At 40.2% G+C, this 121,896-nt stretch overlaps 3 protein-coding genes across 12 annotated transcripts in view; 2 read left to right on the plus strand and 1 right to left on the minus strand.

Annotated features, from left to right (window-relative positions):
- Positions 1 to 8,547, plus strand: part of BIRC3 (baculoviral IAP repeat containing 3) — a 20,380-nt gene extending 11,833 nt beyond the window's left edge. For 2 of the 3 annotated variants that reach the window (XM_033204570.1, XM_033204571.1), the window contains exons 5-9: positions 391 to 439; positions 2,126 to 2,368; positions 7,100 to 7,354; positions 7,900 to 7,941; positions 8,050 to 8,547. In XM_033204570.1, the coding sequence (XP_033060461.1) occupies positions 391 to 439; positions 2,126 to 2,368; positions 7,100 to 7,354; positions 7,900 to 7,941; positions 8,050 to 8,243 (783 nt within the window). In that variant the 3' untranslated portion in view covers positions 8,244 to 8,547. The remainder of the gene's footprint in view (positions 1 to 390; positions 440 to 2,125; positions 2,369 to 7,099; positions 7,355 to 7,899; positions 7,942 to 8,049) is intronic. The other variant, XM_033204572.1, reaches the window with a different exon arrangement.
- Positions 8,548 to 18,182: 9,635 nt separating this feature from the next.
- Positions 18,183 to 43,441, plus strand: BIRC2 (baculoviral IAP repeat containing 2). 8 transcript variants are annotated; one of them, XM_033204575.1, is made up of 11 exons: positions 18,183 to 19,150; positions 20,373 to 20,537; positions 21,662 to 22,533; positions 22,627 to 22,726; positions 34,098 to 34,176; positions 34,865 to 34,913; positions 39,107 to 39,349; positions 40,235 to 40,306; positions 42,245 to 42,499; positions 42,608 to 42,649; positions 42,751 to 43,441. In XM_033204575.1, the coding sequence occupies exons 3-11, from the start codon at positions 21,702 to 21,704 to the stop codon at positions 42,942 to 42,944; spliced, it is 1,866 nt and encodes a 621-aa protein (XP_033060466.1). In that variant the 5' UTR covers positions 18,183 to 19,150; positions 20,373 to 20,537; positions 21,662 to 21,701; the 3' UTR covers positions 42,945 to 43,441. The 8 variants fall into 8 exon arrangements, with proteins under 8 accessions (XP_033060466.1, XP_033060464.1, XP_033060470.1 ...); XM_033204576.1 differs by having other exon boundaries at positions 18,965 to 19,150; positions 20,373 to 20,438; XM_033204581.1 differs by having other exon boundaries at positions 18,966 to 19,150; positions 20,373 to 20,438; positions 21,785 to 22,533.
- Positions 43,442 to 58,984: 15,543 nt separating this feature from the next.
- TMEM123 (transmembrane protein 123) lies at positions 58,985 to 121,606 on the minus strand. The gene is made up of 5 exons (XM_033204582.1): positions 121,115 to 121,606; positions 117,408 to 117,464; positions 65,300 to 65,590; positions 64,922 to 65,075; positions 58,985 to 61,557 (listed from the first exon to the last, which is right to left on the minus strand). Exons 1-5 carry the CDS (start codon positions 121,212 to 121,214, stop codon positions 61,533 to 61,535), a joined length of 627 nt encoding a protein of 208 aa, XP_033060473.1. The 5' UTR covers positions 121,215 to 121,606; the 3' UTR covers positions 58,985 to 61,532.
- Positions 121,607 to 121,896: the final 290 nt, after the last annotated feature.

Below are 121,896 nucleotides of genomic sequence, written 5' to 3' on the forward strand. Positions count from 1 at the left end.
CTGAGGCAGGAGAATGGCGTGAACCCGGGAGGCGGAGCTTGCAGTGAGCTGAGATCTGGCCACTGCACTCCAGCTTGGGTGACAGAGCGAGACTCGTCTCAAAAAAAAAAAAAAAAAAAAAAAAAAAGAAAAGGTATAGTCCTTTTCCTGCCTTAATGAAAATGGGTTTTATTTGTTATTATATACACACACTGAAACTCTATTAGTTTATGGCCTAGGGAATAACTATCAAATATAAATGAAATATTGCTTTTGGTTAAAAAATTATTTTGCTAGCAAGCGAGTAGTTTGCAATAAATTGAAACAAATATGTCTGTTGGGTCATTTTCATTGCACTGGGTAAGATAAGATTTATGTTTTAATTTTTATATATATATTTTTTTTCTGCAGCTGCTATCTACATCAGACAGCCCAGAAGATGAAAATGCAGAGTCATCAAGTAAGTACAATGGATAATAATGAATGCATTTAAATAGAGTCATTTGGTACTGTTAAAATTGAAAGTTGATAACAGTAATGTACCTTTATATTGATTTATAATTTACAATGAATGCATTTTCAAATATACTATGTTGGTATTTCCCAAACTTCAGTGCATATCAGAGTTGCCTGGAGAACTTTAAAAAATATGACAGATTTCCAGTTTCTGCTTCAGACCTACTGAATTAAATCTGAGTATCTAAAGGATGGGGCTCAGGCATGTATAGTTTTAACAAACTACATACATCCAGCCTAACCCTTGTTCTTGGGCCAGTGTGAGAACAGATGTACTATGATATTAGATTGCTCACATATTCTTTCTGTGAAAGGGAAAGGTTAGAACATGTTAGTCCCCTTTTTAAATAGGGATCCTGAGGCTCAGAAAAGTTAAATGACTTGTACATCACCTTAAACCTAAAATGCAATAGAGCTAACATTTGTACAAGCTCCTCTACTCCATTATCTCATGTTCAATTCAATTCAATTCACCTTAAACCTAATATGCAATAGAGCTAACATTTGTACAAGCTCCTCTACTCCATTATCTCATGTTCAATTCAATTCAATATATATTTATTGTGTATCTCCTGTTCTGAGGAAAGAATAGAGAACAGGATAAACGTAACTCCTGGTCTCATGTATCTGTGGGATACAGAGAAATACATAGACAGGAGAAAGGGATATGGCAACAAAAGTAAAGTGTAATATGAGAGTGCATATAGGACAATTAACCCAGACTTGGAGGGTCAGAAAAGGCTTTCCAGAGGAAGTATTTGTCTTAGCAGAAAATCCAAGGGAAGAGTAGGAGTTAACTGAGTGACAAATGGAAGAAAAGAGTATTCCAGGCAGAGGGAACAGCATATGAAAGACCAAAGTGACAAAGGAGAATAGGCACCTTTGAATAACTGAACAAATTTCTATATGGCCAGAAATAGGAGTTGCTAATAGACAAATGAGTGAAGCAGGCCAGCTGTATAAGTGGTCAGCACTACAGGCAGAATTTGACACCAGACTCATCAGTTTGTGACTCCTGGGCTAGAGTGCAGCATGCGAATGATACAGTGGCAAGGGATGAGGCTGAAGAGCTAAACAGGGTTCAGACTGTATAAGACTTTGTAAGCCATTTATATTTTGGATTTTATCCTAAGAGCAATGGAATTGTTGATGGAATTTAAGAAGTGTGACGCAATCAGATTTGTGTTTTTAAAAAGTCACTCTGATTACACTCTTGAGAATGAACTCCAAGGAAGCAATATTGTATAATAAGAGCCTCTCTGAAAAAATATGTGAATTATTCTTGATTGAAAGCTCATTTGTTCATTCAACATAGGGAAAAAGAATCTCAATTCTAGTGGGAAGTAATCCCTGTCATTCTGTTTCCTTCTCCTGCTCACATATGTATATCCAGTTATGACAGGTAATACGTATTTTGCATCTAAGTAAAATGTTCCATGTTATTATTTTGATGACTGAACGTGTATATCACTTTAAATTTAACAATGTTCATACAAAATAATGCCTATACATTTTGTTGGTTTTACATTTTTAATATTGTAAAAACATAATTTTTGATTTCAATTAAAATTTTAATTTTTAAGAAATATACAGGCTATCCTAATATGTGTTAAATTCTTGTTCCATATAGTTATTCATTTTGAACCTGGAGAAGACCATTCAGAAGATGCAATCATGATGAATACTCCTGTGGTTAATGCTGCCATGGAAATGGGCTTTAGTAGAAGCCTGGTAAAACACACAGTTCAGAGAAAAATCCTAGCAACTGGAGAGAATTATAGACTCGTCAGTGATCTTGTGTTAGACTTACTCAATGCAGAAGATGAAATAAGGGAAGAGGAGAGAGAAAGAGCAACTGAGGAAAAAGAATCAAGTATGTAGATTTATTAATACAGTCTATTTTATAAGGATTTGATACCAGTCTATATGTTATGGAAAATATACTCATCTAGTATATCTGAAAATATACTCAATCCAGTCGGATTTTTTTCATGTTTAGTATTCTGAATTCAAATGCTGAAAAATTTATTCATATTCAGATATATTTGAGTGCCCATAAGTTGAAAATATATGATGTATTTTTTCCTGTTTTTCCTTAATTCATATTTTTTCTCTGGATAGCTGACGCTGTGTCCAATTATGCATTCATGGCACTTTTTTTTCTTAAGGTTTTGAAAATGGAATCCTTGTTGCAGCATGGCGCATTTTTAATCCCAGGCTAATTGCTCACTCCCCTTTGGAGTAAATCAGGGTGGGATCAGCGACAATTATTAATTTTTTTTGAGAGAGTCTTACTCTGTCACCCACGCTGGAATGCACTGGCATGATCTCAACTCACCGCAACTTCTGCCTTCTGGGTTCAAGCAATTCCCGTGCCTCCCTCCCTTAGCTGGGACTACAGGCACCTGCCATCATGCCAGGCTAATTTTTGTATTTTTAGTAGAGACGGGGTTTCTCCATGTTGGCCACACTGGTCTGGAACTCCTGACCTCAAGTGATCCACCCGCCTCGGCCTCCCGAAGTGCTGGGATTACAGGCATGAGCCACCGTGCCTGGCTGGACAATTATTAATTTTAACGTTAACATAAAAGCATATCTTAGCCTGTGACTATACATTAATGCACAAACTACTATTAAGTCCCCTACCTGCCCACACAAGAACTGAGTCTTTCAGAGCATCCTTCAATTATTTAGGCAAGTCCTAGGATACTGTTTCACAATTTCTTAGGACAAGTTGCTCATGCCCTTCCATACTAACCTTATCCACTACTATGTTCTCTATTGCCCTTCACAAAAACTCTTCTGGGCACATCCATTCTCATCTGGCTGTTTTGACTGCTGTTATCACTCTGTCCTAGACAAAAAGAAATGCTGATCTCTCCTTTCCCAAGCATGGACCAGACCTATAAGTCCCTTCAACACAGCTAAAAACAGATGCAACTTTTAACAAGCTCTTATTGGAGACTTAAGGATAACAGAAGGGAATTATATCACAAATGTCGATTTACAGCTGCAACTAGATATGGCCCCTCTTAGTGCCCCCAGGCTCATCCTCATAAATCTTTCTGCCTAGCTTCTGGTTCATCTCTGTGTAGCTTTGGCAAGTTTACACAAATCACTAGGAATGTCCAGTAATGTTTTCCTTTATCAAAACTCAGGCCCCCAAATATTCATAAAGTTCAGAAGGAGAACAAAGATTTCTCCTTATCCTTGTCCAATGCCATCCAGGATCTATTTCTTCATAGGATTATTGACAGTCAGATCATCCATTTCATTTAGGGATAAATCCAACCCTGCCCATGAAGATGGACTTGTTTTCTGACCCAACCCAGACAAACCTATCAGATCATGGTGACATAGCATCATACATTCACCCAAGTGTGAATTACTCAGTCTATAAACCACTAGTGTAGCAGCAATACAGTCACAGTTAACCTTTGCCCAGCCTCATCAAGTTCTCTTTTCTCTGTGAAGAAAAAATATTCTTCACAAAGAATCTCTCTGTGAAGATTAAGAAGTATGCCTTCTTAGTGGCAGCCATTTGTCACCAGCCAACAACTGCTCAAAGAAAAGAACTTATCTCCACAACCATTGAGAGACCCCATAAAATCTAAAACTATCCACTTATAAAATATTTATATTTCTTTCAAAGACAATCAGAAAAGTCTCCAGAAATGACTTCAAGTCAACAATATATAATAATTTACATTGTCAAAAAGAGCCCTTAGTGTTTCTGCCTCACTGTTATATATATATCTCTACTACCTAGTATGGTGCCTGCATATAGTCTGTGTTCTGAGTGAGTGAATGAAAACACATTTAGGTTAATGATTACTTTATAGTTTCCCAAGAACAGCAGGGATATAAATAAAGAGGCAATTCAAGATATTTTTTCCCAGAATAAAATAATAATATGGCTGGGTGTGGTGGCTCACGCCTGTAATCACAGCACTTTGGGAGGCTGAGGCAGGCAGATCGCTTAAGCCCAGGAGTTTGAGACCAGCCTGGGCAACATAGCAAAACCCTGTCTGTATAAAAAAACACAAAAATTAGCAGGGTGTGGTGGCATGTGTCTGTAGTCCCAGCTATCCAGGAGGCTGAGTTGGGAGGACCACTTGAGCCCAGGGAGGTTGAGGCTGCAACGAGCTATGATCATATGCCACTGTACTCCAGCCTGGGTGACAGAGTGAGTCTGTCTCAAAAAAGAAAGAAAGAGAGAAAGGAAGGAAAGGAAGGAAGGAAGGAAGGGAGGGAGGGAGGGAGGGAGGGAAGGAGGGAGGGAAATAATATGCTTCAAAGGTATACTCAAGTATTCCGAACTTACAAACCAGAATATAGTCGACAACTTTGAAATGAGACTTTTTCTCAGTTACTAGCAATTAAATTTTAGAAATCTTAAGAATTTCAGAGAATGTATTATATTACGTTAGGTATAATTACAAAAATAAATCTTAGATTGAAAAACCAGTATACTTCAACACCAAGTTTATATTATATTTTTATTTTCTGATATATCCCTATTTTACTAATATAGATAATTTAACAAAATATATTAAGTTCTACGTCTTCTACCCCCTCACTATTACTTTTCTATTCCTACTCTTTAAATTATAGAACTAAGGCTTGGTTGTTCATTTGTTCAACAGATATTTATGGAGCATTAACTTTGTACCAGACACTATTCTAGCTCCTGACCCTTTTCTCATTTATTCTCAGAGCTTCAATTATTTTCAAAATATGTCTTTAGCCTTGTCTTTTTGACAAAGCACCATTTTAATTCTTTATTTTCTGGTTGTTGTTTTCGATTTTTGATGTTTTCTTTTTTCCATTTTTTATTCTTTCTTAAATGGTTCTTTTTATGAGTCCTATCACTTGACAAAGTCAGTGTATCTAAAATCTAACCATCCTCTCTCCCAAAACAATTCTTCAGATAGCTCAGCCTCTGTCATTAGTTATTTTTTAGAAATAGCTTTATGGATTATGGTAAGCTATATGAAAATTAATAAACTTAGGCCGGGCGCAGTGGCTCAAGCCTGTAATCCCAGCACTTTGGGAGGCCGAGACGGGCGGATCACGAGGTCAGGAGATCGAGACCATCCTGGCTAACATGGTGAAACCCTGTCTCTACTAAAAAAAAAATGCAAAAAACTGGCCGGGCGACGTGGCGGGCGCCTGTGGTCCCAGCTACTCGGGAGGCTGAGGCAGGAGAATGGCGTAAACCCGGGAGGCGGAGCTTGCAGTGAGCTGAGACCCGGCCACTGCACTCCAGCCTGGGCGGCAGAGCGAGACTCCGTCTCAAAAAAAAAAAAAAAAAGAAAATTAATAAACTTAGATTCATAAGTTATATTCCAAAGAGATAATAAAATTGCAGTTTTACAATATAAAATGTTTTACTAATGGATACAAAATCTAGGTCTTGAAGGAGAATTAGATGTTATCTTGTAGGACAAAAAGGTAGTCATTGACAAATAGGGTTTAGTATTCAAAATGCTGTTACTGCCTTTCCCTGCTTACTATACAATAGTCAGGTAATGGCAATATGTCTAATTTCTGGAAATAATTAAAATTTCAACTTGGAATTTTAAAGAAATTTTATGGGCCAGACATAATGGCTCACACTTGTAATCCCAGCACCTTTGGAGGCTGAGGTGGGCAGATCACTTGAGGCCAGGAGTTCAAGACCAGGCTGGCCAACATGGTGAAACCTTGTCTCTACTAAAACTACAAAAAATTAGCTGGGTGTAGCGGCACATGCCTGTAATCCCAACTACTCAGGAGGCTGAGGCACAAGAATAGCATGAACCTGGGAGGTAGAGGTTGCAGTGAGCTGAGATCGCACCACTGCACTCCAGCCTGGGTGACAGAGTAAGACTCTTTTTAAAAATGAGTAAATAAATAATAAAAGAAATTTTATGGAAGAATAAGAAGAAATTGTTTTAATTCTCTTGATTTTATCTTTCCCCAATTTGCCTAGATTGAATTGAAATGTCAATTTTAATAGGTTCTAAATTTCATTTGGTTAAAGGCTTAGCAGTATTGCAAAATGATTGAAAGCACAGTACATGACACCAGACTACCTCAGTTTGATTTTTGCTAGTTGTGGTGTCCTTTGGCAACTTACTTGCCTCACTGTGGCTTCATTTTCTCATTTGTTAAATGAGGCTATTTGGACCTACCTCAAAGAGCTGTTGTGAAGATGAAATGAATCAATGCATATAAAGTTCTTAACACAGTGCTCACTAAATGTTAGTCCTTACTATAATTAACATTATTATTATTATTATTATTATTATTACAGTTTTTTGAGACAAGGTATTACTATGTTGCCCAGTCTGGTCTCTGACTCCAGGGCTCAAGTGATCCTCCTACCTCAGCCTCCTTAGTAGCTGGTGGTACAGGCATGTGCCACTGCACCCTGAATTATAATTATAATAACATTATTATTAAGCACAGGAGATGAGATACCCCTAAACCTAGCAATCGATATCAATGCCTTATTGATTACGAATTAAAGACAGTTTTTATTCTGTTACATATGTAGGACTGGAAGGAAGTTTGTGAGCAGTGTTTGAACATGTTTATGTTTGTCTTCTTTTTTATAAAGATGATTTATTATTAATCCGGAAGAATAGAATGGCACTTTTTCAACATTTGACTTGTGTAATTCCAATCCTGGATAGTCTACTAACTGCCAGAATTATTAATGAACAAGAACATGATGTTATTAAACAGAAGACACAGACATCTTTACAAGCAAGAGAACTGATTGATACTATTTTAGTAAAAGGAAATATTGCAGCCACTGTATTCAGAAACTCTCTGCAAGAAGCTGACGCTGTGTTATATGAGCATTTATTTGGTGAGTGGTAGAAAATTATTTTTTAAAATTTTCTAAGTCAATTGAAAATATGATCTTATTAATAACTTATAATTATTGAAAATAATTCGGGCTGAATGTGGTGATGCATGCCTGTAATCCTAACACCTTGGGAGGCTGAGGCAAGTGGATTGCTCGAGCCCAGGAGTTTGAGACCAGACTGGACAACATGGCGAGACCCCATCACTACAAAAATTTTTTTAAAAAATTAGTTGTGATGGCGTACACCTGGTAATCCTAGCTACTCAGGAGGATGAGGTGGGAGGATGGCTTGAACCTGAGAGGTAGAGGCTGCCATGAGCTGTGATTGTGCCACTGCATTCCAGCCTGGGTGACAGAGTGAGACTCTGTCTTGAAAAAAAACTCAATCACATTTATAGATATTAATTGCATAAAAAGATTAAAGACTTTTGTTGCCTTGACATGAGTATTTGGCCAAAGTCTAAAGAGTTCATTTTAAAAATATATTCTGTAGCTAAATATTAACCTTATTTGTCATAGTAATGCTTTTTCTTTTTCTCCCTTAGTGCAACAGGACATAAAGTATATTCCCACAGAAGATGTTTCAGGTAATAGTATTAATATTTTAAACCAATAGAAAACATTGTCTTTATTTTCTTGACTTTTTCATTGAAGAAGCAAATTGCCTTTTATTAAAAATTCTTTCCTCTTTCTAGATCTACCAGTGGAAGAACAGTTGCGGAGATTACAAGAAGAAAGAACGTGTAAAGTGTGTATGGACAAAGAAGTGTCCATAGTGTTTATTCCTTGTGGTCATCTAGTAGTATGCAAAGATTGTGCTCCTTCTTTAAGAAAGTGTCCTATTTGCAGGAGTACAATCAAGGGTACAGTTCGTACATTTCTTTCATGAAGAGGAACCAAAACTTTGTCTAAACTTTAGTATTAATTTATTAAATGTATTATAACTTTAACTTTTATCCTGATTTGGTTCCTTAAAATTTTTTATTTATTTACAACTCAAAAAAATATTGTTTTGTGTAACATATTTATATAACTATATGTATCTAAACCATATGAACATACATTTTAGAAACCAAGAGAATGATAGGCTGTTGTTCTTATGAACAAAAAAGAGATAGCACTACAAACACAATATTCAGTCAACATTTCAGCATTACTGAAATTGTAAGTGAAGTAAAATTTAAGATATTTGAGTTTGCCTTTCAGAATTTTAAATATTGGCCGGGCGCGGTGGCTCAAGCCTGTAATCCCAGCACTTTGGGAGGCCGAGACGGGTGGATCACAAGGTCAGGAGATTGAGACCATCCTGGCTAACACGGTGAAACCCCATCTCTACTAAAAAATACAAAAAATTAGCTGGGCACGGTGGTGGGCGCCTGTAGTCCCAGCTACTCGGGAGGCTGAGGCAGGAGAATGGCGTAAACTCGGGAGGCAGAGCTTGCAGTGAGCTGAGATCCAGCCACTGCACTCCAGCCTGGGCGACAGAGCCAGATTGTCTCAAAAAAAAAAAAAAAAAAGAATTTTAAATATTTTGGCATTGCATTAATACTGGGAACATGAAGCCAGGTGTGGTGGTGTGCGCCTGTAGTCCCAGGCTTAGGCAAGAGGATTACTTGAGCCCAGGAGTTTGAATCCATCCTGGGCAGCATACTGAGACCCTGCCTTTAAAAACAAACAGAACAGAAACAAAACACCAGGGAGACACATTTCTCTTTTTTGATCAGTGTCCTATATATTGAAGATGTGCATATATGTTGAATGACATTTTAGGGACATGGTGTTTTTTTAAAGAATTCTGTGAGAAAAAATTTAATAAAGCAACAAAAATTACTCTTATTCTTAATAGCTTTATTTCTATGACGTTGGATAGTTTAGTCACTCCCAGACTCTTTCCATACTTCCTTAAAGCCTCTTAGATATTGAACTACAGTTTATATTCTTTCCTATAAGATGCTTCTTCATTGACACAGAGCACGGGGTCAAGACACTATAAAGTCTATAGGATTTTATGGAATGCCTGAGACAAGAATCAAACAGTCCCTTTAGTAAGTTTGTTTATTCATTTGTCTGTTGATTCATTCAAGAAGTCTTATGCCAGCCCCGTCTATTGGAAGAAGGTCTGAGTTTTATTCTTACCTCTTTGGTATTAATTCTGAAACTTAGAAAGTACACTGGTTAGCAATGCTTGGGACCAACAGGTTGTTCTGGTAAATAAATCTGTTCTATATTGTCAGTGCAACAAAATGTCCCCCTCTGCATTATGTTTTTGGTACTCAACATGTCCAAGTCATAACTCTCTCCTTTATTTCTTATAGAGGTATTAGGTCTTTAAGACTAGAAGTAAGACTGTAATAGGGAAAATCAGGGGAAGACAGGCAAAGGCCAGTCATCTAAACCAGTTCTAGATGTCTGTGTAGGGGCAGATTGCTCCGTAAAGGCAGAAGGGAACGACCCCTTCATAAGAGTCACAGCTGACAATCCTATAACAAAAGACAGGTTAACAAGAGAAAAACTTAACAAATGTATTTAACCAAAGTTTTGCATGACCAGGGAGCCTTCAGAATGATAACCCAAAATTACAGAGGAAACTATGCATTATTATGCTTAGGTTTGATAAAGAATGGACAACCCTGAAGAACAGTGATTGGAAAAAAAGATATGATCTAATGGGAATAGACTCAGGTTGGGGACCCAGCAAGGCCTGTCTGTTCAGAGTCTTCTTGGTCTCTGTGCAGCATTCCTTCCTCCTGGATTTAGGGCAGGGCCTGTATGGAATGGGGATCTTATAACCTACTATCAAACAAGGTAGGTCAGAGAATTTATTTATGGCCAGCTCTTACATAGTTAGGTGAGGGAAGATTAGAGTACTATCTTTATGATGTAAGTCTGGCATTGTGGAAAGGTGGTTCCAGTTTCTATGACCTACCTTGGGGAAGAGGAATTTAAGTTTCTATGTCTTGCCTTCGGGGAGAATGAGGCTGAAACAGGAGGGCAGGATAACATCAGAGAAAAACTTTGCTTCTGAGGCCTTCACTTCGGGTTTTCTGAGCCCCAACATCTGCTAGAGTTATAAAAAGAAAAATTAGGGACCAAGCGAGGGGAAGAAATAATCCATCTCTTCATTCTGATGCTGGGAGACTATTTCCTTGAGATGCAATTGATTTTGCCTCTGCTAAGAGGCTCTGCTGGCTAGCCGCATGCTAGCCAGTGTCCTGCATGGGTGCTAGGCTGAATTATTTGTAATTGTGCTTAGGTGATTTGTAACTGAGGTATAGGATATTTAAATAGTAGGCACCCTTTTTGCAACATTTTTTTTTAATCTAGTTCTTGTATACTACAGATAATATTTGAACTTGTCATCTCACTGTAAAACTTTTGTTCATTTCTCATTTTGGTAATAAATAGCTATTATAACCAACTCAGTTATTCAAATATGTTATTTCCCTAAGTGTTATTTTGAATTTTTTTTTCAGAAAAAATAAATTACCATAGATAATAATGGTAGCTCCATTTGTTGAACAAATGTCAGATGTTTTCAGGTGCTTGACATGCATTAATCCATTTGATTGCCTCCAACCCCACCTACCAGCCAACCTGGTCTTCAGTCATAGGTTTTAAACCTCAATATATAAGGGTGATCATACAGGACTTTGTAGCAAGCTTAATTTCATACCTCAGCCATGCTCATTATAGCTTCCATCCAACCTTTCTCTTAATTTCCTTATGTCACTTGATACCATTAGCCATTAAGTTCCTTTGTGGTCACAGGCAATGTTATTTAACCATCTTCAGCTCGTACTGGTGAAGGTCACCTCCTTTTGTTGTCTTGCACATCATAGTAGACACTACGTGTGTTACTAAGAAAATTCAAGACCAGATGCAATGGTTCACACCTGTAATCCCAGCACTTTGGGAGGCCAAAGCAGGTGGATCATTTGAGTCCTGGAGCTTGAGACCAATCTGGTAACATAGTAAGACCATGTCTTAATAAGAAAGACAGAAAATTCCAGGCAAAAGAGATGTGATGTTTAAGAGATTCACTATTTTAAAAGTAACACAAGTACCCTTGAAACAAAAAGGATCAGTGGGTCAGTATTACTTAATCTCTTAAAAATTATGCCCACTCCTGGCCTGACGTGGTGGCTCACACCTGTAATCCCAGCACTTTGGGAGGCCAAGGTGGGCGGATCACCTGAGGTCGGGAGTTCAAGACCAGCCTGATCAACACGGAGAAACCCCATCTCTACTAAAAGTACAAAAAATTAGACAGGCATGGTGGCACATGCCTGTAATCCCAGGTACTTGGGAGGCTGAGGCAGGAGAATTGCTTGAACCCAGGAGGTGGAGGTTATGGTGAGCTGAGATCATGCCATTGCACTCCAGCTTGGGCAACAAGAGTGAAACTCCAGCTCAAAAAAAAAAAAAAAAAAAAAAAGCCACAACAAAACAAAACCATGCCCACTTCTAAATCTTGAGTCAAGATTTAGGCAAGGTCTCACTTGCAGCGTTTGTACTGTGCAAATAACAGGTATTTTTTTTCAAGTTGCACAATATTTCTGCTCCTCCTCAGGTCAACATGGCCCTTAATAGTCTTCAACTTTATTTTCTGCCACTCTACCCATTGCTCACTATCTCTCAGCCACCTTGGTTTTCGTCAGTTTCTAAATATGTCAAACTCTCTCTTTTTTTTTTTTGCTTCAGCGTCTTTGACTGGAATCTTTCATTCACTCTTTCCCTGGCAAATTCCTACTCATTCTTCAGGTGTCAGCCTCCATGTTACTTTCTCAGACTGTCTTTCTCTGACTTCTCCCATCTAAATTATATCCCTTTGATAGTCTCTTTAGTAGACCCTTTGTTCTTTTTCTTCATAACACTTAACACAATTTATATTTACAGTTTTTAATACCATAGTCTGTTGTCAAAATTTCCATGAGGACAATAATCATGTGTTTTGTTCACCACTATATGTGCAGCACTGAGCACAGGGCCTGACAGAACAGACCCTTATTGAGTACATGAATGAATGAATGAATGGCTTCCTGTGAGTTAACATGGAATGTGAGAGGAGATTTCTTCCTCTTTAAATACCACTGCTGATAAAGCACTAAGGCAGAATCATTGATAAAGTAGATCATGGGCCAAATTCTGCCTTTAGATATCAAAAGGAATCTTTAGAGAGGAAAGATCAACCTAGTTAAAAAGGATTCGTGTAGGAGACGGGAATTGGAACTGATTTCGGATGAGGAGGCATGGCATTTCAATTCTGGAAAGAGCATAAGGTACAGATATAGGCATTAGAATCTTAGTAACAACAATTAACTAACATTTATTTATTTTTGGTATGTTGTTATGTTTTTGTTTTTGAGACAGAGTCTAACTCTGCAACCTCCAGCTCCCAGGCTCAAGTAATTCTCATGCCTCAGCCTCCCAAGTAGCTGGGATTACAGGTGTGCGTCACCACACCCGGTTTTTGTATTTGTAGTAGAGACGGGGTTTTGCCATGTTGCCCAGGCTGGTCTTGAAATCCTGGCTTCAAGTGATGCACCCACCTCAGCCTCCCAAAGTGCTGGGATTACGGGCGTGAGCCACCGCGCCCAGCTTGACATTTATGGAACTCAAATGTACTAAGTGTCTATATTCATTATCTGATTTGAGACACTGTAATTTAGAAGAGGCAGTAGCACAGGAATTGAAAGTTCAGACTTTGGATTCCAATCACAGCAGAGTAAGCTTGGGCAATTATTTAACATTTCTGTGCCTCTGTGTGCTTAGTCCCTTGCATGATTGCCTTATGGAAATCCATAGGAAAGGCTTTTCCTGGACTTCCATCGGCTTTTGGGATCCTAGAATTCTTTTTTCCTTCCTTGACAGGAAATACGTATAGGAAGAACAAGGTCCTCTCTGCCTGGTGTTTGTCAATATGATTTCTTGTGACTATTTTCCCCTAAACATAAGGTTTTTTTTCTGAGTTCAGATTTTGGGGCTGATCAAAGAATAGATGTGACCACAAGGTGGCAGTAGCATGCAACAAGCTTTATTTGGGTGGTGCTTGAGAGACTACATGCAAGGACATCCCTCATAGCTGGAGACGGATACCTACACCTTACAAAGGCAGAGGTGTATGGCCACCACGCAGAAGGGGAAGAAGGCAAGGGAACTACTCCTGGGGTACGGGAGAAGCAGAAATGTGGTTTATCTGTCTAGGCGATGTCGTACAACTGCAAAATGAGGAGTCTCTGAGTCAGAGAACTTGGAAGGGCAGCAGAGGTTTGGGGTCTTTTATAGCCCTGTGTTTTGTCTTATCTTTGGTTAACAGATGCCAGGTACAGTTTTATCTTTGGCTAGCAGGCAGACTCTAAATGGCTAAAAGCATGGCCATCTGAGCTCTGTGTGTGTGTGTGTGTGTGTGTGTGTGACTATTTTCCCCTATTTATTATTATTATTATCATTATTATTATTATTTTTGAGATGGAGTCTTGCTCTGTATCCCAGGCTGGAGTGCAATGGCACAATCTCGTCTCATTGCAACCTCCATCTCCTGGGTTGAAGAGATTCTCCTGCCTCAGCCTCCCAAGTAGCTGGGACTACAGGAGTGCACCACCATGCCCGGCTAATTTTTGTAATTTTCAGTAGAGATGGGGTTTCACCATGTTGGCCAGGCTGCTCTCAAACTCCTGACCTCAGGCAATCTGCCTGCCTTGGCCTCCCAAAGTGCTGTGATTACAGGTGTAAGCCACCGCGCCTGGCCCATCTGAGCTATATTTAAGGGATTACATGGATAACATTTTGAGCTTAGAGAAGGTAAGCTTTTGAGCTAATGGTCCCAGCCTGATGTGAAGAAGCAAACAAGATGTGCCCAATATACTCGGGCCAATCTTTATTTTCCTTTTAATTCATTGATTTTTGAAACTAGAGTTGCTGAAATTCTAATTCACATTAAATTATTAAGATTTACTAATTAAGCCTTTAAATAATATTTCTGTAAATTTTTAAAACCTGACTTTTGATACAGACGCCAACATTTTAAAGCTGTCATGGATTTTAAGAGTTCCAATATTATCTATAAAAATCTTTTTGGCAGTTACCTTGGCTAAGTGCTCATATACAAAATAAACTGATTAAATCAAGTGGGCTATTGGATGCTTTCTAGTTCCAAAACCCTAATGAAGGGTTTTATGAAAATTAAAATCCAAAGTTTTACCACAGAAATATAAAGTGACTTTTTTTTTTTTTTTTTTTAAAGCAGATGAAAAGGTAATGCTTGGAATGCCTGTAAGTGGCTAAAAGTTGGAAAGGGAAGTTCTGATATGACCCAAATCTGTAAGTTTTTAATGTCTTATTTGAATTTTTTTAAAAATTCAAAAATTCAGGAAGATATGCATGTCATCTGTGTACATACTGACAAAGACTATCTCTTTGACCAAACTTTATTCAGCCTCTTCTGAGCCCTCTTCTTGACTAGGCCTTGACTTTGGGCCCTACCCCACCTGTAATTGTTGGCCTACCTCAGTCTTAACAAGAATCCTGTCAATTAGTGAGCATCCCGCCACTCTGGATATCTGATCAACCCTGATATCTGATCAAGTTCCTCCTTCTCCACTTCTGAAGTGTAAGCCCTTAGCCTGCCTTCAGCAAGAATCCTACTATCCTTGATGTCTCCTCTTAGTACTTTTCCATCCATTAACCCTCCTTACTCTAACTGTTGGTTATAAATACCCCAGCAGTCCTTGCTGTATTCCCAATTGAGCCCAATCTTGCTTCCCTATTACAATGTTTTGATTGCATAGTCCTGAATAAAGTCTTCCTTACCATTTTAACAAATGTCAGAATATTTTTTTCTTTAACAATAACACACAACCAATCCTAACATTCTTTTATAGTTGCCTAACTTAAAAAAATAAATAAAACATTACACATACAATTGATGCATAGGAAAAAATTTTTCAATCCCATTCATAATATAGCAATAAAAAATTGAAACTGAACTGGAATACTATTTATTATTCAACAGGTTGGCAACAATCCAAAAGTCTGACAACTTACTCCACTGATAAAGTTGTGGGAAATACAGGCACTCACATACATTGCTGGTTGGATTGCAAAATGCCAACATACCCATGGATGGGTATGTGGCCATATTAGGCAAATTTACATATGGATTTACCATTTGAACTAACTTCTGGGAATACATCCTAAAATAAGATGTGTTCCCATGACTATTCATTACAGCACTATTTGTAATAGCAAAAGGCTGGAAACCACCCAGCTGTCCATCCATAGGGAAGTAGCCAAATATATTATGGTACTAATTTTATCTATGACTGGGGAGCTTATTCAGGTTGGATCCTTAGTCTTTGACATGGCCTTAGCAGTTTTTGGCTGCTTTCTGAATTACGTTGTTGAATATATTATGGCACATCTACACAACGGAGTATATATAGAAATGAGGAATAGTTCTATATGTATTACATAATCTCTAGAATTTATTATGAAGTGAAAAAAGGTAGAGAAAAGTATGCTACTACTATTTATCTAAGGAAAGGGTAGGTATAAACATGCATAATTACATTTTTAAAATGAAAAAATGAATCATAAAAAGTGTTTAAGTCATTACTTATGGGGCAGGAAGGAAAAAGTAGAGGGGAGACCAAGGATTTTCAAAACAAAGGGAATTACAGATGTGCAATCAAAGAGGTTAAATAAAACCTTGACTTCCCGAATTTGAATCGGAAGTATCAATGAATTTGTGATATATTTGATTTAAAAAACAAAAACCAAACCAAAACAAACCCATACTAACCAGCTTTGTCCATTGAACAGGTATAGAAACAAACTCATTAACAATGAACACGACAAACATTTTTTGTTTGTTGTTCCTTGCAGCGCTAACTCAAAGGAAACATTCAGATTATGCTTTTTATTTTTTATTATTTTTTATTTTTATTTTTTTTTTTGAGACGGAGTCTCGCTCTGTGGCCCAGGCTGGAGTGCAGTGGCCGGATCTCAGCTCACTGCAAGCTCCGCCTCCCGGGTTCACGCCATTCTCCTGCCTCAGCCTCCCGAGTAGCTGGGACTACAGGCGCCCGCCACCTCGCCCGGCTAGTTTTTTTTTTTTGTATTTTTTAGTAGAGACGGGGTTTCACCATGTTAGCCAGGATGGTCTCGATCTCCTAACCTCGTGATCCGCCCGTCTCGGCCTCCCAAAGTGCTGGGATTACCATTTCCCACTAAAGGATCCAGGACACTTAGGAGTAATGGCTTATTATGGGTATGGAGTAAGAAATACACAAAATGAGCCTGGAAAGCAAAGACTACTAGGAAAGTATCAAAAAGACTCAGGAGCCAACCTGAGTAAACTCTCATTGGCCTAAAATAAAACAACTTGAGCACTAATAGTGATAATAGCTGCGATGGATTACAACTCACCAAACTTCTTTAAATCCCTGGATTCATAGTGATGGCTGTTTACTTTTGAGGGTTTTTAAAAAAAAATCCAGCAGAGATTTTTAAATAGTATATGGTAGTGATCTAATTTTATTTTCCATTAGAATAACCATTCATTCAGCATTCTTATTGTCAATAAGAATTCAGCATTACTTATTGACTAATTAATCCTTTTCTTATTAATACATAATGCCAGTATATCAAATTTCCCAATACATTGATATAGGTCTCTTTTTGGGGCTCTGTATCTCCTTCCTTTGTTTAATTGTCCATCCTAGCGCATTTAATAATACACGACTGTCTCAATTACTATGGCTTTATTGTAACTCATTATCTGGTAGGACAAGACCTTCCAATCTTAACTTTTCTTCTTCAAAATTGTTTTAAATATTGTATATGTTTTTTCTACATATATATGAAAAACGTTAGAATGGCAACTGCAGCAGACATACTAGCTTATTTTTTAAGATTAACAGCAACTTTATACTAGCAAAATGAAAAAAATTAACTGAATAAACAGGTAACTGAATTAACTAACTGTAACACTAGACTACAAAGTTATACAAATTAGCAGTTATGAAGTGCTATTTATTATACCTAAATATTACATATATTTTTTGTTAAAAATACCTAAGGCTTTTGAGTTTTTGAAATGCAAGCTTTCCCCTATACTTAAGTATATTCATTATCTTACTGTTTTGGTCAGGACAAGAACTGAAAAAGAGAAATCATCTTGAGTTCAGAATGAACAATTCTTGCTATATATATTTTCCCACATGTTAGGAATGTTCTGTAACTTTCCGAGAAATAGTGACTTGAACTAAATACTAAACTACTACTAAGCCCCAGGTGCATTTTTGGAAGTTTTTAGTCATTGGGAGCCATGGCATTTCTTTTCTCTGTATTACAAACTGTTACACTCATTTTCTTTGACTGTTAACATTGGAACAGTAGACCTCCTGTTCTGTGACTGACTGGCAGGCAGAAATGACACGGACAGGAAATGGGAAATGGTTCAGGGTCTTGGAATTCCCCCGGCTGCCTAATTAAGTGGTTCGCTATTTGGAAGTTTTTAAAATATTTGCCCCTTGGAGTTCCCCAGAGAGAAGCAAGCATTGGATTCAATGGGCAAAGAGCGTCAACTTCAAAAGTCATTCGTTGGCTGTCATAGCACAAACATTTACTGCATGCCACTTGTGTCTATGGCACTATTGGGGGAGCATGGCGGGGGGATACAAAAGGTCCATGACTAGTAAAAGCCAAGGGTTTTTGTTTACAAATTTTCTATCACCTAAGCATTAAAAAAAAAAAAAAAAAAAAATTGGGCTCCTCTGTGGTTCATGTACGATTATATGTGCATATACACCAATACACAGGCGGACGTATATATATCATTTTATTGAAACGTTCAGAAAATACTGGGAGTGAAGCCTGACTTGCAATACCGTTCCCGTTGCTGGCAATGAGCATCTGAAATAATGACACTTTTGTCTTTAGTGCATATGCAATTTTTGTCTCCAAAAAGAAAACCAAAAGTTTAAAAACAAGATAATCTAGTCGATTGTAAAACTCATCGAGTCTTCAAAATTATTCATCAGATGCTTCCTACTTTCCAACGCTTCGCTTTTTTCGATTTGCACAGACAGCTGTTGAACGCTGATGCCACACAAACGGTTACAATTGTTTACTTAAGCAAAAAATGCCACCAGACTGACTCCATCCTCAAAATGCAGTCATCTCGACGGGGGGAGGCATCACACTAGGGGAGCCTTGCCACAGGCCAGACCATAACCCTGAGGTGACACAGGGTAGACGCGCAAAACCACCGGCGCCAGGGCGTTTCCGCAGGGTTTCCCAAGAGTCAAACGCAGCGGCTCACGGTTTGCCACGTCCCCCAGGAGAATGGTAGGCACAGACAGAGAGAGGAAATGTGGAGGGGGAACAAACCACAAGGTGAAGAAAACGAACAAACACCGAGTTGATACGGATAGTCCCCGTTCCCCTGAGGGCCGACCCCGCGACTCCCGATGGGCGGCCAGTTGCGCCGGGCGTCCCCGGGCCTCCCAGCGTCTTTCCCGGAGGTTAGTCTCCCCAAGGCCGAAAGCGCTGGGTTCCGCTTTCCGGCCCCAGCCTCCCGGGCGCCCTCGCGCGGCTGCTAACGCGAGTCCCCGGCTGGGCGCGCTGACGTCATCGTGCGTCGGCGTGAGCCCGGATGGGGCTGCGGGCTTCGGGAGCGCCGGAGGTGATCCGAGCCGAGGCGGCCGTATCTTCTTGTCTGTACCGCTGCTTCCCGGCTCTGGGGAGGCCTCTGGGCTGCCGCGCAGCTTCCGTGTTTGCTGCGCCCGCACTGCGGTGAGTGCTGCTCCTTCCGGACTCGGGCGGCGCGGGGAGGGTGGGGACGCGCGGGCCCGCGGGGGCCCACTTCCCTGATGTGGCGGCCAGGCGGGGAAGGAAGGGGTCTGAGGCTCTTCGGCCAAGGGTCGAGGGTCGCCGGGGGCTCTCTGCTTTCTACTCTCGCCAAGGTTTTATTGGATGCGGAAGCCCAAACTTCAAGACTGGCAGTCAAAGCCATTTTTAAAATGTGACTTGTTTTCAAACCTCCTCTGGCCGCCGCCCACTCTTCTGGCCCTTGGACTTTGACCAATATGTTTTCTCGCAGTTTTTGCAAGGTTTTCAACTTAGCCCTCGGCGTTCTTTTAATGTAATACATTGAAACGGAGATATTTCGGTGGCGGCGATGTTTTATATTTCATAGTTGCCACTGCCCTCTGTCATTCCAGTAGTCTGTTGTGTATTGTGAGAAACAACTCTGGGAAATTATTAGGTAAATCCCATAGTTTCTATTCTTTTCCCTTCCATCCTATCCCCTGTCCAGCTGCAGTTTGCTTAAAGAGAATGCAGCAGTGCGGAGCTCGTAGATAAAAGTCTTTCGCTTAAAGATAGGATATAAGATCGAGTGTAATTAAAGCAACAGTGGGCGTCAGGACACTGTTTCACAGGCCACTGTGTTAGGTTTTGTTTTCGGTTGTTTTCTACCGTCGTTGCTTTGAAATTGTAAGGGATTGGCAGAGTTTAAGGGTTTATATTAATGAACTCGTGGTGCATTTTACTGCAGTTTTCCTGGTCGCGGAGAGACTTGATATTACAAACTAACGTTGCTGTCTGATTACTGCTCTACTGCTGCTGACAGGGTTTAGTGGAGTGTCTTGTCGCTCTCTCTGCCTTTTTAACCAATGTTCCTTTGCCTCCAGCAGAGTGCCAAAGATACCTTTAGGTCAGAAAACGGGAGGAGAGCAAGGACAAAATGTTTTCCTGTGTGAAAATTTCCATCTGTCTCTAAAGTTGTGCGTTTTAAAAACACGTATAGTTAGTGCTATGGGAGTCTGTTGCATTTATTTATTTTAATTAAGAGCTTTTTCAGTTAGAAAGTTGTAGTGACAAATTGCTGGAATTAAGATGTATTATCTAAAATGTAAATTATTCTTAGACTTTACTGAATGAATTGAAGAGTATGTAAGTTCTATTTGGCAAGCAAATACGGTTTTCTAAAATACCTTTTGTTTTTTCTTTTCAGATTTACAGCCCTGAAGAATCTCCCTCTCCCTATTTTCCCCCTGCAGTAATAAATCCCATTATGGAGGTCTCAAAGCTTTATAAAAGGATATAGTTTGAATTCTATGGAGTGTAATTTTGTGTATGAATTATATTTTTAAAACGTTGAAGAGTTTTCAGAAAGAAGGCTAGTAGAGTTGATTACTGATACGTTATGCTAAGCAGTACTTTTTTTGGTAATACAGTATTTTGTCAGGCGTTTCTGATAACACTAGAAAGGACAAGTTGTGTCTTGTGATAAATTGATTGATGTTTACAGCATGACTGATAATTATAGCTGAATAGTCCTTAAATGATGAACAGATTATTTAGTTTTTAAATGCAGTGTGAAAAGTGTGCTGTGGAAATTTTATGGCTAACTAATTAAGTTTATGGAGAAAATACCTTCAGTTGATCAAGAATAATAAAGTGGTATACAAAGTTAGGAAGAAAGTCAACATGATGCTGCAGGAAATGGAAACAAATACAAATGATATTTAACAAAGATAGAATAGTTTATAGTTTGTGAACTTTAAGCCAAATTCATTTGACATCAAACACTATAACGGGCACAGGTTCAACAAAGCTTGTGAGTGTTGACTTCCCCAAAAGTTGTCAGCTGAAGTAATGTAGCCTGCTTATGTAATTACTATGGTGATAAGCTGTGTGAACTTAGCCTTTAAGTAGTGTGACCATATGAAGATTTTAATTACTTTTGTTTATTGGAATAAAATGAGATTTTTTGGGGACATCATATTAAAGTGCTTATAGGGAAAGAAGCCTGCATGTAATTTTTTACCTTGTGGCATAATCAGTAATTGATCTGTTATCCAGGCTTCATAGCTTGTAACCAAATATAAATAAAAGGTGTAATTTAGGTATTCTGTAGTTGCTTAGAATTTTGAGAATATAAATCTCTGTGAAAAATCAAGGAGTTTCAACATTTTCAAAAGTGCGTCTACCTTTTCAGGGCTTTGGGTTGGTATTACTCAAGATTATGAACAAATAGCACTTAGATTACCTAAAAGAGTTACTACAACCCCAAAGACTTGTGTTCAAAGTAGTATCTTGGTAATTCAGAGAGAGACTCATCCTACCTGAATATAAACTGAGATAAATCCAGTAAAGAAAGTGTAGTGAATTCTACACAAGAGTCTATCATTGATTTCTTTTTGTGGTAAAAATCTTATTTTGTGTGAAGAAATTTCATGTAAATGTTTTAGCTATCAAACAGTACTATCACCTACTCATGCACAAAACTGCCTCCCAAAGACTTTTCCCAGGTCCCTCGTATCAAAACATTAAGAGTATAATGGAAGATAGCACGATCTTGTCAGATTGGACAAACAGCAACAAACAAAAAATGAAGTATGACTTTTCCTGTGAACTCTACAGAATGTCTACATATTCAACTTTCCCCGCCGGGGTTCCTGTCTCAGAAAGGAGTCTTGCTCGTGCTGGTTTTTATTATACTGGTGTGAATGACAAGGTCAAATGCTTCTGTTGTGGCCTGATGCTGGATAACTGGAAACTAGGAGACAGTCCTATTGAAAAGCATAAACAACTATATCCTAGCTGTAGCTTTATTCAGAATCTGGTTTCAGCTACTCTGGGATCCACCTCTAAGAATACTTCTCCAATGAGAAACAGTTTTGCACATTCATTATCTCCCACCTTGGAACATAGTAGCTTGTTCAGTGGTTCTTACTCCAGCCTTTCACCAAACCCTCTTAATTCTAGAGCAGTTGAAGACTTCTCTCCATCGAGGACTAACCCCTACAGTTATGCAATGAGTACTGAAGAAGCGCGATTTCTTACCTACCATATGTGGCCATTAACTTTTTTGTCACCGTCAGAATTGGCAAGAGCTGGTTTTTATTATATAGGACCTGGAGATAGGGTAGCCTGCTTTGCCTGTGGTGGGAAGCTCAGTAACTGGGAACCAAAGGATGATGCTATGTCAGAACACCGGAGACATTTTCCCAACTGTCCATTTTTGGAAAATTCTCTAGAAACGCTGAGGTTTAGCATTTCAAATCTGAGCATGCAGACACATGCAGCTCGAATGAGAACATTTATGTACTGGCCATCCAGTGTTCCAGTTCAGCCTGAGCAGCTTGCAAGTGCTGGTTTTTATTATGTGGGTAAGAAGCAGATAACTACATTTTATCATTTTATTTTGATTTACGTATTAGAACATAATGTGTTTTCAATATTTAGTCTTTTTTTTCTTGAAGGTCGCAATGATGATGTCAAATGCTTTTGTTGTGATGGCGGCTTGAGGTGTTGGGAATCTGGAGATGATCCATGGGTAGAACATGCCAAGTGGTTTCCAAGGTAATTGTTTTGAAAAAAGTATTTGTACAAAAAACTCTGTGCTTAAAAGAAGTAGGCCTGCTTACATGATTTAGTTTACCGTTAAATTATAACAAAGCCTCTTTTATGCCACTGGGGAATTACCCTTCTAAAAGATCACATTTTAACTTTAATTGTTTTGTTGAAAAATATTATGCAGTCTTCTGTGTACTTTTGAAAGTCAGTTACAAGTATAGCCATACATTTTATTTATTGCGCGTCTTCTTTTAAAGAGTACTTAAGGATTACAAAGACATATAAAATAGATTAAAAAGAAGTTAGAAAAAGGTAAGAACAGGAAAACAAGAAGGGATGTAGAATGGATGCAGGAATAAGGCAAATGTAAAAATGCATATATTAAGAGCATATCTTGGCTCGGTGCAGTGGCTCACACCTGTAATCCCAGCACTTTGGGAGGCCAAGACAGGTGGATCACCTGAGGTCAGGAGTTCGAGACCAGCCTGACCAACATGGTGAAACCCCGTATCTACTAAAAATACAAAAACTGGCTGGGCATGGTGGCACATGGCTGAAGTCCCAGCTTCTCAGGAGGCTGAGACAGGAGAATCGCTTGAGCCCAGGAAGTGGAGGCTGCAGTGAGCCAGGATCATGCCACTGCACTCCAGCCTGGGTAACAGAGACTCCATCTCAAAAAAAAAAAAAAAGAAAAATGCATATCTGACTGCCCATTTTAATTGTAATTGTAAGTTACTTTTTCTGTACAGTTTTCTTTTTTTATAATCTGTCATTTACCTCTTTTTAGCCACTTTGTCTCTAGCAGTATCTTTTTATTATAGCCTAGAAAGAATTTAGGGGCAGTGTTATTAGTAGAAATAAAATTAGAGATTAATTGTGTTTGTAATTGAGTAGCTATGTGAACTTAGACGTCATTTGTAAAATGAGGAGGGGTTGGCCTGGATCATTTTTTTTTAAATAGTGATAAAATAGCCTTAACATAACATTTACCGTCTTAACCATTTGTTTTTTTTTTTTTTTTGAGACGGAGTCTAGCTCTGTCGCCGGGGCTGGAGTGCAGTGGCCGGATCTCAGCTCACTGCAAGCTCCGCCTCCCGGGTTCACGCCATTCTCCTGCCTCAGCCTCCCGAGTAGCTGGGACTACAGGCGCCCGCCACCTCGCCCGGCTAGTTTTTTGTATTTTTTAGTAGAGACGGGGTTTCACAGTGTTAGCCAGGATGGTCTCGATCTCCTGACCTCGTGATCCACCCGTCTCGGCCTCCCAAAGTGCTGGGATTACAGGCTTGAGCCACCGCACCCGGCCCATCTTAACCATTTTTAAGTGTAGAGTTCTGTGTCATTAAGTACATTCATACTGTTCTGTGATCACACTGCTATCCATCTCCAGAATCTTTGCATCTTCCCAAACTGAAACTGTCTACCCATCAAGTACTAATTCCCCATTACCCCTTTCTCCAGCATCCTGGCAACCACCATTCTATGTCTTTTTTTGTTTGTTTTTTTGAGGTGGAGTCTTGCTCTGTCATCCAGGCCGGAGTGCAGTGAAATGATCTTGGCTCACTGTAACCTCCACCTCCCAAGTTCAAGCAATTCTCCTGCCTCAGGCTCCTGAGTAGCTGGGATTACAGGTGCCCGCCACCACACCTGGCTAATTTCTTTGTATTTTTAGTAGAGACAGGGTTTTTAGTAGAGACCCAGTTTCACCATGTTGGCCAGGCTGGTCTTGAACTCCTGACCTCAAGCAATCTGCTCACCTCTGCCTCGGAAAGTGCTGGGATTACAGGCGTGAGCCACTGCTCCCTGCTCCACCATTCTGTTTCTGTCTCTATGAATTTGACTACTTTAGGCACCACATATAAGTGGAATCATACATATAGATTATGTTTTTACCTGTGAGTGTCTTTCACAATAATGAAGAATCTCTTGAGGAAATTAAAAAAATATTTTTGTCATTTTGTGTGATATATGATGAAGAAAACTTGAAGTAACAAATACTTCATTATGGATCAGTAGATTGTTAAAAGTTGTATTTAAAAGTTATATCATTAATAGTCATAATATATCAAGATAAATTTTGACTTTTTTACACTTTGAAAAATGACTATTACATTTAAAATTAAAAATCATGTTTTATCAGACTTTTAAATGACTTAATTATGCTGGGCTCTATGGGATTGTATACATTTAATTTGAAATTTAATTCATGTTGTGGTATCAAAGACAAAAACAGCTTCCAAATTCCAGTGTTGGAACTGCTACATTTTGTACTTTATGAAACACAATTAAAATCTTTATTTTTGTAACTTGTGTTTTGTTTTAAATGATTAAATAAGGGAGAAGATGTAGGGGTGCGTTTTGTAAATGCTTCTCTAAAAACAACACATTCTTTTTTCCTTTTTAAAATTTTTTTGAGACAGAGTCTCATTTTATCACCTATCACTGCTGGAGTGCAGTGGCAAGATGGCAGTTCATTGCAACCTCTTCCTCCTAGGTTCAAGTCTCAGCCCCCCAAGTAGCTGGAGTCGTAGGCATGCACCACCATGCTCAGTAGTTTTTGTATTTTTAGTAGAGACGGGGTTTCACTATGTTTTGGCCAGCCTGGTCTCAAACTCCTGACCTCAAGTGATCCGCCCTCTTTGGCCTCCCAAAGTGCTGGGCTTACAGACCTGAGCCACTGAGCCTGGCCCACATTTCAGTTGGGAATAATCTTTAATCTCCATAAATCCATCACCTTATGTAGTATCTTTTTTTTTTTTTTTTGGTGAGAACTTTTAAAAGATGCTCTCTTCGCAAATTTCGGGTATAAGATCCAGTATTATTAGCTGTAGTCACCATGTGCCGTACATTAGATCCTCAGAAAGTTTGTGTCCTTTGACCAGCATCTTCCCATTTCACCCACCTCCTTATCCCTGGCCACCAGCATTCTACTCTCTGTTTCTGTGATTTTGGATACCATACAGTATAGTTGTCCCTTGGTATGCTTGGGGGATTGGTTCTAGGATGTATACCAAAATTCGCACATACTGAAGTCCTGAAGTTGACTCTGCAGAACCTGTGCATCCAAAAGTCAGCCCTCCAAATATGTGGGTTTCACATCTGCAGATATGATCTGCATTTGATTGAGAAAAATCTGCGTGTAAGTGGACACGTGCAGTTCAAACCTGTGTTGTTCAAGGGCCAGTTGTATTTGTCTTTCTCTGGCTTGTTCACTTGGCATAATGCCTTCCGGGTTCATTCATATTGCAGATGGCAGGATTTTATTTATTTGGTTTTTTTTTTTGACGGAGGCTCTCTTTGTTGCCCAGGCTGGAGTGCAGTGGCGCCATTTTGGCTCACTGCAGTCTCTACCTCCTGGCCTCAAGTGATCCTCCTGCCTCAGCCTCTTGAGTAGCTGGCATTATAGACACCTGCCATCATGCCCAGCTAATTATTATTGTAGAGATGGGGTTTCACCATGTTGGCCAGGCTGGTCTCAAACTCCTGACCTCAAGTGAGGATATGGATGGGATTACAGGCGTGAACCACCACGCCTGGCCAGGCTCATCCCCCATTCATCCCTCAGTAGACACTTAAGTTGTTTCCATATAGCTGCTTGAACATGGGAGTAGAGATACCTCTTTAAGATACTGATTTCATTTCCTTCAGATATGTACACAGGAGTGGGATTGCTAGATCATATGCTAGTTCTATTTTTAGTTTTTTGAGCAGCCTCTATACTGTTTTCCATTATGACTGTACTAAGTTGCCAGCAATGGTGAAGGGTTCCCTTTTCTTCACGTTTGCCGACATTTGTTATTTCTTGTCTGTTTGATAATAAAGCATCATTACAGGTGGGAGGTGATGTTTCATTTTGGTTTTAATTTGTATTTCCCTGATGATTAGTGATGTTGAACACCTTTTCATGTACCTGTTGGTCATTTGTATATCTTTGGGAAAATTTCTATTCAGGTCCTTTGCCCATTTTTTTAACCTGAATTATTTGTTGGTTTTTTTTTTTTTGCCTTTGAGTTGTATAAGTTCCTTATATATTTTAGATATTAACTCCTTATCAAACGTATAATTTGCAAATATTTTCTCCCATTCTGTAGGTTACCTTTTTATTTTGTTGATTGTTTCCTGTGCTGAGCAGAAGCTTTTTAGCTTGATGTAGTCCCAGTTTATTTTTGTTTTGGTTGCCTGTGCTTTTGGTGTCATATCCACAACATCATTGCCAAGACCAGTGCCAAGGAGCTTTTTAGCCTACATTTTCTTTAAGGAGTTTTATGGTTTCTGGATTTATGTTTAGTCTTTAATCCATTTCTGGTTAATTTTTGTAGGTGGTGTAAGATAGAGGTCTGGTTTTATTGTTTTACATATGGATATCCAGGTTTCCCAATACCGTTTGTTAAAGAGACTGTCATTTCAACATTGTGTGTTCTTTGCTCCCTTGTCAAAGATTAGTTGACTGTATATGTGGATTTATTTCTGGGCTCTCTGTTCTGTTGGTATATGTCTTTGTTTTTATGCTAGTATCATATTGTTTTGATTACTGTAGCTTTGTAATATAGCTTGCAATCAGGAAGTATGATGCCTCGTTTTTTGTTTTTTTTTTTTCCTCAAGATTGCTTACGCTATTCTGGGCCTTAAGTTCAATACAAATTTTATGATTGGTGTTTCTATTTCTGTGGGAAAAAAAGTCATTGGAATTTTGATAGAGATTATATTGAATCTGTAGATTGTTATCAGTAGTATGTACATTTTAACAATATTCTGTTAATTCAAGAACACAAGATTTTTAAAAAATTTATTTCTGTCATTTTCAGTTTCCTTTTTCAGTGTCATTTGTTTTCCAGTGTATTTCTCTTTTACCTCCTTGGTTAAATTTATTCTTAAGTGTTTGTTTTGGTGCTGCTGTACATGGGATTACTTTCTTGAGTTCTCTTTCACATGGTTCATTGTTAGTACTGACTTTTGTAAGTTGGTTTTGTATCCTGCAACTTCTGGATGGTTTATTAGTTTTAACTGTTTTTGGTGGCATCGTTAGGGTTTTCTATATATAAGATTATGTCATCTGCAGACAGAGACAGTTTGACTTCTTCCGGTCTGATTTGGATGCCTTTTTCTTTTTCTTGCTTAATTGCTCTGGCTAACCATTCCAGTATTATGTTGAATAGAAGTGGCGAGAGTAAGCACCCTTGTCTCGTTCCTAACGTTAGTGGAAAAGCTGAAAGCTTTTTTTTTTGAGACAGAGTCTTGCTCTGTCGCCCAGGCTAGAATGCAGTGGTGCAATCTCAGCTCACTGCAACCTCTGCCTCCCGGGTTCAAGTGACTCTTCTGCCCCAGCCTCCTGAGTAGCTGGGATTACAGGTGTGTGCCACTGCACCTGGCTAATTTTTGTACTTTTAGTAGAGACGGTGTTTCACCATGTTGGCCAGGCTGGTCTCGAACTCCTGACCTCATGATCCACCCGCCTCAGCCTCCCAAAGTGCTGGGATTAGAGGTGTGAGCCACCGTGCCCGGCCAGCTTTCAGATTTTTCATTACCGAGTATGATATTAACTGTGCACTTGCGGTCCTTATGTTGAAGTATATTCCTTCTATAGCTAAATTGGTGAGAAATTTTATCCTGAAAGGGTATTGAATTTTGTCAAATGCTTTTTCTGTGTCTGTTGAGATGATTATATGATTTTGTTTGTTTATTTGTTTTTTGAGATGGAGTGTTGCTGTGTTGCCCAGGCTGGAGTGCAGTGGTGCAATCTCAGCTACTACAACCTCTGCCTCCTGGGTTCAGGTGATTCTCCTGCCTCAGCCTCCTGAGTAGGTGGAACTACAGGTGCATGCCACCACACCCAGCTGATTTTTTTATTTTTTGTAGTGATGGAGCTGGTCTCAAACTCCTGACCTCAGGTGATCCACCCACCTTGGCCTCCCAAACTGCTGGGATTACAGGTGTGAGCCCCTGCACCTCGCTGATTATGTGATTTTTATCCTTCATTTTGTCAATGTGTGGTATCACATTTATTGATTTGCATATGTCATACCATCCTTGCATCCCAGGTATAAATCTCACTTTATCTTGATAAATGATTCTTCTAGTATGCTGCTGAATTCAGTTTGCTAGTATTTGTTGAGGATTTTCGCGTCTGTGCTCATCAGGGCTATTGGCTTGTAATTTTCTTTTCTTGTGTTGTCCTGGTATGGCTTTGATGTCAGAGTAATGCTTGACTTGGTAAAATCAGTTTGGAAGTATTCTCCTGCTACTCCCTCTTCCCTCCCTTTTCCTCCTCCTCCCTCCTCCTCCTCCTTCCTCCTCGTCCTCCCTTTTCTTTCTTCCTCCTCCTCCTTTCTTCTTCTTCCTTCCTTCTTTTCTCCTCCTCCTCCTCCTCTTCTTTCTTCTCCTCCTCCTCCTCCTCCTTTCTTTCTTCTTCTTGGTAGAATTGTGCTGTGAAGTCATCTGTTCCCTGGGCTTTTCTTTGTCAGAAGATTTATGATTACTGATTCAATCTTCTTACTAGTTATAAGTCTTTTCAGATCTTCTATTTCTTCCTCATTTTAGTCTTGGTAAGTTACAAGTTTCTAGGAATGTATCCATTTCTTCTAGGTTATCCAGTTTTTTGATGAATAATTGCTCATGGTAGTCTCTTATGATCATTTGCATTTCTGTGTTATCAATGGTAATATCTCTTGGTTTTGATTTTATTTATTTTAGTCTTCCTTTTTACTAGTGGAGCTAAAGCTTTGTTGATTTTACTTATCTTTTCAAAATCTAGCTCTTGGTTTTAGTCATCTTGTCTATTGTTTTTGTAGTCTCCATTTCTTTTCTGATTTTTATTTTCTTCTGCTAACTTTTTGTAGTTCCTTTAGATGTAAAGTTACATTGTTTATTTTTAAGATTTTTTAAAATGTAGGCAATTATTGCTATAAACTTGCCTTTTAGTACTTCATTTGTTCTATACATTTTGCTGTGTCATGTTTCAATTTTAATACTTCTTCAGATTTTTTAAATTTTCTTTTTGATTTCTTCTTTGACCCATTGATTATTCAGGAGTATTTTGTTCAATTTCCACATAGTTGTCAGCTTTCCAGCTTTCATTCTGTTGCTGATTTCTGGTTACATGCCATTGTGGTCTGAAAAGATACTTGATAGGATTTCAGTCTTCATCAGTTTGTTGAGTCTTGTTTTGTGACCTGCTACATGATCTACCCTGGATAATTTTTCATGTGTGCTTAAGAAGAATGTGTATTATCTGCTGTTTGATGGAATGTTCTATATAAAGGTTAAGTATCCCTAGTCCAAAATTCAAAATGTTCCAAAATTTAGAACTTTTTGAATACCAACATGATGCTCAAAGGAAATGCTCTTTGAAACATTTTTGGTTTTGCATTTTTCGATTAGGATGCTCAGCTGGTAAACATAAGGCAGATATTCCCAAATCCAAAGAAATCTAATATTCAAAACACTTTTAGTCCCAAGGATTTCAGATAAGGAATACTCAACCTGTATGTATGTTAGGTCCATTAGATCCAATGTATAGTCGCAGTCCAATATTTTCTTACTGATTTTCTGTCTGGATGACCCATCCATTATTGAAAGTAGGGTTTTTGAAGTCTTCTACTATAATTGTGTTCCTATCTATTAATGTCTTCAGATCTGTTAATATTTTCTCTATATATTTAGGTGGTCTGATGTTGGGTGCATGTATATATTTACAGTTATTATATCCTCTTGTGGAATTGGCCCCTTTCTCATTATATAATTACTTTCTCTGACTCTTTTTACAGTTTTTGGTGTAAAGTCTGTCCTATCTGATGGAACTATAGCTTCCTCTGCTCTCTTTTGGTTTCCATTTGTATGGAATGTCTTTTTTCCCCATACACATGCATGTGCTTAAAGGTGAATTGAGTGTCTTGTAGACAACCTGTAGTTGAATCTTGTTTTCTTTATCCATTCATCTGCTCTTTATCTTTTGATAGGAGAATTTAACCCATTTACATTCAAGGTAGTTATTGATGGGTAAAGACTACTGTGATTTTGTAATTGTTTTCTGGTTGTTTGGCAGATTCTTTGTTTCTTCCTCTCTTGCTGTCTTCCTTTGTGTTTGGGATACATATTCTGGGATACATATTCTTGTCTGGCAGTTTTTTTCTTTCAGTACTTTGAATATATCCAACTCTCTCCTGGCCTACAAGGTTTTTGCAGAGAAATCCACTTATGGTCTTATAGGGATTCCCTTGTAGAAAATGAGTTTCTTTTCTGTTACAGTTTTTAAATTCTCTTTCATCTTCTATTTTTGACAGTTTCATTATAATGTGTGTCAGTGAAATCTTTTTTGGGTTGAATCTTTGTGAGGTCCTATGAACTTCCTGTACCTGGACATCTTATCTTTCCCTAGGTTTATGAAGTTTTCAGCCATTGTTTTTTAAAAATCATCTTTCTGCCCTTTCTCTCTTTTCCTTCTTGAATTCTCGAGTTTGTTTTTTGTTTTCTTGGTGTTTTTTTAGCTGGTGTCTTGTTCTGTCACCTAGGCTGGAGTACAGTGGCATGATCTCAGCTCACTGCAGCTTCCACCTCCCAGGTTCAAGCAATTCTCCTGCCTCAGCCTCCCACGTAGCTGGGACTACAGGTGCGCACCACCATGCCTGGCTAATTTTTATATTTTTAGTAGAGACAGGGTTTTGCCATGTTGGTCAGGCTGGTCTTGAACCCCTGACCTCATGTGATCCACCTGCCTCGACCTCCCAAAGTGCTGGGATTACATTTGTTAGCCATTGTTCCTGGCCTTGAATTCTTAAAATGCAAATATTGTTTTACTTGATGGTGTCCTATAATTCAGATAGACTTTCTCCACTATTCTTTTTTTCTTTTTTTTTTCCTCTGACTAGATCATTTCAGATGACCTGCCTTTGAGTTCACAGATTCTTTCTTCTGCTTAATCAGGTCTGCTGTTGATGCTCTCTATTGCATTTTTTTTGTTGTTATGTTCTTTAACTCCTGAATTCGTTTCTTTTTATTATTCCTATCTCTTGAATTTCTCATTTGTTTGTATATTTTTTTTATTTCATTATCTGTGTTCTTTTGTAGCTGAGTTTGCTTGAAACAATTATTTTGAATTCTTTATCTGTTAGTTGATAGATCTCCCTTTCTTTGGGGGTGGTTATGGAAAATTACTGTGTTTCTTTGGTAATATCATGTTTCTTTTTTTTTTTCTTTCTGTTTCTTGTGGCCTTCTGTTTTCTGTGTATTTGATAGAAGAATTACTTTTAGACATTATAGATTAGTTTTTTTTTTTGAGCAAAGACATTTGCCTATGGGTGAGTGTGAGGGTGCCAGCCAGTAGGTGTGGTGGTTCTGGCTCTGTAGAAGGCCCAGCATTATAAACTGCATGTAGCTCTGTTAGCCCAGATCATTGTCAGTGAGGATTGCAGGGGTCCTCAACATCCAAGGCTGCAGGTATCCATACCAGCAGCAAGGTTTTTTTTGGTGGCAGAGGCTGCTGGGGACCTCTTGATCACTTTTTCTCCCATGGGAGACATCGTGGCCAAGGGGATTCTTCTTGGCACAGGTTCTGGCTTTGGGCTTTGTTGTGTTGGTGTTGGTGGCAGCACTGATGTCTCTGATGGCGTGGACACCTGTGGGGCAGCTACAGAGCCAAGGTTTGGAGTGCAAGTGCCTGCAGAAAGACAGCGGGTCTGGGGTTCAGGATGTTGACTAGCCTGCAGCAGTGGTGCTTCTAGTGCCTCAGATGTGGGTGCACATAGAGCAGCCTTTAAGTTGGGTGTGGAGTGCAGGTGTGCAGAGCAGCCAGAGAGCTGGGGTCTGGAAAGTGTATGATTAGAGCAGCCACAGAGCAAGGGTCTTACATGCAAGTACACGTGGAGCACCTGTGCCTCTGGGGTCTGGGGCATGTGTGGGGGTGAGGGGCTGCACTATCTCTGGGCAGTACAAGAGCTGCTTTTTTTCAGGGTGAGGAGTGCAGTAGTGTCTCCCTCTCCAGGGGGTTCACAGCAATGCTGGGTGCTGGTTACCTTAATGGTGAAAGCTCTCAGTGTCCTCTGCAGAGTAGGCTACTGCAGTTGGCATCAATGAACACTATAGGGTCCTTCACTGTGAAACCTGCAGGAAGTCTGTGGCTATCCTGCGGGTTATTGGGGTCTCCAGGGACCTGCTCTGGGGAGGAGCCTAGCAGTCTTTGCCACTGAGGACTGTGATGGCACTCACCACATGACTAATACAGATAGCCCTCACCCCTTGTTCTTAGCCGTCTCCAGATGTCTCTGCTAAGCAGATCTCCCAGCAGTCCTTTCTGTGTGGTTATTCTCTTTTTTTTTTTTCCCTCACGGTATGCTGCAGGCTGATTGGACTATTGAGTTCTTCCAGAGCTGTATTTGTTTGTGGATAGCTGTCTCTTTATTGTTTTTTGTGGGTGGAAGAAAGCTGGTGTCTCCTAGTCTGCCGTCTTGCTGATGTCACTCTTGCAAACTTTCTTTGAGTCTGTGGCTTTTCATTTTTTAACATCTTTTGAAGAGCAGATGTTTTCAGTTTTGATGATGTCAATTTATCAATTTTGTCTTTTGTGGAATATATTTTTGGTCTTCTGTCTAATAATTCTTTACCTAATGTAAAGACAAAAGGATTTTTCTCCTGTACTTTTTCCTAGAAGTTTTATTATTTTAGGTTTTATATTTAGGTATATGATCCATTTTTACTTCTATTTTTGCTATTTTTGCGTATAATATGGCCATAGGTCAGAGTTTTTTGTTTTTTAAATACGTATATCCTGTTGTATAGTATCATTTGTTGAAGAAACAAAAGGAATAGAATGGATATAGGTGCTATGTGAACTTCTTGGAACATCTTCAAGAAGCCCTATCAGTTTAAAAACAAATATTTGAGAAACACTGTCACATTATATATAGATAAAAATATTTGATTCCATATTTTTTGGAGGGAAGGTAGTGGATTGTGGCTCAAATATAATGGAAGAGTGAACATTGAAGAAAGATGAGCAGTTATATTGTGAAAGATCACACTGTAGGAATACTGAGTTAATAGTATCTGAAACTGTTAAGTAGTTCACTTTAAGCACAAAATAAATTGTATATAATAGTGTTTTTTGGGAGTCAACTTGTTCCCCTTTGTAGGTGCAGACGCTTTTCTTTTTGTTGTTGTTGTGTTAATGGATTGAATTAGAAAATACCATGATATATAACACACAGTAAGATGTACATTGTTTTATGATAATTTTGTTCCTGTTAGATATGTATGTGTTCTGGGTTGTGATGTAAAATGTTTTTACTATGGGGTACAATGAAAGATTTGAAAGCCATTTTTTCTAGAATGATCAGGTTATATTTGATATGAAACAATTTAAAAAAATAGTTTTCCTCAAATGTTTTAGGTGTGAGTTCTTGATACGAATGAAAGGTCAAGAGTTTGTTGATGAGATTCAAGGTAGATATCCTCATCTTCTTGAACAGGTAAATACATTTTTAAAATTAACAACTTTGAATTCTGCTTTATTATAAAAATACTATTAGGTTGGTGCAAAAGTAATCATGGTTTTTGCTATTGTAAATCATGGCCAAAACCGTGACCACTTTTATACCAACCTGTATTAGAGGTTATACTTATATCTCTTTTATTAATTGGAGGTACATATTTTCATTCATGTTAATGACGACTTTGATTTTTACTTTTGTAATCAACTTGATTGTTTAGGGCTTTTTAAAAAGATTGTTGTTTGTTTTTACTATTTTGAAAAATCATTTATGCTGCCACTATACAAATTTGTGATGGGATTGGAGAAGGAGCTTTAGTGTCTCTTTGCTATTTTCCAGAAAAACAAACAAAAAATAACTTGTTAGGCTCTGAGACCCTTTGAGAGTAACCCAATTAAAATCTTATTTTCCTAATGGAATGAGAAACCACTGATATATTTTTCTACTTTGCTGAAACTAGAGAAGTACTTGAATTCTAATTTGGGGTAACATGAAATTTAAGGAAATCTATGTGATTAGGGTGAAAGAAAGCAAAGTAAAGGTCATAAATCACTCAGTTCTCAAAAGAATGTGTACATTTACTTAACATAAACGTACTTTAGTGTTGTTCTTTTCAGATTGTTGGGGATATCTGATTTTACCTATTAACTTTCCTCTTGTTTCATAGCTGTTGTCAACTTCGGATACTACTGGAGATGAAAATGCTGACCCACCAAGTATGTATGAAATAATTTTAAGTATAGAGTGTAAATTTTTATAAGAATTTTAGGAATAGGCTGGGTGCAGTGGCTCATGCCTGTAGTCCCAACACTTTGAGAGGCCGAGGTTGGCAGATCACCTGAGGTCAGGAGTTCGAGACCAGCCTGGCCAACATAGTAAAACCCCATTTCTACTAAAAATACAAAAATTAGCCAGGCGTGATGTGCCTGTAGTCTCAGCTACTCAGGAGGCTGAGGCAGGAGAATTGCTTGAACCCAGGAGGCGGAGGTTGCAGTGAACTGAGATTGTGCCATTGCACTTCAGCCTGGGTGACAGAGCGAGACTCGGTCTCCAAAAAAAAAACAAATGTAGGAATGAAAGTATGTACTTTAAAAGAGTTTCTGAAGCCATAGGGAAAAACCCTGGGAAGTCAGCTAATAAATATTATTTATGTATATATATATATGCATACACACAAGTTTTTGTTCTAGTGCTATACTTACCACTTTTAGTGCTGACATTCCAACTGGAGAAATGAGACATAAGCAAAAGAAAAATAGCAAATAGCTTAAAGCAATGCCAAATAAGCGGTGCAAATAATAAGCCCCCAGAAAAGAAAAGGTTGCTGTGAGCTAGCATGATTTGGAAAAGCAGTTCACGTATGATTCACGAATTGGACTAGATGTTAGGTATTTAAGTCAGGTATATGGTATTTCAACGCAAGGGCAGGAAATAGTATAACTTTTGATTAGAGCTTAATGTTAGCCACATCTGTCAGTTTATGTAATATACATATATTATGGTGTCTAAAATGGCTAAGGTAATAATCCACTGTTTTATGTACCAAGGGCCGTTCTGTTTGTGGCACAGCATTTCAAGAAAGATACTGGTAGATTTGTTAACTGGACCAGAGAAAGGTGACCAAGATGTGTGAATCTTAGAAACCATGGCTCAGGAGGGTTGGTTGAAGCATTTGGTAGTATTTGACTGGAAAATAGGAAGGAGAGTACCTGGGTACATGACAACTATCTCTTGTGTAATGGACCTAGAAAAGATAGATAGCAGTGTGGGCTGTTCTTAAAATTTTTAACCACTGCTGTCAAGTAGGCTGCCCTGAAGTTCTACTGTAGTTCCTAATAAAATCACTTTGTTAATCTTTAAAATGACTTTCTTGTTTTCTCTCTTGATAATTTTCTAACACTCTCTTCCCACCTTACTGTCAGCTTATAACCTTGCTTCCCTAAGAAAATGGAATCCAAAAGAGAGCTGCTTTATTGCCTCACCAGCAAAACCACAAGGCTACATCATTTATCCTTGTACTTTTCTTTCTGTTCATTCGTAAGAGATGAATTGTCCTTGCCCTTTTCTAAGGCCAATACTTCCACTTGTCCTCTGTATTCCATCCCCTGCTGTCAACTTAAGAAGGTTACTTTGGCAGTGACATACCCTTTCTCTCGAGTCTTCAATTTTTCCATCTCTCCTGAATCATTCATATTAGCATATAAACATAATGTATTTTTGCTAATCCTAGGAAGACTTCCATGAACCAATGTCCCCATTCAGCTATTATCTTATTACTCTGCTTCCCTTTACAACAGAATACCTATGAAGATTTATCTATGCTTACTCTGTTTTACTTTGTCACCTTTCATTCTTTCTCTTACTTGTTCTGCTGGAACAGTTCTTGTCATGGTAACCAAGGACTACCATGTTAGCAAATCTACCACTTGACCTGTTAACCAGCATGTGATAATCATTGGGTGCTTTGTCTTTCTTTTTTCTTTTTTTGAAACAAGGTCTTACTTTGTCACCTAGGCTGTAGTATAGTGGTGCCATCACGGCTCATTGTAGCCTTAACTTCCCTGGCTGAGATGATTCTCTCACCTCAGCCTCCCGAGTACCTGGGACTACAGGCATGCACCACCACATTCAGCTAATTGTGTGTGTGTGTGTGTGTGTGTGTGTGTGTGTGTTTTGTAGATACAGGGTTTCACCATGTTGCCCAGGCTAGTCTCAAACTCTTAAACTTAAGCAATCTGCCTGCCTCGGCCTCCCATAGTGCTGGGATTACAGGCATGAGCCACTGCACTTGGCCTCATCTTTCTTAAGACACGTTTTTTGCTTGACTTATCAGATCCCATATCCTTGGTTTTCTGTTTCCCTGGTTGATCCTAAACAATTTCCTTTGTTGGCTGCTCCTTTTTGAAACTTTAAAATGATGGAGTACCCCTCAAAGCTCAGCTTAAATTTATTTCTCCGTTTCCTGAGCCCCAAGCTGGAATGTCCAGCTAACTGTTTAAATCTCTACTTGGCTGTAACAGACATCGTAGAGTTAATAGGACCAAACCAGAAATTTTCTCCCCCATTCTTCATTCATCAGATTTGTTCCTTCTTTGGTCTTCCCCATCTCAGTTAATGGTACTAATTTCCTAGCGTTAAAAGTTGGCTCAAGTTAGGTATCATCCCTGATTCCTCTCCTTCCTTTAGTTTGTATATTTAATCTATTCGAAGTCTTTTCATTTCTGTCTTCATAACATATGCCAAACTGACTACATCTCACCGTCTCCACCACTATTAACCTAATCCAAACTACCGTCATCTGTCTCTAACATCCTAACAAGTCTTTCTGATTCCAGTTTACCCCATTAAAGTACATCTCCACCGAGCTGCCAGAGTCATCTTCTGAAAGCACAAGTCAAGTTTTATCAGTTGCATGCTTAAAACACACCTGGAATATTCTACCAACATTAGAATAAAATATAAACTCTTAGGAAGGCTCTGCTCATCTGGGCATTGTCCTCTTTTACCTTCTACCACCTTCTTTCTGTTTCTTGATCATGTCAAGCTTTTCCCTTAATTTAAGGCTTTTACACTTGCGATTCTCTTTGCTTAGAAGACTTCTTTGAGGTATTTCCATAGCTCACTCCTTCCCCCCCACCGAGTATTAATAATTGCACATGTAGTAGATGTATACATTCTTCATAAGGGAAAGAAAAAGAACTAAATGCTGTAAGCAATGCCGAATTCCCCTCTGATGCTTACATACAGTTCTGTTTCCAACTTCTAACACCCAGAGCTGAGTAACGTGGGCTAGATTTATACCAGTTGAGTTCATTTGTATATTTTTAAATTTTTTCACAGTAGTCCAGCATATATTACATTTTATTTATCCATTCCCTATTGAGAACTACTTGTTATTTTCTGTTTTTTTTTTTTTTCCTGCTGTCAATATTGCTGTAATGATCCTCTAATGTGTCTCTTATCTTGAACATTAAGTATTTCCTTAAGGGATGCACTTAAAAGTGAAATAGAGCTCTTTCCTTGTTATTTAAGTCTTTGTTCTGGTGCCGTTTCTGCAAACAGGGATTCCACGCATGTTTGAACAAGAGAGCGCATTGTTGACATTGTATATTTATATGTTTATTATAACAGTTTCCCAGAAGATGGCAGTAGTATCTTGAAGAATTATGTCTTTTTGTATTTTTTCATAAAAGTATCATATGGGCTAGTATTGACTCTTAGCAGAAAATGCTTCCCTGACTACCCTATCTAAAATGTCTTCCTGCTTCCTGGTTTCTTTTAATGACCTTACACTACTTTTTTCTTCAGAGCATCTTCACTGCCTAAAATCGTATTGCTTTAATTACTTCTTAAGCCATACTTTTTCACTACGTCTTCTGGGTGAACTGATCTTCTGTTTTGCTGTATTTCCCATTTTTGTTTGTTATTCCCTCTACTTCAGCTATCCACTTGTCTAGACCCTGTCCATCCTTCAAGTCCAAATTCTAATGCCACTTTTCCATGAAGTCTTTGTGATTTTCCTCCACTTTGCTGGCTGGAGAAGATTATTTCTCACTTCTAAGTTTGTGTAGCATTTTGGTTTCCAGAAATGACTGTACATCAGAATCATTTGGGGAAATAGTTAAAAGATACAGATTCCTAATTCTTATCCTTAGATAATCTTTCATTAAGTAGGTCTAGGATGTAGCCAGAGAGGTGGGTTTTGTGAAAAGTATAGCATATTAATTGTATTCTCATTTGACCATTATGAAGTTCAGACTTTTATTGGAGTTATAGGTAACTGATGCATATAGCTCATCTCCTTTACCAGAATATGAGAGTAAAGGATGAATAAAGATTGTGCTGTGATACTTTTTTCCATAGGTTTATGTTTGTGGAATTTAATATTAGCATGTGTCTTTTCAAATAGTTATTCATTTTGGACCCGGAGAAAGTTCTTCAGAAGATGCCGTCATGATGAATACACCTGTGGTTAAATCTGCCTTGGAAATGGGCTTTAGTAGAGACCTGGTAAAACAAACAGTTCAAAGTAAAATCCTGACAACTGGAGAGAACTACAAAACAGTTAATGATATTGTATCAGCACTTCTTAATGCTGAAGATGAAAAAAGAGAAGAGGAGAAGGAAAGACAAGCTGAAGAAATGGCATCAGGTATTTGGGAATGTTAGTCACCTGCATTATTTCTCAATGGAACTCTTAGGACTGTCTCACATGTTACAGAACAACATGCTTGTTTCACATCCACTAAGTGCTGGTAGCAGTCCTCCAGTAATTTCGAAACCATCCCTCCTTTTCTACCCCTTCCAATTGCTTCTAGTTGAGAACCACTGACTGCAGCTTTTTTCTATATATTTATTTTTGGCTGAGATTCCCTGATTTATGCCAGTCAGAGAATTTTAGCATAATAAGCTCTTTCTTCAGCTGTATTCTATTTCTTTCTCATACATAACAAATTTAAATTGTTTTGAAAAAGCAAGATGTTAAAGTTGGATGCAGGTCTTTTTTCAACCTGTTTTTTTTTCAAGTTTCTGCAAATCATATTTTTAATATGACATTTTACTCCCTAATCCTTGCTAAATGGTCCTTATACAAAAAATAGAACTTACAATGAAATTCTGGGGCTTGATGAGAACCACCTGCCCAATCCAAGGATAACAGGAAAACTGATTTTTGTATTCGTCCAGACAGTGTTAAGTTTCGGCCCCTCAAAACAAGTATTTTGAGTAATCATTTATTCCTTCAATAAGTATTTATTGAGCATGAGCCCCAGTGCCAAATACTGTGCCTCATCATGGCGGTTGCTCTCAAGGAGTGTATACACTAGCTGGCGAGACTAGTGTGCGAAAGACAGGACTAAAGGGCCAGCAGAGAGGCGAAGGTTGCATATGTATTGGAGTATTGGGCTGGAAGATCCTTTCTTTTTAAGCTTGTAAGTAAAGATGGGAATAACTTACGAGTACCTTTTTGCACGACCATGTAGCAAAATGTTTAAAGTCTGGATTTCTACATTGAAACAGATTTGTGTTTAAATTCCAGCTCCAGGCCGGGCACGGTGGCTCACGCCTGTAATCCCAGCACTTTGGGAGGCCGAGACGGGCGGATCACAAGGTCGGGAAATCAAGACCATCCTGGCTAACATGGTGAAACCCTGTCTCTACTAAAAATACAAAAAATTAGCCAGACATGGTGGCAGGCACTTGTAGTCCCAGCTACTCGGGAGGCTGAGGCAGGAGAATGGCGTGAACCTGGGAGGCGGAGCTTGCAGGGAGCCGAGATTGCGCTACTGCACTCCAGCCTGGGTGACAAAGCAAGACTGTCTCAAAAAAAAAAAAATTCCAACTCCATCAGTTACTAGCTTGGCTATTTATTCAACCAGACATCTGCTTTCTGATCTGTAAACTGGGGATAATAATAGTATGAATCCCATAAGGTTGCTATAGGAATTAAATGAGATATTGCAAATAAAACACTTTAACACAGCTCCTAGCTCATCAATTTATTTCTTTATTTATATATATATATTTTTAACCATTAGGTAGATTGACTTGGGAAGTAGGAGGGACTTGGTGAAAGAAAGGGCCTAAGAAAGGTGAATTTAAGGATTGTTAAGTAGTAATGAAATCCAGCTAAGGTTATATGAAATCACTGTCACCTTAGATTTATGACTTTCTCATACTTTGTGTGGGTCGGAAAATAGTATTGAATTACAGATTTGGCAGTGTTAATAGGGGAAAGGCCAAGTAAGGAATATGGAAGACGAGTTAAGGGTGCTAATGTAGAGAACCTCAGTGAAACACCTGACTGCTACCTAGATTGGAATAGGAGATTTGAAACAAAGCCTGGAGACAGCCTTGTGCAGGTAGAATTGGGAATGACATGGAGATCTTGAAAAGGTGAAGAACAAATTGTTAGCAGTGAGAGGAATTATTTCAGTAGAAGAAAAAGTTGTGGTCACAGAATGGAATTTTATAGTTTTGAGAGTATTAGAGCAGTTCACTTCTAGAAAGATGTAAAAGGGGAAAGAAGATAGACTTCTGTTTTTATAATTTATTTCTCATTAAACTGGTACTTTGTAGAGATGTACTTTTAAGATTTTTTTGAAAGTCTGAAAGTAGACAAATTTTTTAATGATTCAGATACCAAAAGAAGGAACTACCATATTCCATAAATATAAATTAACTGTGGAGTTTTATGAGATGCAATATTGAAGGAAAAACATTGGCTTTTAATAAAAAGGTCAGGCTTCATTCTTATGTAATTTTTCTTAAAATTGCTCTAAACATAGATATTTATAAAATAATAATGGTAGTTAACTATGTACCACATATTGTGCCAGATGCTTTACATGTATTATTCAGTCCTCACAACTCTGAGGAAGGTACCATTATGTATATTTTACAGATGAGGAAACTGAGGTGTATGGGGAAAGATGAGGACACATAGCTAGTGAGTGAGCCTAGCCAACACTGGAGCGTAGGTCTGTTTTGACTTCACAACTCAAACCTTACAATACTACAATACCGCGTCTTAAATATGGGGTGTTGAAAAGAACACTGGTCTAGGATACCTGGTTCTGCAGCTTATTCTTTCTGTGATCTTGGACAGACCACTCTTTCTTTTCTGAGTCTTTTTTCTCCCTATGTGAAAATGAGAGCCAGTGATACTTCCCTTGTTTAATTGACAGGATCACTGTATCAAATGAGACAAATTATTATGAAAGTGCTTACAAAAGTAAAGTGATATAATGGAAATATAAGTCAGTATTATATAGGGTGGGGGGAAATTTTTACTGTCTTCTAAAAATCTCTTACTTGCAACAAAATAAAAGCGGAGTTCTAGGACATGTAAACATGTAGACTTAAAAATTACAGAACCAGAGACTTCCTCTGGAAGTTTACCAAACAACAAACTTTCAAATGCAAACAAGTTACTTTGTTCTTTTTTGAACTTTACTGCCTAAATTGTTTGTAGGGTTGGTTATTAGTGACTATATGAGTATAAAGGAGTTTAAATTCTAATGGATTTCTTTTTCTTTTTTTAATGAAGATGATTTGTCATTAATTCGGAAGAATAGAATGGCTCTCTTTCAACAGTTGACGTGTGTGCTTCCTATTTTGGATAATCTTTTAAAGGCCAATGTAATTAATAAACAGGAACATGATATTATTAAACAAAAAACACAGATACCTTTACAAGCGAGAGAACTGATTGATACCGTTTTGGTTAAAGGAAATGCTGCAGCCAACATCTTCAAAAACTGTGTAAAAGAAATTGACTCTACATTGTATAAGAACTTATTTGGTGAGTTTGTTGAGAAAATTACTTTAGAAATTCTTAGGACTGGCCAGACGCGGTGGCTCAGTTTTGTATTTAGTAGAGTGATGCTTTTTATATGTTTTCTTTCCTCAGTGGATAAGAATATGAAGTATATTCCAACAGAAGATGTTTCAGGTAAAACAAAGATTTAAAACCAACATGAATTATTACCCTTTTTTTTTTTTAATGGGGAGGGAAGTGAAAACAGTTCTACTAAAGTAATTTTTTGTTATTAGGTCTGTCACTGGAAGAACAATTGAGGAGGTTGCAAGAAGAACGAACTTGTAAAGTGTGTATGGACAAAGAAGTTTCTGTTGTATTTATTCCTTGTGGTCATCTGGTAGTATGCCAGGAATGTGCCCCTTCTCTAAGAAAATGCCCTATTTGCAGGGGTATAATCAAGGGTACTGTTCGTACATTTCTCTCTTAAAGAAAAATAGGCTATACTTTAACATGTATAAAAAAGCCTTTAAAATATTGTTGAACACTTGAAGCCATCTGAAGTAAAAAGGGAATTATTAGTTTTTCAATTAGTGACATTCATGTTCTAGTCTGCTTTGGTACTAATAATCTTGTTTCTGAAAAGATGGTATCATATATTTAATCTTAATCTGTTTATTTACAAGGGAACATTTATGTTTGGTGAACTATATTGGTATGTATGTGTGGACCTAAGAGGAACTAAGGGAGTAGTGTCCCTGCTTATTATGTATCATTTCAGGAGTTACTGCATTTGGTATTCTTTCAGAAAGTTTTGAATACTAAATTACAGTGTAGATTAAAAGAACTGGAAACCAGAAACTCTGGAGTTCATGAGAGTTAATGGTGCCTAATTGGTGCTTTTCACTTGTGTTTTAAAATAAGGATTTTTCTCTTATTTCTCCCCCTAGTTTGTGAGAAACATCTCAATAAAGTGCTTTAAAAAGATTGTGTTACCAGAATATTTTTTCTGTCCTGATTTAGAAAGTAATTTTCATGTGTCTTCATCGTACTCAAATGCCAGCTATTAAGTAAAAAATTGCATTCATGAGAAATTATTGGTTTTAAAATAATGTTATCTGTGAAATTTCTTTAGATGACAGTCTCTTGTTGCTTTGTATGTTATAGATACAATGTTGGATGAAAAATGAATCCAACATTAATTTCAAAAAACTCTTAAATTAGATAAATAGGCATTATTTTCAGACAATCGTGTAATTGCTTTGTTGCATAGGTGTTGATGAGGTGAGGAGGTGGCATACAGGCAATGAATGGTTAGTACCTCCTTTCTGGGTCCAGCCATATTTGACCTTTCTTAGATCTCACTCTGTGGCAGACTTCTGAAGCCAGTTGGATAAGGAAGTCTAATGTTAAAAACTCTTCCTTTTTCTTCTCACCTCACAACTCTTTTGGATTCCTTTAGAGAACACATGGGAAGAGTGAGGAAGAATTCCTGTATCCCCCAGTCTCTTCTCTTGCCGTTGTTTCTGTCCTGATATGCTGATACATGTATATAAGTCCAAATGCATATACCTAGGTTAAAGACCTCGTGAGAGAAACTCCCAGCCATTATGGAGGGAATATAAAGAGGGAATTCTTTTCCCCCCACAAATTCAGTAGACTCAGAACAATGTTAAAACATTGTTAACTTTTCTCTGCTTTTCATCCTGGACTTATGATTGCTGAAGGGATAATTAGCACCCTCAAGGAATCAAATTAGAAGTCCGTTAGTCAGAATAATCCAATATGTGTAAGTCATAAAACTAATCCCCCTTGTTGTCACAGGATACTATTAAATCTTTTTAAAAACTATTCTCTTTTTTCTTATCTTGCTTGTAATAGCTGCTCTGTCGAGGATCCCGTTTGCCAGATACAGTGCTAAATGCTTTAAACAATTGAGATGTGCTGTAGGTTCAGTTGTATCTCCTGCATATTTATATGTTGAAGTCCTAATTGCCAGTACCTCAGAATGTACCTGTATTTGGAAATGGGGCCGTTAAAGAGGCAAATAAGGTAAAATGAGATTATATAGTTGACTGCTAATCAACATGATTGGTGTTCTAAGAAGGGATTAGGATACAGATGCAGAGGGGTGACTATGTGAAGACACCTGAGAAAGAGGCCTCAGAGGAAAGCAAACCTACCAACACCTTGATCTTGGACTTCTAGTTTCCAGAGTTGTAAGAAAATAAATTTCTGTTATTTAAGCCACCCAGTCATTGGTACTTTGTTATGGCAGCCTTAGCAAAGTAATACAAACTGCCCTTAATTGATACTTTAAAGCACATTGACGCTGATCCTTTCAGCAATTTTGCAAAGTAAGATTTGAACACAGATCTGCCTGACTCCTTAGCTTGTGCTTTTTAAATAAACTATCCTAATAAGCTATCTTTATATTTTTAAAAATTAACATGGGCTGCTGTATAGTATAACATACTGTATGCTTACAGTATAACTGTAACAACTTACGATTTGCCATCTATTTATAAAAGAGTTATCTTATTTGGCTTTATTCAGCTAGCAGTTTAAAGACTTCTGTGTTTTTCACATTCAGTAAAAATAATGCAAAAAATATAACTAAACATAGTGTAATTTATACTTTATCTGCTTGCAAAATTCTCATATGGACCTAGGTTTGAGATTAGGGTTTTAGTCTCTTATCTTTTTTGCCCTCTTAATGATGATAATCAGTTAATCAGTGTCCTAGCAGGTGCCCATTATGTTGAGCAGACAGATGAATGTCAGATGCTTTGTTTGGATTTTTTATTGCCTTCCATAATCCTTAAAACCGTAGGAAACATGTCTCCTTTTTATAATACAAATGTGGAAATTGAGGCCCAGTGAAACCAAGTAATTTGCTTGCTAGAGATAACAAGTGGTAGAGTGAATTGTATACAGTCCAGGTGGAAGTGGCTCCAGAACATTTACTTTTTTTTTTAATCTCTTGCTAAACCGTACTTCAGTTTTTATTTGTTTGTTTTTGAGATGGAGTGTCGTTCTTGTTGCCCAGACTGGAGTGCAATGATATGATCTCGCCTCACTGCAACCTCTGCCTCCTGGGTTGAAGTGATTCTCCTGCCTCAGCCTCCCGAGTAGCTGGGATTATAGAGGCCTGCCACCACGACTGGCTAATATTTTTAGTAGAGCCAGGGTTTCACCATGTTGGCCAGACTGGTCTCAAACCCCTGACCTCAGGTGATCCACCTGCCTCTGCCTCCCGAAGTGCTGGGATTACAGGTGTGAGCCACTGCACACAGCCCGTACTTTAGTTTTCTACTTTCTTTTTTTTTTTTTTTTTTTTTTTTTTTTTTGATTTGAGACGGAGTCTCGCTCTGCCCTCCAGGCTGGAGTGCAGTGGCCGGATCTCAGCTCACTGCAAGCTCCGCCTCCCGGGTTGATGCCATTCTCCTGCCTCAGCCTCCCAGTAGCTGGGACTACAGGCGCCGCCACGTCACCCGGCTAGTTTTTTGTATTTTTAGTAGAGACGGGGTTTCACCGTGTTAGCCAGGATGGTCTCGATCTCCTGACCTCGTGATCCACCCGTCTCGGCCTCCCAAAGTGCTGGGATTACAGGCTTGAGCCACCGCGCCCGCCTCTACTTTCTTACTTGTGGTTTGGATCTCTTTCTTCCCTGTCTTAACCTAAATGGGAGGAATTGTATGATTGTTAGTTATGCTTCTCATTTGTTTCCCACATTTTTTCTTAAAAGAACTCAAGTACCAGAGCTGAATACAGTCTACTTTTCTCAACACTAGCGACCTAAGAGACCCATTACTTGTTGACTGCCATTCCATAAGTCAAAGGACAACTGATAGCTTTGAAGACACACCTAAATTTTTTCTAGAGGTGTAACATTTCAATGAGTATCCCGTACTATATGTAAGAGAAACCTGTCAGTACATAGTAACAGTTCTTTCAACCTTTTTGGGTGCTCTGAAAAAATTAAAAGTAAAACTAAGATGCTGGCAGGGCACGGTGGCTCACGCCTGTAATCCCAACCCTTTGGGAGGTCGAGGCGGGCTGATCACTTGAGGTCAGGAGTTCAAGACCAGTCTGGCCAACATGGTGAAACCCTATCTCTACTAAAAATACAAAAATTAGCTGGGCGTGATGGCAGTTGCCTATAATCCCAGCTACTCCAGAGGCTGAAGCAGGAGAATTATTTGAACGTGGGAGGCAGAGGTTGCCGTGAGCCAAGATTTCCATCCTGGGAAACACAGTGAGATTCTGTCTCAAAAACAACAACAACAACAAAACAGAAGTGAGATGCTATTTGCTGTTTTCACTGTGCTGACATTTGCAATGATTGGTGCAGACACAATGGTGGTCAGTAGACCTGCATTTAAGAACAACTGGTGTATGGTAAAGCCATTCGCCTGATTTAAAAAAAAAAAAAGAATCTCAGAAGAATCGTATTAAGGGTGAACACTTAGTCTTATCTGTTGCGGTTTTCTTCGACATAGAAGGAACTCTTTTTGCCCCTGCACTTATCATCTTGGTGCTTTTGGGAGAGAAACATGGGTATGCCCGGTAGCTCAATCCCATCTTTCTTCGTTCTCTTTGGGAACCGACTTGTCTGAAGAGCGTGTACTCTGTGCTTCTGTGATGTCGGCATCACAGTGGCCTGTCTCAGTTGTTCAGTATTGCCAGTGACTGGTAAAGTGTGTTTCCTTTTGGCGTTCATATTAGGAAATCTACACGAAGGCATCATCCTTCAGATCTTTTTTCAACGATAAACATGTTTTCAATGTTACGTGATGACTCCTTTTATTGGTTCTAAACTTGCTTAAAAGGAATGTTATTTATTGAGCCCCACAAGTCCATAATAGATTCTTTTGCCTACTTGGTCTGTTGGGATATGTGTGATTATTCCAGGGAAGAAGGTTTAGATGGCTTAGTAGAAATGAAAAGACTATGGTAATAATTGATCACTGTGTGAGGTCCTGTTACTTCTCTGGTATGGTGTCCAGATAGGATTTAACCATGGAGTCCTTGGAGCTTTTAAGCCTTAGCAACTCTGATAATGAAAGGTAATAGGTAAAGAGCCCTGAATTTCAAATCCAAAGACTTTGCCTCTAAGCCTAATTCTGCAGTTAATGAGGTCTTCGGCAAGCCCTTTACAACTCTTTCTGGTCCTCAGTTTTTCTGTGAAGGTGAATTTCTGCCCTGCTTATGCCTCACAGGGCTGTAGTGAGGTCTGATGTAGAGCTGCACTTGACTTCTGTATTCTTCATTAGTGGGCTATGCTGAAGACGGTGTCACAGGTCTGATTCCCAAGTAGCAGGCATTCTGTTTCATATCAGACCTGGATAGACTGAGTCATAGCATTGTGTTCCAATCAGTTTTTGTTTTGTTTTGTTTTAAGGCAAGGTAAATGCTTTAGAATATATATTTGTTGTAAAAAGTTTCAAACAAAATCAGTATATAAAATAACATGTTTGAGTCCCCTTTAATTTCTCCCCACTACTACTTTCAGTCCCCTCCCTGGTAGTAATCACTGTTAAATTTGATATGTATTCAGTGTGTAGGGGTATATGTATACACACATGCCTACATACATACGGTTATAGAAATGTTCTTAAGGTTACTTTTTCACTCAGTAGTAGGTCTTGAAGATCTTTATCTTTCCATGACAGTAAGCAAATATCCAATTATTTTTCTATAAATATAGAAGTCATAATTTCAGCTTCAAAGCCATATGGACACTAAGATATTTTCTCTGTCCTATTTGATAATATAAAATCACTTTATAGCATTTCTGACAAGTACATGTACAACCTCTGTTTCAGACAGAATTCATTACTTAAATGTATCCATTTTGAGGCTATTTTGGTTGCTAGAGTAATCCGTAGTATAGCACAATTCAGGATATTGGAGAATATTTTACACAGAGGTGAAAAAACAGCATCAGGTCTAGAGATCAGTGATAGGTTTGACACAGTAAAGGCACAGAGGTACAAAAGTGCGAGCATTGTCAGAGAACAGGGAGTTGTCCTATGAATTAAAACATATTACTCTTGTTTTACTGAGGCTCGGAAACATTTTAATCCAAAGTAAGAAATAAGTGCCATAAGAGAGGTTCAGATGAAGTGCTATGGGGTCTTTTTTAAAAAGAATATTAGATGAAATATCTCAATTGGGTATTAAGGATTAAACAGGGTTAAAATATGCAAAGTTGGAGAATGGAGTTATTGGGAAGTATTTTCCAGGAAGAGGGAGAAACGAAGAAAGACAAAAATGCATGAATCATTTTTGCGAAAAGTAGTTTTAGGGTCAATGAAGGTGAATAATGGGAACCAAGGTTGGGAAGATAGGATGGGGACCAGGCTTAAGAGGACTACAAATTATGGGCTTTGCTATCTAGACTTCTTTCTTTAGGTAAAGAAGAGCTGTTGGTTTTTAAGCAGAGGAGTTATATGATTTTAGGTGTTACTTACAAAGAACAATGTAGTGGCAGAATTGGATTTCCATGTAAAAGGGGTTTGGGAAGCAAGCTGATTAGGTTTGAAGCCCAATTCATAAAGCACTGTTAGTATTTTGTTGAAGATTTTTGCATCTGTATTTATAAAGGATATTGGTTTGTAGTTTTTTGTGGTATGTTTGCCTAGATTTGGTATCAGGGTAATACTGGTCTCATAGAATGAGTTAGGAAGCATTCCTTTTCAGCTGATATTTTTCCTTTTATATACCCTTGGGTGCAGAGAACTTGAGGTTCTCAGAAATTCCATTCCTGATCCCACAGCAAAGAAACACGATAGAACAACATGTCCTGAGAGACCTTTTGATACATGCCTTCCTCTCAACTTTTTGAAGCAGCAGCACTAGCAGCAGAGAACAAGGAATAGAAGAAAAATAGAAAAGGAACAGGCTTGACCGCGTGGTAAAAGTTCTGTGTAAAAGAGGTCACTTTAACTGGTTCTTAAAAACTTTTTTTAAGTGATTATGTTAATGTTTTAATAGAAAGGGGAAAAGTCTTTGAGTAACTGACAAGTGATAAATCTAGATATTTTTGCACAGAAAGGCCATCTTTTCCTGAGATGAGAAGGAAGAGGGTTAGGATATGAAACAGGAAAAGTTCCCTTGTCCCCCTCGCAGAGCATGTGATGAGGGAGTGGCTCGCTTCTTCAGTGCCCCACTGCTCAAACCTCTAGGGGAGCATACCAATGGACAGGCGGTGAGGCTCTGACCCTACGGCAGTGTCTAGGGGTGAATGTTTACAGCTGAAGCCCCAGTGGACGTATGTTACAGGGTGGTCTTTTAGTTTAGTTGTCCGTAGGCGGCTTGTGTTAGCTCAGTTAGACCCCTGCCTTAGCTCAAGGACAGAGGGCTTTCTTGGCCCGGGGTTCTTGCCGTAGTGTACCAGAAGAACCGAATCACACGTGAGCTTGGAGAATGAGTGCAAGCTTTTATTGAGTGGAAGTAACTCTCAGCAGATGAGGGAGCCAGAAGGGAGATGCTTTTCCCCTGGAGTCTGGCTGCTCAGCGGCCCAGGCTCTCCTCTGACTGCCCCAGCCAAACTCTCCACCTCGTTCTGCTGGTTGATGGCCTGCTGGTATCCTGGCATGCTCCCCTCAGTGTCCTCTTGATGTCCCGCCGCTTGTGTGTTCCTCTGCTCCTGTGCCCCCTCTCGATGTCCGGCTGCCTGTTTGTCTGCCTGTGGCAGGATTGATAAGGAATCAGACTGATGGGGTTAAGGAGGATATTTATTATTTTAGGTGCACCGGCCCAGTCGGATTAACATCCAAAGGACTGAGCCCTGAACAAAGAGTTAAGTTACCTTTTAAGCTATTCTTGGGGCAGGGGGAGATCTGTGCAGGGGGAAGCATATTACAGAAGCGAGAAACAAAGATAGTTATTTAATTAATTGAGACATGCATTACATCATTTATTACCTTTCAAGGAAAAACATGTTTTACGACTAGAGTTTATCTGTCTATTGACCTTGCAGCTGCACAGCTAGAGAAACAGGGTCTTCACAATGCCTGGAAAAGGAGGAGAGATAAGGCTCACTAGCCATAAAAAACAGGCAGTTAATTTTTAAAGGACTCCAGCTCTTTCTCTTTCTCAGGGGGAACTGGATTTTCTTACATACAACTGAGTTTCTGCTAACCATTCTTTAATTTCTTTTAATTCCTGTTCCATGCCTGCTAGGGTCTCAGGGTTTTTATAGGCACAGGATGGGGCCATGGCAGGCCAGGGTGGTCTTGGGAAATGCAACATTTGGGGAGGAAAACAAAAATGCCTGTTCTCACCTAGGTCTGTGGGGTTGGAGCCCTAGCCTGACTGAGACTGCACCCTCCTCTACCCAGCACTTCCCTTCCCCACTTCCATATCATTTAAAGGGACCAAGCCCTTCCCTTTCCAGCACTTCCCTGGCCTCCTTCCGTATCAGATGGATGGGTATAGCTGCAGGAAAAGAGCAGGAAGCTGAGTTCTTTCTGTTCACAATAGAAATCTTCCAGGTCTTAATCTTAGATTTCCAACTCATTTTCCTCTTTTTTGTGAGGTTGTCAGATACTTATATCCGGAGATGTCTATTAAACTGGGTTCTAACCTCTACTACAAACCCACTAATCTATATGATCACACAATAGCAGAGTAGGTATAAAAGGTTTGTATTTATCAAATGTTTCATTTTAATATGCATTATTTCTTCGGAAGTTGTTGGTTTCTCTGTACTGTCATATACAACATTTGCAAGGATCAAAAATAAACATTTATTTGAAGCATTTTCAGAGGATATAATGAAAACTGGTTTTGGCTGTAAACATTTAATGAAAATATAGATTGCATATACCATATATTGATGCCTTGCATAGAACAGAAATTTAGTTTTCCTATGAAATTAAATGCAATGAACCCATATGCAAAAGAAGCTTGATTCTGCTATATAAAGTTCTAAATCAGGCAATACTCATCTATGGTGTTAAAAGTTAGTTGTTATCTAACAACTGGGCAAGAATGGTTGGGAATATCAGGGGCACTTCTGGAGTGCTGGTAATGTTCTAGTCTTTGACCTAAATGGGAGTTAGATAGGTTTGTTCACTTTGATAATTCATTGTGCTATGTACTTTAAAAAAAAAAAAGCTTTTAAAGTTGACAAAACTTTATTACATATTGTATAATATGTTTTGACATATGTATACCCTGTGGAATGGCTAAAGAAAATTAACATATGCATTACCTCATTGTCTTTTGTGGTCAGAATACTTAAAATCTACTCTCAACAGTTTTCAAGTCTACAACATATTGTTGTTAACTACAGTCAGCATGATATTCAGTAGATCTATTGAATGTATTCTTCCTGTCTAACTGAAACTTTATATCCTTTGACCAACATCTCCCAGTCCCCAGAGCCTCTGGTAACCACCATTATACTCTGCTTCTATGAGTTCAACTTTTCTAGATTCCCATATTATAAGTGAGATCATGCAGTATTTGTCTTTCTGTGCCTGGCTTATTTCACTTAACAGAATGCCCTCCAGGTTCATCCATGTTATCACAAATGACAGGATTTCATTCTTTTCTAAGGCTAAATAGTATTACATAGTGTATGTATCCCACATTTTCTGTATACATTCATGAACATGGGAGTAGAGATGTCTCTTCAACATGCTGATTTCAGATCTTTTAGGTATATACTCGTAAGTGGGACTGCTGGTTCATATGGCAGTTCTATTTTTAATGTTTTGAGGAATCTGCATACTACAGTTTTGTTTCGTAGTGAGTAGGTATATGTAAGCTGATCCCTAAAAGCTGAGGAGCTGTGAGGCCAAAGAAAGAGGCTGACAAATCCAGTTTCTCAGAAAGAAAATAGGAACTTAACAAACAGAAGCCATGTCTCCAGTGACTGTGAGATGGTGGATCCCTGTACTGTTACCCGCTAGACCCAGGGCTTTTCTATCGTAAGGAATTTGCCTAAGGGCAAGATTTATGGTAAGTATGTGTTTATGAGAGCATCAAGATTATTTTGACCTAAGGACAGGATTTACAGAAAGTATGTGAAAGTAGAAACCTTAGAGGCAGTCCCAGAACTGGGGTTAATCAGAAGTCAACATGGCTGATTAGCATCCAGTATGGAGTTGTTTTAACCACCACAAGTTTCCCATAATGCCTGTACTAATTTACATTCTCACCAACAGCATACAAGGTTCCCTTTTGCCTGCATACGCACCAACACTTGGTATTTTTCATCTGTTTGATGATAGCCTTTTTTTTTTTTTGAGACAGAGTCTTGCTCTGTCACCTAGGCTGGCATGCAGTGGCACGATGTCGGTTAACTGCAACTTCTATCTCCCAGGTTCAAGCGATTCTCATGCCTCAGCCTCCCAAGTAGCTGGGATTACAGGTGTGCACCACCACACCCAGCTAATTTTTTTGTATTTTTTTAGTAGAGATGAGGTTTTGCCATGTTGCCCAGGCTGGTCTCGAACTCCTGAGCTCAGACAATCCACTCACCTTGGCCTCCCAAAGTGCTAGGATTACAGGTGTGAGTCACCACACCCAGCTGATGATAGCCATTTTTAACAGTTGTGAGAGATCATGATTTTAATTTGCATTTCCCTGTTGATTCGTGATTTGCATATTTTCATGTATCTGTTGACTGTGTGTCCTCTTTTGAAAAATGTCTATTCAGATCCTTTTCCCCTATTTTTAATAGATATTTGTTTTCTTACTGTTGCTTCAGATCCTTATATATTTTTGAATATTAACCCCTCATCAGATGTATGGTTTACATATATTATTTCCCATTCTGTAGGTTGTCTCTACTCTGTTGACTGAGGTAATAGGTTAAGTTGTTTATATCAGATTTTTCTTCTTTTTTTGACATAGGCATTTATTGCTATAAACTTTCCTTTTGGATCTGCTTTTGCTGCATACTATAAATTTTGGTATGTTGGATTCCCACTTTTGTTTGTCTCAAGAAAATTTTAAATATCCCCTTTAATTTCTTTGACCCATTGGCTATTCAGGTGCATCTGTTTAATTTCCATATATTTCTGAATTTTCTAGAATTCCTTTTAGGTTTCTAGTTACATAACATTGTGATTTGAAAGGCACTTGATTTTATTTCAGTCTTAAATTTATAAAGACTTGTTTTGTGGTCAAATATATGATCTCTCCTGCAGTAAGTTCTGTGTGTGCTTGAGAAGAATTTGTATCCTGCTGCTGTTAGATGGAATGTTCTGTATATGTCTTTTAGCTCCATTTGGTTTAATGTATGTAGTTCAAATATATCCTTACTGATTTTCTGTCTGGATGGTAAGTCCGTTGTTGAAAGTGGGGTATTGAAGTCCTCTTCAGCTGTGTTGCTCTTTATTTCTTCCTTCAGATCAGAAAAGAATGCTTTTTTCTTTCTTTACATACAGTTCGACCCTTGAACAATATGGGTTCGAACTGCGTGGGTCTGCTTATATAAGATTTTGGCAGTAAATACCATTGGCCCCCTGTATTAGCAGGTTTCACATCTGCAACCAAACCTATATAAAGAATATGGTATTCACGGGATGCAAAATCTGTATCTGCAGAGTTCTGCAGGGCCAATTATGGCACTTGAATATGTGTGTCTTTTGGTATCTGCCAGAGGCCTGGAACCAGTCCCTCAAGATACTGAAGTATGACTGTATTTAGGAGGTCTGACACTGGAAGCATATATATTTACAATTGTTACATCCTCTTGCAGAATTCACCCCTTTGTCATATACTTACCTTGTCTCTTTGCAGTTTTTGAATTAAAGTCTATTCTATTTAATAAAACTATAGTGTCTTCTGCACTCTTGGTTTCCGTTTTCATGGAATATCTTTTTTTCCATCCCTTCTCTTTCAAACTATGTGTGTCCTTGTAGGCAACATGTAGTTGGATCTTGTTTTCCTTTATCCATTCAGCTGCTCTGCATCTTTTCATATGAGAATGTGTTCATTTATTTTGTGTTGCTATAAAGGAATACCTAAGACTGGGTAATTTATAAAGGAAAGAGGTTTATTGGCTTGCAGTTCTGCAGACTGTACAGGAAGCACAGTGCTGGCATCTACTCAGCTTCTGGTGAGGGCCTCATGGAGCTTTTACTCATAGCAGAAGGTGAAGTCACGTGTCACATGGTGAGAGGAAGCATGAGAGGGGGGAAGTCCCACACTCTTCTAAATAACCAGATCTCTTATGAACTCAAAACACGAACTCACTTGTCACCAAGGGGATAATGCTAAGCCATCCATGAGGAATCCACCTCCATGACTCAAACACCTCCCACCAGGCCCTACCTTCAATAATGGAGGTCACATTTCAACATGACATTTGGAGGGAACAAATATACCATATCAGAGAATTTAACCCATTTACATTCAAGATAATTATTGATAAAGAAGGACTCACTACTGCAATTTTGTTAATTGTTCTGTGGTTGTTTGGCAGATTCTTTGTTTCTTCCTCTCTTGCTGTCTTCCTTTGTGATTAGATGATTTTCTGTAGTGGCATGCTTTCATTCCTTAGTGTTTACTTTTTGTGCATCTACTCTTGGCTTTTAGTTTGTGGTTACCGTAAGGCTTATATAAAACATCTTATAACCAGATATTTCAGACTAATAATTTTCATTGCATTAAAAAAACTATACTTTTACTCCGTGCTCCACATTTTGTTTTTGATGTCACAATTTATATTTTTTATATCACATATCCATTGACAAATTATTATCGCTATTATTATTTTTTCAAATTGTGTTTGTTTGTTTGTTTTCTTGAGATGGAGTCTCCCTCTTTCACCCAGGCTGGAGTTCAGTGGCACAATCTCAGCTCATTGCAACCTTCACCTCCCGGGTTCAAGCGATTCTCCCTGACTCAGCCTCCTGAGTAGCTGGGATTACAGGCGCCCGCCACCACACCCAGCTAATTTTTGTATTTTTAGTAGAGATGGGGGTTTCACCATGTTGGCCAGGCTGGTCTCGAACTCTTGACCTCAGGTGATCTGCCTGCCTTGGCCTCCCAAAGTGCTGGGATTACAGGCGTGAGCCACCACACCCAGCTTAAAGTTGTGTCTTTTAACATTCATACTAATGATATAAGTTGATTTATAAACCACCATTATGGTATTAGAGTATTCTAGGGTTGACTATGTCCTTACTTTTTAACCAGTGAGTTTCATATTCATGTTTTCCTGTTAATAATTAGCATCCTTTTTCAGTTTGAAGAATTCCCTTAACATTTCTTATATGGCAGGTTTAACGGGGATGAACCCCCACAGCTTTTGTCTGCGAGTCTTTCTCCTTCATTTCTGAAGTAGGGCATTGCAAGGTAAGTGCATAGTCTGCTTCTCTTTGTTTTTAGGGGGCCAAAGCTGTGTATTAATAATAGCCTTAATGTAGTGGTTTTCTCAAATGCTGGTTGTTTTTAGGTTGTAGTAATTGTGTACTGTGTGTGTGAGGAGGCTCACTGTCTCCTACAGAGATGGGAAGGTAGAGGTGTTGGGAGGCTTATCTCATTCTCCGGAGCTGTGTACTTCTGTCAGCAGGAATTACATTGGGTTGTGCAGTTCACTCTATGGGCCAGTAGGTGGAGCTTGCGGGCAAAAGACGGCCAAGCACTGTCCAATGGTGTCAGTAGAAGTGATGGGCCCTGGAGGTTGACCTCCCAGCCAGTAGCTGGCGCTTGCAGGCGCCAGGTAGTTGCAATGGTGTAAAACTTTTACTTGGCCTTTGTTAATGAGGAGAGGTATCAGAGTTCCTGGGCAATGAGTGGGCCCATGGGGTTCCCAGTGGTCCCCATCCCAGCTCTGCTGCCAAGGTGGCTGGCAAGGGTCTAGGGTCAGCTTCCAGGCCACTGGGGCAATCTTCCAGAGAGACTGGGAGGTGCCTCTCCTGTGCTACAGAGCCCATTCAGGGGAATTGGGACAGCCCCGGGTTTTCACTGTACCACGTTGCAGTGGGACCCACCCAGCTCCCACACCCCTGAGCTGGAAGGTCTCCAGTATCTAGCTGTCAGCAGCAGAACAGAATGGTTACGCTAGTCCCAAGCCAACTGCATTCAAATTGCCTAGCGACAGGCCATGTGACTCCTTAGGGACAGAAACCATGGTTATTAGGCCATACCCTTTCTGGTTTAGTCTTATGGAGGGAGGGCCACCATGCTTCTCTGCCACTGCATGAACCCACACCATGCACTCTGTGGTTCTGACAGTGGGAGCTCCTACCCTGCTTGAGATCAGATCATAAATCTTCATGCTCCTGGATGGTGTGCTTGAGTCCTGGGGAGCCCGTACCAAGTCAGCAGACTTGTCCACTGGCCCCTTGGGCTCAAGTACCAGCTGTCATAGGGAGGAGCAAATTGTCCCCAGGCTGCCAACAAAACACTCAGATGGGGCAATGGTGGCTACACTGTGGGGTCAGGTTCCCCCCGTCCCATCCCTCCCCAACAAGCCATAGGAATGGCCAGGCAGGCAGTCTTGGGAGGGATAAGCAGGCATGGGACATGCTCAGATGTAGCCTTTGTGGCATATAAGAGTGAGAGTGCCTGGGCCCTGCTCATTCCCTGGTCTGGCAGACAGCAGCAGCTGCAACAGCTTATGACAGGACATAGAGTCTTGGAGGTTGGTGCCCAGAGTCACGCTTTGTTTAAATTGTCCAGTACATGGAAGCCTTTGAGGTTCTATGAGAGTTCAAGTGACCTGTGTGTGTGTGGTCACCAGGTAATTCCCTAGCTCCCTCTGCCAGTCTAAAGGTCTGTGGGGTCATGGAGCTCTTCTGTAGCTAAGATCTCAGAGGCCTATGGCAGGAATGTGGTGCCCCAGGGTTCCTTCACTCACCCTTTCCTGGTCTGGGGCCAGTCTTGGTACTTGGTGATATCAAGCATGCAGTCCTATTCCCTCTTCCACCAGTGCCTCCCATCTTCTCTTGAATTTCAGTTTTTTTTTTTTTTTTTTTTGAGATGGAGTTTCACTCTTGTTGCCCAGGCTGGAGTGCAATGGCGTGATCTCGGCTCACCACAACCTCCACCTTGCAGGTTCAAATGAGTCTCCTGCCTCAGCCTCCCAAGTAGCTGGGATTACAGGCATGTGCCACCATGCCTGGCTAATTTTTGTTTTTAGTACAGACAGGGTTTCTCCATGTTGGTCAGGCTGGTCTCGAACTCCCGACCTCAGGTGATCCACCTGCCTCAGCCTCCCAGTGTTGGGATTACAGGTGTGAGCCACCATGCCCAACCTGTTCTCTCTCAAAAGATCTGTTCATGTGATTTACTCAGTATTTTGGTTCCTCTTTGTGGACGAGGCACATCGTAGCTGCACTCTAGTCAGCCATGTTGAACCTGGTATCTTTATTGCATTTTTCATTTGTTGTACTCTGCAGCTATGGAACTTTTTTTTTATTTCGATCTATTAAATTTCTCATTTTGTGTTCCTGATTTCATTGACTTGTTCCTCTGTATTTCCTTAGTGTGCTGAGCTTCCTTAAAACCATTACTTTGAATTGTTATGTAGTTTGTTGCTCTCCATTTCTCTGGCATTAGCTACTGGAAAATTATTGTGTTCTTTTGATCTTGATGTTTCCTTGGCTTTTCATGTTTCTTTTTACCTTATGTTGATGTTTGTGCATTTGGTGCAGCAGTCACCTCTTCCAGACTTTTCAGGCTGGTTAAGGAAAGACTTCCCTGTTGGGGGGATGTGAGGGCACTGGCTGGGTGAGGTGCAGTGATTCTGGTAGCTGTGAGGATCCTTGTAGCTGTTTTAGCTGAGAACACTGTTGAAAACTGCAGGGATCCTCAGCAACCAACACTGTCAGTGTTTGCAGCAGTAGTAAGGGCTGTTGGGGTGCTCAGTGATTGATGACTGTAGGGTCCTCTTGATCTCTCTTTCCCCGACCAGGGAAGTTGTGGCTAACGGGATCCTTCTTGACACTGGGTCTGGCATGCAAGCCCACTTGAGGTGGCAGTGGAACTGGTGTCTGATGAGTGATGCCCAGAGAGCAGCATGTGTAAAGGGACTGTAGCTCTGGGGTGGTAATGGCACTGGTGCCCAGGGCACAGACACCCTGCTGACAGTTGATAATGGTATGTGAAGTATGGGAGCTTATGAAACAGGCAGGGACAAAAGCACAAGTGTGCACACAGCTACAGTGGCTTTAGGGTTGGGGCAAGTCCTGGCCCTCTATGATGACTAAGCTGGTCTCCAGGGTGTAAACAGATAGAGAAACCTTGGCACTGGGGCCCAGGATGCAAACTCTCTTACTATGGCAGTGGCTTTACTATTTGCAGTATAGGTGTGCACAGCCCAACCTTGGAGTCAGGGCCTGGAGTGTGGGCTTTCAGTGGCAGCTGAGTTGGTGTTCAGAGTGTGGACATGCAGAGAGATCTTGGCTCTGGAGTGCAAACTAGCTTGCTATGGCCATGGCTGTTGGTTACCTTTGTGGCAAAAGAAGGTGGTATCCTCTGCAGAGCCCTTCTTCTGCGTTTGAGCGTTTTCTGTTTATCTTGAGTTTAATGAAATAAAGCAAAATCACACACCTAAAATTTTAGAAGGAGAACAATTTTATTCTAAAAATAGATCTTGGTAACAATGAAATACCAAAAGCTGGTCATTACAATAAAAAGAAAAGAAGAGTTTAACTTTTTTTCCTGAAAATACAAAAGTATCACTATAATATACTGCCAACTCTGTTTATCCGTATTTGAATTATTCCTTTCATGGATTATTCAAGAAAATTTTAAAATTGGCTTCTGCCTAGTACTTATACATCTGGATTGTTCTGATATTCAAATAAATACATTCTTAAGGAATGCAAGCAAAAATTGAGCATTTTCCTAAGTAAACGTAATTAGGAAGGTAAATTTATGCTTAGGAAATGTGATCCAAAGCAAAAATTTTTTTTTGCATAACCATTTCCCTCAATTTTTATAGATAACAACAACAAAAAAAACCTGCATTGAAAGTACTGGTATTTGCAAGTAACAAATTATACTACTTATATACAGAGAAAAGACATAACTAAACTACTTCAAATCCAATGCAGAGGAAACTTTCAAGGCAAATGACTTAGTACTTAAAAAGTGGTTTTTCTATCTTCAAAGGGCTAAAGAAACAAGTATTCAAAAAGAAACTTCAGGTCGGTCCACAAAGTTCTGACTGACTTGAAGTAGTGAAATACCAAGAATGCAGTAGACAAATTTAAAAGGCCTTCATTAGAATAAAGTGTATCTTAACTACATTTTGCAAAGAAATGAAGCAATGGTTTGCATAAACAGTCAGGGCCAAGTTAGTAACATATAACTCAGCCATCAGCCCACATCTCTTTCAACTAATCTAAATGTATTTTTTAGACAATTTCCTCCATACTCTATATGTTACATACATCCTATCATATCCATATTTTGGATGATTTTTTTCTATGTTCATCAGATTATTGGTTATAATGCACAGCAAGCAGAAATGATCCATTTCAAAATTCTTAATATCTAGCATTCTCTGCAAAACAAAAGCTGACCACAATAGTTTTATTGTATTCCTGTTAAATGTAGGCGCATGTTCATTAGGACATCTGAGCTATTTTTAGGACCTTCAGAAACTGGTGTGATTTACTTTGGCCCTCTGAGATAGAAATGCGATCTTAGTATTTACTGTGACTACATACCTCTTTTCTTAAAGCCTGACCCTGAGTTTTGAGTGCTGGAATATAAACTGTGAAACGGAAAACACTCCAAAATACATTGTGGCTAATACCGGTGTCTCTACAAATACTGTGCTTTTTCTGTCCATTAACATAATGCATCTGAAAGTACTTCTCCTTCAGCATGGAGTAAGAGGGATCTGAGGGAGGAAGGAGGAAATGTCCTGCTAAAAATTCCTCTCAAAACTTTCTAAGAATTTATTCTGAAATATGTTGGTGTTTTAGTATAAAAAATGTCATTTCCCCAAATCTCTGAGTAATATCAACAGTGCATGAAAGAAAATACAGCATTTTCATCCTGCAGGTTTAGTAGCCTGGGGGAAGTCCCACAATCCCTGGGTTAATAAACACAGCATTAGGCTACAGTTTTGACTCTATAGAATTCTAAATGTTCTTTTGAAAATCATACAAGGGGTTCTTTTTCTTAAAGTTAGGTGTGTTTACACTCAATTAAAAATTTCTAGATATTGAAAGCAGCTCTACAGTTATTAAAATATTCATGAAATATAAGATTAAAATTAAATGAACTAAAGTAACTTCCAGTGGTGACAATATTCTCACAGTAGCAAATAATCTAACTTCTAGGTGTTTTTTTTCCTATATTGCCAGGATTATTTAATACTGACAACTAAGTCTTTAAAACATTATTATGTTAAACACTGCAGTTTACCTAAATTACACAGAGAACAAAAATTACATCAACATTGAAAGCTCAAAAGAAGTTAATAAAAATATATGCTCTTTAATGCGCCAATGGATCCCTAACAGGGTTAAGCACAGATATTATTTTGGGTTTTATTTGAAAATTTTCTTTTTCTTGGAGTATTTTGTTTCTAGACCAACGACTACAGTTTAAAGCACAAAAAATGTTGATGTTTTTCTTAAATTATGCTTCAGATCTGGTTTACTTGATTGTATAATTTCTGTGTGGCATCAGTAATCAGGATATATCCAGCTCTGAAAAGCACTGAAGTTCTTTGTGTGAGCTCCAAAAGATACCCAAAATCCTGAGTGCTGTGACAAACTCCTTATTTGTATGCCCAGATGGCACTTTCAGTGATGACACCTTTCAATTACTGGTTATATGTGACCAATGCCTCCCACCCCTGGCCATAAAAAAAAAGAGATAGGACTTGTTTGTCTTACTATGAGCTTGCTAAAAGTGAATATAAACCATTGTATTCACTGTCTGTAAGCTCCAGATGTTTATTACAAAACCCAAACCCTTGTTACCTTGAGGAATCTTTACATATTTACGTAATACACTGTACATTATATGCATGGCCTGTTTATACTATTTTCAAAAAAAGAATATTGTTTTAAACTATTAATAAACCAAAATTAATTGATAGGGAGGCATCAATCTGTCTTCCTTCCTTGGTCCATGGATTTCCTTAAATGATGGCATCATGTTCATCTCTGTAATATATTAAAAGTTACAATTACTTTGTTTTGTATTTCTGTCAAAACTAGTTATGTTCCTATTTGTTAGTAAAGTTACATTAGAACAATTTCAAGCTGCACAATCAAAATTGTCATTGTTCTGTGTAAAGTTCCTTAAGTATCCAGTATACTGTAGTGGTTAAAGATACGGGGGTTATGGCATGGGGATCCACCCATCTTGTCTTGCTGCGATCACAGACACAGACATAGCTTCTGTTTGTAAGTCTCTATTAAATATTTCTTTCTACCTGGGCACAGTGGCTCATGCTTATAATCCCAGCACTCTAGGAGGTCAGAACAGAGGATCACTTGAGCCCAGGAGTTTGAGACCAGCTTGGGCAAAACAGTGAGACCACCATCTCTACAAAAAATTTAAAAATTAGCCTGGTGTGGCACTGCATGCCTGTAGTAGCCCAGGAGGCTGAGGTTGCAGTGACCCGTGATCGCACCACTGCACTCAACCTGGGTGAAAGAGCCAGACCATGTCCCCCTCCCAAAAAAAAGTTTCTGAGAAACTGGGTATGTCAGCCTCTTTTCCTTTGGCCTCTTAGCTTCCTCAGACTTTTAAGGTAGGTTTGCCCAAACCTGCCCACTGCAAAGCACTCTGTTTAGTCATAGTTTCCTTTATGTATTCTTTCATGTATTGACCTTAAAAAAGAACGTTTCTGAATATGCCTTTAATCTGACAAAATATCACCTTGATATTCTTTTAAAATGAGTTTGAACCTACAGCCACACCACTGTGAATGTGTCTGATCTCATTTGATCCTGGAAGCTAAAGTGAGTTTGATAGGATAAATACATGCAATGCAACTTTATTTATTTATTTATTTATTTATTTATTTTTGGAGGCGGAGTCTCGCTCTGTCGCCCGGACTGGAGTGCAGTGGCCAGATCTCAGCTCACTGCAAGCTCCGCCTCCCGGGTTTACGCCATTCTCCTGCCTCAGCCTCCCGAGTTGCTGGGATTACAGGCGCCCACCACCTCGCCTGGCTGGTTTTTTTTTGTATTTTTAGTAGAGACGGGGTTTCACCATGTTAGCCAGGATGGTCTCGATCTGACCTCGTGATCCGCCCGTCTCGGCCTCCCAAAGTGCTGGGATTACAGGCTTGAGCCACCGTGCCCGGCCGCAACTTTATTTAAATATAACTTTTAAAAATATGTTCTTAAGGCCAGGCATGGTGGCTCACGCCTGTAATCCTAGCACTTTAGGAGACCAAGGTGGGAGGATCACCTAAAGTCAGGAGTTCGAGACCAGCCTGGCCAACATGGTGAAACCCCATCTCTACAAAAAACACAAAAATTAGCTGGGCATGGTGGCAGGCACCTATAATCCCAGCTACTGGGGAGGCTGAGGCAGGAGAATAGCTTGAACCCAGGAGGTGGAGGGTGCAGTGAGATGAGATCATGCCATTGCACTCCACAGCCTGGGTGACAAGAGGGAAACTACATCTCAAAAAAAAAAAAAAAAATCTGTTCTTAAATTATCATTTTTGTTTAAGTATTAGTAATGTAACTGTTAGATCCAATTTTCATTTATGATGAGACGGAGTCTCGCTCTGTCACCCAGGCTGGAGTGCAGTGGCCGGATCTCAGCTCACTGCAAGCTCCGCCTCCCGGGTTTACGCCATTCTCCTGCCTCAGCCTCCCCAGTAGCTGGGACTACAGGCGCCCGCCAACTCGCCCGGCTAGTTTTTTGTATTTTTTAGTAGAGACGGGGTTTTGCCGTGTTAGCTAGGTTGGTCTCCTGACCTCGCGATCCACCTGTCTCGGTCTCCCAAAGTGCTGGGATTACAGGCTTGAGCCACCGCGCCCGGCCTATGATGAGATGTTTAAGAGCTTATAGCAATAAATAAAAATTTAGGAAACTTCCATGTTCTTATTTAGTACTTCTTACAAATGTATCAGTAAGTTTGATTTGCTTTTATGTGTACTGAATCATATGTAGTGTCAAAACTGGAAGATTCCCTCCAATGGCCTAGTCCAACATTTCCCAAAATATATTCCACACAATACTAGCTCCAAGAGATAGACAGTATTAGCTCCCCTTGAAAAGGGGCAGGGGGAGGGATTTAATCATTTAACAAGTATTTTGGTTAAAAACTTGGGAAAACAGTTCATACTGTATTCCATCCTGGAAAATCATAATGTATATCAACATTTTAAAGGCTTAGGGAAGTATTACAGTAAACTGTTTTAGTTTAGTCAACTGAACATTTCCCAAACTTTTTGATATAGGAACTCTGTGTGTGGGACACATGTATGTCAAATGTTAACCCACAAGGCAGATTTTGGAAAACAGTCATCTGTTCTATGGTATTTATATACATTAACAATCAAAAAAGTGAATTAGCTCTTGCATATATGCAATGGAATGAATGTTTGTGTCATCCAGTATGAATATGTTGAAACCCTAATCCCAGTGTGATGATATTTTGAAGTGGGGCCTTGGGGAGGTAGTTAGGTCATGAGGGTGGAGCCCTCATGAACAGAATTAATACCCTTACAATTAGAGGTCAGAGAACTAGCTAGCCTTCTTTCTGCCATGTGAAGAAGGCCCTTATAGAACTCAACCATGGTGGCACCCTAATCTTGGACTTCCAAGCATCCAGAAGTGTGAGACATAAACGTCTGTTGTTGAAGGCACCCAGCTGTATGATACTTTGTTGTATCAGCGTGAACTAAGACAACATGTAAGATTCAAAAAACAAACAAAAAGGACTATTGGAGCAACAAAATTTTGGCTATGTCCTCAAACCATAAGACCTATAGAGCTACATGTAGGTTAAACATGGTTTGTTGATTAGGTCTTGTTGATAATGCACATCTATAAAGAGAGTTTTGCTATAGATAAAATGATAAATTATATTATTTATACTAACTACTCATTTAAATTATCAGGGATAATGAGGGTGTCAGAGGAATTTCTTTTGTTTGTCTTTGTCATGGAAAGCAAAAGCCATGGTTTTACCAAGGATGCTATTTAGTACCACAACAGACACAAACATACTAAGTCAACCGCCTGCTGAGAACTGGTATTTCTTATGATTAGTGGTATGAGTAAGTGAAAATTTCAGGGTGGGTTAACTCTGGTCTCTTGTATGTTTGACACTAGTAAAATACATTTTTGTAAGTACATACATCCATTTTCATTTGCAAATAATTATAATCACAAGCTTGTACATAAATAGTTACTTTGGGCGAAGAGGGTTAATGGGAATGTAACTCATAAATCTATCAATTATTCATCCCTGAGATGAACAGTGGCTTGATATTTTATCATAATTAAAGATGTGCAACAACAATTTTTTTTAAAAAGTCCTGGCCATTCAAAACTTACATGGTTCTATACCGAATGCCTCTTCTTGAGTAATACATTTTGCATCCAATGTAAAGAATAGATAAAACTCCCAGCGTTAATACAATACCACCAACAAAGCTCCCAGTATCAAATTTTGATCCTTTCTTTGCTTCAGAATGCATAGTTGTTGTGACTAGAAAAAAACAAAACAAAATTAAAAAGGGCTTTAGGTGCCTTTTTTTTTTTTTAAACATTGTAATTAAAGCTCTCTGATTTTCTGTGTGAAGAACATTTAATTAGGAATTAAGGAAAATCTAGGCATATGAAGTTTCTATATTATTTTTGAAAGACAGAATAATGACTTAAATGTGGCATTTACTTGCAGCATAGGAAAAACAGGTCAGCTTTAATACATACTTGTTACTGATGAAGCAGCAGATGTCACTGAACTATTGTGGGTTACGGTCATTGTGGATGTTGTTATCTGAGATGTGTTCTGTGAAGCACTTGTTGTTTTGGGTGTAGACTTTAAGGTGGTAGAAGTCATATTTGTTGAGACCATCGCTGGTGTTGTTGTATTAGATGCTGCTGTGGGTTTCGTGGTGGTGACTGTCATATTGCTGGAGTCTGAGGCAACTGAAGTTGGTGGTTTCACAGTACTGTTGGAAGTTTCGTTTGTATGGTTGGAAGGCACATGTTGAAGAATCTCTGCAATAATACCAAGAAACATTAAAACCAGAGCTATGATTTAGGGAATAAGATCCCATTTCTCTGAGACTTTCATGGTCACAGACAAAGCAAGAGATCTTACAAATATAGCAGCATTTAACATACTTAGCCCATTAATACTTTGCACTATACTGCAATAAAATGTCTCAAACTAGTTAAAGACTCAACAGAAACCAAGTCTAAATTTATATAAAGTTAGAAATTTGGGGGAAGATATGAAGGAAAAAAACCCCAGAAGACTGAGTTCCCTCAGTGCAGGGACATGTCTTAATCATCTCTGTCTGAACATCTCAACATACTTCATATCACATAGTAGGCTTTCAACAAATACCTGTTGAATGGATGGATAAACTAATGAATATAAAAATGGTTTTTAAATTTCCGGTTCTCTGTTATACCTTCTAAGGGGCTTTGAGGACAATAAATTCAGTAGCTGCATGTTTCTAACCCTCCTGGTAGAATGAGAAGTGCAAGTGAATTATTCTTTGTAAGAGTAAAGCCAACTTCCCACTATGCATTAGGAAGTGAAATACCATCACAGAATGTGGCTAGCTGTCATACTGGTAATAATGATTTCCCATAGCTGAAAGGACAGTTCTAAAACTATCTGTGAAAGCTTTAAAAATCCAAAAGGCAATTTGATAGGAAAAGAAAAATTAGTGATTTAAAATACACAACTCAGTACCTTCGCTCATACCTGAAACTGAGTTTTTCTTTTTTGGGGGTATGATGTAAACAAAAACAAATACGATGTTGTTAATGCCTTTTTTTTTTTTTTTTGAGATAGAGTTTCACTGTCAGTCAGGCTGAAGTGCAGTGGCAAGATCTCGGCTCACTGCAACCTCCGCTTCCCGGGTCCAAGTGATTCTCCTGCCTTGGCCTCCTGAGCAGCTAGGATTATAGGCGTCTGCCACTATGCCGGCTAATTTTTGTATTTTTAGTAGAGATGAGATTTCACCATGTTGGCCAGGCTGGTCCTGAATGCCTGACCTCAAGTGATCTGCCCGCCTCGGCTTCCCCAAGTGCTGGGATCACAGGCGTGAGCCACGGCACCCGGCCAATACTCCTTAAAATAAACTTCGATTACTTTTGTTTCCATCCAGTAAAGGTTTCCTTCTTTTTGTATACAATGTGGCATATAACCAGAAGCAAACCTTTCTGTATTAATTTTATTTCATACTGCATCTTCTTTTTAATGCCACAATTTCACTAACGTTTACAACTGTAGGTACCTATTAGGATACAATGTCTAGGGAATGAAAGCTTTTCATATGTCTTTGTCCGTTTAATATGATGTAATATATTTCTGTATTCATTTCCTGTCTCATAGTTTATTTTCAGGTTTATTGGTTTCCTATGTTGCCTACTGCTATGGTTTGGATTTGGTTCGTTTGTCCCTCTCAAAATTCATATTGAAATTTTATCTCCAATGTGGCAGTCTTGGCAGGTGGGGCCTAGTGGGAGGTGTCTGGATCATGGGGGCAGATCCCTCACAAATGGCTTGATGCCCTTCATGTGGTAGTAAGAGAGTTCTCGTTCTGGCAACATTGGATCAGTTCCTGTGGAAAGGATGAGCTCCCATGAAAGGGGGTTGTTATAAAGCCAGGATGCTCCTGGGGTTTTCTATCTTTGCAGTTATCCACTTCCCCTTTGACCTTCTCTGCTATGTTGTGGCACAGCTTTATAAAAGACCTCCCCAGAAACCAGGGCTTGCAGAACTTTCCCAGCCTGCAGAACCTCGAACTAAATAAACATTTTCTGTATCAATTACCTAGTCTCAGGTATTCCTTTATAGCAACACAAAATGTACTAAGACACCTATACACTCCCATTTTATTCTTTATGTCCAAATACTTAAGGTACAAAGAATTAACCACTGGGCCTGCCTTCTCCTTTCCCTCGGTGACAGCAGTAACCATGTCTTAGGGTTCCTTGCCCCACCACTGCTGCCAAGTACCAAAAGTGGTACTTCATATATTATCCTATCTGTCACAACTATTTTGGCCTTATTCTTGAAAGACAGATTGATATTTATTTATTTACTTACTTAGAGATGAAGTCTCACTGGGTCACCCGGCTGGGGTGCAGTGGCATGATCTTGGCTCACTGCAATCTCCGCCTCCCGGGTTCAAGCGATTCTTGTGCCTCTGCCTACTGAGTAACTGGGATTACAGGCATGTGCCACCATGCCTGGCTAATTTTTGTATTTTTAGTAGAGGGCTTCACCATGTGATCCGCCCACCTGAGCCTCTCAAAGTGCTGGTACTACAGGCGTGAGCCACTGCGCCTGGCCCCATATGTATTTATTATGATTATTACTATTTTTGAGACAGAGTCTTGCTCTGTCGCCCAGGCTGGAGTGTGGTGCCTGCGATCTCTGCTCACTGTAACCTCTGCCTCCCAGGTTCAAGCAATTCTCCTGCCTCAGCCTCCCTAGTAGCTGGGGTCACAGACATGCACCACCACGCCCAGCTAATTTTTGTATTTTTAGTAGAGACGGGGTTTTGCCATGTTGGTCAGGCTGGTCTTGAACTTCCGACCTCAGGTGATCTGCCTACCTTGGCCTCCCAAAGTGCTGGGATTACAGTTTAAGCCACTATGCCCAGCCCCCACTATTATTTATTTTTGACTTAACTGTCAAAACAAATTGGTTTTAATAGTGCTGCTTACCTGTGTATCAGGTTTTACTACTGACATTTCTACTACTTTCTTCAACTTTGGGTCTCTGTGATCTCTTCTACTGAGTATGATTTATTTTCTTAATAAGGCCAAAGGAATTAATGCTTTTTATACTACATAGGCAAATAAATAAAAATTATCTAAGTAGGTAATACAAATGCACTAAGTTCAAATGAACTTGAACTAATCTTTTCTTATTCAAGTCTGAATGTTCTATAAAGATATAAGTAATAGAATTTAACATTAAAATAATCACCTTTTATTTATTTATTTATTTTATTTATTTATTTTTTTGAGACAGAGTCTGGCTCTGTCGCCCAGGCTGGAGTGCAGTGGCCGGATCTCAGCTCACTGCAAGCTCCGCCTCCCGGGTTTACGCCATTCTCCTGCCTCAGCCTCCCGAGTAGCTGGGACTACAGGCGCCTGCCACCTCGCCCGGCTAGTTTTTTGTATTTTTTAGTAGAGACGGGGTTTCACTGTGTTAGCCAGGATGGTCTCGATCTCCTGACCTCGTGATCCGCCCGTCTCGGCCTCCCAAAGTGCTGGGATTACAGGCTTGAGCCACCGCGCCCGGCCCACCTTTTATTTTAAAATGCTGAACGGATTCTATTGCAATGAAATTAAATACAGCAAAGAACCAACGTTTATATCATACCTTTAGAACAGAATGATCCCGTGGAATAAAACAATGAACATGATACTGCTTTTGGATTCAACACATACACACATACACACTCCCTTCCCCCTGACCTCTGGTATAATAAAACATTCTTCAGAGATACTGCACAAAGTTACATGGGCAAAAATGGGAAGCTATAATAGGTTAGTTCTCCGCTATGTGCTAAATCCAAATGTGCTAAAGACACAAAAATTTTGTCAATTTCTATGAATTGACAAAACAGGCAAAGGAAATTTTGCATTAAACTGTGTTTCCTGATGCTTAAAAGTGTAAATGAAATGCAAGGATGCTCTCGAAATTCGCATCAGATGACCCAGTCGTCTGTAGTAAGTAAACAGTCCCTTGTTTTTCCTCTGCAAATGATACCATCCCAACTCTGGTCTTCTTCCCTCTCCCTTAACTGTTGAAATGCTGACTGGCACCTCTAGGAGTGGCACAGTTAACACTTGCACAGAGATGTAGAACGGACCATCCATGCGGGACTTGCAAGGGGTGGAGCTTTATCTAACTCTGCCCATCTTAGCCACTCAGTCTTCTCCAGCCTCTGATAAGCTAAGGTTGAAGAACCTGAGGCGCATATGTTGCTGGAGGGTGTCGCTGTGCAGGGTGTCCACTCCCTCCTCTGTCTATGGTGGGGGAAAAGAGGACAATGCCATCCTCCACCTCACACCAGCCTGGGAAGGCTTCCAGGGCACTATCTGAAGAGCTGGACAAGCATCTACTGGACTCAGACACAGACAGTAGGATTTGATTCAAGCCTGAACAAAGGTAAGACACTATGATTGAGCTCCATCTACCCATCAGCTAAGTTTAAAAGGCTGCACTAGGAGTAGACTACACCTCCACTAACAGCAAAGGTTCTTGTTTCCCAAATCAAACTCCATGGAAGATAAATGACATGGGATTGCCTGAAAAAAGACAGCTTCCTGGGGCTGGGCGTGGTGGCTCACACCTGTAATCCCAGCACTTTGGGAGGCTGAGGCGGGTGGATCACAAGGTCAGATCGAGACCATCCTGGCTAACACGGTGAAACCCCGTCTCTACTAAAAATACAAAAAATTAGCCGGAGGTGGTGGCGGGCGCCTGTAGTCCCAGCTACTCGGGAGGCTGAGGCAGGAGAATGGCGTGAACCTGGGAGGCGGAGCTTGCAGTGAGCTGAGATCGTGCCACTGCATTCCAGCCTGGGCCACAGAATGAGACTCCGTCTCAAAAAAAAAAAAAAGATAGCTTCCCAAGAGAGTACAGCCTAGAGAGGGGGAGGTCACCAGTAGGGGGTGGAGCACCAAAAGCATGGGCCAACTGGAGGAGAGGCCCACTGCATCAAGAGAGCTGAAGGGGGAGGCTTAGCAGGAGGATCTCCCAGGAACCTACCAATGGGAACCACACATCTGCCATCCAGAGGGCACCTGTGCCAAATGAAAACAGCCCAGCCATCAACCAAATAGCTTTTGTCCCTTAATCCTCTCTAGGCCTGATTCCATAAGGGTGGCAAACAGCAGAAGTGAGGAGAAGAGGAGGAACAAGGAAGGAAGCCAACAACATTAACTTTCCCACTGTAGGCTTCTAAGCCTGAAGCAGGCCTGGGCTGGCAGAAGGGACAAGCTTCAATTCTGAATCACTGTAGAGTTTTATTATTTTGGTATTATTCTGGACAGGAGCTGCACCCTACTAAATAGAACTTATTCAGTGAATTGGACGTTCTATCTATAACACCTCAGCTAGTGCAGTTGGGAGGGGAGAGCCACCAGGGAAAGGGTGTGTGTGACATACAGTTGCCCATGCCCAGTGTTAAGGGTTGAACTGCTCCCCTCTCCACCCTGCCCAAATTCATAGGTTGAAGTCCTAACCCCCTAGTACTTCAGAATGTGACCTTACTTGTAGAGAGAATCTTTACAAACGTCATTAAGTCGTTAGGTTAGGCTTACTTACCCATTATGCTTAGTGTCCTTATTAAAAGGGAAAATTTGGAGACAGACACACAAACACACAGAAAGAACACCCTGTGAAGACGAAGACAGAGATCATGGTGATGTTTCCATAAGCCAGGGAGTGCCATGGATTGCCACAAACCACCAGAAGCCAGAGGAGAGGCATGGAACAGATTCTCTCAAAGCCCCCAGAGGGAAGCAACTCTGCAAACACCTTCACCTCCGACTCCAGCCTCCCGAACTGTGAGACAATCCATTTCTGTTGTTTAAGCCACCCAGTTTCCGGTCCTTTGTTTCTGCAGCCCATGCAAATTAATACACTCAGCTTCAAAGTTTTTTTCATTTATAAAAAATATGTTTCCGTGCAATGGTACAACTGGCACTAGTGACTGTATTGAGCCGATTCCTTTTGCAGATCTTTGAAACTAGTCATGATATGAAGTCAGTCCGTAAATACTCGTCAAACCACTCACAAAACTTGTTTTAATGAAAGCTGAGATCATGTATAGATGTCAATCAGAGATATAAGAATTTCTCTAACTCCTGGTTTCAACTAACATAATTACAGGAAAAATGAAGTGAAGACTGTAATAACAGCATCATGCACCTTCCTTCCCAGCAGCTGCAGTGTTCAGCCCACAGTGAAAGACGACAAAGAATGCACACATGGCTATGAGCGACGTCTGGCACTACTGTAAAAAATATATTCCAACAGCCCAATCAGTTCTCCATTCCTGTTTGGTGGTAAAACTATTACTCCTAATTTTTCTGTGATTAGAATTAGAGCTTCCGTTTGCTGAGCTCTTCTTTTCACCAAGCCCGGTAATGTTACCTAGGCATGGTGAGTACAAGCTCAAGCTCTGGATGAGCTCAGCAATTTACTTGCTTGGGTACCTTAGATTCACTATCCTTTCTTGTCTATAAATCAGGGCTATCACAAGAGTTTGGGAGAATTCACTGATATAATAACCTGTGTTAAGCACTTTGCACAGTGCCTGAGAAGTGCTCAACTAATTGTTTTTAACCATTAGTTTCATTAAATGTAACTCCCCTACAGAGCTGCACTGTACAATTCCCGATGGGAGGCTGAGGAATAGGCACTGTGAGATCTCCGAGCTCCCATGGTTACCATAACTACCATCTGAATAACATCTTACGGAAGAAGACACTATTGGGGTATTTTTGATTTATCAATGCAAGCACCCAAAAAGAAAAAAGTGAGGCCCAGACCTTTTTCTGTTAATAGCAGACAGCTGCCATATTGCAACAAGGCCAAGGACACTGTGAAGCAGTCCATTTTTCTAGTTTCAAGTAAAAGTACTTATCAAAGTTTGGATTCATTCCGACTATCTCTGCTGTGTTGAATTAACTTAATCTTATTCCTACAACCTTGAGTCCAAAAATATCTAAGTGCCATTGTTCTTCTTTAACTTAAATATCTCAAAGTTAAGGATGACAATTTGTTTTCATCGGGCATCAGATATACACTTAAACCGGAGTTGAAAATACACATCCAATTTTTTAAAATCTCATATTTTTTTTTTTTTTATTATACTTTAAGTTCTAGGGTACATGTGCATAACGTTTATATCATGTATAACTCCCCAATGCAATCCCTCCCTCCTCCCCCCTCCCCCTGATAGGCCCCAGTGTGTGATGTTCCCCTTCCCGAGTCCAAGTGATCTCATTGTTCAGTTCCCACCTATGAGTGAGAACATGCGGTGTTTGGTTTTCTCTTCTTGTGATAGTTTGCTAAGAATGATGGTTTCCAGCTGCATCCATGTCCCTACAAAGGACACAAACTCATCCTTTTTTATGGCTGCATAGTATTCCATGGTGTATATGTGCCACATTTTCTTAATCCAGTCTGTCACAGATGGACATTTGGGTTGATTCCAAGTCTTTGCTATTGTGAATAGTGCCGCAATAAACATACGTGTGCATGTGTCTTTGTAGTAGAGTATTTATAATCCTCTGGGTATATACCCAGTAGTGGGATGGCTGGGTCATATGGTACATCTAGTTCTAGATCCTTGAGGAATCGCCATACTGTTTTCCATAATGGTTGAACTAGTTTACAATCCCACCAACAGTGTAAAAGTGTTCCTATTTCTCCACATCCTCTCCAACATCTATTGTTTCCTGACTTCTTAATGATTGCCATTCTAACTGGTGTGAGATGGTATCTCATTGTGGTTTTGATTTGCATTTCTCTGATGGCGAGTGATGACGAGCATTTTTTCATGTGTCTGTTGGCTGTATGGATGTCTTCTTTTGAGAAATGTCTGTTCATATCCTTTCCCCACTTTTTGATGGGGTTGTTTGTTTTTTTCTTGTATATTTGTTTGAGTTCTTTGTAAATTCTGGATATTAGCCCTTTGTCAGATGAGTAGGTTGCAAAAATTTTCTCCCATTCTGTAGGTTGCCTGTTCACTCTGATGGTAGTTTCTTTTGCTGTGCAAAAGCTCTTTAGTTTAATTAGATCCCATGTGTCAATTTTGGCTTTTGCTGCCGTTGCTTTTGGTGTTTTAGACATGAAGTCCTTGCCCATGCCTATGTCCTGAATGGTACTACCTAGATTTTCTTCTAGGGTTTTTATGGTATTAGGTCTAACATTTAAGTCTCTAATCCATCTTGAATTAATTTTCGTATAAGGGGTAGGAAAGGATCCAGTTTCAGCTTTCTACTTATGGCTAGCCAATTTTCCCAGCACCATTTATTAAATAGGGAATCCTTTCCCCATTTCTTGTTTCTCTCAGGTTTGTCAAAGATCAGATGGCTGTAGATGTGTGGTATTATTTCTGAGGACTCTGTTCTGTTCCACTGGTCTATTTCTCTGTTGTGGTACCAGTACCATGCTGTTTTGGTTACTGTAGCCTTGTAGTATAGTTTGAAGTCAGGTAGCGTGATGCCTCCACCTTTGTCCTTTTGACCTAGGATTGTCTTGGCAATGCGGGCTCTTTTTTGGTTCCATATGAACTTTAAAGCAGTTTTTTCCAATTCTGTGAAGAAAGTCATTGGTAGCTTGATGGGGATGGCATTGAATCTATAAATCACCTTGGGCAGTATGGTCATTTTCACGATATTGATTCTTCCTATCCATGAGCATGGTATGTTCTTCCATTTGTTTGTGTCCTCTTTGATTTCACTGAGCAGTGGTTTGTAGTACTCCTTGAAGAGGTCCTTGACATCCCTTGTAAGCTGGATTCCTAGGTATTTTATTCTCTTTGAAGCAATTGTGAATGGAAGTTGATTCCTGATTTGGCTCTCTGCTTGTCTGTTACTGGTGTATAAGAATGCTTGTGATTTTTGCACATTAATTTTGTATCCTGAGACTTTGCTGAAGTTGCTTATCAGCTTCAGGAGATTTTGGGCTGAGACAATGGGGTTTTCTAAATATACAATCATGTCATCTGCAAACAGGGACAATTTGACTTCTTCTTTTCCTAACTGGATACCCTTGATTTCTTTCTCTTGCCTGATTGCCCTAGCCAGAACTTCCAACACTATGTTGAATAGGAGTGGTGAGAGAGGGCATCCCTGTCTTGTGCCAGTTTTCAAGGGAATTTTTCCAGTTTTTGCCCATTCAGTATGATATTAGCTGTGGGTTTGTCATAAATAGCTCTTATTATTTTGAGGTACGTTCCATCAATACCGAATTTATTGAGCGTTTTTAGCATAAGGGCTGTTGAATTTTGTCAAAAGCCTTTTCTGCATCTATTGAGATAATCATGTGGTTCTTGTCTTTGGTTCTGTTTATATGCTGGATTACGTTTATTGATTTGCGAATGTTGAACCAGCCTTGCATCCCAGGGATGAAGCCCACTTGATCATGGTGGATAAGCTTTTTGATGTGCTGCTGAATCCGGTTTGCCAGTATTTTATTGAGGATTTTTGCATCGATGTTCATCAGGGATATTGGTCTAAAATTCTCTTTTTTTGTTGTGTCTCTGCCAGGCTTTGGTATCAGGATGATGTTGGCCTCATAAAAAGAGTTAGGGAGGATTCCCTCTTTTTCTATTGATTGGAATAGTTTCAGAAGGAATGGTACCAGCTCCTCCTTGTACCTCTGGTAGAATTCAGCTGTGAATCCATCTGGTCCTGGACTTTTTTTGGTGGGTAGGCTATTAATTGTTGCCTCAATTTCAGAGCCTGCTATTGGTCTATTCAGGGATTCAACTTCTTCCTGGTTTAGTCTTGGGAGAGTGTAAGTGTCCAGGAAATTATCCATTTCTTCTAGATTTTCTAGTTGATTTGCGTAGAGGCATTTATAGTATTCTCTGATGGTTGTTTGTATTTCTGTGGGGTCGGTGGTGATATCCCCTTTATCATTTTTTATTGCGTCTATTTGATTCCTCTCTCTTTTCTTCTTTATTAGTCTAGCTAGTGGTCTGTCAATTTTGTTGATCTTTTCAAAAAACCAACTCCTGGATTCATTGATTTTTTGGAGGGTTTTTTGTGTCTCTGTCTCCTTCAGTTCTGCTCTGATCTTAGTTATTTCTTGCCTTCTGCTAGCTTTTGAATGTGTTTGCTCTTGCCTCTCTAGTTCTTTTAATTGTGATGTTAGAGTGTCAATTTTAGATCTCTCCTGCTTTCTCTTGTGGGCATTTAGTGCTATAAATTTCCCTCTACACACTGCTTTAAATGTGTCCCAGAGATTCTGGTATGTTGTATCTTTGTTCTCATTGGTTTCAAAGAACATCTTTATTTCTGCTTTCATTTCGTTATGTACCCAGTAGTCATTCAGGAGCAGGTTGTTCAGTTTCCATGTAGTTGAGCGGTTTTGATTGAGTTTCTTAGTCCTGAGTTCTAGTTTGATTGCACTGTGGTCTGAGAGACAGTTTGTTATAATTTCTGTTCTTTTACATTTGCTGAGGAGTGCTTTACTTCCAATTATGTGGTCAATTTTGGAATAAGTGCGATGTGGTGCTGAGAAGAATGTATATTCTGTTGATTTGGGGTGAAGAGTTCTATAGATGTCTATTAGGTCTGCTTGGTGCAGAGATGAGTTCAATTCCTGGATATCCTTGTTAACTTTCTGTCTCGTTGATCTAATGTTGACAGTGGAGTGTTGAAGTCTCCCATTATTATTGTATGGGAGTCTAAGTCTCTTTGTAGGTCTCTAAGGACTTGTTTTATGAATCTGGGTGCTCCTGTATTGGGTGCATATATATTTAGGAGAGTTAGCTCTTCCTGTTGAATTGATCCTTTTACCATTATGTAATGGCCTTCTTTGTCTCTTTTGATCTTTGATGGTTTAAAGTCTGTTTTATCAGAGACTAGGATTGCAACCCCTGCTTTTTTTTGTTCTCCATTTGCTTGGTAGATCTTCCTCCATCCCTTTATTTTGAGCCTATGTATGTCTCTGCATGTGAGATGGGTCTCCTGAATACAGCAGACTGATGGGTCTTGACTCTTTATCCAGTTTACCAGTCTGTGTCTTTTAATTGGAGCATTTAGTCCATTTACATTTAAGGTTAATATTGTTATGTGTGAACTTGATCCTGTCATTATGATATTAACTGGTTATTTTGCTCGTTAGTTGATGCAGTTTCTTCCTAGCCTCGATGGTCTTTACATTTTGGCATGTTTTTGCAATGGCTGGTACCGGTTGTTCCTTTCCATGTTTAGGGCTTCCTTCAGGGTCTCTTGTAAGGCAGGCCTGGTGGTGACAAAATCTCTAAGCATTTGCTTATCTGTAAAGGATTTTATTTCTCCTTCACTGATGAAACTTAGTTTGGCTGGATATGAAATTCTGGGTTGAAAATTCTTTTCTTTAAGAACGTTGAATATTGGCCCCCACTCTCTTCTGGCTTGTAGAGTTTCTGCTGAGAGATCTGCTGTTAGTCTGATGGGCTTCCCTTTGTGGGTAACCCGACCTTTCTCTCTGGCTGCCCTTAAGATTTTTTCCTTCATTTCAACTTTGGTGAATCTGGCAATTATGTGTCTTGGAGTTGCTCTTCTGGAGGAGTATCTTTGTGGCGTTCTCTGTATTTCCTGAATTTGAATGTTGGCCTGCCCTACTAGGTTGGGGAAGTTCTCCTGGATGATATCCTGAAGAGTTTTTTCCAACTTGGTTCCATTTTCCCCCTCACTTTCAGGCACCCCAATCAGATGTAGATTTGGTCTTTTTACATAATCCCATACTTCTTGCAGGCTTTGTTCATTTCTTTTTCTTCTTTTTTCTTTTGGTTTCTCTTCACGCTTCATTTCATTCATTTGATCCTCAATCGCTGATACTCTTTCTTCCAGTTGATCGAGTCGGTTACTGAAGCTTGTGCATTTGTCACGTATTTCTCGTGTCATGGTTTTCATCTCTGTCATTTCGTTTATGATCTTCTCTGCATTAATTAGTCTAGCTGTCAATTCTTCCACTCTTTTTTCAAGATTTTTAGTTTCTTTGTGCTGGGTACGTAATTCCTCCTTTAGCTCTGAGAAGTTTGATGGGCTGAAGCCTTCTTCTCTCATCTCATCAAAGTCATTCTCTGACCAGCTTTGATCCGTTGCTGGCGATGGGCTGCGCTCCTTTGCAGGGGGAGATGCGCTCTTATTTTTGAATTTCCAGCTTTTCTGCCCTGCTTCTTCCCCATCTTTGTGGTTTTATCTGTCTCTGGTCTTTGATGATGGTGACGTACTGATGGGGTTTTGGTATAGGTGTCCTTCCTGTTTGATAGTTTTCCGTCTGACAGTCAGAAGGACTGTCTGTTGGTCTGTTGGAGATTGCCTGAGGTCCACTCCAGACCCTGTTTGCCTGGGTATCAGCAGCAGAGTTGCCGAAGATAGAATATTGCTGAACAGCGAGTGTACCTGTCTGATTCTTCCTTTGGAAGTTTCCTCTCAGGGATGACTCCACCCTGTGAGGTGTGGGGTGTCAGACTGCCCCTAGTTGGGGATGTCTCCCAGCTAGACTACTCAGGGGTCAGGGACCCACCTGAGCAGGCAGTCTGTCCGTTCTCGGATCTCAACCTCCGCGTTGGGAGATCCACGGCTCTCCCCAAAGCTGTCAGACAGAGTCGTTCGCCTCTGCACCGGCCCCCGCTGCTTCCCCTATTGGACCTCAGCTGTGGGCTGTCCCCAGAGGTGGAGTCTACAGAGACAGGCAGGTTTCCTTGAGCTGCTGTGAGCTCCACCCAGTTCGAGCTTCCCAGCGGCTTTGTTTACCTACTTAAGCCTCAGCAATGGCGGGCGCCCCTCCCCCAGCCTCACTGCTGTCTTGTAGTTAGATTGCAGACTGCTGTGTTAGCAGTGAGGGAGGCTCTGTGGGCGTGGGACCCTCCTGGCCAGGTGTGGGATATATTCTCCTGGTGTGCCCGTTTGCTTGCAGCACAATATTGGGGTTAGAGTCACCCGATTTTCCAGGTGTTGTGTGTCTCAGTTCCCCTGGCTAGGTATATTAAAAGCAAACAGAGGCCGGGCGCGGTGGCTCATGCCTGTAATCCCAGCACTTTGGGAGGCCAAGGCGGGCGAATCATCTGAGGTCAGGAGTTTAAGACCAGCCTGACCAACATGGTGAAACCTCGTCTCCACTAAAAATACAACATTAGCCGGGTGTGGTGGCACATGCCTGTAATCCCAGCTACTCAGGAAGCTGAGGTAGGAGAATCGCTTGAACCCAGGAAGCGGGGGTTGCAGTGAGCCAAGATCGCACCAGTGCACTCCAGCCTGGGCAGCAGTGCAAAACTCCGTTTCAAAAAAAAAAACACCAAATAGCATCAATAGGCCATTTAAAAGACAGAGATTATGAGGCTGGATTTAACTGTTTATAAGTAATATAACTTAAATATAAGATATAGAAATGCTGAAAAGTATTGAAAGTAAAAGTAAAGAAATTTTACAATATAACTACTGGCCAGAAAAAAAAGACAACAAAACTCTATTAATATCATATGCAAGTCTTTAAGGTGAAAAGCATCCCTAGAAATTTTTTTAAAAGACATCTCATAAATGAATTAATCTAACAGGAAAATATATTTCATATACAAAATGAGAAATACATAAAACAAAATATGATAGCCCTGACGGAGAAAAGTAGACACTTTTTACAGAGTTGGACTTTTGTCAACATCTCTAAGCAAAAGAACAGACCCCAAGAAATTCATAAGGAAATTACAGGTTCTCAACAATGTTAACAAATCTGACTTCTTCACATATAGAAAATGTACCTAAAAACTACAGAATTCTTCACACGCTAACTCCCAAAGGATGAGAAAATAAATATTTCCCAATTATTGATAAAGAAAAAAAAATTTAAAAATATTTTGATAAGGAACCTACGACTTAAAAACTTGTGGGATGCAACTCAAGCTATGCTTAGAGAGAAACTTACAGCAAAAATGCATGTATTGGAAAGAAAGGTAAAATGAACTTTTGATGTGAGAATAAGCTTCAAAAATGCACACCATCTTCCAGCAACTCATACAAATGTTTCCATTTCAGAGAAATTTAAAAACTTTTGAAGGCTGCATTCCTCTTAAATGTGAGACTTACACTTCAGAAGTTTCTGTTAAGGTACGTGTTAGTCCATACCACGAGAAAGAACTTGGAAAAACCTGCTCTGTCAAAACTTTGTGGGAAACCATCTCAAGATGGTTCCTCTAGCTAGATAAGTTTAATTAAAAGTGCATGCACCACTGGTGTACATGTGGACGGACCCCACCACCCCATCACTACTGGCAAATGCACGTGGACCCTGCTGCCACCGTCCTGACAAAGCGCTTTTGCTGGCACCTCCACATTGGAATGTTATTGCCAGTGGACCAGGAACACCTAAGTTCCTCCAGCATGGAAGGTGCTTAATTTCGAGGGGCCAGAAAACAAAGCTGTAGGCCTGGTCCCAGACCTCCAGGGTTAGAGCACACGGCCCCAGAGTGCTGAGCTAAGCCTTGGCCCCCTGAAAGCATTCTGAAATGAAGCCAGTCAAATGAACCCAACTTATGCCACAGTCAAATCAAGAGCATCAAAGAATATAAAAGCAAAAGCCTCAAAGGACAGCAACTTCAAAGCCTACACAGCTGAGAAGGAACCAGCGCAAAAACTCTGGCAACTCAAAAAGCTGCAGTGTCTTCTTACCTCCGAACAACCATACTGCCTCTCCAGCAATGGTTCTTAATGAAACTGAAATGGCTAAAACATTAGACACAGAATTAAGAATCTGGAGGGCAAGAAAGATCAAGATTCAGGACAAAGTTGACGCCCAATCCATGGAACCTAAGGAATCCAGTAAAATGATACAAGGGCTGAAACACAAAATAGCAGTTTTAAGAAAGAACCAAACTAAACTGATCTAATAGAGTTGAAAAATTCACGACAAGAATTTCATAATATAATCGCAAGTATTAACAACAGAAGAGACCAATCTGAGGAAAGCCTCTCAGAGCTCGGAGATGAGTTCTTTCAATCAACTCAGTCAGACAAAAGAAAAAAAAGAAGGAAAAGAAATGAAGATAACTTCCTGGAAATATGGGATTCCTGGGATTATGTAAAGAGATCAAAACCTACAACTCACTGGCATCCCAGAGAGGGAGAGAAAACAAGCAACCTGGAAAACATACTTGAGGATACTGTCCATGAAAATTTCCCCAAACTCACTAGATAGGTCAACTTTCAAATTCAGGAAACTCAGAAAACTCCTGCAAGATACCATACAAGATAACCATCCCCAAGACATACAGCCATCAGATTCTCCAAGGTCAACACAAAAGAAAAAATACTAAAGACAGAGAGAAGGGGCAGGTAACTTACAGAGGGAACTCCATCAAGCTAACAACAGACCTTTCTGCAGAAACCCTACAAGCCAGAAGAGATTGGGCGCCTATATTCAGCATCCTTAAAGAAGAGAAATTTCAACCAAGAATGTCTATCTAGCCAAGCTAAGCTTCATAAGCAAAGGAGAAATACAATTCATTTCAGACACACAAGTGCTAAGGGAATCCAGTACCACCAGACTTGCCTTACAAGAGGTCCTTAACAGAGGGCTAAACATGGAAATAAAGGGCTATTACCAGCCACCACAAAAACCCACTTAAGTACACAGACCAATGACACTAAAAGCAACTACACAACCAAGTTTACACAGTAACCAGTTAACAACACAGTAACAGGGTCAAATCCACACATATCAATGTTAACCTTGAATGTAAACAAACTAAATGCCCCACTTAAAAGGTACAGAATGGCAAATTGGATAAAGAAGCAAAACCCAATTGTATGCTGTCTTCAAGAGACCAGTCTCACCTGCAATGACACCCATAGGCTCAAAATAAAGGGATAAAGAAAAATCAGGCAAATGGAAATCATAAAAGAACAGAGGTTGCTATTCTTATTTCTGACAAAACAAACTTTAAACCAACAACAATCAAAAAGGACCAAGAAGGGCATTACATAAGATATAGGGTTACCTCAACAAGACAACTTAACTATCCTAAATAAATATACACCCAACACTGGAGAACCCAGATTCATAAAACAAGTTCTTAGAGACCTATGGACTCTTAAGATAACCACACAATAATAGTGGCAGACTTCAAAACCCCACTGACAGTATTAGATCACTGAAGCAGAAAACTAACAAAGATATTTGGGACCTGAACTTAACACTTGACCAAATGGACCTAACAGATATCTACAGAGCACTCCACCTAACAATAGAATATACATTCTCCTCATCTGCACAAGGCACATACTCTAAAATTGCACATGGCACATACCACATGCTCAGCCATAAAGCAATTCTCAACAAATTATGATTCTCAAAATCATACCAACTGCACTCTCAGACCACAGCATAAAAATGGAAATCAATACCAGGCAGATCTCTTAAAACTCATACAATGAAAAGGAAATTAAACAATCTGCTCATTACTAATGTCAGGGTAAACAATGAAATTAAGACAGAAATAAAAAATTCTTTGAAACTGAAGCTACAACATATCAGAATCTGTGAGACATGGCTAAACCGGTGGTCAGAGGAAAGTTTACAGCTCTAAATGCCCACATGAAAATGTTAGAAAGACCTCAAATTAACAACCTAACATTACACCTAGGGGAACTAGAAAAACAAAAGCAAACCAACCCCAGTGCTAGCAGAAGAAAAGAAATCATCAAAATCAGAGCTGAACTCAATGAACTTGAGATGTGAAAAACCATACAAAAGATCAATGAAACCAAAAGTTGGTGGTGGTGGTGGTGGTGGTGGTTGTTATTATTATTATTATTATTGAGATAGAGTCTCGCTCTGTTGCCCAGGCTGGAGTGCAATGGTGCAATCTTAGCTCACTGCAACCTCCACCGTCTGGGTTCCAGTGATTCTCCTGCCTCAGCCTCCCAAGTACCTGGGACTACAGGTATGTGCCACCACACACAGCTAAGTTTTGCATTTTTAGTAGAGACAGTTTTACCATGTTGGCCAGGCTGGTGTTGAACTCCTGACCTCAGGTGATCCACTCACCTTGGCCTCCCAAAGTGTTGGGATTACAGGTGTGAGGTACCACACCCAGCCCAAAAGTTGGTTACTTGAAAGAATAAATAAGAATGACAGACTCTGGTTAAACTAAGAAAAAAAGAGAGAAGAGCCAAATAAACACAATCAGAAATGATAAAGGATACATTACCCCCAACCCTACAGAAATACCTCAGCGTATTTCTATAAAAAATACCCTCAGAGACTATTATGAACACCACTATGTACATAAACTGGAAAACCTGGAAGAAGAAATGGATAAATTCCTCTGAGAAATACCTCAGAGTATTTCTGTAAAAAAAAAAAACAAAACCCTCAGAGACTATTATGAACACAACTATGTACACAAACTGGAAAGCCTGGAAGAAATGGATAAATTCCCAGAAACATACAACCTCCAAGACTGAACCAAGAAGTGAAACCCTGAACAGATCAATAATGAGTTCTGACATTGAATCAGTAAGAAAAGACCTACCAATCAGGAAAAGCCTTGCACCAGACAGATTCACAGTCAAGTTCTACCAGACATATATTAATAAAATATAAAATTATTCCAAAAAATTAAGAAGAGATTCTACCCTAGCTCATTCTATAAGGCTAGCATCATTCTGATACCAAAACCTGGCAGAGACACAACAAAAAAAGAAAACTTCAGGCCAATATCCCTGATGAACATAGACACAAAAATCCTCAAGAAAATACTGGCAAACTGATCCAGCAGCACATCAAAAAGCTAATCTACCATGATCAAGTACGTTTTATTCTTGGGATGCAAGGTTGGTTCAACATACGCAAATCAATAAATGTGACTTATTACATAATCTGAACTTAAAAAACCACATGATCATCTCGGTAAACAAAGAGAAGGCTTTCGATAAAATTCAAAATCCCTTTATGTTAAAAACCCTCAACAATCTAGGTATTAAAGAAACATACCTCAAAATAATAAGATCCATCTATGACAAATCTACACCTAACATCATATTGAGTGGGCAAAAGCTAGAAGCACTCCCTTTGAGAACCAGAACAACACAAAAATGCCCACTCTCACCACCCCTATTCAAGATAGTAGTGGAAATCCTAGCCAGGGCAGTCAGGCGAGAGAAAGAAATAACAGGTAACCAAGAGAAAGTCAAACTGTCTCTTTGCAGATGATATGATTCTCCAACTAGAAAACCCCACAGTCTCTGCCCAAGGGCTCCTAGATCTGATTAACAACTTCAGCAAAGTTTTGGGATGCAAAATCAATGTACAAAAATCAGTACCATTTCTATACACCAACAATGCCCAACCTGAGAGCCAAATCAAGAATGCAATCCCACTCACAGCAGCACTCCCTTCCCCCACCACACACATACAAATACCTAGGAATACAGCTAACTAGAGAGGTGAAAGGTCTCTACAACGAGAATTATAAAACACTGCTCAAAGAAATCAAATGACACAAATAGAAAACCATTCCTTGCTCATGGAGAGAATCAATATTATTAAGATGGCCATACTGCCCAAAGCAACTTACAGATTTAGCGCTATTGACATCAAACCGCCAATGACATTCTTCACATACATAGTGGAAAAGGCTCTTCTAAAATTCGTGTGGAACTATAAAAGAGCCTAACTAGCAAAAGCAACCCTAAGCAAAAAGAACAAAGCTAGAGTAATCATGCTACCTGACTTCAAACTATACTACAAGACTACAGTAACCAAAACAGCATGGTATCAGTACAAAATCTGATACACGGAACAATGGAAGACGTTAGATAACCCAGAAATAAAACCTCACAACTATAGCCATTTGATCTTTGACAAAAGTTAACAAAAATGTACAATGGGGAAGGGACTCCCTGTTCAATAAATGGTACTAGGATAACTGGCTAGCCGTAAGCAGAAGATTAAAACTGGACCCCTTCCTTTCACCATATATGAAAATCAACTCAAGATGGATTAAAGGCTTAAATGTAAAACCTAAAACTATAAAAACCCTCGAAGAGAGGAAGGGAAGGAGGCAGAAAAAAAAAAAAATAAAACGCTAGAAGAAAACCTAGGAAACACCATTCTGGCCATTGGCCCTGTCAAAGCTTTCATGACAGAGACACCAAAGGGAACTGCAACAAAAACAAAAGTTGAGAAGTGCGACCTAATTAAAGAGCTTCTGTACTGCAAAAGAAACGATCAATGAAGTAAACAGAAAACCCACAGAATGGGAGAAAATATTTGCAAACTATGCATCTGACAAAGGTCTAATATCTAGAATCTATAAGAAACTTTAATGAACAGGCAAAAAACAACCCTTATTAAAAGGACATGAGCACACCTCCCAAAAGACATACACATGCAGCCAACAAACATATTAAAAAAAAATGCTCAACATTACTAATTATTAGAGAAATGCAAATCAAACCACAGTGAGACAGCATCTCACACCAGTCAGAATGGTAAAAAAGTAAAAAAATAACAGATACTGGCAAGTCCATGGAGAAAAAGGAATACTTATACACCAATGGTGGGAATGTAAATTAGATCAGCCACTGTGGAAAGCAGTTTGAAGATTTCACAAAGAGCTTACAATAGAACTACCATTTGACCTAGCAATCCCATTACTGGGTATATACCCAAAATATAAATCATTCTGTTATAAAGACACATGCACATGTATGTTAATTGCAGCACTATTCACAATAGCAAAGACACAGAATCAACTCAGAAGTCCAACAGTGGTGGACTGGATAAAGAAAATGTGGTATTAATGATATACACCATGGAATACTACCCAGCCATAAAAAGGAATGAAATCACATTCTTTGCAGCAACATGGATGCAGCTGGAAGCCATTATCCTAAGCAAATTAACACAGAAACAGAAAATCAAATAGTGCATGTTCTCAATTATAAGTAGGAGCTAAACAATGAGTACACAATGGACACTTAGAAGGGAAGAATAAGACACCAAGACCTGCCTGAGGGTAGGAGTAGGGAGGAGGGTGAGGATCCAAAAACTACCTACTGAATACTAGGCTCATTACCTGCGTGATGAAATAATCTGTACATCAAACCCCCATCACACATGATTTACCCATGTAACAAATCTGCACATGTACCCCTGAACCTAAAAGAAAAGTTAGAAAGAAAAACAAAAAGTACATGCATTCAAGTTTATGGCTTTTCAGCTTTCATGTTCACTATTCTAAAAATTAAAGTACATGTTGTACAAAAAAGTTCATTCATTCATCCATCCATATTTAATTTCAATCCTTGTTCATGTTTCCTCATATCCTGAATAAGTACTTTTAGCTACCAACATCAATTGTCAAACTAGGGTTAATCATGTACCTTGTACACCTACCTGTACATGAAATTAATCCAATGGTGTGAAGCAAGAAAGGCTCCTTCACAAACCTCCAGAAGGAGCTTTAAATGGTGCTCTAGCAAGAAATCACCAAGAGAATTAGACAGTCTCCTCCTCCATCAGCTCTCAGCTGACCTAAACTCCCCAGGGCAACTGTGTGCCCAGTCTGTTAGACAATGGCTTTTTTTTTTTTTTTTTTTTTTTGAGACGGAGTCTTGCTCTGTTGGCCGGTCTGGAGTGCAGTGGCCGGATCTCAGCTCACTGCAAGCTCCGCCTCCGGGTTTACGCCATTCTCCTGCCTCAGCCTCCCGAGTAGCTGGGACCACAGGCGCCGGCCACCTCGCCCGGCTAGTTTTTTGTATTTTTAGTAGAGACGGGGTTTCACCGTGTTAGCCAGGATGGTCTCGATCTCCTGACCTTGTGATCCGCCCGTCTCGGCCTCCCAAAGTGCTGGGATTACAGGCTTGAGCCACCGCGCCCGGCCGTTTTTTTTTTTTTTTTTTTTTTTTGAGACAGAGTCTCGCTCTGTCGCCCAGGCTGGAGTGCAGTGGCGCGGTCTCGGCTCACTGGAAGCTCCGCCTCCCGGGTTTATGCCATTCTCCTGCCTCAGCCTCCCGAGTAGCTGGGACTACAGGCGCCCGCCACCTCGCCCGGCTAAGTTTTTTGTATTTTTTTAGTAGAGATGGGGTTTCACCATGTTCGCCAGGATGGTCTCGATTTCCTGACCTCGTGATCTGCCCGTCTCGGCCTCCCAAAGTGCTGGGATTACAGGCTTGAGCCACCGCGCCCGGCTGACAATGGCTTTTTAAAAGTATTTTTTAAACTACTTTTAAAATTCAGTATATTCCACACTAGCATTATACCCTTGAAGTATAAAGGGTACTTTATATATATATATATAGCATTATACCCTTGAATAGTAAAGTGAGCTCAATAGGTCTCTATTAGAAGAATGAGATGGCTGAATAAGGAATATATTTATTAATCTAAAAGAAGAATTCAATTTTTCTATTTATGAACACAAGTTATTAGTGTGGATTAGAAGTATTAAGATGCGGTGGGTAGTTTCGGCTGCATTTCTAGCTGGGAGGCAGCATTATCAATTCTATCCATCAGCTCTTCAGCATTTCCCCCATGCTTGGAATGGCTTTTATGGATTAGGTAGAAAATGAACTGTTTCTCCCTTGTTTTAAGCCTTGAAATATTAATCCAGGATATACACTGTAAGCCACTCAGAATTTTTATATTCCCTTCCGTTACATGCTGAGGCCAAATTTCTTTCTGTAGAAACTTATTAAGGTATATTGGAAGGCAATGGGGAAGAATGGTTTTTATATAAAAATATGCACAAACGTATGAATTATATAGGAATTAAGACACTCTGTCTTAGAAACTATTTGCATCTCCAGATCCCCTCCCCACCCTCATCCAGCCTGCTCTCTGCCCTGAGAGGTGACACTTACAGACTGCACCAACAGGCTCCCTTGCCCTCCAAGGCTTCTGGTTAGATCTGGCCAAAGGGAAAGCATCATTGTTAATGTTTTATATTCCTCACTATTCTTACCAGTTTGTATTACTTACGTGACTCAGAGAACAGTAAATGTCTTTTACTGTCTAGGCATAGATCTGACCTGGAATGAGCTCACAAAAGCTGAGCCCTGTGTGCTCTATAAGTATCTGTCTGTCCCAGCAGTATTCAATGAATACCTGAACAGTGCTCATTCTGCATCGAATGCTGTTCTAAATATTTTATAAACATTTGTAATTTTCATAACCCTAGGAGGCAGATGTTATTGTCATCCCCATTTTACAGATGAAACTAAGGCACAAAGAGGTTGAGCAACTTGCCTAGGGTCACAAACTAGTAAGGGCAGGAGCCAAGATTTAGACTTCCTCAGGTTGGCTAAGGAGTCCCTGCACTTCATCACTATTAGGCTGCCAGTCACAAGCAGCAGTATCACAAACTCAAGAAGCTTTGGTTAGGACAGGTGAGTGAATGTGTCAATGTTCCAGTGTTAACCTTTAACATACTGCTGGCTAAGAATGATAAAACCAGGGGGGCGGGCCTGGTGGCTCACTTTGGGAGGCCAAGGCGGGTGGGTCACTTGAGGTCGGGAGTTCAAAACCAGCCTGGCCAACATGGTGAAACCCCGTCTCTGCAAAAATACAAAAAAATTACCCAGGCAGGGTGGCGCATGCCTGTAATCCCAGCTACTCTGGAGGTTGAGGCACAAGAATTGCTTGAACCCAGGAGACGGAGGCTGCACTGAGTCAAGATGGCATCACTGCACTCTGGCCTGGGTGACAGAGTGAGACTCCATCTCGAAAGAAAACAACAACAAAAAAAACTAGGGGATAAATAGATTTTAGGTAGAAAAATAACAACATAAACAAGCTCAGAATTACTCCAAGTATTTTATAAACCTCCACTGGGTATGTACCAAATACTCCTGATATCCCATGTTCTATAAACCTGCATACAAGACATACTATCAGTCTGTCTCAATTATAAAATCCACATGAAATAACAACAACAACAACTTCTCATACTCTAAAATATCATTTTATTGTCACAGCGGGACTAAAATGTGTGAAAAAACATGTCTGAAATATTTTGAAATAACATTATTAGAGCTATATTTGCAACCCTGAAAGGCCGTGCAGGTGGTGCTGTCACTCAGTTACAGAAGATTTATGGTCTAAACACGGGGAATAAGCATGTGTAATGTGCAGCTGCCACATAAGAATTTGGTCATTAACAAGCTCAACGCACCACAACAAAGAGATATTCAGTCAGCAAAGAAAAACCGTCTGCTCAAATGTCAGCACAAAAGAAATCCTTAGAGATGACAACTGTACAGTTTAGTATCTACTAGTAAATAATTTTAATTCATTGTGTAAAGGCACTAGAAAATTTAATATTTAATACTAAATATGTTTTCTTGCAAGACAAAGGAAAAATGGAAACTTCGCCAGTTACTAAAAACACATACTTGTTTAATGTTAGCAATGGTACCAAACTGAAGATGGCAGTAATCTGGGGAAGCAGGAAGAAAATATTGAACATTTGCTGTGTGCAGTCACCATGCTAGGTGCTTTTTCATATTTTTAATTTTTAAAAAATTTCACATGATCTATAGAACGGTAATGGGAGATGGGTTTGCTCCTCCCAATTTGCAGATGAGAAAACTGACCCAGAAGGTTCAATAAATGCTGCTTTTGGAGGCGGTAGTGAAGACACTTTAACTTAGGTCTTTGAACTGCTCTGAGCCTGATGCTCCTGTCATTAGTTTATTGTTTCTCTACAAAAATCCACCTGAATTCTAGAGTCTGGCATATTTGATATTAACTGCACATATTGATTAGGCATTAATTTTACCACTATATTCACTGCAATGGAATCATCATCAATCAATACAACATACATACTTCATCACTAATGTTAATGGTAAAGGTGAAAAGAATGGCCGAGTGTGGTGGCTCTTGCCTGTAATCCCAACACTGTGGGAGGCCGAGGTGGGTGGATCACTTGAGGTCAGGAGTTTGAGACCAGCCTGGCCAACATGGGAAAACGTTGTCTCTACTAAAAAATATAAAAATAGCCAAGTGTGGTGGCACACACCTGTAATCCCAGTTACCTGGGAGGCTGAGACAGGAGAATCGCTTGAACCTGACAGGGGAAGATTGCAGTGAGCCAAGATTGTGCCGCTGCACTCCAGCCTGGGTGACAGAACAACACTCCAACTCCAAATAAAAGAAAAAAAAAAGTGAAGAGAATAATATAAACATCTGTGTTCTCATCATTCTGCCAATTAAGAAATCCCCCAAAAGTGTGCCCCTCCTCAACTGCATCCCTTTCAGGATAATCACTATCCTGAATTCTGGGTTTATCATTCTCACACATTTCTCTTTATTTTTACTTCACACCAATCTATTTCTAAGCAACATAATACCGTGCTTTTCATATATTTAAATTTTATATAAAAAGCATCATGCAAAATGTATTTTATTTGCTTTTTGCACTCAATATTATGTTTATGAATTTCATTCATGTTGACATCTTTAGATCTATTTCATTCATTTCTCACAGTATTTAAATTTTTTATCCTAACAGCTATGTTTTAAGATGTTTTATGTTTCCATGAGTCTGGCCTCATGCAATGATTAACTCCAAAAGCTTTCTGAACAATCTACCCAGAACAGAGCTGAAAGATAAAACATGTTAGTACACAGTCAGGTTTTTGAGTTACAGGAGAGCTACCCCTCTGGCCCTCAGAACCCAACACCTACTGACTCAACAATCCCACTTCTAAGAATCTCGCTAAATCCTAGCTCAAGCTGCTAAAGGTGTGTATGTATGTTCACTGCAGCACTGTTTAGAAGAGTAAAAATATCCATAAATGGGGGCATGGCTAAGGAAAAATTATGGTATATCCCTACTATGCAACACAGTGCAAATATGCAAATGAATGAGATACAGCTATACATACTGTGGTGGTTTTAAAATATGTCCATAAATTCTTTGATAAGCCTCCCTTCAAAAAGTGAAGCCTCATCCCACTTCTCTTGTGGGTAGACCTAACCCGACTCTCTTCTGAGCACAGGGCAGAATGAAATGATGCTCTATGACTTCTGAGGCTAGGTCCTAATAAGGATGGCTCCCTCCCAGCTCCCTTTCAAGTCCACTCCCTTTTGCGGAAGCCTGGCATGATGCTGTGAAGACACTCAGGCAGCCCTATGGGGAACTTCATATGGAGAACTGACTGTCTGCCAATAGCCAGCCATGTGAGCAAGTCACACTGGAAGAAAATTCTCTATCCCCAATTAAGCCTTCATGACTGCAACCTCAGATCTGACCCCAGCTAAGCTACCTCTAAACTCCTGACACATAGGAACCATGAGATAATAAGCACAGTTTTAAACCACTTAGTTCTGGGGTTCTGCTATGTATCGATAGATAACCAATAATGTACTAACACAAAAAAATCAATAATTCATAGCTCAGTCAAAAAAGCAAGTTGCACAATATTATGTGTATGCCTCTTTTGTACAGTCACACCAGCTACCAGTGATTATTTCTAGGGAGGTATTGGGAAGACGGAGGGAGGAAGAGGATACTTATTTTTTATACACTTTTGCATTACTTAAAACATTAAGTGCATGCATTATTAACTCCTACAATTTTTAGAAGGCTATCAAGATTTAAAAAAAAATAAAAGTTTCAAATGAATTCAGATTTTTTGTTTTAAATCACCTCCTGTAAAAGAACAAAACGACTTTTTCATTTTAGACACATTGCTAACAAGTTCTATTATGTGGTTTCCTAGATGACCGCTGATTAAAAGCAGCAAATTGAGAGAGGAGTGGGCTATTAGAGGGAGGCATAATGCCAATACAAAGACACAACAGTTGAGTCTGTCACCAAAAAGGAGACAAAAGCTAATATAAGCCATCTGAAGCCACTCAAGTGTAGGAACAAAGACCTCTACGTATTTATAAAGAAACCTCTAAGGATGCAACTGTCTCACAAGACTATGATTACAAAAACAGTATTTATAATAAAGCAGTGAATACTTTATCATGTATTTATAAAGCAGTGAATACTTTATCATATATTTATAAAGCAGTGAATACTTTATCAAGTATTCCATATACTTTATAGAAGTAGACTTACTGCCATTTTACAGATTTGAAAATAAACTCAGGGCCAGGCACAGTGCCACATGCCTGTAACCCCAACACTTGGGGAGGCTGAGGCAGGTGGATCACTTGAGGCCAGGAGGTTCAAGACCAGCCTGGCCAACATGGCAAAACCTCATCTCTACTAGAAAAAATAAAAATTAGCCAGGTGTGGTGACGCACACCTGTAGCCCCAGCTAATTGGGATGCTCAGGCAGGAGAATCGCTTGAACCCAAGAGGCAGAGGCTGCAATGAGCAAAGATCACACCACTGCACTCCAGCCTGGGCCACAGAGTAAGACCCTGTCTCAAAAAAAAAAAAAAAAAAAAAAAAAAAAAAAAGCTCGGGAAGTGAGGGAATAGAAGACCCTGAGTTCCATACCAAGAGTTCAAATTTGATTTATATAGATTAGCCTATTTATCTGACACTGAAAAGGGAGATAGTCAAAGCTTGTAGATAGGGGTCCTCAAGCCACTACAGTCAGAATGAATGTTCCCTCCAGACCACCCAATGCTGTACTGATTGCATGCTCACCGAGCAAGTTTTTCAGAAGCACAGTCTTGGTCAAAGACAAAAGTGTGTTTTTATTTGGTGTTTCCAGGAAACACTAGAGGCAGAAAATCTGCTTATTGAAAATACAGAAGTGAGAATGAAGAATATCCTAATTTGTATCCATTGCTATTCTCAAAATGATAGCATATGTGTCTACTATCTGTTAGTCAAATACTTGTGATCTCCAAGCAGCACCCAGGCATATCAGACAGAAACAGAGGCTTTTGCACCAACCAGTCTGAGATTAAATTGTGGCATAGTCATCTTCTGTGTAGCTCTTTCTTCATCTCTAAAATACCTAAAATAACACTTAACTCACATGGTTATTGTATGGAATGTAATAACAAGGATGAAACACCCTGAACAACAATGCTTGGCAACAGCATTATGCTCAACAGATGGTTACCACTGTTAAGACCACCAGCAATATCACTGTACAACCGGTTGTGTGCAAATAATAAAGGTGGTTGGCTTGCACTTTCTCTTGAGCATAGACCCACCCATTTCCTTCCCCCTCACCACTGTTCATGTTGTGTCCTCCAATGATATTGATAAAAAGCACTGTCTGTTTTTCATTTGTCCATCTGTCAATGCCACATCCACTCAGACCTAGTTCAAGCACTATTTCCTCCAAGATTTTTTTTTTTTTTGAGGCAAGGTCTCACTCTCTTGCCCAGGCTAGAAGTGCAGTGGCATGGCTGCAGCTCACTGTAGACTCAACCTCCCAGGCTCAGGTGATCCTCCCACTTCACCCAACTAAGAAACTGAGGCTACAGTTATGTGCCCCCACACCTAGCTAATTTTTGTATTTCTTGAGGAGACGGGGGTTCCCCATGTTGCGCAGGCTAGTCTTAACTCCTGGGGTCAAGCAATCTGCCTCCCACAGTGCTGGAATCACAGGCACAAGCCATTGTGCCTGGCCCTCAAGGTTTTCCTAATTGAAAGTAAGCTCTCCCTCTTCTGAGTGCTCACTTATGTTATCTGCACCTTTATTACTGTAGTTAGCATACTGGTCTTTTATTATAGCTATTTTTGTTCTTACTAACTTTCCAATTAAATTTTAAGCACCTAATGGTGATATTTATGTCATGTCTCTGTAGCTCCCTCAGTACCTTGCACACTGCCCAACACATAGAAGGTACCAAATGAACATTTGTTGAGTGGCTAAAATGAAATATCAGAGGCTTAGGTAACAGGATTTTCTCTAAATATCACAAGGAAGGTCAGCTGGAGTTTTGCAGCTCTGCTTTTGAGTCTAAATAACCATAGTATCCTATCAGAACTCTTGACTTTGCCATTCCTGACCATTGTGTTTAAATCATTCTTAACAATAATAACAGTTAACACATCCATAGCATTTATGTGCCAGGCACTGTTCTGAATGCTTTACCTACATTAACTCATTTAATCCTCACAACAACTTTAGGAAGCAGTAATAGAAGGGAGCTGCTTCCATATCACAATTCATTTCCCTCTCTATTGTCTTTTTTTTTTTTTTTTTTTTAAGAGATGGGATCTCGCTCTGTCTCCCAGCCTGGAGTAGATGTGGGTCCTCAAGGAAAACTGCTTTGAGCTAACTAGTAGACTTACAAAGTGTTCATCATAAAAGATTTTTAAAACAAAACAAAAAGCTTAAAACCGTTGAGTGGAAAGTAATCTAAGAGCAATTTCTTTACAATAATGTTCCCTGCTTAAAGAGGCTGTTATGTAAGTTTTAGCTATTGTAAAGAAGTCAGAAAAATTACCTTTGACTTCAAAAAGTTTACAACCAATAAGGTATGCAAAGATCTTTGGTGTCCCTTTGTTGCTGCTGTTTTTTTTTTTTTTTTTTTTGAGGCGGAGTCTCGCTCTGTCTCCCGGACTGGAGTGCAGTGGCCAGATCTCAGCTCACTGCAAGCTCCGCCTCCCGGGTTTACGCCATTCTCCTGCCTCAGCCTCCCGAGTAGCTGGGACTACAGGCGCCCGCCACCTCGCCCAGCTAGTTTTTGTATTTTTAGTACAGACGGGGTTTCACCGTGTTAGCCAGGATGGTCTCGATCTCCTGACCTCGTGATCCACCCGTCTCGGCCTCCCAAAGTGCTGGGATTACAGGCTTGAGCCACCGCGCCCGGCCTGTTGCTGCTGTTTAACAATGAAAGCAAATTTACTTATTAGAATACAAAGACACAGATTGAATAAACTGATGGCTTAAAGTTTTTAAAATTGTTCCCCCCCCCATTTATTGATCAAAATCCACAACTGGCTATTCAGTTGATAAAAAGTTTTGTGTCTGGGTATATATATTAGTTATTTGATGTTCTATAGTTGGGATGTTGCCAAACCAAATTGAAGTTTTCTAACTATAAATGTATTACTGTCTATTGCAGGAGCGAACTCTGAGATTAAGTTAGAGGGTTTTTTTTTTTTTTTTTTTTTTTGCTGGGTCTCTTTTTCACAATCTAGTCTGTGGCTGGAACGCACTATACATATCTTTATCCTCCCTATCTAGCTAGTTCACTGACAAACACTGTTGTTCAAATACAGTTGGCTTTTGTTTAGTTTCTTAAACAATACATGACTTTTAATATCAAATGGCACCATGCAATCCTACCACACTTAAATGAACTCAATCAGTCTTAGTCTTGACTTGTTCCTTGAGCTTTTTGTTGACTGAATTTCACAAAAGAGGACCCAGGTCTCTGCTGAAGTAGTACATGCCCAAGAACTATGAGGAACAGGGGGAGAAGGCAGAAGTGGGAGAGAAGAAACAGGGAGGGTATAAATCGTTTTTTTTGTTTTGTTTTGTTTTTTGGAGACGGAGTCTTGCTCTGTCGCCCAGGCTGTAGTGCAATGGCACCATCTCGGCTCACTGCAACAGTGAGGGTATAAATTCTACGGAAATAGCTGGGTGCGGTGGCTCACGTCTGTAATCCCAGCACTTTGGGAGGCTGAGGCGGGTGGATCACGAGGTCAGGAGTTCGAGACCAGCCTGGCCAATATGGTGAAATCCTGTCTCTACGAAAAAGTACAAAAATTAGCCAGGCATGGTGATGCGTACCTGTCATCCCAGCTACTTAGGAGACTGAGGCAGGAGAATCGCTAGAACCCGAGAGGCAGAGGTTGCAGTGAGCCGAGATTGTGCCACTGCACTCCAGCCTCGGGAACACAGTGAGACTCTGTTTCAATAAAAAAATTAAAAAATATTCTACAGAAATAGAATTCAAATGTAAACATTCTGCCAGTTCATTTAGGAAGACAAAAAATATTTACTCTGAGATTCAGAAAATAATACACATATCTTATAAAAATTATCACAATACTTTTCTGGCAAGACACACTTTCTCAACAAGGATATAAACTTGGTGGGAGAAAAAAATGAGATGCTGATAAAAAAAAAATGTGATTTAACCAGGCCATGCATGGAGTCTAGAGAGGTCTGAATTGTCCCTTCCTCACCCTTTCTGGGAGTGTGAGTCTATCATTACTTACTATTAGCTAAGAAAAAAAAAAAAAAAAGAGTACGTTAATGTAAAAGGTTTTTCGTAGTTTAGGATGTTGATATTTCAGATCTAACTTCAATTTTTTATCCTGAATACATTATTACATGTTACTACTGTAATATAATCTTGGCCGGGCGCGGTGGCTCAAGCCTGTAATCCCAGCACTTTGGGAGGCCGAGACGGGCGGATCACGAGGTCAGGAGATCGAGACCATCCTGTCTAACACGGTGAAACCCCGTCTCTACTAAAAATACAAAAAATTAGCCGGGGGAGGTGGCGGGCGCCTGTAGTCCCAGCTACTCGGGAGGCTGAGGCAGGAGAATGGCCTAAACCCGGGAGGCGGAGCTTGCAGTGAGCTGAGATCCGGCCACAGCACTCCAGCCCGGGCAACAGAGCGAGACTCTGTCTCAAAAAAAAAAAAAAATATATATATATATATAATCTTAACCTATATTCTTCACAATTCAAAAAAAGTCCTTTTATTTTATTTTTTTGAGATTGAGTCTCACTGTCACCCAGGCTGGAGTGCAGTGGCGCAATCTCAGCTCACTGCAACCTCCACCTCCCTGGTTCAAGAAATTCTCCCTGCGTCAGCCTCCCAAGCAGCTGGGATTACAGTTGCCTACCACCACACCCAGCTAAGTTTTCTGTATCTTTTTAGTAAAGACAGGGTTTTGCCATGTTGGCCAGGCTGGTCTCGAACTTCTGACCCCAGGTGATCCACCCAGCTTGGCCTCCCAAAGTGCTGGGATTACAGATGTAAGCCAGTGTGCCCAGCCAAAAAAACAAAAAAACAGTCATTTTAAAGAAGTGTTTTTTCCCCTAGATTACTTTATCCCATATCAGAAATTAAATGGCCATCCGGACAATTACTTTACAAAGCTAACTGAAAAAGATATTCTGAGATCCTTGGGAAATGAACCATCTCCAATTTAATAGTGGTACAACATGTTTGCTGCAGCTCATCAAGAATAGGCTACAACTCTGACAAGAGCAGATGTTTCTGAAGAGAAAGGAGACTAGTAACTACTGGCCACTGTCTCTGGCCAGGCAAAAATCATTACCACTGACAGTGGCTATGTGGCCAGTAGAATGAACATCTGCTCTTTTTTCCCTGCTTAGCTCCTGTTCCACTCGTCCTTCAGGCAACCACCCTTCTCTCATCCCCTGGGGTCTGGAGGGTCTAGGAGTGGGTAGGCATGAGATTCAAACCAGGTCAATGAGCCTCTTGTAGGAGTCTGAAATATGAGTAGCATACACCAGGATGGACAACAGTTAACAGAGTCTTTTGATGGCAACCTCCTTAGGAGATTTGTTAATTCCTGTCCCTGAAGTCCCTAGCCACGCTAGATCTAGTTCAGTTTTCTTCTTTAGGTTTTGTGAATGTTGGACAGCAGGTGTCCAACAAGTCCTTGCTTATCTAAGTTAGCTTTAGATAATTCCTACTGCTCGCAACCAAATGATTTTAACAATATGAAATTTAAATCTGGGATGATGTCTACTTTCTTCCTGTTCTTTTCTCTTCTTCTAATCATGCTTATGGTTTCTCTTCGGTTTTTTTTTTTTTTTCTCCTTTACAACAGAATGCATTTTTTAACTCATGTCAGCAGAAACATTACACGAAACTAATGAAAGGCAAGTTTTGGCATACAAAATGAAGTTGCTAAAATTAGACTTTCCTCTTTGAGAAGGTCTTTGGCACTCTGTGAACCTTTGACTCTTGCCTTGAGAAAACATTTCCTTACAATTAGCGAACATAAAAGCATGAATGCCTGTGTGTGCTGCAATGTGACTCTACTTACACCAAACCAAGACTATTTTCAGTGCAAAAGTAAACTCCTGACAATCATAACATTCTACCAAGCAAATGTTTGACATCTTATACACAGCATCTTTCACTGCAAACTATTATAGGCTTCAGATGCAGCCAGACTCACTGCAATCAAATCCAGACTCCCCGAGGGACTTCAGCAACACTGCTCCACCATCACTAAAGCCTCACAACACCCCTTTCCTGTGTTACTTTTATTACCCTCTTTTATGTGAGGAGGAGCACAGATGCTCCCACCTTGCCAAAAGCCACAGGGCCTGAACAACCTGAGCATCTCCAGAAGCAGCCTGTGAGATGGCAGTATCACACAGCAGGACAAGCATGGCCCTGAGCAGGGGCAGAGGCCTCTCTGATCTGAATTGCTCTGTCCATCCATGCCACCTCCCCCAGCCAGCATGAGTGCCTTTTCTAGATGGGCTTTATCTTTATGGAAACAAAGAGGCAAAGAACAGAGTTGCCCAGGACCACAGAAGACAATTGTGGCAACTCTCCCCTGTTTTCTTAAGTGAGAAGACCAGAGTGCAGGTGGTGATCTATTTTGACCAAGGGGCTCCATCTCACAACTAAGGCTGGGATAGCAAGCAAAAAACTCAAAAACTGGTTTACTCCTCCCATAGCATTCGCATATCCTTCATTGTTTCAACAAAAACAGCACTGGGTGCTAGGGAGGTAGTGGTGAGTAAAATCAGTCTTCCCCCTGAAGGAGCTGACTTTCTAGTTGGAGAGGCAGAATGAGATGAAGCATCACGTTATATTACTGTAAACCAGTAAACCACAAAGTCCTCTGAAGGCAGGTACCCCAGTTATAAGCCTAGAGGTTTAGGACTGTACCTGAGGAAACAAGCTTAAGCAATCTAAAGGCTGAAAGGGTAACTGGTAGCCAGAAAAAAGGAAAGATGAAAGGAAGAGCTCTTCAGGTAGTGCGAACAGAACATGCAAAGGTCTCATGGCACAGAGGTCAGAGAAAGGAGGAACCAAAAAGGTAAGTGTGGCCACAAAGCTAGGAAAAATACATTTATTTAGGTCCTGTTTTTGTGCCAGGTGTTTTACATGTTACCTCATTTAACCCATGAGATGGCTATACTCTCTTAGCCCCATGAGACAGCCATCTTTCTATAATCAGCTCTATTTCATAGCAGGAAGTGAGAAACAGAGATTAAGTAGCTTGCCCAAATTCAATTAACAGCAAAGCAATTTTTCTCTTTGTATCTTCCCCAAAATACAATATAATACACACACCGGGTGGGGATGACTTGGGGGAGGGGCCACTAAACTAGTGAACCAAATTTAGTGTGAGGTGAAAAAAGTAGTCAAACCAATTCTTACTGAACAGTCAGGTAATAGACTAAAAAAAAAATCATCACTTTTCAACCAGTTGTTTTCATGTCATAAAGATAAAACCATAACGAAATGTTTTATAGGGGAGGGTCAGTTCCCATTTTAGGAAACTGTGCTTATGTCGCTGGGTTAAAAGAAAACTAAAAATAGTTGGTAGAATACTTTAAAAAAAACTGTTATGTGTTTATGATGTTCAACATGATGTTTTATGTACACAATGTAGAATCGCTAAATTGATATATGCATTACCTCACATACTTATCTTTGTAAACTGACAAATTACAGCTCTATAAATTTACAGGTACAAAGTGATGTTATGATTTATGAATACATGTAGAATAATTAAATCATGCTAATTAACATATCCATCACCTCAAATACTTATCATTTTTGTGGTGAGAACACTGAAATTTTACTCAGCAATTTTGGAAGGTACCATACACTATTAACTATATTCACTATGCTGTGCAATAGAACAACAACAAAAAAAGTATTCCTCTTCTCTGAGGCTCTGTACCCTTTAACCATCATCTCCCCTTTTTCCCCACCCTGCAGCCTCTGGGAACCACCATTCTACTCTCTGCCATTCCATCCATGTTGTCGCAAATGATGGAATTTGCACATTTACGTTTTTAAAGCTAAATAGTATTCCATTGCGTGTATATGTATCATGTGTACTTTATACATTCATCTGCTGATTAACAGTTAGGTTAATTCTATAACTTGGTGATATGGGCTGGCTATGTCCCCACCCAAATCTCATCTTGAATTGTTATCCCCATGTGTTCATGGCAGTGACCTCGTGGTAGGTTAATTGTGTTGGCAGGAGGCCCCCCCAAAATCTGGCCATAAACTGGCCCCAAAACTGGCCATAAACAAAATCTCTGCAGCACTGTGATATGTTCATGATGGCCATAACACCCATGCTGGAAGGTTGTGGTTTTACAGGAATAAGGGCAAGAACACCTGACCCACCCAGGGCAGAAAACCACTTAAAGGCACAACAATAGCCACAAACAATAGCATGAGCAATCTGTACCTTAAGGACATGCTCCTGCTGCAGTTAACCAGCCCAACCTATTCCTTTAATTCATTGCATCCCATCATTTCCCATAAGGGATACTTTCAGTTAATTTAATATCTATAGAAACAATGCTAATGACTGGTTTGCTGTTAATAAACACATGGGCAAATCTCTGTTTGGAGCTCTCAGCTCTGAAGGCTGTGAGACCCAATTTCCCACTTCACACCTCTATATTTCTGTGTGTGTGTCTTTAAATTCCTCTAGCACCGCTGGGTTAGGGACTCCCCAACCGGGCTAGTCTCAGCAAATTCAATCATGGGGGCAGTTTCCCCCATGCTGTTCCCATGACAGTGAGTTCTCAGGAGATCTGATGGTTTTATAAGCATCTGGCATTTCCCTGCTGGCACTCATTCTCTCTCCTGCCACCCTGTGAAGAGGTGCCTTCTGCCATGATTGTGAGTTTCCTGAAGCCTTCCTAGCCATGTGGAACTGAGTCAATTAAACCTCTTTTCTTTATAAATTACCCAGTCTTGGGTTATTTCTTCATAGCAGTATAAGAACGGATTAATACAGTAAATTGGTACTGGGAGTGGGGTGCCACTATAAGGATACCTGAAAATGTGGAAGCGACTTTAGAACTGGGTAACAGGCAGAGGTTTAAACAGTTTGGAGAACTTAGAAGACAGGGAAATGTGGGAAAGTTTGGAACTTCCTAGAGACTTGGAGGGCTCAGCAGACAAAAAGATGTGGGAAAGTTTGGAACTTCCTAGAGACTTATTGAATGGCTTTGACCAAAATGCTGAGAGTGATATGGACAATGAAGTCCAGGCTGAGGTGATCTCAGATGGAGATTTGAGGAACTTGTTGAGAACTGGAGTAAAGGCCACTCTTGCTATGCTTTAGCAAAGAGACTGGTGGCCTTTTGCCCCTGCCCTAAATATCTGTGGAACTGGAACTTGAGAGACATGATTCAGGGTATCTGGCAGAAATTTCTAGCAGCAAAGCATTCAAGAGGTAGCAGAGCATAAAAGTTTGGAAAATTCACAGCCTGATGATGTGACAGAAAAGAAAAACCCATTCTCTGAGGAGAAATTCAAGCTGGCTGCAGGAATTTGCAAAGTAACAAGGAGCCAAATGTTAACCACCAAGACAATGGGGAAAATGTCTCCAGGGCATGTCAGATACCTTCACAGCAGCCCCTCCCATCACAGGCCTGGAGGCCTAGGAGGGACAAATGGTTTCCAGGGCCAGGCCCAGAGGCCCCCTGCTCTATGCAGCCTGGAGACATGTACCCTGCGTTCCAGCTGCTTTAGCTCCAGCCATGGCTAAAACAGGCCAAGGTACAGCTCAGGCCATTGCTTCAGAGGATGCAAGCCCCAAGCCTTGGTGGTTTCCACGCAGTGTTGACCCTGTGGGCGCACAGAAGTCAAGAACTGAGGTTTGGGAACCTCTGACTGGATTTCAGAGAATGTATGGAAATGCCTGGATGTCCAGGCAGAAGTTTGCTACAGGGGTGAAGTCTTCACGGAGAAACTCTGCTAGGGCAGTGCAGAAGGGAAATGTGGGGCTGGAGCCCTCACACAGGGTCCCCACTGGGGCACTACCTAGTGGAGCTGTGAGAAGAGGGCCACTGTCCTCCAACCCCCAGAATGGTAGATCCATCAACAGCTGCACTGCGTGTCTGGAGGAGCTACAGACACTCAATGCCAGCTAGTGACAGCACTGGGAAGGGGGCTGTACCCTGCAAAGCCACAAGGGTGGAGCTGCTCAAAGCCATGGGAGCCCACCTCTTGCATCAGCATGATCTGGGTATGAGACACAGAGTTAAAGGAGATCATTTTGGAACTTTAAGGTTTAATGACTGCCCTACTGGATTTCAGACTTGCATGGGGCCTGCAGCTCCTTTGTTTTGGCCAATTTATCCCATTTGCAACAGGTGTATTTACCCAATGCCTGTACTCCCACTGTATCTAGGAAGTAACTAACTTGCTTTTGATTTTACAGGCTCATAGGTGGAAGGGACTTGCCTCATCTCAGTTGAGATTTTGGACTTTTAGGTTAATGCTGGAATGAGTTAGGACTTTGGAAGACTGTTGGGAAGGCATGAAGTGTGAGGGCATGAGATTTGAGAGGGGCCAGTGGTGAAATGATATGGTTTAGCTGTGTCCCCACTCAAATTTCATCTTAAATTGTAATCCCCATAATCCCCAAGTGTCATGGCAGCAAGCTGGTGGGAGGTAACTGAATCGTGGAGGTGGTTTCCCCCATGCTGTTCTCGTGATAGTTTTTCATGAGATCTGATGGTTTTATAAGTGTTTGGCATTTCCCCTGCTGGCACTCATTCTCTCTCCTGTCACCCTGTGAAGAGGTGCCTTCCGGCATGATTACAAGTTTCCTGAGGCCTCCCCAGCCATGTGGAACTGTGAGTCAATTAAACCTCTTTTCTTTATAAATTATCCAGTCACCAGTATTTCTTTATAGCAGCAAGAACAGATGAATACACTTGGCTATTGTGAATAGTGCTGTAATTAACATGGGAGTGCAGGCATCTTTTTGACATACTGATTTCGTCTTTTGTGTAAATACCCAGAAGTGGGATTGCTGGATCATATGGTAATTCTATTTTTAATTTTTTGAGGAACTTCCATATTGTTTTCCATAATGGCTGTACTAGTTTACATTCTCACCAACAGTGTACAAGAGTCCCCCTTTGTCCACATCATCAGCAACATTTGTTATCTTCTGTCTTTTTGAGAACAGCCATTCTCATAGGTGTGAGATGACACCTCATTGTGGTTTTAATTTGCATTTCCCTAATGATTCTTGACATTCAGCAATTTCTCATATAACTGTTGGCTATCTGTATGTCTTCTTTTGAAAAATGTCTGTCTATTCAGATTCCTTGCCCATTTTAAAATTGGATTACTTATTTTCTTTCTATAGCGTTGAATTCTTTATATATTTTAATGCTAACCCCTTAACAAACACATAGCTTGCAAATATTTTCTCCAAATCTGTATGATGTCTCTTCATTCTGTTGTTTCCTTTTTAAGAAGAAGCTTTTCAGTTTGATGTAATCTTGTCTGTTTTTGTTTTTGTTGCCTGTGCTTTTGGGGCCAAATCTAAAATATCATCACCCAGAGCAATGTTGTGTAGTTTTTCCTATTTTTTTCTAGTAGTTTTACAACTTCAGGATTCATGTTAAATCTTTAACTCATTTTGAGTTGATTTTTCCATATGGAAATCATGTGGTCTGAGATAAGGGTGCTATTTCATTCTTCTGCATGTGGATAATCAGTTTTCCCAACATAATTCATTAAATAGACTGTCCTTTTCCGTTGTGTATTCTTGCACCTTTGTCTGAAATCAACTGGCCATCTATATGTGATGGGAACTCTTAAAATCTACTCTCTTAACAATTTTCAAGTACACAACATATTGTGAACTACAGTCACCACAATATACAGTAGCTTTGTGGTGGGAGTACTTTGAATAATTTTTTAAAAATACATACTTTGCTGTATTTCCAGAATTTCTACAATGGGCTGGGCAGAGTGGCTCACACCTGTAATCCCAGCACATTGGAAGGCCAAGGCAGAAGGACTGCTTGAGCCCAGGAGTTTCAGACCAGCTTGGGCAACAAAGCGAGATTCCATCTTTATAAAAATAAATAAATAATAAATTTCCACAAGAACCTGTATTATCTTCATAATCAGAAAAAAATAACAAAAAGACACAGACAAGCTAACAAAAAGACAACCCAATTTTTAAAAATGGCAAACGACTTGGATAAACGTTTCTTCACAGAAAATATACAGATGACCAATAATCACATGAAAAAATGTTCAACATCATTAGTTACCAAGGAATTGCAAATCAAAAACACATCATGCCCATTAGGACAGATACAACCAGAAAACCATACCGTAACAAGGACTGGTGAGGATATGAAGAAAATAAAACCCTTATACACTGCTGGTGTGTATGTAAAATGGTGTGGCTACTTTGGAAAACAGTTTGGCAGTTCATTAAACAAAGTTACCATATGACCTAGCAATTCTGCTAGGTATATTCACAATAAAAATGAAAACATATGTCCACACAAAAGGGTTTACACAAACATTCATAGAAGCATTATTCATAATACCAAAAGGTGGAACCAACTCCAATGTCCATCAACAGATGAATGGATAAACCATAGGTGACATACTCATTCTGTGAATTGTGTGGCCATAAAAGAGAATGAAGTACGGAAATAAGACAGTCACGAAAGACTACATACTACATGACTCCATATTACAGGACTCCATTCATATGAAAGTCCAGAATAGGAAAATGAAAGTAGATTTGTGGTTGCTTAGGACTGGTGGGGGCAAAAGCAGGGAGGATAAGGGGGTGATAAATAAAAAGCACGGGGTTTCTTTTTGAGGTGATGAAAATGTTCTAAAATTGACTGTGGTGATGGTTAACCATACCTGTGAATATACTAAAAATCACTCGACTGTACACTTGAAATGGGGTGTGTGATTATATAAATTTAATTATATTGTACGTGAATTACATCTCAGTGAAGATTTTTTTTAAAACATGCATGAAGTTTCCTTAACAAAAAGACAAAACAAAGAAACCAAAAGCCCTTATGAAAATATTCTTGGTTTAACTCCTTATTTTTTATTTTATTTTATTTTATATTTTTGAGATGGAGTTTCCCTCTACCGCCCAGGCTGGAGTGCAGTGGCATGCTCTCAGCTCACTGCAGCTTCCACCTCCCAGGTTCAAGTGATTCTCCTGCCTCAGCCGTCCGAGTAGCTGGGACTACAGGCATGCATCATCACATCTGGCTAATTTTTGCATTTTTAGTAGAGACAGGCTTTTGCCATGTTGGTCAGGCTGGTATCAAACTCCTGACCTCAACTGATCTGCCTGCCACGGCCTCCCAAAGTGCTGGGATTACAGGCATGAGCCACCGCGCCCACCTCAATTTAACTCCTTATAAAATGGAGTGTAATTCAAAGCCAGGAAGACTGGTGCATGCATTACTTTACTAATAGATTTTAAACAAAATTATGTATTTAAAAAATACAGACACGCAAAGAGATGAAGAGCCATGCAGTTAATGTTCAGTACCAATTATTGTTTAACTCTACTTACTGCTTAACTCAAAGTTTATTCCTAAGAACTTCATATATACATCTGGGAAAAATTATTCATGAGAAATCTTAGTGTTACTCAACATGATGGAGTAAGTCATCAATTTTAGTCTGAAAGAAGGAAGTCATGGGAATCCAAAGCAAGCCTGCCTGCTCTCCGCGAAAAAGGAGTATTTAATGCAAAAGAAAGACAATAAGAAAGAATGCCAAGTATTAAATGCCAATTGAATTCATTCTGCTATTCACACTAGAATTTAGACTGAACCCACTGTGAGCCAGACAACTTCATTATGGAAAGACAACAGGAACCCAGAGTTTGGTAGTTGATTTTTCTGATCTAGTTCTACTTTTTTTGGCCTATGTTTTATCTTCTACACCATCTTTTATTTTTCCAGCTTTTGAAAAGGAAAAAAAACAAGTATTAAAAAATGCCTCCAAGTTTTGTTTTCCTGTTAGTTTTGTTGCTGTTGTACACTTCGTTTTTGGGATTTTTGCGTGCTTTTTCAGTTTGTGTACTTTCCCCCACTGTTTATCTCTTCTAATCCCCATTCATGACTTCCTCCACCTACTCACACCATCCCACGGGCAAATTCAGTATTTCCTGGGTTTTCCCAGAATTTACATGATAGGCTGGTTACTCAACCCAGCCCCATCTCTGTAACCCTCAAAATACAAAAATTAGCTAGGTGTGGTGGCACACACCAGTAATCCCAGCTACTCGGGAGGCTGAGGCAGGAGAATTGCTTGAACCCAGGAGGCAGAGGTTGCAGTGAGTTGAGATCGAGCCACTGTACTCCAACCTGGGTGACAGAATGAGACTCTTATCTCAAAAAAAAAAAAAAAAAACAACTTTTTTTTTTTACGTTTAAAATGTTAAATGTTCCCTTTTATAGTTCACATAGCAATAAAGTACAGCAGTAGTCCTTAATCTGAACTGCAAGCATTTAATTTGGGTCCTAATTACAACTTTAAGAATGGAGATATACTTCAGGAAAGAAAGCACTAGTGCAGTTCCAATTGATTACTGTATCTGCTGTCTTTTTTTTTTTTTTTTTTTTTTTTTTGAGACGGAGTCTCGCTCTGTCGCCCGGGCTGGAGTGCAGTGGCCGGATCTCAGCTCACTGCAAGCTCCGCCTCCCGGGTTTACGCCATTCTCCTGCCTCAGCCTCCCGAGTAGCTGGGACTACAGGCGCCCGCCACCTCGCCCGGCTAGTTTTTTGTATTTTTTAGTAGAGACGGGGTTTCACCGTGTTAGCCAGGATGGTCTCGATCTCCTGACCTCGTGATCCGCCCGTCTCGGCCTCCCAAAGTGCTGGGATTACAGGCTTGAGCCACCGCGCCCGGCCTGTATCTGCTGTCTTTAGAGTACAGGGTGTATGAGAGTGCATAGTGGTTTAGAATCACTATAGAACTGAAAAAGACCCAGAGACATTAACAAGAAATTAACAAGAATCTACATTCTAAGTTGTCAGAATCTACATTTCTGGCCTCACGTGCTGGGCCTGCTGTTTTTGATGTCTCAAAATATAATTCTTTTTTTGAAATATATGTTCCTCAGTCCTGTTTCAGGGCTTCTGCCTGGAATGTTCCTCCCCCTAGTATCTGTAGGGCTGGCTCCTTCCTGTCATGGAGGTCTCAGCTCAGATGATCCCACCTTAGAGAGGGCTTCCCTGACCAACCAATCTGCAGCCCTTCCTAGTCACTTTTTTCCACATTGCCCTCTTTATGCCTGGAGGTAGATAAGTGTTTTACCATGTTTATTTATTTATTTATTTATTATTATTTTTTGAGACAAAGTCTTGCTCTGTCACCCAGGCTGGAGTACAGTGGCACAATCTCGGCTCACTGCAACCTCTGCCTCACAGGATCAAGCAATTCTCCTGCCTCAGCCTTCTGAGTAGCTGGGATTACAGGCACACACCACCACACCCAGCTAACTTTTGTTATCTTCAGTAGAGACAGGGTTTCACCATGTTGGCCAGGCTGGTCTCACATTCCTGACCTCAAGGGATCTGCCCACCTCAGCCTCCCAGAGTGCTGGGATTACAGCCATGAGCCACCATGCCCAGTCGATTTATTTTTAATCACAATCCAAAATCATCATCTTTAGTTGTTTACTTCCTTTTAGTCTATGTCCCTCCACCTGGATATTATCTTCATGAGAGCAGGAACTTATCCATCTTATTTACCACTCTATGCCATGTGCCTAAAACAGTGACTAGCAGAGTGGGCAGTCCAAACTAATAGCTGTTCACTGAGTAAGTTAGCTTAATATTGCATGATTTTCCTATATTTCATTCCTTTAAACGAAACTGAATGATGTTAAAAATCACCAGCAATGGGTTCCAACATGGCCAAATAGGAACAGCTCCAGTCTACAGCTCCCAGCATGAGCAATGAAGAAGATGGGTAGATTCCCGCATTTCCAACTGAGGTACCCGGTTCATCTCACTAGGGCTTGTCGGACAGTGGGTGCAGCCCACGGAGTGTGAGCCAAAGCAGGGCAGGGCATCACCTCACCAGGGAAGCACAAGGGGTTGGGGAATTCCCCCATCCTAGCAAAGGGAAGCCGTGACAGACAGTACCTGGAAAATCGGGACACTCCCACTCTAATATTGCGCTTTTTCAATGGTCTTAGCAAACGGCACACCAGGAGATTATATCCCATGCCTGGCTCGGAGGGTCCCATGCGCACAGAGCCTCGCTCACTGCTAGCACAGCAGTCTGAGATTGAACTACAAGGTGACAGGGAGGCTGGGTGAGGGGCGTTCGCCAGTGCTGAGGCTTGAGTAGGTAAACAAAGTGGCCAGGAAGCTCGAACTGGGTGGAGCCCACCACAGCTAAAGGAGGCCTGCCTGCCTCTGTAGATTCCACCTCTCGGGGCAGGGCATAGCTGAACAAAAGGCAGCAGAAACTTCTGCAGACTTAAACGTCCCTGTCTGACAGCTTTAAAGAGAGTAGTGGTTCTCCCAGCATGCAGTTTGAGATGTGAGAACGGACAGACTGCCTCCTCAAGTGGGTCCCTGACCCCCAAGAAGCCTAACTGGGAGTCACCTACCAGCTGGGGCCGACTGACACCTCATACAGCCAGGTGCCCCTCTGAGATGAAGCTTCCAGAGGAAGGATCAGGCAGCAACATTTGCTGTTCTGCAGCCTCTGCTGGTGACACCCAGGCAAACAGGGTCTGGAGTAGACCTCCAGCAAACTCCAACAGACCAATAGCTGAGGGTCCTGACTTAGAAGGAAAACTAAAAAACAGAAAGGACACCCACACCAAAACCCCATCTGTATGTCACCATCATCAAAGACAAAAGGTAGATAAAACCACAAAGATGGTGAGAAACCAGAGCAGAAAAGCTGAAAATTCTGAAAATTAGAGCGCCTCTTCTCCTCCAAAGGAACGCAGCTCCTCGCCAGCACCAGAACAAAGCTGGATGGAGAATGACTTTGACGAGTTGAGAGAAGGCGGCTTCAGATGATCAGCAATAATGAACTTCCCCAAGCTAAAGAAGGATGTTCGAACCCAACGTGAAGAAGCTAAAAACCGTGAAAAAAGATTAGACGAATGGCTAACTAGAATAAACAGCGTAGAGAAGACCTTAAATGACCTGATGGAGTTGAAACCATGGCACAAGAACTACATGACGCATGCACAAGCTTCAGTAGCTGATTCATCAAGTGGGAGAAAGGGTATCAGTGACTGAAGATCCAATGAATGAAATGAAGCAAGATGAGAAGTTTAGAGAAAAAAGAGTAAAAAGAAAAATGAACAAAGCCTCCATGAAATACGACACTATGTAAAAAGACCAAATCTACGTCTTGTGTACCTGAAAGTGACGATGAGCATGGAACCAAATTGGAAAACACTCTTCAGGATATTATCCAGGAGAACTTCCCCAACCTAGCAAGGCAGGCCAACATTCAAATTCAGGAAATACAGAGAACACCACAAAGACACTCCTCAAGAACAACAACTCCAAGACACATAATTGTCAGATTCACCAAAGTTGAAATGAAAGAAAAAATATTAAAGGCAGCCAGAGAGAAAGGTTGGGTTACCCACGAAGCAAAGCCCATCAGACTAACACCAGCTCTCTTAGCAGAAACTCTACAAGCCAGAAGAGAGTGGGGACAAATATTCAACACTCTTTAAGAAAAGACTTCTCCACCCAGAATTTCATATCCAGCCAAACTAAGCTTCATAAGTGAAGGAGAAATAAAATCCTGTACAGACAAGCAAATGCTGAGAGATTTTGTCACCACCAGGCCTGCCTTACAAGAGCTCCTGAAGGAAGCACTAAACACATAGAAAGGAACAACCAGTACTAGCGACTGCAAAAATATGCCAAATTGTAAAGATCACCATTGACAGGAAGAAACTGCATCAACTAATGGGCAAAATAACCAGCTAACGTCATAATGACAGGATCAAATTCACATATAACAATACTACCCTTGGCCGGGCGCAGTGGCTCAAGCCTGTAATCCCAGCACTTTGGGAGGCCAAGACGGGCGGATCACGAGGTCAGGAGATCGAGACCATCCTGGCTAACAGGGTGAAACCCCGTCTCTACTAAAAAAATACAACAAATTAGCCGGGCGAGATGGCGGGCGCCTGTAGTCCCAGCTACTCGGGAGGCTGAGGCGAGAGAATGGCATAAACCCGGGAGGCGGAGCTTGCAGTGAGCTGAGATCCGGCCACTGCACTCCAGCCTGGGCGACAGAGCGAGACTCCGTCTCAAAAAAAAAAAACAAAAAACAATACTACCCTTAAATGTAAAGGGGCTAAATGCTCCAATTAAAAGACACAGTCAGCAAATTGGATAGAGTCTAGACCCATCAGTGTGCTGTATTCAGGAGACCCATCTCATGTGCAGAGACACACATATGCTCAAAATAAACGGATGGAGGAAGATCTACCAAGCAAATGGAAAACAAAAAAAAAGCAGGGGTTGCAATCCTAGTCTCTGATACAACAGACTTTAAACCAACAAAAATCAAAACAGACAAAGGCCATTACATAATAGTAAAGGGATCAATTCAACAAAAGCTAACTATCCTGAATATATATGCATCCAATACAGGAGCACCCAGATTCATAAAGCAAGTCCTTAGAGACCTACAAAGAGACTTAGACTCCCACACAATAATAATAGGAGACTTTAACACCCCATTGTCAACATTAGACAGATCAACGAGACAGAAAGTTAACAAGGATATATCCAGGACTTGAACTCAGCTCTGTACAAAGCAGACCTAATAGACATCTACAGAACTCTTCACCCCAAATAAACAAATATACGTTCTGCTCAGCACCACATCACTCCAAAATTCCAAAATTGACCACATAGTTGGAAGTAAAGCACTCCTCAGCAAATGTACAAGAACAGAAATTATAACAAACTGTCTCTCGGACCACAGTGCAATCAAACTACAACTCAGGATTAAGAAACTCACTCAAAACTGCTCAACTACATGGAAACTGAACAACCTGCTTTTAAATGACTACTGGGTACATAACGAACTAAAGGCAGAAATAAAGATGTTCTTTGAAACCAATGAGAACAAAGACACAACATACCAGAATCTCTGGGACACATTTAAAGCAGTGTGTAGAGGGAAATTTATAGCACTAAATACCCACAAGAGAAAGCAGAAAATATCTAAAATTGACACCCTAATATCACAATTAAAAGAACTAGAGAAGCAAGAGCACATTCAAAAGCTAGCAGAAGGCAAGAAGTAACAAAGATCAGAGCAGAAATGAAGGAGATAGAGACACAAAAAAACCCTTTAAAAAAAAAAATCAATGAATTCAGGAGCTGGTTTTTTGAAAAGATAACAAAACTGATAGACCACTAGCAAGGCTAAGAAAGAGGAAAAGAGAGAAGAATCAAATAAATAGATGCAATAAAAAATGATAAAGGGGATATCACTACTGATCCCACAGAAATACAAACTACCATCAGTGAATACTATAAACACCTCTACACAAATCAACTAACTAGAAAATCTAGAAGAAATGGGTAAATTCCTGGACACATACACCCTCCCAAGACTACACCACGAAGAAGCTGAATCCCCGAATAGACTAATATCAGCCCCTGAAACTGAGGCAATAATTAACAGCCTACCAACCAAAAAAAGTCCAGGACCAGATGGATTCACAGCCGAATTCTACCAGAGGTACAAGGAGGAGCTGGTACCATTCCATCTGAAACTATTCCAATCAATAGAAAAAGACGGAATCCTCCCTAATTGATTTTATGAGGCCAGCATCATCCTGATACCAAAGCCTGGCAAAGACACAACAAAAAAAGAGAATTTTAGACCAATATCCCTGGTGAACATCGATGCAAAAATTCTCAATAAAATACTGGCAAACCAAATCCAGCAGCACATCAAAAAGCATATCCACCACGATCAAGTTGGCTTCATCCCTGGGATACAAGGCTGGTTAAACATATGCAAATCAATAAACATAATACATCATATAAACAGAACCAACAACAAAAAACCACATAATTATCTGAATAGATGCAGAAAAGGCCTTTGACAAAATTCAACAGCAATTCATGCTAAAAACTATTAATAAACTAGGTATTGATGGGACATATCTCAAAATAATAAGAGCTATTTATGACAAACCCACAGCCAATATCTTACTGAATGGGCAAAAACTGGAAGCATTCCCTTTGTAAACTGGCACAATGGGAGGCCGAGATGGGCGGATCACGAGGTCAGGAGATCGAGACCATCCTGGCTAACACGGTGAAACCCTGTCTCTACTAAAAAAATACAAAAATCTAGCCGGGCGAGTTGGCAGGCGCCTGTAGTCCCAGCTACTCGGGAGGCTGAGGCAGGAGAATGGCGTAAACCCGGGAGGCGGAGCTTGCAGTGAGCTGAGATCCGGCCACTGCACTCCAGCCCGGGAGAGCGAGACTCCGTCTCAAAAAAAAAAAAAAAAAAAAAAAAAAAAAAAAAAGAAAACTGGCACAAGACAGGGATCCCCTCTCTCACCACTCCTATTCAACATGGTGTTGGAAGTTCTTGTCAGGGCAATCAGGCAGGAGAAAGAAATAAAAGGTATTCAATTAGGAATAAAGAGGAAGTCAAATTGTCCCTGTTTGCAGATGACATGATTGTAGTATTTAGAAAACCTCATCGTCTCAGCCCAAAATCTCCTTAAGCTGATAAGCAACTTCAGCAAAGTCTCAGGATACAACATCAATGTGCAAAAATCACAAGCATTCCTCTACACCAATGACAGACAGAGAGCCAAATCATGACTGAACTCCCATTCACAATTGCTTCAAAGAGAATAAGATACCTAGGAATCCAACTTACAAGGGATGTGAAGGACCTCTTCAAGGAGAACTACAAACCAGTGCTCAACGAAATAAAAAATGACACAAATGGAAGAACATTCCATGCTCATGGACAAGAAGGATCGATATCATGAAAATGGCCATATTGCCCAAGGTAATTTATAGATTCAATGCCATCCACATCAAGCTGCCAATGACTTTCTTCACAGAATTGGAAAAAACTACTTTCAAGTTCATATGGAAACTAAAAAGAGCCCACATTGCCAAGTCAATCCTAAGCCAAAAGAACAAAGCTGGAGGCATCACGCTACCTGACTTCCAACTGTATTACAAGGCTACAGTAACCAAAACAGCATGGTACTGGTACCAAAACAGAGATATAGGCCAATGGAACAGAACAGAGCCCTCAGAAATAATACCACACATCTACAACCATCTGATCTTTGACAAACCTGACAAAAACAAGAAATGGGGACAGGAGTCCCTATTTAATAAATGGTGCTGGGAAAACTGGCTAGCCATATGTAGAAAGCTGAAACTGGATCCCTTCCTTACACCTTATACAAAAAGTAATTCAAGATGGATTAAAGACTTAAATGTTAGACCTAAAACCATAAAAACCCTAGAAGAAAACCTAGGCAATACCATTCAGGACATAGGCATGGGCAAGGACTTCATGACTAAAACACCAAAAGCAATGGCAACAAAAGCCAAAATTGACAAATGGAATCTAATTAAACTAAGGAGCTCCTGCACAGCAAAAGAAACTACCATCAGAGTGAACAGTCAACCTACAGAATGGGAGAAAATTTTTACAATCTACCCATCTGACAAAGGGCTAATATCCAGAATCTACAAAGAACTTAAATTTACAAGAAAAAACTCAAACAACCCCATCAAAAAGTGGGCAAAGGATATGAACAGACACTTCTCAAAAGACATTTATGCAGCCAACAGACACATGAAAAAATGCTCATCATCACTGGCCATCAGAGAAATGCAAATCAAATCCACAATGAGATACCACCTCACACTAGTTAGAATGGTGATCATTAAAAAGTCAGGAAACAGCAGGTGCTGGAGAGGATGTGGAGAAATAGGAACACTTTTACATTGTTGGTGGGACTATAAACTAGTTCAACCATTGTGGAAGACAGTGTGCGATTCCTCAAGGATCTACAACTAGAAATACCATTTGACCCAGCCATCCCATTACTAGGCATATACCCAAAGGATTATAAATCATGCTGCTACAAAGACACATGCACATGTATGTTTATTGCGGCAGTGTTCACAATAGCAAAGACTTGGAACCAACCCAGATGTCCATCAGTGATAGACTGGATTAAGAAAATGTGGCCCATATACACCATGGAATACTATATAGCTACAAAAAAGGATGAGTTCATGTCTTTTGCAGGGACATGGCTGAAGCCGGAAACCATCATTCTAAAGAAATTATCCCAAGGACAGAAAACCAAATACCGCATGTTCTCACTCATAGGTGGAAATTGAAAAGTAAGAAACTTGGACACAGGGCGGGGAACATCACACACCAGGGCCTGTCATGGGGTGGGGGTAAGGGGGGAGGGATAGCATTAGGAGATATACCTAATGCAAATGATGCGTCAAAGGGTGCAGCACACCAACATGGCACATGTATGCGTATGTAACAAATCTGCATGTTGTGCACATGTACCCTAGAACTTAAAGCATAAAAAAAATTACCAGTAATTTTCAGATGCAATCTCAAAAACATAAGTTGAAAACAATTAACTTTCTGAGGAGCTGAAGCAGTTATTTTAAATGTACTATGAATTCTTTGGTTAGAAAAATTCTTTCCTACATCAAATCTCTAGAGAAAAACCAGTATTGATATCTCTATGTCTCTCTGTGTATCTATCACTATTTGTATCTATCACCATTTTTATCTATCAATCAATCAATCAATCATCTGTATCACCATTTGTAACTAAAGCAACCTGTCAGGCCAACTGGTTCCTGTCTTTGATTGACTTACAAACTCACAGAAAGTTTCCATTTAATATTCTTTTCATACATAAAACATTTTATCTAAAATAAATAGAAGAAGGTAGTGTGACATATGGAATTATATACCTGATAAATTCTTTCCACTTCAGTGGGACTTTCATTGTTGCAATTGGGGGTAAAAATTGGAATACAGAATAAGCTGTTCCCAAATTTCTACTGCTTTCTTCTGTAGAAATCTAAATGCAAGACAGGTCCAAATGCTCAAAATTGTGGTTAAAAGTTCAGTAGTGCAGAATTAGATTCAACAAAGGATAAAAGGAAAAGGTACCTAATAGTGTAATAAAATATTTTTAAAATAAGACCCTCTCACAACTACCCATCCCTGCCATGTCTATGGAAAAAACTAACCCCACCGGAGTGGCCCAAATGACTATGCCAAGGATGAGTAACCAAACCAATAGCAATCATAATAGATGGAACATACATGATTAAGAGATAAACAGCTTTGGAAAGGAGTTGGTGCAAGTTATATCCAAGAAAAGAGCTTCAGATTGGATGATGGTAACCCAATCCTCTGAGATCCCTCTTCGTTGGGAAGCATCAATGCTAGGTGATCAAGGAGACAGCTGTATCCTGAATGATACTGAGCTGCTGTTCTAGTTACTGATGATATCTGCACTCCCATCTAGACCATGCTACATTTCCTTACATCCTTGCCCAAACCCACTATGAAAAATAATCTGGGCATGTGTCTTCCTTGCACTATAAAGCGTAAATTCATCCATCCACAGAATCTAAAATATACTCTGACTACAAATGAAATAAGCGGAAATTATTTTCTCTGTAAGATGAAAGTGTGTCAAACAAGTCCCTGCAGACAAGAATGTCAAAAGTATAGCTGTCTTCAAATAATGATTAGGGGACATAAAAAAAGAACTGTTATATGTAACTCCGTGGTACATTGGAAAGCAACCTCCATTCCTGTTGTTTGACTTTAAGTACCTATGTTACTGTACAAACAGTGAACAGCTGTAATAATGGATAGGATTGGAGCACAAACCAGTACATATCTGCAAAATGTATATAATAGTGTTTTGACAAGGCAAATCAGCAATTACAAAATATGTATTTCGTTCCACAACTGAGTTCAACCAACCAAAAATACACATATTCTGCATACCTACTATGCACCAGGCATAGAGTGAGATGTCAGAATGAATAAATCATAGATTTCACTCTCAAGGAACTTAGATGGAGACCAAAACAAGAGAAAAAAAGATTCTCTGAAACTCCAACGTGGTGAGTCCTATAAATGTGATACACACCCAACATTCTCAGTAGTACTGCAGGCAGTCTCCGCTTTTTCCGATAGTACATTCCTGGAATACACATCATAATGGAATTTGCCAAACATGCTATTTTCCTAGTGAGAGGGAATATGGTGCCCCAGAAAGAGCACTAAATAAACAGCACCAAATAGATTGGTAAACGGTATGTTCCAAGAAGCAAAGCTTCAACAACGGTATGCGTAACTAAACACAGTTAAGCATCCATCCTGTAAAAATACACAAACTTAACGTGTTTCAAAAGTGTTTTCAAGATACAAAGAGGAATGCAACAGTTAGGAGAAGTATAACACATTGTGCAAAAACATTTTTAATAGTTGTATTACCTGTTCTCCTTCTAGAAAAATTTGAGGCAATGCTTTTCTTCTCAAAAAATTTCCCTGTGCTAGAAGGGGCATTTGAAATCATCCCACTGACTCTGGAGCTGCCCTCAAAGTATTGAGTTGATTTTTAATAATCATTCACAGTGAAAAGCACTTTTTAAAAGTAAGGCCATAACCCATTTCAGACAGTGTGATAAAGAGACATAGGTTTTAGAATACAACTGGGTTTCAAATCCTGAATGTGACACTTAGTGTCATGTGATCTTGGGCATTTCCTAACCACTCTTGAGTTTCAATTTCCCCATGTGTAAACCAGAAATGACACCTACCTCACCACGGTTAGATTAGTAAATGTATGAGGAGTATCTTGTAAGTTGTAGGCATTCAATAAATGGTGTCTATTGCTAATATTACTGTCTTTATGTTTCTTCTACCTCCTTTGTTTACCCGAGGTTAAAAGTTTAGTGCAGAATTAGATTCAATAAAAGGAAAAGGTACCTAATAGTATAATCAAATTTTTTTTAACTAAGATCCTTTCACAACTACCCAATGATAACCACTACTACATTTTGGAGTAATCCATCTAGACTTTTTTCCTCTCAATGAAAATGTTTCCTGTAGAATTACTAAAACTAGAATAAAAGTATGTCCTGAGTACATACCACCAGACACCAGTCGAAAAGGCAGAGATAATGAAAGAAAGAACAGCAGTAAACCAAGAACATAAACTAAGTGAAACACTGGGATGCCCCACAGAAATAAAAACTCCAGCAAGTTGCAAAGCAGCATGAATGTACTTAGCGCCACTGAGCTTTACACTGAAGAAAATGGTTAGTTATACATTTTATGTCATGTATATTTTGCCACAAAATAAAAACAAAAAGCAAAACCCCCTAGAAGTTAAGGCTTGGTCCATTTTGTAGTCTTAGAACCTAGAATGTGCTAGCTCATTAGAGTCAATATTCTCTGAATAAAAGTAAACAAGTTAGTGACAGGATTGGTGTACCTTTTTCTAGTTTCCAACTCAGTCAACTGTGAAGATTAAGGGTAGTGAGAAGATAACTAAAAAATTGTTTACAAGAAACATACCTTGATGATTTACTACTGATATTGATGACATCAGCCTGGTTCTTGTATCTTTCTATGCTAGTGAACTCAGAGGCCCAAGGCTTTGTCCCAAACTAAAATCACAGGGTAAGGGCCTCACGAAGTGTTTGGGTTGAGTCTGCCTCATGGGTGAAATGTAAGTAGGGTCTCCTTAGAGTCAGCAGAGGTATATTAAGGCTGCCATGGCTGACTAGTTTAGAGTGATTTGTTTCATCAGCAAGACCTTAAGACTTCTGTACCAACATTTCTTATCTACAGGCAAACTACAAAACCCCCACATCTAAAAATGGCTTCAAAAATTCGTAACATGAAATTCTGATACACTTTTTGTTTTAGAATTTATTCACATCTTTATAAGACTGAGAAAGACTAATCCAGCGAACTATCACTTACTGATGTCTACTATAGAGCACTAGGGCAGGTTATTGCGATTCACGGGTGAAGAACTCAGGGTTAAAACAGGTTAGTGAATCAGCTTATGCCTACTTCCCTGGCTGTTATTATTTCATGTACCCTAGACAAATGAAAATTTGTTTTTTTAATCTTTTAAAACTCACCTGTTGAGTTAGCACTGGAGTTGTGTGGAGGCCCAAAATTCTCTATGTTTGCAGATGCTGTAAAAATAAAGAAATATCCTGTTATGAAAGAACATATAACTAAGAATACTGGCAATATGTGGTTTTCTGCCTAGGGGGAGTTGGGGTAGTGGTGTCGAGAGGGTAGATTATTCCACAGGAAGTTCTACTTTTGCCCCTGTTGTTATGAAACATATCTTGAAGCTGTCACTAAAAGGGACTGTATTATCAGGTTTTTCAAGATAAACATCTAGCTTATGTAACAAACACTTACATAGTACTTACTATGTACCAGCCACTGAATGCAATAGCTTTGCCAAAATTCATTCACCCACACAATTGGGGACAGATGGACCAATTTCTGCCACTGACAGCTCTGCTGAGTGGAGTGGACCATTTCAGGAGAGGCCCTTTCTACTCACAGGCATCTCTAGGTCTTGCACCACCCAACCAACACCCCTAATTTCATACAATGGAGGGATAAAATAGGATTTTCTTATTTAACTGCAAGCCTTCTCAGTACAGTTTTAATTTTTAAATTAGTACCTTTAGATTTGGAAAACATGTCAGAGATTTCTATGTCCCAATTAAGCAACTTTTCGGAGTGCTTTATTCGTTTTGAGTCTTTGTCTAATGAAGATTAAATATGTATACCACATAGGAAGAGAGCAAGTGTATTACTGTGTCCTTTTCACAAAGATGAACTCTCCCCCACTTGAAAAAAAAAATCCTCAAAGTACAAAGAAAAGCAGTAACTTTGAAGGATTTATCTTTACTTCTTGGGCAAATTTCTTCTTTGTGAGAATTTCTTCTTCTTGATGGGACTATCATCTATTTATCACAAAAGAATACAGTGTAAGATTAACTTGAAAAAGATCAAGGTCAATAGACCATGTAGATGTATTTAGCAGCAGATAGCAAATAATTGCCAACATTATTAGGTGCTTACCACAAGCCAGGGTTATGTGCATTAGCTCATCTAACCCTCTCAACAATTCTTAGACAGGAGTATTGTTTTGCAGACAAGAACTGAGGCCCAGAGAAGGCCATCCAGATAGAAAGTGGCAGAGACTGGAATTGGACCAGATTGTTTGATTCCTAAGCCTGCGGATATGAGTGCCAAAATGGAACTACTGATTTTCTACTCGAAACCTGCCCCCCACCTTCCCAATTGTTGCATTACCAGCTGCTCAGCCCCAAAAGCAAGAGGTCATCCTTTGATTCTTCCCTCTTCCTCATCCCACCCTCCAATCCATCGGCAAGTGATTAGTCCCAAACCCCAACAGATCTAGAATGCACCCTTTTATCTCCATTGCCACTCACCATCATCTTTTGGCTGGGCTACCACAAACGCCTGTTTTTACTTCCCTGCTATTGTCACTCTTATGCGATGATTTCTTAATTTCTTGAATTAAGAAATTGAATACAGCCATTTTCAAGCCACCTCAATCCTTGCACTTTTCAGTTACAAGTCAAAAGAGTCCCTTCTTTCCACAAAGATTGTTCAAGGTGGGTTTCTGTCACTTGCCACTAAGAGTAATGACTAATAGCCTCCCCTCCCATCCTGTTAATGTTAATGTCATTCTTTGGAATACAATAAATCCTATTCACTGATTTGCAAACGTGCTCATAGTCTCCCTCCTCCAACTGATATTTATAAAGCTATGCAGCAGACTGTTAAGAATATTTTAAAAGCAGAATTTCAATAATGTTTTTATCTTCTCCCACAATATTCTAGGCAATGGTAGTACTGTGGAATACAAGCATTATCTACTTCAAGAGCCATCATCAACTAACATGGCTTAGTGGTGAAAAGGTTAATTGAAAAATTGGATTCTGATCTGAAACCAAACATGTATTAATTGTTTCACTTGCCAAAAATTAGCTTACTTATCTATAAAATGGGCACAATACTGTGAGGATCCAATGGGATGATTTACGGACCTAAATTAGTATAGCGTGGGATGCAAAGAAAATGTATCCAGTAAAAATCAGCCATATGAGTTTTAGTATGATTGCTAAAAATCACTATACTCCGTAATGATATTGTATACAGATTACACTATATATGAAGACTTGGATTAACAGTTACTAGCTTTTTTGAGAAATCTTCAATTGTTACCTTTTAGTCTAGTTGCAAGGTGACATCATAGTCTGTAGAAACAGATTCTACCTCTGGCTGGTTACACTAGTTTATGAATTCAGCGCTCTTCTACTACAGAGCATTTTAACTTTTCCAAATGGGACTAACCTCTAGTAAGACATTAAGTAATAAACAGAACAAACAGTGAGTGTTAAAATAGGGCAAAAAAAAAAAAAAATCTGTGTTATGAGGGCAAAAGAAAGAAAAGCATGGTGACTCACAATTTCTCTAATCGGTAATTCATTGGAGAAACAGTAAGGTTTATCTTCACAAACACAGCAACAAATTTTTAAAAATGGAGACCTCACCTCACGAAATAATTGGTATAAAATTAGGACCAAGATGTGATTTTACCACTTTTTTCTTAAATGATCTCAAAATTAGGTCTGCGAAGCCAGTTTGTCACATGCACAATTAAGCAAACAAAAAAGCTTCAGCAAAACGAAGAAAAATTGTTAATTCACCCAGATCATTCCAGAAAAAACAAGCGTTGTGCTTGAACGTTCCAGATTTACAAATTGCCTTCTTTTTCTCTTGCTGGATAAAACGAACCTAAGGCTAAATATACAGTGGATGGACAGAATTCAAAACCATGAAAACCTTGGTTCACTTAAAGTTAACTTATCCTAGTTTACTGACCATTACGTAGGGACCTGACTTCTGTAACAGTTGACCAAGGAGAACAGTATTTACACAGCAAATCCCAACTTCCTGGTTTCATCCAAAAAGGGCTGTTTAAAGTCTCCAAAGGGCCAAGGGCCTAAAAGGAAACAAATTCCGCCCTACACAGAAAAGCAATGTCAACATCATCCTGTTACGACCTTACTAGCGACGACGCGGGCCACCGGCGACTGTGCAGCTGTGCCCTTAACGCTGCGCAGCTGCCGCGCGCCGCGGCCGGGTGTTTATGGCACACGAGGGGTGGAGAGCGCCCCGCCAAGGGGGCAGCCGCCTCAACTGCAGCGAGGGCGGGGCGCGCTCCCCAAAGGCTCCCAGCTAGCTCCAAGAGGTCCGAAGCCTAACTTCGAGCGTCAGGGGGACCTTAAGACTGTAAGTCATCTGGATAATGCTGCATAATATTAGACGATGAAATGCCGGGGAAACGCTTGAAAAGCTCCCCAACTAACTGGGAGACGTTTCCGCGGGCCTCGGTAGACATATTTTTCAACTCAGCTAATCTTGTTTACAAACGGAAGCCTTAGATAAACTCTAACCTCGACAAACATTAACTTCAGGGAAAGGTTGTAAAAACCAACTTGCGGTAAACTCAACAGGTTATGCGCACCCGTCCCGGCCTGAGACCGCCGCTTCCAAAAAGCGAGAGGGGAAGCACCAGGCAATTTCCTCAGCAGGCGGCCCCGGGGCCAGCGGCTAACTGGCCCAAGCCTCAGTTTCCCCCCACCCTGCCCGGTCACCTCCGGGTCCGCCCCGAGCGTTCCACCAGAGACACGCGGAACTTTCTGTACCAGACTCCAACTTGGGAACCCAAGCCTCGGCAGCGCGCTGCGTCCCACGAACGGAGCTGGCGATCCCCGCGGCCACTTACCCGCCATGTGTGCGCTTTCACGGGCGGCCCCCAGCAGCGCTAGCACCTGCAGCGTTCCCAGGAGCAGCGCGGCCCAGGCACCTCGCGCGCCGAGTCCCATTGTTCCGAGGGCAGGATGCGGCGGCCTCGTGGGTTCCCAGCTGAGGTGGCGGCGGCGAGAGCGGCTCCTCTGCGCAGCCCGCGCCGGCTCCGCTTCCCCTTCGGCCGCTCACGTCTCCCCCTCCCGCCACTTGCCCCCCGAATGACCAAATAGGGCGCAGGAGCGGGACCTGGAGGGGGCGTCGCGTGCGCAGCGGGGGCGGCGGGGCCGGGCTGGGTGGCGCGGGGGCGGGCTCGGGGTTCTGGGCGTGGCGACTCGGCTCCCGGCCTCCCTCGCAGGCCCGCGCCTGGGAACCACAGAAGCCGCGAGCCGTTTTCTTTCTCTTCGGAAATGGCAGTTTTGTTGTCCTGGATGAAGGCGAGCGCCGCTGCCTCTCCGAATGCGGAGCACGCCGGCTTCGCGGTGCCCGGAAGGAAGTCTTTGAAGAGTAGTTTTGCGGGCAGGGAGGAGACAGGGGTGCGTGCGACTCAGAGTGAGAGGGAGGAGTTGCAGGGCAAGGGCGGGAGTAGGGGGAGGTTCTGGAGAGGAACTTGAGGGGATGGGATTTACTCTAAGGAGTCCTGGGCGGTTGGAGCTTTCCCCTCGCGTGACCGAGCCTTAGGGGGAAGTGCAGAAAAACAGCTCGACAGATTTGTTGCTTAAATTCAAACGTAAAACACCTACGAGCTCCTTATCCCAGGTG

This window comes from Trachypithecus francoisi, unplaced genomic scaffold, assembly GCF_009764315.1.
Source record: "Trachypithecus francoisi isolate TF-2019V2 unplaced genomic scaffold, Tfra_2.0 Lachesis_group8, whole genome shotgun sequence".
Lineage (NCBI taxonomy): Eukaryota > Metazoa > Chordata > Mammalia > Primates > Cercopithecidae > Trachypithecus > Trachypithecus francoisi.

Coding starts and splice junctions, on each gene's coding strand:
- TMEM123 (XM_033204582.1), bottom strand. CDS start 121,214: ATGGGACTCGGCGCGCGAGGTGCCTGGGCCGCGCTGCTCCTGGGAACG. Junction 65,591..117,407: donor CTCCAGTGCTAACTCAACAG/GTGAGTTTTAAA, acceptor GTATTATTGCAG/AGATTCTTCAACATGTGCCT. Junction 65,076..65,299: donor TGCTGCTTCATCAGTAACAA/GTATGTATTAAA, acceptor GTTTTTTTCTAG/TCACAACAACTATGCATTCT.
- BIRC2 (XM_033204573.1), top strand. CDS start 21,639: ATGCACAAAACTGCCTCCCAAAGACTTTTCCCAGGTCCCTCGTATCAA. Junction 22,727..34,097: donor CATGCCAAGTGGTTTCCAAG/GTAATTGTTTTG, acceptor CAAATGTTTTAG/GTGTGAGTTCTTGATACGAA. Junction 40,307..42,244: donor CGAGACGGGCGGATCACAAG/GTCGGGAAATCA, acceptor TTTTTAATGAAG/ATGATTTGTCATTAATTCGG.